This window comes from Hyla sarda, chromosome 3 (genome assembly GCF_029499605.1).
Source record: "Hyla sarda isolate aHylSar1 chromosome 3, aHylSar1.hap1, whole genome shotgun sequence".
Taxonomy (NCBI): domain Eukaryota; kingdom Metazoa; phylum Chordata; class Amphibia; order Anura; family Hylidae; genus Hyla; species Hyla sarda.
In genome coordinates, this window is record NC_079191.1 from 236,685,514 (window position 1) to 236,829,692 (window position 144,179).

Here is a 144,179-nt window from a genome sequence, read left to right on the forward strand (position 1 = left end):
TTTAAAAAGAATATTTTCCAGTGGAATACCCCTTTAATGTGAATGAGCCCTCAGTTCAGTTGCTCTCTTAGCAGCCTAAACTTTATTGCTATGCAAGTCAACCTGTCACGCCCCCTACCATAGACTTGCATTGAGGGGACGGGGCGTGATGTCATATGGAAGCGGGGTCGTGACGTCACTATACTCCGGCCCCGTAGTCATGAGGCCTCAGACTCGGAGCCTCCAGCACTTTCGTGCAGCTCACATAGGTGAGTGCTGCATGAGAGATTGCGGGGGTCGCCAGCAGCGGAACCCCTGCGATCAGACATCTTATCCCCTATCCTTTGGATAGGGGATAAGATGTCTTAGGGCCGGAGAACCCCTTTAAGGACACAGACAATTATATTTTTGCATTTTCGTTTTTTCCTCCTCGAATTCTAAAAATCATAACTCTTTTATATTTCCGTCCACAGACCCATATGGGGGCTTGTTTTTTGTGTGATCCATTGTACTTTGTAATGACAACGCTCATTTTACCATAAAGTGTACGGCAAACTCAAAAATTATTATTTGTGTGAGGAAAATGAAAAGACAACTGAAATTTTGCTAATTTTGCAGGATTTTACTTTTAAAATGACATGTTTTGTTTTTATTCTGTAAGTCAATACGATATGATACCCATGATTACATACTTTTACATTATTGTACTGCTTTTAAAAAAAACTCAAACTTTTTTTTTTTTTACAAAATAAATATGTTTCAAATTGCCTTATCTTGACAAATAACTTTAACATTTTTCTGTATATGGGCTTGTCTGAGGGTTCATTTACATTATATGGGATCATTTACATTATGTTTTGTTCAAATATTTATGCACGCATTGATACCAAATATGTGTATTAATTCATTTATTTTTTTATACGCTTTTTGGGGGTTAAATCGGTAAAAGGGGAGATTCACATTTTTATAGCAGGAGGAGATTTTTCACATTTTTTAAAACTTTTTTCCCACTGCTGCCGTAAATTTTGCGCAGCGTCAAATACGATGCGTATACGCCGTGTGGGAACGCACCCTAAGGGTTTATTCACACGTACAGTATTCTGTGCAGATTTGATGCGCAGGATTTTCTGCTGAAGATTTCAATGTAAACTGAATGACTGAACAGCATAAAATCCTGAAAATCTAATCTGCACATAAAAATAAAATCTGCGCAGCATACTGTACGTGTGAATAGACCCTAAAAAAATATATCTGATTGTTTCATATGGACAACTGCTTTACTTTTCATTTGCACTTTTTTTAATTTAGAACTTTTTATGTCTTTAAACGTTCTTATTCTCTACCTTATTCTCTCTCTCTCTCTCTCTTTCTCTCTTCCTCTCTCCCTGACTTTCACTCTGGTTGATGATTTATTTTTTATTTTTGCAAACAAACAGGAGTGATAATCTTTTTTAGACCTTGCCAAAATTTGCGCGAAAATCAAAAACTTCATGACTACTGCATCCGTCATTTTAAAAAATGGTCTAGCAACACCTAAATGTCAAGTTGACGGATTTTAGAACATTGAAAAAAAAACGCAAAAAAACCCCCGCAAATAGCGCAAAATTAAACAAAATTTGCAGAAGTAGACCAAAAAAGCAATAGAACACATGATAAATAACCACCAATATCCTTAAGGGGTTAGGTTTAGCAATTTGATACAATGCTAACCGGCATGTTAGTTTAGTATTGGCTGCATTACACAGCTGCATTTCAGCCACTAAATGACGACCCAGCCTAAGGCCGGGTTCACACATCCGAATATTTGCTCACGCATTTTATTGTATGTGCAGAATTTTGTTTGTAATCAGCAAAAAAAAAAAAAAATGAGCTGCAATTTTTTTGTGGCTGTTTTTCTGCTGATTACTTACAAAAATCTGTGTATGAAATAAAATATGTCAGCTATTTTCTGATGTGTGAACCTGGAAGAGGTTTTCTGTGCTTATGTACATGAAGCTTAATAATTCAGTTTTGCAATTAAAAAGCGAGAATACTGATGCGAACTAACACTATGGGGGGGCGTTGACAGTGTAATATTTGTAATGTGACTGCAATGTGTGACTATACCATTAGGCCTCCTTCACACATAGCTTTTATGGATTTTTTTTGGCTTGTAAAAAAGTGACATGAATTTAATGTGATTCATAAGATTTTTTTTCTTTTTTTTTTGGTGGGGGGGCCCCCGTTCATTATATATGCATAGATGTTTACAAGCAAAATGGCAGAAAAAAAAACATACCTAGAGCATGTTACAAAATAATAAAAATGAAGTAAAAAAAAAAGGTCTGCTTAATCTATGTGTAGAGATGGGCCTTGGAAGGCCAGCTCTTGTCCATATGCCCTATTAAGACATATCAACGTCATAAAGGAAGATTCCACCATTCGAGACATACTGGGGGAGATTTATCAAAACCTGTGGAGAGGCAAAGTTGCCCAGTTTCCCATAGCAACCAATCAAATCGCTTCTTACATTCTTAACAAGGCCTCTGAAAAATGAAAGAAACGATCTGATTGGTTGCTATGGGCAAATGGGAAACATTGTCTGTCCACAGGTTTTGATAAATGTCCCCCACTGTCCATTGGCCGGCGAGTAGGGTTGCTTACAAACAGCGGCTCTTGCTCTGATGACCTGGAGCACCTGGCAATTTGTCACCATTTTTGCTGTTTTAGTGACAAGACCATAATTGTTTCAGTTCTTTATCACATTTTTCGGATCAATTTGCTGACGTAACAATTTGGTCCAATATGCTGTAAAGAGTAAGGGTATGTTCATACGGCGGAATGTCCCTGCGGAATTCTGCCGGAATATTCAACACAGACATTCAGCTGCAGCAATAGGATGATTTCAATGTGATACATTTCCAGATTTCTCCAAAAGAAGGAATTTGTTCATTCTTACAGCGGAATTCTGTACGTTGCCATTGCCATTAATAGAGATGCCGCAGGTCCTTGTGGTGATATTGCTAACTTATATCGGCCGCTGCATACAAAATATCCACCTGGAATTTCTCCGGGCGGATATTCCGTAGTGTAAACAAGGCCTAAATCCGCCATCCCAAGTGGACTTGAAGAGGCATGAATACATTCAAATTGTCATGTCCCTGTTAATAACTGAAGCCATGACAGCATGTGAACAGAGCCATACTTAGGTTGCAGTTTTTTAAAAATCAAGTGCTTTTTTGAAAATTCTCCATTGAAGTCATTGGAAGCTGGAAACTACTTTGCACTACTCTTAAAGGGGTACTCCGGTGCTTACACATCTTATCCCCTATCCGAACACGCTCCGGGAACTGATTAGAAACGGGGTGCCACGTGCATGATCACGGGCGTCCCCAGCTGCGGGACTCCCGCGATCAGGCATCTTATCCCCTATCCTTTGGATTGGGGATAAGATGTGTAAGCAATGGAGTACCCCTTTAAAGCTTCCATAAAGCTGGCCATATACCTTAGTGAAGTCAGTTCGCAGCTACTTCTCCCTATTCTCCCACAAATTATTGCCATAGAGTGAATGAGACAACCAATGGTGCCTCTGGAGAAAATGTAACTGCCAGCAGATAAGGTGACACAGGGCTTTCGTAACACTGCTGCCACTGATGATTGTCAGGCTCTGCATGATGAAATATTGCTGGCATATCATAACCTATGACACCAATATCTGTCCGAAGACAACCCCGATATGTCAGACAACTGAGTCAACATCCTTCTTTGTGCTCCTAACTGACCAATTGCTGTGTGTACCGTATTTTTCGCCATATAAGACGCTCCGGCATATAAGATGCACCCAATTTTAAAATAGGAAAATCTAGAAAAAAAAGATTCTGAACCAAATACAATGTAAGTATGGGACAGTGGTCTTCAACCTGCGGACCTCCAGATGTTGCAAAACTACAACTCCCAGCATTCCAGGAGTTGTAGTTTTGCAACATCTGGAGGTCCGCAGGTTGAAGACCACTGGTATAGGAGGTAATACTCACGTGTGCCCGCCGCTCCGGACCCGTCATCGCTCGTCACCGCTGCCTTGGATGTCGCCCTCCATCACTGTCGCCGCGTCCCCGGGGTGTCCCCGTCGCTCCAGAACATCTCTGCTGCCCGGTATCCTCGCTCTCCGTCGCCGCCATCATGCCGCTCAGCACTCCGCTCCTATTGGATGACGGGACGGCATGATGACGAGGAAGGAGAGCACCGTCCATGCAGGGTTATTCACCGATCGGACACCGAGGAGGCAGGTAAGGTCCCTCCCGGTGTCCTGTAAGCTGTTCGGGACGCCTCGATTTCACCGTGGCGGTCCCGAACAGCCTGACTGAGCAGCCGGGTTAGTTTCACTTTCGCTTTAGACGCGGCAGTCAGCTTTGATCGCCGAGTCTGAAGGGTTAATACAAGGAATCACCGCGATCGGTGATGTCCTGTATTAGCCGCGGGTCCCGGCCATTGATGGCCGCAGTGACCGCCGGGATATGACAGGGTTTTAATGTGTATTTGCCGTATAAAATGCACCAACTTTTCCCCCCCCCCAGTTTTGGGGAAGAAAAAGTGCGTCTTATACAGAGAAAAATACAGTATATGTCTACAAGCATGTAGGTTCACGTTAGGCTAATCCATGGTAATAGTCCATGGACAGGTTCTAACTTGCTTTACAGTAAAACAAAGAACACAAAATCCTATTTATAATGTTTCTTTGTCTCAGAATATTATTGAAATGATTTTATTTTACTCACTGTGAACCTAGATGGTGACACATTGCGGAACAAACAGACGTCTACATACTTGTGAAAATGTTGTGACTTGACTGTGTCTCTTGGACATGTCACCACATGTCTGTACAGACTATTGGATAAGTACTAACTTGTCCCAACCCTTAGACTGCATAGCTTTCTAGAACACATGGTTACCCCTATTAGTTTTGCTTAAGATCAGCACTGTTTAATAGTGTGAAAATATGTCTTTAAAGATTTGTCTGGGATTGGTTAATGAAATAGATAACATCAGGAGAATATAGCAGTATGTGCTAAAGAGGTTCAGTGCAAGCTGCAAAATAAGGTTTGGCCACAATTGACAGGCAGTTCATACATTGTTGTTAATGGGATTTTATGAAATCCTGTTCACAGTAGAGATACACTTTAGTGTGTTATTTAGTAAGGTGCCTGTCACGATGCCGGCTGGCAGGTAGTGGATCCTCTGTGCCAGAGAGGGATTGGCGTGGACCGTGCTAGTGGACCGGTTCTAAGCCACTACTGGTTTTCACCAGAGCCCGCCGCAAAGCGGGATGGTCTTGCTGCGGCGGTAGTGACCAGGTCGTATCCACTAGCAACGGCTCACCTCTCTGGCTGCTGAAGATAGGCGCGGTACAAGGGAGTAGGCAGAAGCAAGGTCGGACGTAGCAGAAGGTCGGGGCAGGCAGCAAGGATCGTAGTCAGGGGCAACGGCAGAAGGTCTGGAACACAGGCTAGGAACACACAAGGAACGCTTTCACTGGCACAATGGCAACAAGATCCGGCAAGGGAGTGCAGGGGAAGTGAGGTGATATAGGGAAGTGCACAGGTGAACACACTAATTGGAACCACTGCGCCAATCAGCGGCGCAGTGGCCCTTTAAATCGCAGAGACCCGGCGCGCGCGCGCCCTAGGGAGCGGGGCCGCGCGCGCCGGGACAGAACAGACGGAGAGCGAGTCAGGTACGGGAGCCGGGGTGCGCATCGCGAGCGGGCGCTACCCGCATCACGAATCGCATCCCGGCTGGCAGCGGAATCGCAGCGCCCCGGGTCAGAGGATGTGACCGGAGCGCTGCAGCGGGGAGAGTGAAGCGAGCGCTCCGGGGAGGAGCGGGGACCCGGAGCGCTCGGCGTAACAGTACCCCCCCCCTTGGGTCTCCCCCTCTTCCTAGAGCCTGAGAACCTGAGGAGCAGACTTTTGTCTAGGATGTTGTCCTCAGGTTCCCAGGATCTCTCTTCAGGACCACAACCCTCCCAGTCCACCAAAAAAAAAGTTTTCCCTCTGACCTTTTTAGAAGCTAAGATCTCTTTGACAGAGAAGATGTCCGAGGAGCCGGAAACAGGAGTGGGAGGAACAGATTTGGGAGAAAAACGGTTGAGGATGAGTGGTTTGAGAAGAGAGACGTGAAAGGCATTAGGGATACGAAGAGAAGGAGGAAGAAGAAGTTTATAAGAGACAGGATTAATTTGACACAAAATTTTGAAAGGACCAAGATAGCGTGGTCCCAACTTGTAGCTAGGGACACGGAAGCGGACATATTTAGCGGAGAGCCATACCTTGTCTCCAGGGGAAAAAACGGGAGGAGCACTTCTTTTCTTATCCGCGAACTTCTTCATGCGTGATGAAGCCTGTAAGAGAGAATTTTGGGTCTCTCTCCATATGATGGAAAGGTCACGAGAAATTTCATCCACAGCGGGCAGACCAGAGGGCAAGGGAGTAGGGAGGGGGGGAAGAGGGTGACGGCCGTACACCACGAAAAATGGGGATTTGGAGGAAGATTCAGAGACCCTGAAGTTATACGAGAATTCGGCCCATGGGAGGAGATCTGCCCAGTCATCCTGGCGGGAGGAAACAAAATGTCGCAAATAATCACCCAAGATCTGGTTAATTCTTTCTACTTGTCCATTGGACTGGGGATGATATGCAGAAGAAAAATTTAATTTAATCTTGAGTTGTTTACAGAGAGCCCTCCAGAATTTAGACACGAATTGGACGCCTCTATCCGAGACAATCTGCGTAGGCAACCCGTGAAGACGAAAAATGTGTACAAAAAATTGTTTAGCCAACTGAGGCGCAGAAGGAAGACCAGGAAGAGGGATGAAATGTGCCATTTTGGAGAATCGATCAACGACCACCCAAATAACAGTGTTGCCACGGGAAGGGGGTAAATCAGTAATAAAATCCATACCAATCAGAGACCAAGGCTGTTCGGGGACAGGCAGAGGATGAAGAAAACCAGCGGGCTTCTGGCGAGGAGTCTTATCCCGGGCACAGATAGTGCAGGCTCGCACAAAGTCCACAACATCCGTCTCCAGAGTCGGCCACCAATAGAAGCGGGAGATGAGTTGCACAGATTTCTTGATGCCCGCATGACCTGCGAGATGGGAGGAGTGACCCCATTTGAGGATTCCGAGGCGTTGGCGTGGAGAAACAAAGGTCTTTCCTGGAGGAGTCTGCCTGATGGAGGCAGGAGAAGTGGAGATCAGGCAGTCAGGTGGAATGATGTGTTGCGGAGAGAGTTCAACTTCTGAGGCATCCGAGGAACGAGAGAGAGCATCGGCCCTAATGTTCTTATCAGCAGGACGAAAGTGAATCTCAAAATTAAATCGGGCAAAGAACAGAGACCACCGGGCCTGGCGAGGATTCAGCCGTTGGGCAGACTGGAGGTAGGAGAGGTTCTTGTGGTCGGTGTAGATAATAACAGGAAAACTTGATCCCTCCAGTAGATGCCTCCATTCCTCAAGTGCTAATTTAATGGCTAGAAGCTCTCGATCCCCGATGGAGTAGTTCCTCTCCGCTGGAGAGAAGGTCCTAGAGAAAAAACCACAAGTGACAGCATGCCCGGAGGAATTTTTTTGTAGAAGAACAGCTCCAGCTCCCACTGAGGAGGCATCAACCTCCAATAGGAAGGGTTTGGAAGGGTCAGGTCTGGAGAGGACGGGAGCCGAAGAAAAGGCAGACTTGAGTCGTTTAAAGGCGTCTTCTGCTTGAGGAGGCCAGGACTTGGGATCAGCATTTTTTTTGGTTAAAGCCACGATAGGAGCCACAATGGTAGAAAAATGTGGAATAAATTGCCTGTAATAATTGGCGAACCCCAAAAAGCGTTGGATAGCACGGAGTCCGGAGGGGCGTGGCCAATCTAAGACGGCAGAGAGTTTGTCTGGATCCATCTGTAGTCCCTGGCCAGAGACCAAATATCCTAGAAAAGGAAGAGATTGGCATTCAAACAGACATTTCTCAATTTTGGCATAGAGTTGATTGTCACGAAGTCTCTGAAGAACCATACGGACATGCTGGCGGTGTTCTTCTAGATTGGCAGAAAAAATTAGGATATCGTCCAGATGTACAACAACACAGGAGTATAACAGATCACGAAAAATTTCATTGACAAAGTCTTGGAAGACGGCAGGGGCGTTGCACAGGCCAAAGGGCATGACCAGATACTCAAAGTGTCCATCTCTGGTGTTAAATGCCGTTTTCCACTCATCCCCCTCTCTGATGCGGATGAGGTTATAGGCGCCTCTTAAGTCCAATTTAGTAAAGATGTGGGCACCTTGGAGGCGATCAAAGAGTTCAGAGATGAGGGGTAAGGGGTAGCGGTTCTTAACCGTGATTTTATTAAGACCGCGGTAGTCAATGCAAGGACGTAGGGAGCCATCTTTTTTGGACACAAAGAAAAATCCGGCTCCGGCAGGAGAGGAGGATTTACGGATAAAGCCCTTTTTTAGATTCTCCTGGACGTATTCAGACATGGCAAGAGTCTCTGGGGCAGAGAGAGGATAAATTCTGCCCCGGGGTGGAGTAGTGCCCGGGAGGAGGTCGATAGGACAATCATAAGGCCTGTGAGGAGGTAGAGTCTCAGCTTGTTTTTTGCAGAAAACATCCGCGAAGTCCATATAGGCCTTAGGGAGACCGGTTACTGGAGGAACCACAGAGTTACGGCAAGGGTTACTGGGAACCGGTTTTAGACAGTTCTTGGAACAAGAGGACCCCCAACTCTTGATCTCCCCAGTGGACCAATCCAGGGTTGGGGAATGAAGTTGAAGCCAGGGAAGTCCAAGGAGAATTTCCGAGGTGCAATTGGGGAGGACCAAAAGTTCAATCCTCTCATGATGAGATCCGATGCTCATAAGAAGGGGCTCCGTGCGGAAACGTATGGTACAGTCCAATCTTTCATTATTTACACAATTGATGTAGAGGGGTCTGGCGAGACTGGTCACCGGAATGTTGAACCTGTTGACGAGGGAGGCCAAAATAAAATTTCCTGCAGATCCAGAGTCCAAGAAGGCCACAGTAGAGAAGGAGAAGGCAGAGGCAGACATCCGCACAGGCACAGTAAGACGTAGAGAAGCAGAGTAGACATCCAGGACTGTCTCACCTTTGTGCGGAGTCAGCGTACGTCTTTCCAGGCGGGGAGGACGGATAGGACAATCCCTCAGGAAGTGTTCGGTACTAGCACAGTACAGGCAGAGGTTCTCCATACGGCGTCGTGTCCTCTCTTGAGGTGTCAGACGAGACCGGTCGACCTGCATAGCCTCCACGGCGGGAGGCACAGGAACAGATTGCAGGGGACCAGAGGAGAGAGGAGCCGAGGAGAAGAAACGCCTCGTGCGAACAGAGTCCATATCTTGGCGGAGTTCCTGACGCCTTTCGGAAAAACGCATGTCAATGCGAGTGGCTAGGTGAATAAGTTCATGTAGATTAGCAGGAATTTCTCGTGCGGCCAGAACATCTTTAATGTTGCTGGATAGGCCTTTTTTGAAGGTCGCGCAGAGGGCCTCATTATTCCAGGACAATTCTGAAGCAAGAGTACGGAATTGTACGGCATACTCGCCAACGGAAGAATTACCCTGGACCAGGTTCAACAGGGCAGTCTCAGCAGAAGAGGCTCGGGCAGGTTCCTCAAAGACACTTCCGAGAAGAAGGAGTGTACAGAGGCAGTGACGGGGTCATTGCGGTCCCAGAGCGGTGTGGCCCATGACAGGGCTTTTCCGGACAGAAGGCTGACTACGAAAGCCACCTTAGACCTTTCAGTGGGAAACAGGTCCGACATCATCTCCAGATGCAGGGAACATTGGGAAAGAAAGCCACGGCAAAACTTAGAGTCCCCATCAAATTTATCCGGCAAGGATAGGCGTAGCCCAGGAACGGCCACTCGCTGCGGAGGAGGTGCAGGAGCTGGCGGAGGAGATGACTGCTGAAGCTGTGGTAGTAACTGTTGTAGCATAACGGTCAGTTGAGACAGCTGTTGGCCTTGTTGCGCTATCTGTTGTGACTGCTGGGCGACCACCGTGGTGAGGTCAGCGACAACTGGCAGAGGAACTTCAGCGGGATCCATGGCCGGATCTACTGTCACGATGCCGGCTGGCAGGTAGTGGATCCTCTGTGCCAGAGAGGGATTGGCGTGGACCGTGCTAGTGGACCGGTTCTAAGCCACTACTGGTTTTCACCAGAGCCCGCCGCAAAGCGGGATGGTCTTGCTGCGGCGGTAGTGACCAGGTCGTATCCACTAGCAACGGCTCACCTCTCTGGCTGCTGAAGATAGGCGCGGTACAAGGGAGTAGGCAGAAGCAAGGTCGGACGTAGCAGAAGGTCGGGGCAGGCAGCAAGGATCGTAGTCAGGGGCAACGGCAGAAGGTCTGGAACACAGGCTAGGAACACACAAGGAACGCTTTCACTGGCACAATGGCAACAAGATCCGGCAAGGGAGTGCAGGGGAAGTGAGGTGATATAGGGAAGTGCACAGGTGAACACACTAATTGGAACCACTGCGCCAATCAGCGGCGCAGTGGCCCTTTAAATCGCAGAGACCCGGCGCGCGCGCGCCCTAGGGAGCGGGGCCGCGCGCGCCGGGACAGAACAGACGGAGAGAGAGTCAGGTACGGGAGCCGGGGTGCGCATCGCGAGCGGGCGCTACCCGCATCGCGAATCGCATCCCGGCTGGCAGCGGAATCGCAGCGCCCCGGGTCAGAGGATGTGACCGGAGCGCTGCAGCGGGGAGAGTGAAGCGAGCGCTCCGGGGAGGAGCGGGGACCCGGAGCGCTCGGCGTAACAGTGCCAAATGTGTGGTTCTTCATGGGCCAATTCTCTGGGGACTCTGTGCCCTATTACACGAGGCATATATCAGCCAAACAAGCCAATATTGCCCTGTGTAATAGGGCCAGTGATCAGCCAATACATGAGTGCTTCTTTTGACCTGTAAAAAAATGTTGCCATACATTTCCCTGTGTAATAGGTGGCCAATAAATAACAGCAGCAAGGGGCCACATGAATGATCAAGTGATTGAGCCTGGTACAAGGCTTCATAAACAAGCACTGGTCTACAAGATTGATGCTTGCTTACGGCACACATCGGACCATCTAATAGGTGCACCATTGGCTATTCTGTTAGATGCCCTAAAGCTCTCAGTCGAGTAAATATTGGTGGGCCTGCTGACTCTTGTCTGCTTATGGCAGATATCAGGGGAAATAAGCATCAGATCTCCTTCTGGCATATTCAGGCCATCCATGTTATACCAAAGACTTGGCGCGACTTGGAGCCAGACCAATGGTGATTCCCTTTATCTCTCTCATGAGTCCCATAGTCCAGAACTCTGTAATTGATCTCAGAGCTTTAGGGTGGCCATACACACTAGATAAACGCCAACAAAATCAAACGATTTTTGTGAGATCAGCTATCTAGGTGTGCACTCACATCACATTTTGCATCTCTGTGGCAAGGATCCATCGGGAGAAGCTCAAAATTGTCTGCTGATGTATCCATACTTAGGTCAGACGGAACTCCATTCAATCCAATGTTCCGACTTGAGTCCCCTTGTGACTTAGTTTGTGTGATTTTCTGATCATATACGACTTTTCTCTCAGAATGAAAAAACATGGCCAATGCTGCTATGTGTAACTCCCTTACAGAGCCTAATTATTGTCAATGTAGGGCAATGAACAATCCCTTGATTATTCTTTGTCACAGGACCGGTCTGTCAGAGACTTTCAGAATTCAGCATCATGCCTACTTCTAAATGCTTCCTTTCCCTTTCTTCTCTGCCCAAAACACAAACTCCCTTTGCTATGCCATGACATAGTGCTGGAGAAAGTGCACTGAGTAGGCTGGGATTGTCCTGGGAAATAATCTAAACAGTACACTACTATTAGTTTCCACTTGTTTTTTTCTGGCAGTTTTTGGATATCTGCCACTGCAGTTTTTGAGCCAAAGCCAGAAGTGTATTCAAAAGGAATAGGACATATAAAGGAAGAACTTACACTTCTCCTCCCTTCTGGATCCACTTCTGACTTTGGCTCAAAAACTGCAGTGGCAGATATCCCCAAACTGCCAGAAAAAAACCAAGTGGGAATTTAGCCTATGGCATGTGGAGGGAGATGAGGTTACTGAAGCACTGGGTTTGCAAGGTTCTATGTGAGCAGAAATGAAAGAAACAGCAAAAAAAGAAATAATTATTTTTAATTATGTGAATTACAAAAAGGAATCACATTGGCTGTTAACCCCTTCAAATTGAGCATTTTTCTAATTTTAAACTCTCTGCTTGTAAGGAAAATGGATATTCCAAATAAATTATATATTGATTCACATATACAATGGCCCTCATTTACTATTCTAAATCCGACTTGTTTTGTCGGTTTTTTTTGGGCGCATCTTTGTCTGCGACATGTCACAGACATCGTGCGCCAGTCTGCGACACGATGCGAAATTTTTTCCCGACGGACCCGATGTGGATTCTCCCAAACCAGAAAAAGGGGCGTAACCCGACATTTCTGAGCTTTCCCACGTATTTATAAAGCTTTCCAACCCGAATTTGCTCAATTGTTGTGGATTTTTTCCCGACAACTCAGAGGAGTTGGAAACCAAGCCAAAAAGACGCACATGCGACAAACAGGATGCAACATAATTATAAATACCAGGGGAAAAAAGCAATCGGGTAAGAAAGCAACATAGACTTACAACCCGATTTTCTAAGTAAATGAGGGCCAATATGTCTACTTTCTGTTGGCATCATAAAGTTGACATGTTTTTACTTTTGGAAGACATTAGAGGGCTTCAAAATTCAGCAGCAATTTTCCAATTTTTCATGAAAATTTAAAAATCTTTTTTTTAGGGACCAGTTCAGTTTGAAGTAGATTTGAGGGGCATTCATGTTAGAAATACCACATAAATTACCCCATTATAAAAACTGCACCCCTCAAAGTATTCAAAATGACATTCAGAAAGTTTGTTAACCCTTTAGGTGTTTCACAGGAATAGCAGCAAAGTGAAGGAGAAAATTCTAAATCTTCATTTTTTACACTAACATGTTCTTGTAGAGCCATTTTTTTAATTTTTACAAGGGGTAAAAGGAGAAAAATTGTAACCCCATGTCTCTTGAGTAAGGAAATACCTCATATGTGGATGTAAAGTGCTCCGTAGGTGCACTAGAGGGCTCAGAAGGGAAGGAGCGACAATGGGATTTTGGAGAGTGAATTTTGCCGAAATGGTTTTTGGGGGGCATGTCGCATTTAAGAAGCCTCTATGGTGCCAGAGCAGCAAAAAACAAAACAAAACACATGGTATAACATTTTTTGAAACTACACCCCTCAAGGAAAGTAAAAAGGGATACAGTGATCCTTAACACCCTACAGATGTTTGACAACTTTTCGTTAAAGTCGGATGAGTAAATGAAATTTTTTTCACTAAAATGCTGTTCCCCCCCCCCCAAATTCCATACAAGGGGTAATAGGAGAAAATGCCCCCCCAAAAAAATTTGTAACCTCATTTCTTCTGAGTGTGGACGTCAAGTGCTCTGCTGGCACACTCTAATGCTCAGAAGAGAAGGAGTCACATTTGGATTTTGGAAAGCAAATTTTGCTGAAATGGTTTTTGGGAGGCATGTCGCATTTAGGAAGCCCCTATGGTGCCAGAACAGAAAAAAGAAACCCCTCAAGGAACGTAACAAGGGGTACAGTGAGCCTTAACATTCCACAGGTGTTTGACGACTTTTCGTTAAAGTCGGATGTGTAAATAAAAAAAATAAAAAAATTCACTAAAATGCAGTTTCTTCCCCAAATTTTACATTTTTACAAGGGGTAATAGAAGAAAATGACACCCAAAATTTGTAACCCCATTTCTTCTGAGTAAGGAAATACCCCATGTGTGGATGTCAAGTGTTCTGCTACTGCACTACAATGCTCAGAAGAGAAGGAGCACCATTGGGCTTTTGGAGAGAGAATTTGTTTGGAATGGAAGTCGGGGGCAATGAGCATTTACAAAGCCCCACGTGGTGCCAGAACAGTGGACCCCCCCACATGTCACCCCATTTTGGAAACTACACCCCTCACATAATTTAATAAGGGGTGCATTGAGCATTTACACCCCACTTGCGTTTTACAGATCTTTGGAACAGTGGGCTGAGCAAATTAAAAATTATATTTTTCATTTTCACGGACCCCTGTTCCAAAAATCTGTCAGACACCTGTGGGGCGTAAATGCTCACTGTACCCCTTATTACATTACGTGAGGGGTGAAGTTTCAAAAATGGGGTCACATGTGGGGGGGGGGTCCATTGTTCTGGCACTATGGGGGTTTGGTAAACACACATGGCCTTCAATTCCGGACAAAGTTCCTCTCCAAAAGCCCAATGGCGCTCCTTCTCTTCTGAGCATTGTAGTGCACCCGCAAAGCACTTTACATCCACATATGGGGTGTGTTCTTACTCAGAAGAAATGGGGCTACAAATTTAGGGGGGCTTTTTTTTTCCTATTTTCGCTTGTGAAAGGGTAACACCAGCATTTTAGTTAAAAACATTTTTTTTTCATTTTCCCATCCAACTTGAATGAAATTTCGTCAAACACCTGTGGGGTGTTAAGGTTCACTATACCCCTTGTTACATTCCGTGAGAGGTATAGTTTCCAAAATGGGGTGACACGTGTTTTTTTTTTTTTTTTTTGCATTTCTGTCAGAACCGCTGTAAAATCAGCCACCCCTGTGCAAATCACCAATTTAGGCCTCAAATGTACATAGTGCGCTCTCACTCCTGAGCCTTGTTGTGCGCCCGCAGAGCATTTTACGCCCACATATGGGGTATTTCCATACCCAGGAGGTTACAAATTTAGGGGGTCTTTTTTTCCTTTTACCTCTTGTTAAAATAAAAAGTATGGGGCAACACCAGCATGTTAGTGTACATTTTTTAAGACCCTAACTTTTCCTTAAGTAGAGTTATGTCACCTGTTCACACTTGGGTGGGTGTAGTGCGTTTTATAAGTGAGGGCTCAAAACTCACTGAAAGTCCATGCATAAATGGTAATAAACGCAACCAACAACTTCTTTCTTTTTTCAAATTGCTTTAGTGAATACTTTGTCTCAATTCACAATATCTTTAGCACCATTTGCAAAAAGTTGTAAGATACAAAAAGATTATGATAACTTTTCCTTTTCATAAGGGGTAAAAGGAGAAAAAGCCCCCCAAAATGTGTAACTCAATTGCTCCTGAGTACGGAAATACCCCATATGTGGCCCTAAACTGTTTCCTTGAAATACGGCAGGGCTCTGAAGTGAGAGAGCGCCATGCGCGTTCTGGAAACACTGCCGTTTCTTTTTTTTGGACACCGCTAGGTGTCGCTTCTATTTGTTCAATCCCGGCAATCCCATAGTCGAGGCGCTCAAGTTTGACGGGATTGAAAGAATAGAAGCGACACCTAGCGGTGTTGATAAGCATACCATGCTAATGCGCCGCGAGGCTTTTTGGATCATACGCCTCAATGCTATGGGGCCCATAGGTATGAATGACAGACAAGATTTGTCTGCCTTTTTGTGAATCTTTTTACCTCCGTTAAGTTGTACTACATTGTATGTGTTGTCAATATGTTTTTAATTGATTTTGGTGTTTTTGGTTTTGTTTTCGTATGTTGTCAATCATGTCACCATGCCCACTTTTACCAATATAAATACATGTTACCTGCGGCAGGTAGACGTATACCTATTGGCCGGAAGAAGCGTCTTGCTGTGACGCGAAACTAGTCGCCTCCTATTGTATACCCCGCTTCTGAGGGCGTGTGCCCTCGCTCCCCGCGTGTCAGTGACTTTTTATCCTGTCATCCACTGCTGGTGTTCAATAAATGGATTTGATTCTTGCATCGAACTGGGTGAGTGCGACTTCTGTTCTCTTGCTTAACTAAGGATGTCTGCTCCTTGATTTATAGCCTGCACCACCTTAAGATACATACCTCTTTGAAGCCACTGTGTCAGCGGCCCATTCTCTGCACATCTAAGGGCATTGTGGTTGTTGTAGTGCCGGTGCGCCCTTGCTTCTCTTTCAATTGCTAAGGTGTATATGTAGTGTTTTACCCTTTATTTTGTGGTAGTGTAGTGTTTTTAGGATACATTGACACGGGTGGTTTTACGCTGAGTTTCCCGCTAGGAGTTTGAGCCATGGTGGGAAATTTGCTGCAGGTCAAACTTGAAGCAGGAAACTCACTGTAAACCCGCCCATGTGAATATACCCTGTACATTCACATGGGGGGGGGGGGGGGGGGGCAAACCTCCAGCTGTTGCAAAACTGCAACTCCCAGCATGCACTGACAGACCATGCATGGTGGGAGTTGTAGATTTGCAACAGCTGGAGGCACACTGGTTGAAAAACCTTCAGTAACTCAGTATTTTCCAACCAGTGTGCCACCAGCTGTTTTCCAACCAGTGTGCCACCAACTACAACTCCCAGCATGTACTGATCGCCGAAGGGCATGCTGGGAGATGTAGTTATACAACAGCTGGATGTACGCAACTGCAACTCCCAGCATGGCGAGACAGCCGTTTGCTGTTCATGCATGCTGGGAGTTGTAGTTTTGCAAGATTTAGAGGGCCACGGTTTAGAAACCACTGCAGAGTGATCTCCAAACTGTGGCCCTCCAGATGTTGCAAAACTACAAATCTCAGCATGCCCAGACAGCAAACTACTGTGTGGGCATTCTGGGAGTTGTAGTTTTGCAAGATCTAGAGGGCCACAGTTTAGAGACCACTGCACAGTGATCTCCAAACTGTAGCCCTCCAACTGTTGCAAAACTACAAATCCCAGCATGCACTGACAGACCATGCATGGTGGGAGTTGTCGTTTTGCAACAGCTGGAGGCACACTGGTTGAAAAACCTTCAGTAACTCGGTATTTTCCAACCAGTGTGCCACCAGCTGTTGCAAAACTACAACTCCCAGCATGTACTGATCGCCGAAGGGCATGCTGGGAGATGTAGTTATACAACAGCTGGAGGTACGCAACTACAACTCCCAGCATGGCAAGACAGCCGTTTGCTGTTCATGCATGCTGGGAGTTTTAGTTTTGCAAGATTTAGAGGGCCACGGTTTAGAAACCACCGCACAGTGATCTCCAAACTGTAGCCCTCCAGCATTTGCAAAACTACAAATCCCAGCATGCACAAACAGCAAACAGCTGTCTGGGCATACTGGGAGTTGTAGTTTTGCAACATCTGGAGGGCTACAATTTAGAGACCACTGTATAGGGGGAGAGGAGGGAGTGGTGTAATTAAAGGGGGGGAAGGGTGGGGTGTAATTAAAGGGGGGGGGGTGCTGCTGGGGGTGTGCCAAACAAAGGGTCCGCCCCGGGTGCCAAATGCTCTAGGTACGCCCCTGCTGCTGACACCTCTGTCTGTCTCAGGAACTGTCCAGATCATGAAAGGTTTGCTATGGGGATTTTGCTCATACTCTGGACAATTCCTGAGACAGACAGAGGTGTCAGCAGAGAGCACTATGGTCAGACTGAAAAGAACAACTCAACTTCAGCAGCTGATAAGTACTGGAAGGATTAATTTTTAATATAAGTAATTTACAAATCTGTTTAACTTTCTGGAGCTGGTACTCCAGCGAAAAACAAAGTTCTCTTCAGTCTGACCACAGTGCTTTCTGCTGCCACCTCTGTCCGTGTCAGCAGGAGAGGTTCACTATGGGGGATATGCTAGTGGCAAATCATAGCAAACGATAAGCACAACAGGAACAATAAAGTAAGCCATCAAAGGAACAATAAGTAAGGCAAAACATATGGGGGCTAGTGAGTAATAATGGATTGTCCACAACCGGAAAGCTTCTGTAAACAGCGTTAACTTTACTGAAGATTTTCTGTACACTTCATTAACATAACAGTCTCTCATCAATACAACAGCTTCCTTTTGGAGATTGACAATGGTTGGGACTTTTGCTTTAAAAGTCTTTTAAGATATTGGGCAGTTCCACTGGATTTAGGGGAATTAGTTGAGGTCCAGTAGTCACGCTAGCATTAGCAGGAATTAGAGTAAAACTCACGATTTTTGGTTCTGCTGAGGCCGTAGGTTTTGAGGCCTAGCGTGTCTTTGGAAGTTGCGTAGCACAACGTCCTGTTAGTCCGGCATCCACGAGAGCGATAATTGGACGCAGCTCCCTTATATGGGCAGGGGCTGGACTAACCCTAATTGGTCCATACTGATGTCAATCACCATTACAGAGATTTGTGGGTAACACGTGACCCAAGGACCTCCTAAGGTCCTACAACCTACCAGAGGCTACTAGCTTGGTCACATGACCGAAGGTCCTGCGACGCTGAACAAGGTAAGTACTATACATTTCTATACAATATAGTTATAATTATTAATATATACATTTATGAGCATTAAAGTTAGACTTAAGGAGAGGCGACTAGGGGCTGTCCCACCTGAGGAACCCTACCCGAACGTAGTTACTCTAACTTTGGGGACCTCTACACTAGGTACTGGATGCAATACAGTACCGGGACACCACATTAACACACCTTCCTCTGTTCCCCAGTTGCGCCGCTTTAGCTCTTCGGTCCTCCGGTCCGGTCTTCTTCTTTCAGCAATGTCCCGCCTCAGCCGGTGATAGGCTGAGCGCCGTGTCATGTAAGGAGAAGGCTGGGCCCAGGCTCCTTACATTATTTACATTTGATCGCTAAGTGATCACTAAGACCCTATATTTCCCAGCCAATATAAAACTCTTAGCCCTTGATAAAGCCACAGCCTGTGGCGAAACGTCGGGCGGGCGGGCAATGTGTTAGATTTTAAATTGTCTCACACCTTAGATTATGGACTGCAGCCACAATCTATCTCTTCAATTTAATCAGATAGCACGCAGTGTCATGCCAATTAATGGAATATGGATCAATATGTGTGAGGTTATTTTCATCTTGGCTCAATAAACGTTAAGTTTTATATTGGGTGGGAAATATAGGGTCTTAGTGATCGCTTAGCGATCAAATGTAAATAATATTGGATTAACCCTCCACTCATAGGTCCCCTTTGTTGCAGGCTCCTTACATGTCACAGTGCTCAGTCTATCACCGGCCGAGGCGGGACATTGCTGAAGGAAGAAGACCAGACCGGAGGACCGAAGAGCTAAAGCGGCGCAACGAGGAACAGAGGAAGGTGAGTTAATGTTTTTTTTTTTTTGCAGCCCGGGTAAAACAGGATGAAGATAATTTTCACTCTACTATTCCTTTAAATTCTGCACAGGATTCTGTATATATGAATAGAACCTAAGGGGAAATGGAAATGAGGATAACTAAAATAGATGGTTGTGGTTTCTTATTGCTTTGACCTGTTAGGTCCTTACAGGAACAATGAATTGGTGGTAGAGGTGAGTAGAAATGGGTACATAAAGGTACACTACGCCATGACTGAAAGACTTTGCTAGTATTTCTGTTAAACTTCTTCCACATTACTATTATGTGGCACGTATAGGTTGGCAATGTATCAATGTGGCACACATGGCCAATGTGCTATGTCTAGAGCTGTGTGTAGCGGCTCCAGAGGAATGCAGCAGTGAAGGAGTGTGCAGCGCGTCCCCTCCCCTCAGTGCCTCCTCCCAGTGGGCAGTGCTGGCAGGGTTAGGTTGTCTGCTCCCTGCGTGTGCCCCTCACTAGTGTTAGCGGAGCGGGCTATAGAGTGATAGGAGAGCCCGCCCCGGCCAGCCTGTGCCCAGCCGATAAGACATTTGTCAGAGCCGTGCCCGCTGCACCTCCACAACAAGGGACCTGACAGAGGTGTGGGGACTGTCAAGATGGCAGCAGCGGGAGGTGATGTGCAGATGCCAGGGGACGGATGTGTACACTAGAGAGCCGCAGAGGATAGGAGGAGGTGTGCATGTGACAGCAGCGGTTCATGTGCGGTATCCACACACAGATGGAGCGCGCAGGGGGAGCCGTGGACCTGCTCCGCTAGATTCTGCCCAAGCAGCCGAGTCCTCCGCAACTCAACACGCACCTCGCCATTTACCCTGCTCCCTGGCACCTCGGGCAGCATGGCAGACGCACTGCCCCCTGCCTCACCGGAGAGGGACGTGGACATCGACCCCGACTTCGAGCCGCAGAGCCGGCCCCGCTCCTGCACATGGCCCCTGCAGCGCCCCGACTCCCAGGCCAGTCCGGCCAAGCCTGGCATCGCCGGGGACGCGTCGTCCATGATCCCGGAGGAAGACGACGATGACGAGGAAGTGTCCGCCGCCTCGGCAGTTACAGCCGGGGACTCTGTGGAGAGAGGGACGCTGCTGCTGGTGAGCGGCGGGGATGTGGCGGCGATGACAGTGCTGGCCGCCCCGGTCGGCGGAGGGGACTCCGCGCAGAGTGCGCTGGGGGCCGGGGGGAGCGCTGTCAGCGGGGCGGCCGGGCAGCAGAGGAAGTGCTCGTCCCGCAGGAATGCCTGGGGGAACATGTCCTATGCCGACCTCATCACCCGGGCCATCGAGAGCTCCCCGGACAAGAGGCTCACCCTGTCCCAGATCTACGACTGGATGGTCCGCTCCGTGCCCTACTTCAAGGACAAGGGGGACAGCAACAGCTCCGCCGGCTGGAAGGTGAGGGGGCACACGTGTGGGGGTAGAGGGGGTGCCAGCAGGGACTGCTTCTCCAGTGTGTATGTATGATGGTGTGTATACAGTGTATGTATGATGGTGTGTATACAGTGTATGTATGATGGTGTGTATACAGTGTATGTATGATGATGTGTATACAGTGTATGTATGATGGTGTGTATACAGTGTATGATAGTGTGTGCTTATATAGTGTATGTATGATGGTGTGTATACAGTGTATGTATGATGGTGTGTATACAGTGTATGTATGATGATGTGTATACAGTGTATGATAGTGTGTGCTTATATAGTGTATGTATGATGGTGTGTATACAGTGTATGATAGTGTGTGCTTATATAGTGTATGTATGATGGTGTGTATACACTGTATGATAGCGTGTGCTTATATAGTGTATGTATGATGGTGTGTATACAGTGTATGTATGATGATGTGTATACAGTGTATGATAGTGTGTGCTTATATAGTGTATGTATGATGGTGTGTATACAGTGTATGTATGATGATGTGTATACAGTGTATGATAGTGTGTGCTTATATAGTGTATGTATGATGGTGTGTATACAGTGTATGTATGATGATGTGTATACAGTGTATGATAGTGTGTGCTTATATAGTGCATGTATGATGGTGTGTATACAGTGTATGATAGTGTGTGCTTATATAGTGCATGAATGATGGTGTGTATACAGTGTATGATAGCGTGTGCTTATATAGTGCATGTATGATGGTGTGTATACAGTGTATGATAGTGTGTGCTTATATAGTGTATGTATGATGGTGTGTATACACTGTATGATAGCGTGTGCTTATATAGTGTATGTATGATAGTGTGTGCTTATATAGTGCATGAATGATGGTGTGTATACAGTGTATGTATGATGGTGTGTATACAGTGTATGATAGTGTGTGCTTATATAGTGCATGTATGATGGTGTGTATACAGTGTATGATAGTGTGTGCTTATATAGTGTATGTATGATGGTGTGTATACAGTGTATAATAGTGTGTGCTTATATAGTGTATGTATGATGGTGTGTATACAGTGTATGATAGTGTGTGTTTATATAGTGTATGTATGATGGTGTGTATACAGTGTATGATAGTGTGTGCTTATATAGTGTATGTATGATGGTGTGTATACAGTGTATGATAGTGTGTGCTTATATAGTGTATGTATGATGGTGTGTATACAGTGTATGATAGTGTGTGTTTATATAGTGTATGTATGATGGTGTGTATACAGTGTATGATAGTGTGTGCTTATATAGTGTATGTATGATGGTGTGTATACAGTGTATGATAGTGTGTGCTTATATAGTGTATGTATGATGGTGTGTATACAGTGTATGATAGTGTGTGTTTATATAGTGTATGTATGATGGTGTGTATACAGTGTATGATAGTGTGTGCTTATATAGTGTATGTATGATGGTGTGTATACAGTGTATGATAGTGTGTGTTTATATAGTGTATGTATGATGGTGTGTATACAGTGTATGATAGTGTGTGCTTATATAGTGTATGTATGATGGTGTGTATACAGTGTATGATAGTGTGTGCTTATATAGTGTATGTATGATGGTGTGTATACAGTGTATGATAGTGTGTGCTTATATAGTGTATGTATGATGGTGTGTATACAGTGTATGTATGATGGTGTGTATACACTGTATGATAGCGTGTGCTTATATAGTGCATGTATGATGGTGTGTATACAGTGTATGATAGTGTGTGCTTATATAGTGTATGTATGATGGTGTGTATACACTGTATGATAGTGTGTGCTTATATAGTGCATGTATGATGGTGTGTATACAGTGTATGATAGTGTGTGCTTATACACAGTGTATGTATGATATTGCGTGCTTATGTACAGTATATTTATGATAGTGTGTGTACTTATATTCAGTATGGGATAGTTGTGCTTATGTACAGTGTATGTATAATAGTGTGTGCTTATACAGGGAATCTGATAGTGTGTGCATTTGTACAGTGTATGTATGATAGTGTGTGTGTGCTCATACAGTGTATTTATGATAGTATGTACTATATATGTATGAAAGAGTGTTCTTGTATACAGTCAATGATAGTGTGTGCTTATGTATTGTGTGTGTGCTTGAAGTGTTTGTAGGATTTTGTGCTTATGTACAGTGTATGTATGATTTTGGGCTTATATACAATATGTGTGTGTTTATATACGTTGTGTAGGATAGTGTGTTTTATACGGTATGTGTATGATGGTACATGCTTGTATACAGTGCGCGTGTGTGTAAATGTAGTATAGGTAGATCTGTGTAATGTATTTATACACTCATCTATACGTGAAGAGACAACAGGACCCCCATTCCTGTCACTCTATGGAGCGCTGATCTCGGGAGCTACGTGTGCATGGTGTGGTGCACTGTTTACAGCCAGCCGTAGATACAGGATATGCCCATATGGTAGTAGGCATGTACCCCGTCCATATGAGCATGGGGTCAGCTGTCCATGCCCTATATACACATGCAACATTCTAATGTTCTTATAGGCGTCCATGACGGAGCTGAACGTAACAACCACCACTACAAGAAGGGGGGAGGTGTGTTTACTTCTGCAGATCTATAGGCGTGCAGTGCACATCTATGGACATTGCTTATCCTTATGAATGAGACCACCTGTTACCATGAACCCACCTAGATGAGTGTACAGGCAAAACCCAAAGGACTGCATTTCTGTGTTTACTGAAGTGGCACCAACAGCTATAGCACTTCACTACCATTGGAAGCCGCAAACAGATTTACTTTATCTAAAATGACATAAACAATGTCAACAATTGAAAGTAAGACTCTTATTCCATGGGCACGAGACCGCCCCTCAAAGCCGCAGGAGATCTGTGACAAATCTGTCGTACATACCGTATTCAGACTCTGCGTGGAACGGCTGCGTAGGTGTTTTTCTTAACTCTGCAAATAATGAGGAGGTGAGGCTAGGTTCACGTTGGCATTCGCGTCTGACCCGTTTGAGCCGATTGGACACTCAAAATGGGTTGGATGCAGACGGCTACTACCGGGTCCTGACAGACCCCATTCACTCCGTCGGTGATCCAGTAATTTTACAGAAATTTATCAGAGTAAAACAACTAGTGCTTGCGCTATTTTTTTTCTCTCCGCTAAACTCCAGTCGTTTTAGCTGGATTGCCGACAGAACTCTGCATAGCGGAGTCTGACGGCAATGTGAACGAGACCTTATACTGTAAACTGAAGATAGAACGGTGATTACCCAAACAGTGTGCCTCCAGCTGTTGCAAAACCTCAACTCCCAGCATGCCTGTACAGTCTTTTTTTTTCCAACCAGTATGCCTCCATCTGTTGCAAAACTACAACTCCCAGCATACCTGGACAGCCTTTCCCAACCAGTGTGCCTGGACAGTCTTTTTTTTTTTTGTTGTTATTTATTTTATTTTTTTTCAACCAGTGTGCCTCCAGCTGTTGCAAAACTACAACTCCCAGCATGCCTGGACAGCCTTTCCCAACCAGTGTGCCTGGACAGTCTTTTTTTTTTTTTCCCCCAACCAGTGTGCCTCCAGCTGTTGCAAAACTACAACTGCCCGGTTGTAGTTTTGCACAATGTTTCCCAACCACATACTAGTACCTAGACATTATATGGTTACTCTGAATAAAACACATTTTTTGCTTTTGCACTCCTTATGGTAATGAAAAAATATTTCTAATATACTTTGTTTTAAAAAAATGAAGTGTTCTATGTTTTTATTTGCGCTTAAAAAAGCTCAAGAGCATATTTTTCCACTATCTTATACACAGGCTTAGGACTTTCTAAACACAGAAAGTGCAGCCTGGAGTGCTGAGGGGGGGGGGGGGGGGGGGGTCCAGCTTCATCCAATCATAGCTCTTCTCACACTTAACTGCCATAAGCTGTTGGTTGGACCCCCCCCCCCCTCAGCATTCCAGGCTTCACTTCTTGTGTTTGGGCTTCGGTCCTAAGTCTGTGTATAAGGTGGGGAAAATGTGCTCTTGAGCTTTTTTAAGCACAAATAAAACATAGAAAACGTCATTTTTTTTGAAAGATAAAGTATATTAGAAATGTTTTTTTTATTTATTTTATTTTGAAAAAATCCCCTCCCCCAGTTGTCCTATTTTACCCCCAAATAACGTAAATTTTTTTTTCATAAACCTATTTGGTATCGCCGCGTGCAATACAAAAATAGAAAAGTATTTATCCATGGGTATTATTGACCCACAGAATATAGAAAACCTGTAATTTTACCAATTTTATAAAGGGTACAGTGGGAAAACGAAACCCTCCCAAAATGTGCAAAATTGTGACTCCCCTTGGTCTAGTGTAGAACTGACCCTCCTAAAAGCTGATCAGATTAGTTTGAGGTCCTATTTGGAGTAAGTGGGGTTTTACAAAACCCTATCACGCCCCCTCCCGTAGGCTTGCATTGAGGGGTGGAGTGTGACATCAAACAGGGGCAGAGGCGTGACGTCACACGCAACCGGCCCTGCGGTCGCCCATAATCAGACTCGGAGCAAACACGCTCCGGGGACTGATTACAAACGGGGTGCCGCGTGCATGATCACGGACGTCCCCAGCTGCGGGATGCCCGCGATCAGGCATCTTATCCCCTATCCTTTGGATAGGGTATAAGATGTCTAAGCACCGGACAACCCCTTTAAATGGCAGTAAAATAACAGAGTGGATTGTAGGCCATGCTGCAGATTCCACTCCTTTCAAGGCATAGACTAAAAAATGTTTTTTCCAAAAATTAACACCTCAGACTGTGCTGCACACATTGCATGCATCCAGCTTAGGGAGACTTCCACCACTGGGCATAATCTATGGAGTCAGTTTTTCATACGTTATGTTAAAGGGGTATTCCAGGCAAAAACTTTTTTTTTTTTTTTTTTTTTTTATATCAACTGGCTCCTGAAAGTTAAGCAGATTTGTAAATTACTTCTATTAAAAAATCTTAATCCTTCCAATAGTTATTAGCTTCGGAAGTTTTCTGTCTAACTGCTCAATGATGATGTCACGTCCCGGGAGCTGTGCATGATGGGAAAATATCCCCATAGGAGCTGCACAGCTCCCGGGATGTGAGTCATCAGAAAGCAGTTAGACAGAAAACAGCAACTCAACTTCAGAAGCTAATAACTTTTGGAAGGATTAAGATTTTTTAGTAGAAGTAATTTACAAATCTGCTTAACTTTCCGGAGCCAGTTGATGTATAAAAAAAAGTTTTTGCCTGGAATACCCCTTTAAGATACATAGATAAACTACTTATGAAGAAAATGACAAAATAAATTCCTCACTTGTACAAAACTATTACGCCTAATGTTTCATGAAGGCACTCATTATTCATATACCCTATAAGGCAATATGGATGTCAAAGGGGGCATAGTGGAGAGATACAAGAAAAACTGAGCTAATTTCTACCAAAAACAGCACCACTCCTCTCCACAAGCTGTATGTGGTATTGCAGCTCAGTCCCATTTGAGTGAATTGAGTCAAGTTGTTATACCACACACAACATGAGAACCGGAAGAAATTACCACTTATTTTCTATTTCTGGATAACCCCTTTAAACCTGTGGCCTGAATCCAGCCAAGATGGGCTAGTAACATACAGTGTTCATGGTTTCTATCACAGGCATTCGTCAGCCTCCTGCCAAGAGCGAGATGCAAACTTATACTGTCTTCATTTCAATGGCCTGAATGGAGTCTCTAGGTGTCTTCATTTGGGCCATTGAAATGAATGTCTGTTCTTGGCAGAATGTTGTCGAATACCTGTGATGGAAACCATAAATGCAATGTGTTCCTAGCCCTAGATAGAAAGGATATCCTGGTCTTCAGAGCCGATGTAGAAGTTGGAGTAGGACAGGATGGGCCAGTATAGCTAGCTAGCGATTATGTCTCAGACCTGTCCGTTTTAACAGTCTGCTATTACTTGCCCACAAAGTTAAGGAGGTCATAGCTTCAGGAGTAGTGAATGGTTTATAGCTGCAGTAAACCATCCAGGACATAGTATGGCCTACAACTTCAACTATTGGGTATAGTCCATGGAACGACACTTAATAACAGCCTGTCACCTAATTCTGTCTTCCCAAATATTTCCGAGAGCCTTACAATCCTATTTTCCTACTGTATCCTGTACGTGCCCGTAGCAATGCTCCAGTGTGGGCAAAACCTCTTAAGGGTACGTTCACACGTACGGAGATTTGATGTACAGGATTTGATGCGCAGGATTTTCTACTACAGATTTCAATGTAAACTAAATGACTGATTGAGCACAACTTCTAATCGGCAATTACAAATCCTGCGCAGGATCCTGTACGTGTGAACGTGCCCTTAAGGGGGTACTCCGTTGCTCAGCGTTTGGAACAAACTGTTCTGAACGCTGGAGCCGGTGCCTACATAGCCCCCTCATGACTTCATGCCCCGCCCGCTCAATGCAAGTCTATGGGAGGGGGCGTGACAATCGTCACGCCCCCTCCCATAGACTTGCATTGAGGGGGCAGGGTGTGATGTCATGAGGGACGGGGCTATGGCATCACGAGCTCCCAGCTCCAGCGTTTGGAACAGTTTGTTCCAAAGGTTGAGCATCGGAGTACCCCTTTAATGTGTGAAACATAGCTACTTGCCATTACAATGCCTCTATCCACCTCCCTCCCAAGGAGGCTTGACTGAGTACACAGAATGTCTGCTGATGGCTTCTTTCACACTAGCAAATTACTCTGTTTAGCAAGTTCCGTCCTAAAATCAGCTGTCAACAGCAGTAACCAAATCCTATACGTCCGTTAGAAAATCCCATTATAGTCTATGGGATTTTTCTAATATCCGGTTCAATCCATTATAGTCCGTCATTGATAGCGGATGTTATTTTGTGACGGAAGATAGCACGGAAGAAAATAGTTCATGAACTATTTTCAGTCGCAGAATAACGGACTATAATGGCTTAAAACAAATATTAGAAAAATCCCATAGGCTATAATGGGATTTTCTAACAGACGTATAGGATTTAGTTACTGCCGTTGACAGCTGATTTTAGGACAGAACTTGCTAAACAGAGTAATTTGCTAGTGTGAAACAAGCCTTACACCCCTTATAATAGCATTCGTATAGGAAATTTCTTATAATAAAATTCCTAAATGTAATAATTCCATTGAAGCTTCACTTGAACTGGAGGGCAAAATGATGCAACCTTTCAGAACAGAGTGCCATTAAAATGACTACACAGTGTTAAATCTGCTTGTATCCTACGCGTTACACGGAAGGGTTGTACTGCCCATTCTTCACATGGATCGTATTTGGAAAGCAGGCCAAGACATTATGTCCTGGTCTAACACAAAGTAAATAATCCTTCGCAGAGACTTTATTGGCAACTGTACAAATGAACAAGAGCTCAGCCTTGAAAATGACATTTCACCTTCTATGAACGGATTAAAAATTCCATATTCCCAATGTTACCAACTTGTTGCTTACATCTCGTCATCGAACCAGTGGTAGAAGTTAGTTTCCTAAGAGGATGACAGCTTATATATCAGATAAAAAATACATTTTATTGCCTTTTTTCCTCCACTCTGAACAGAAAACAGAATTTTCAACAGTGTTTTAGGCATGGCCAGTTGTGTTCTACTACAAAGGTTATTGAGGGTGGTGAGGGTCCACAATTAAATTATGAGAGGGGCTGGCTGGTACCATTCCTGCTTGTGAAAAGTGCTGTAGTGCCCATCACAAAAAGGGCAATTTGGCTACATACACTTCTATCTTTGGGGCCGAGCCAAGATTAACAACGTTCAACCATTTTGTGTATACAGTGCCTCTTCAGAACGCTGTGTCTCCATGGTTACAGGCCTTGTGTAGACTGAACCGATCTATAGTATTATGATTGTAGGATCGGTGTAGAGCGGGTTGGTTTGTCGCCTGTATCTATAAGGATACTTTGGTCTGTTTAGATCTATTAGCTCTGCTTCCTTTGTCTACTTCTAGCCTACAGACATGACTACACACATGGTTTGTTGATGGCAAATGTAGTGTTAGAAATGCCTTGGAGTACCTAAGCAACGGAGTCTGGTTAGGATTCTAGCTCCCTATAGACGGCAATGTATTCAGGGCAGATTCCGCTGAAAGAATGACTGACAGAGATTCTTTTGGTGGAGAAATTTCAGCAGTGGAAATTCCATAGTGTGGACTGTGCAGTTCAAACCCATTGACAGCAATGGGACTCTGCTGTACTGGAATTTCCAAATGTAATTTCTAAATGGAATTACACTTGAAAATTCCTCAGTCTGAACATAGCCTTATAATAGAGTGGAAGCACACAGGAGCACGCCTTTGTCAGGATTAGTGGCAGTTCCTGCTATTGGTATATGTACAGATGCTACTGATCTAACATAGTACAGTGACCCCCCCCCGACCTACGATGGCCCCGACATACGATCATTTCAACATACGATGGCCTCTCAGAGGCCATCACATGTTGAAGGCAGCATCAACATACGATGCTTTTGTATGTCGGGGCCATCACATAAACGGCTATCCGGCAGAGCCGACTGCTTCAGCCACCGCCGGATAGAGGTTTACAGTGCCCCGTGTTGGCCGTTGACGATCACTTACCTGTCCTCGGGGCTCCGGCACGTCCTCTTCAGGATCCTCTGCATCGTCGGCGCTCTCCATCATTGTCATCACGTCGCTGCGCACACAGTCACGTCATCCAATAGGAGCGGCGTGCGTAACGACGTGATGGCGGCAATGGAGAGCGAGGATGCCGGGGAAGCAGAGGCCTTGCCGGAGCGTCGGGGACGCCGCGACAGCGATGGAGGGTGACATCCAGGGCAGCGGTGACGGTCCGGAGCGGCGGGGACAGGTGAGTATAACTTCCTCTACCAGTGGTCTTCAACCTGCGGAGCTCCAGATGTTGCAAAACTACTACTCCCAGCATGCCCGGACAGCCAACGGCTGTCAGGGCATGCTGGGAGTTGTAGTTTTGCAACATCTTGAGGGCCAAAGGTTGGAGACCACTGTCCTATACTTTACATTGCACGGATCCCTCAACATACAATGGTTTCAACAAACGATGGTCCATTTGGAACGGATTACAATCATATGTTGAGGGACCACTGTATATCTTATTGATAAGCCATACGTGTTTGATTGAGAAAATTCCTTTTAGGCCCTCTATCACTGGAATACTCTCTTATAGGAGATTGAATAACCGTATAGTTTCCACTAATGTCCTACAGTGTGTTCAATGTAATGGGCTGTAGGTATGAAAACTAGTGTAGACTGGAGGTATTTACTATGGCATCCATGTTTGTTACTGCTTTTATTTAGAAAAAATAAAAGCTAGGATATTGTTCTTATAAGCCACGTCCTAAGATATTGATATGAGACCCAATGTATTCTATGATGTGATAAAGAGATAAGGTTGTGTTTGCTGACTGCATGGACCCTAGGAAGAACTTTATTTGCACTTTTTCTGGAAGAAAGTTTTATTCATCGTATACTGGCACTATTCCTAATATTTCCTTATTACTTAGAGGGGCACTCCGGCCAACACTTTTCTTCACCAACACAGTAATTGCAAATGGGATGTCCCAGCACCAGAAGCTATCCTGTGGCTTTGGACTGCTTCGGGCAGCTTTGCAGCACAAGGTGTTGGGCCCATCAGAGACTTACAGTTATATCAATTATGTTCACACTTGATTGCAAAATAATTTTAAAAATTAATTATTTTGCTGTTTTTACAGATGTTATTCCTGTGTTATTGTACCCTTAAGAAAGGGCACTGGACCCCATGTGACCCTGCCTGCCAATGGGAACCCCTAAATTTCCACCTTATAGTGTAGTGGGGGAGGAGTTGCCCCAGTTAAGAGTTCATCTCCAGTTTCTGCGGAGCCACAGTTTGGTTCAGGTGTGTTGTGTTGTGTGCTCTAAGGGAAGGCCTAGCTCAAATCTACTTCTTCTGGTTATCCTGCAAGAATCTCCCTTAATGTGGAAGTTCATGCCCTGACGGAGAAGGCTTCAATACATTGACAGGACCCTACCTACCATGATTCATCTACCCGTTTTACAAGTCAGTGTAAATCAGTTTGGTGAAAGCACCACAAGTCCCAGCAAGGCAACAGAACTCCCAAGGGGGTTACGGTACATCCTCTCACCCAAAACCAACTGTTTTGCGCAATACTATCTGCATCCAGCTCAGTAAGGACAGTTATCCGTAACCCAACGTCGGTGTGTTCATTCACTCCCAGTGTCTGGCCCAGGAGAAACTGTTCCCAAACCTTGGTCCATGTATAGGATAACTGTGCCCTGGCATCACAAAGTGATAAGGTATTTCTACTAACACCCCTGTGGCTACCACATGCTATGTCAGTGCTCAAACACAGCCTATTTCACATATGGCTCTGTTTTTAATAATCCAGCATACCTACTAGGGGTGTGAATCGCCAAGAATTTGGCGATTCGATTCGAATCGCGATACCAGTGTGGCGATTCGATATATCCCGATATATCGCGATACCGTCTAGGTGACGATACATTGCGATATATCGCGATATATCGCCCACCTGGGAGCATTCATAGATCCCAATAGACACCGCTGTCAGCTTTGACAGCGGCGATCTAGTACTCCGGTGCTCACTTTTCTCATGTTATCCCGTCCGGGCTGCAAAATAAAATAAAACGCACTTTCTCTTACCTGCCAACGAGCCCCCGGAGCTCCGGTACAGGTGTTCGGTCCCCGGGCTGTATTCTTCTTACTTCCTGTTAGTCCGGCACGTCACATGGAGCTTCAGCCTATCACTGGCCGCAGCGATGTCCCGCCTCCGCTGGTGATAGGCTGAAGCTCCATGTGACGTGCCGGACTAACAGGAAGTAAGAAGAATACAGCCCGGGGACCGAGCACCTGTACCGGAGCTCCGGGGGCTCGTTGGCAGGTAAGATAAAGTGCGTTTTATTAAAAATTCCACATCCCTAAAAGAATCGATTCAAAAATATTTTGAATCGATTCTGTATCGGCAAATGAAAAATCGCGATTATCGCGAGAATCGATTTTTTTCTTACATCCCTAATACCTACACCCACCAGAAGCTGTGTAGATCTGTTGTATATGATCATGTCCCGTCCCTTCTATGTCAGTGTGGGGACAATTTTGTGACACAAAATCACAGGTATGCATCACCACTGTGGACTTGGCCTGGCATCGCAGATCTTGCCGAGATCATCATACAGTGCAGTAATGCCAAGCTGCTGAAACAGGAAGTGAAGGGCTTTCTATACAAGATCTGATCAGTGTGTGCAGGGGTAGGCTGAATGGCATGTCCATGATTTGACGAGTCAGATCCACTTTTTGTCTTAAATTTTTTTTTATTTTTTTTTTTTGGGGGGGGGGGGGGGGGTCGCTTTATGTAAAATATCCCCTTTCAAACCATAGATATTAATAAAGGTATATGCTCCTAAGGCCTTGTTCATACAGCATAGTGGATTGTAAATTGAGAAAATGTAAAGAAAATACATAAGTAGCTATAAAGGACTGTTAGATGAACATCTCTGCCTCCCGTGCAGGTTTATTTCAGTTGGGGGGGGGGGGGGGGATGGGGATATCTCCTGGCTGGCAGAACAAAGGATTGGTAAAATCCAACATGACTTTTGTATACAGAAATCTGCTGGCAGAAGGTAGTCGGGATGCTACCATACACATTAGATCTCTGGATGACCCTTCAGAAATGATCATGTTTGGCCAACGGGCGATATTACAAAGATGTGCTGTTTGATAGAAGGGGCCTTGTCTGCACCTTAGTTTTTACTAACCATAATGCGTAGTATAAACAGCTTGAATAGATTTTACAAAAAGTTCTCTTCCGATCATGTTATTTTGGGGGACTTTTTTCCACCTCCGTAATTTCTGAGCAGTACAAGGAATCTATTCCAGGAGGTTTCCATAAAAAAACTCTTACGTCTTACTTTTTTTTTTTCAAATTTCTATTTATTTTGTTTTAGTTTATTTTTACAGTCCTAGACAGATGAGCCAGGAACGACTTGTAGTCATCGTTCTGACATCCCCCGTCATGGAAGATTTCCTCAGTCACTAAGCCAGCGCTACATCTTTATAGAGGTATCCAGCTCTTGTAACATTGTGGGAGGAGGAAGAGCGCTGCCAGATGTAGACACATCTGTTTCTAATCTCTTCTGTGCGTAAGGACTGCGATTCGAAAAGGATACAAGCGGAGTGTCACAACCTCTTTTCATATGCTCCATTTTGTAAACAGTGAACCAAGGCAGAGTTGCTCACTCTCTTTTACTAAATCAGCTGTACGGAAAGTAAACCCAAACTTTATTTGCAGCACTGACAAGACGTGAAGGAATGCGCTTAGGCAGTCTGTCTTTAACCCTTTGCTCGCCTGCCTTTACAGATTATAGACTTGTGTATCGGTGGTTTAGTCAGACGGTGGTGCAGTATTGCAGCTCTTCTAAGAAGATTTCCAATTGTTTCTCATATGTAAAATTATTTTGGAAACAGCCATTGTTATTCTATAGCAGGGGTCTCAAATTCAAATTATCTGGGGAGCACTGCAGTTAGTGGCTGGGTGAGGCTGGGCCGCATGTGCCCCTCACATATAATGCCCCCATCATATGCCCCCATCATGTGTCCCTCACATATAATGTGCCCCTCATACAGTCATAGCCGTAAATTTTGGGACCCCTGACATTTTTCAAGAAAATGAAGTATTTTTCACAGAAAAGGATTACAGTAACACATTTTGCTATACACATGTTTATTCCCTTAGTATGTATTGGAACTAAAAAAAAAAAAGGGAGGGGGAAAAAAAGCAAATCGGACATAATGTCACACCAAACTCCAAAAATGGGCTGGACAAAAATTATTGCCCCCCCCCCCCTCCCTTACCTTAATGTTTGGTTGCACACCCTTTGGAAAAAAAATACTGAAATCAGTGCTTCCTATAACCATCAATAAGTTTCTTACACCTCTCAGCCGGAATGTTGGACCACTCTTCCTTTGCAATCTGCTCCAGGTCTCTCTTATTGGGAAGGCTCCTTTTCCCAACAGCAATTTTAAGATCTCTCCACAGGTGTTCAATGGGATTTAGATCTGGACTCATTGCTGGCCACTTCAGAACTCTCCAGTGCTTTGTTGCCATCCATTTCTGGGTGCTTTTTTGGGGTCATTGTCCTGCTGGAAGACCCAAGATTTCAGACACAAACCCAACTTTCTGACACTGGGCTGTACAGTTCAACCAAAAATCCATTGGTAATCCAAAGATTTCATGATGCCTTGCACCCAGAGGCAGCAAAACAACCCAAAACCTCATTGAACCTCCACCATATTTCACTGTAGGGACTGTGCTCTTTTTTTTTGTAGGCCTCATTCCATTTTTGGTAAACAGTAGAAGGATGTGCTTTTCCAAAAAGCTCTATCTTGGTCTCATCTGTCCACAAGACTTTTTCCCAGAAGGATTTTGGCTTACTCAAGTTCATTTTGTCAAAATGTAGTCTTGCTTTTTTATGTCTCTGTGTCAGCAGTGGGGTACTACTGGGTCTCCTGCCATAGAGTTTAATTTCTTTTAAATGTCGACGGATAGTTCGCGCTGACACTAATGCTCCCTGAGCCTGCAGGACAGCTTGAATATCTTTTGGAACTTGTTTGGGGCTGCTTATCCACCATCCGGACTATGCTGCGTTGACACCTTTCATCAATTTTTCTTCTCCGTCCATGCCCAGGGAGATTAGCCTCAGTGCCATGGGTTGCAAACTTCTTGATAATGTTGTGCAACCTTGAGATTGTTGATATTTTTTCAAAATTTTGGTTCTCAAGTCCTAAGACTCAAGTCCTAAGTTCTTTGGTGTGACATTATGTCCAATTTGCTTTTTGGTGTGACATTATGTCCAATTTGCTTTTTTTTCCTCCCTATTTTGGTTTAGTTCCAATACACACAAAGGGAATAAACATGTGTATAGCAAAACATGTGTTACTCCAATCCTTTTCAGTGAGAAATACTTCATTTTCTTGAAAAATTTCAGGGGTGCCAACATTTACGGCCATGACTGTATATAATGCCCTCATTATGCTCTGAATTTTTCCCTGCCACACACTGCGGCCTATAAATATAATACTTTCACACACTGTGCCCTCTGAATTTAAACACATTACAATGCTTCACGCCTTCACCCCCCTTCCCCTCCATTACTTTTCCTAATGCCTGCACCCCCTCTTCCCCTCCATTACTGTTCCTCATGCCTGCATCCCCCCTTCCCCTTCATTACAGTTCCTCAATCTTGCACTGCACTTTCACTGTGCCTTATTCCTGCATTCCCTCACCCCCTCCTCTATATTACTGTTCCCCATCCACCTTAAAACAACCACTAGGTGTCTCCACTGCTGCTGTGTTTGCTAACGCTGTCTTCCTTCCGGACATCGTCACCGTCCTCAGCGCGGTGCAGCTAGACTCAACCCGTTAACATACAAGCTCTACATCCAATGTGCGGCAGCGGTCACACCACTACAAGCTCTATTAACACCACTCGCGACTGAGGTCACTGTTCTGTGACCACGGTCGCAACGGCAGATGCAGTGCAAGCACCTGGCGGCCTATGTGGGCCTCTGGGCCTATTTTAACAGGGGACTGGAGCTGTAGCTTCCAGCATTCCTATCCTGTGTAAATTAACCAAAATAACTGCTTGTTTTATCATTATCTATGGAAACCTCCTTTATTAGATCTGTATCTAAGGCCCTTATACACAATAGGGAAAAGTTGGCAGAACCCACTGATCTCCAGGGGACTAGCCGACTGTCTAATGTGAATGGGGGCCTCCCGACTCTTCCCCTATAGGTAATGTTGGGGAAAGAGAAGGATCGGGTATATTGAAATTCATCTGCCTAATTCTTTTTGTTCTCGGGCAGATAAGCTGCTGCAAGAGGTGTCTGGCAGTGGCTTCCTCCCTTTTCTCTATTTAAAATTTTCTGCTTTTCCGAGATTGGTGTGTAATGGGGGATTGGAAAGAAAGCTGTTATCTGAACTGTTGAAGGTATATGACAAGCTTTTGCAGATGTCCCCAGGTCTGTATACATAGCAGATCTCTTCTTTCTGTGCAGCAAGATGGTGCATGCATGTTCTCACTGTACTGGATTAGCACATGTGGTTGAGCACCTGGGAAAAGTAAATGTCTGTACGAACACGTGTCATGTATTCCAAGCTTTAGGGCTAGCCTTCAGAAATCTTACCTAGTAAGTGTGATGTTGGGTTTTCGGGGCAGGGAAAAAGTGTGGGAACTCTCCCAAGATTTCCATGCAATGGTTGGTCCTGTAGGACTCCTGCTAATGGAAAAATGGTGTTCCTGCTGTGAAAAAAAAAAATGTGCAGGAACTCTGTTCCCATGCGTTCCTGCAGGACTTGAGCCCTGGACACAGGAGTTTATTGTTTTATATATTTGTATGTATATAATATTTGGAAGCAGAAAAGTTGGTTGAAACAACTGGCTTACCCCTAAAGGTTAATAGATTTTTATTTCTTATGATCCCCGAAGATGGCAGGGCTGTGTGTATAATACTTTTATTAACAACAGTGTTCAAAATTGTGTTTCACATGCGAGGGTGTTTGCTCGTTCACATGATTAATGTATTGGCTTGGTTAACTTTTTTTTTTTTTTTTTCCTTTTTTTATTGCTAATTCTTCACAATTTTGTTTTTATTGCCCTCAAATGCCTCTTGGGCTGTATTTTTCAAGCAGTTATAATAACTCCTTTTGGTGAAAAGTAAATCTAGAGTAACAGTAAGGTGTCGAGGCCATTTCAAGTTCATGGTGAGCTAGGACAGAATGTAGCCTGTTGAGCAAGTCTGCCAGATACTCTAGTGCTTTCTTACTATGGATTTGTGTGTAGTGTACAGGGCTGTGCAATAGGAATGCTATAGAGAATAGAGGGAAGTGCTTGAGGCTTAGTATATAGAAAGAAACAGCTCCTTGTGATATACGTATGGCGGACTTGCCTTTACAAGTGAAGTTCTGCTATTCATTCAACAGAGTAGTAAACATATTTATTTGCACTTGTAATGATAACAGATTTGCTGCTATTCCAGACCTGCTTACTTTCTTCACTGTATGGTGGCTTGAGGAGACATATTCCGTATATTAGGGATTGACCGATATCGATTTATTATTATTTTTTTTTTTTTTTAGGGCCGATACCGATAATATGTCACATTTCAGGCTGATAGCTGATAACGTATACCGATATTCCGGTATAAGTTACCGGCTATTTCAACCCCCCGGCAGGTCAGAAGCCGTACTAGATCAATGATTTAAAGCGGGCGCTTTAAATCAATGAACTACAGCGGCTTTTGCGGTGCTAGAGACAGCCGCCCGCTTCTCTCCCCCTGCATGTCCTGAGTCTAACCACCACAGCAGTTGCCCCATCGCCTCCCCCCATCCCCGGTGTTAGAATTACCTGTTCCCAGGGGTCCGCGATACTTCTGGCTCTGTCAGCATCCTGTGCTGTCACTGTGCGCACTGATGGTGACGTCACGTTGGGGACGTCACTCGTCCTTACGCAGCACACAGCGACAGCGCAGGAGCCAGAAGGATCGCGGACCCCGGGAACAGGTAATTATAACACCCGGGGATGGGGGAGGCGATGGGGCGGCGGCAGTATGTGGGCAGAGGATGGGGGGGGGGGGGGAGGTGATGGGGCGGCGGCGGTATGTGGGCAGAGAATGGGGGGGGGGGGGCGATGGGACGGCGGCGGCATGTGGGAAGAGGATGGGGGGGAGGCGATGGGGCAGCGGCATGTGGCCAGAGGATGGGGGGAGGCAATGGGGCAGCTGCAGCAGTATGTGGGCAGAGGATGGGGGAAGCAATGGGGCAGCGGCGGCGACGGTTGTCTCTGGCCGGTGCATTATCGGCATATCGGCAAGGTAATTGCCGATACCGATAATGTCCAAAATCTTGATTATCGGCCGATGATATCGGCCAAACCGATAATCGGTCGATCCCTACCGTATGTGTTTCAACATTAGTGCTCATGCAGACTCCTTTTGCTCCTCTTTTTTTTTTTTTTTTTTTTTTTTTTTTGCAGATCTGAAATATAGTGCTCATGGGCCCATACTGTTCTCCTCCGTCTGCCTCAAACTTTGTACTTGGGTTTCAGACTGTCAGATTCCTTGTTGGCGGCCCCTAGAACAATGAGTATAGTTGAAATCCAAAATGCCCATGTATTCTCTCCTCCGATTTTATCTGTGAGGGGAAATTCAGGAGTTCCCCCATACACATTAGATTGTTATCCAGCCCTGCCATTCGGAGTAGAAGGAAAATAAACATGACTGACTCTCATGCTGTTTTTTTTATAGTAGCGTTAACAGAAACTACAAATGGTGGCGCGACTTCAGATCCAAAACTTAATTGTACATTACATTTCGGCATTGACTGAGATGATACACTACTTCCAGGCTGTTTTCAATGTCTTTTGGGCCTTTGAGGTTCATGTAAATGCCATACAGGGTTGTCCAACCGTCAAGTAAACAGCGTGACCATAGCATTGCAGCAGCTGTTCTAGCTAATACTGAGACACGCACCACTCCTCAGTCTACAGTATGGGCCAGAACTAAGACAGGCATTTTGTTTGTTTTCCTATTCTATGGCAGATTTTTGTTTTATAGTTATTTTCTCCCATTTTTGTTTAGTAGCATTTGTAAATTTCCTGGCAAGTGTAAAACCCTGAATGTTAATTTACCAAGCTTTTTTACTTTTTCTATGATCCAGAGAGTAACTTGGATAGCCAAGGGAAAGTGCAGACGGTTACTGAACTAGGCCTTTGTTTCAGTTTTCTTTGGCTGGCATTCAGCTGCATCCAGCAACTGGAGACCTTTTGACATGCTCCTTTCATAACTCCAAGAAAAGAATTCACAGCCTAGCAAAATTAAGATTGCATACACGCTCAAACACATCAAGCGAACATGTACGGATCATTGTTTACTTCCCGTGTAAGTCCTGGTACATTCAGTACCAAGAAATAGAAATCTTTTCCATAAACACTTTTGCCAGATTTATCTGCTTACCCAGTCTTTTCCTTTCAACTCTAGATGAGCTATTAATGTGTAACATATTTCTGTTCTTGGAGTGCAGTATATTTTTTTGTCACTCTATTTCTCAGAAGACTGTGTTCAGACGAGAAGGATCCTTGTTCTGGCTACTGGAGACGCATATTTTGTCACATTTTTGTAGTTGTAAACAACTCATTGTATGTACCGTATATACTCAAGTATAAGCCAACCCGAATATAAGCCGAGGCTCCTAATTTCACCCCAAAAAAAACAGGAAAAGTTATTGACTCGACTATAAGCCTAGGGTGGAAAATACATCATCCCCCCCCCCATGTAATCATCCAGACCCCCGTCATCATCCCCCCCCCCTTCATCATCACCGCCTGTCAATCCCTTCATCAGTGGTCTTCAACCTGCAGACCTCCAGATGTTGCAAAACTACAACTCCCAGCATGCCCGGACAGCCATTGGCTGTCCGGGCATGCTGGGTGTTGTAGTTTTGAAACCTCTGGAGTTCCGCAGGTTGAAGAACACTGCCGCCTTAGTCATCATCCACCCACTCCCCCTTTTTGTTTTGTACTCTCCTCTCCTCGGCGGGAAGTTAGGGTGAGCTGGTCTGGGCCATCTATGCTGCAGGGACAGTCTGGTGGGGATGGTTAGTCGTTGCGGGCTGTCCATTTTCACCGGGGGGGCCTCTTCTCCGCACTTAGGGCCCTCTGCTCCGCGCTTCGTGACGTTGCCTTGACGAAGACGCACAGGGACGTTCATGCGCAACGTCCCTGTGCATTGTCGTCAAGGCAACGTCGCTAGTCCGGGCCCGGAGAGGAAAAGAGGGCCTCCCAGTGAAAATGGACAGCCCGCAATGACTAACCGTCCCCACCGGACGGTCCCTGCAGCATAGATGCCCTGGACCAGCTCACCCTAACTTCCCGCCGAGGGGAGGTGAGTACAAAACAAAAGGGGGGGGGGAGCTGGATGATGACGAAGGCCGCAGTGGTCTTCAACCTGCGGACCTCCAGAAGTTTCAAAACTACAACACCCAGCATGCCCGGACAGCCGATGAGGTTACATAGTTAGTACGGTTGACAACCAGGGAGTTGAAGGGTAGGGGTGTGGCGCGATATTGGGGAAGGGATGGGTTAAAGACCACTGAGAAGGGATTGACAGGCGGAGAGTTCACTCGAGTATAAGCCAAGGGGGGCTGAAAAAATCGTGCTGAAAAACTCTGCTTATACTCGAGTATATACAGTATGCCATTACTTTATGGTCAAAGTAGTGTGCCCTGATATAATAAAAAAAAAAAGTGAGCAACATGCACATTTTTATATAGAAAGAAAATTTGCCTCCCAAGGGTTGTCTCATAAAGACACCTGCTTATGGCCATATGGCCTAAATCACAAAGGGGTTTTCAATTTTGAAGCCCTCGCTCTGAGACAGATTCAGTTCTAGTTCCTTATCCAAGCACTGACCAACAATGCGTTTCTGACTGTCCTGCAGTTCTTAAAGGTAGCTATGATTAAGAGCTGTTGAACAGATCGAAACGTGTTGGCGCTTTGTCTTTTTATGTTATGTATATTTTTTATGGATCGCTCATAAAATTTTAAATTCTATAGGATGTTGGTGATGGGAACAAACCTCCATTTTGGATTTTTACACAGATACCGGCCCACACAGTTTAAAGTCATCATGCCAGTTGTCCATGGCCATTTCCTGACTATTGCCAGTAGTCAGTGGCTATTGCCTTTTTAATTTATTATTACTATTGATAATAATGAACCTTGAATTTCTGCTGCAGATTTCAGGTTAAAAGTCCATCATGTGTACATACGCTAAGGATACTCTACCAAAAGGAAAAAAAGTTCCACACCCTCCGTTACTATAGTCACCACATGTCAATTGGGATTAATTCACCTGTCTTTCAGCCGGAATTACTCTTTAATCAATAAGCTAATTCATCAGTTAATTCTCTGAAAAGTGAATTCATATTAGAAAGTGATCCATACATCACTGTGACTAGTAGTGATTTGGGGTATTAAACATGCTGTTTGTCTACTGTGTCCATCCCAAATTACCAAATGACCTTTATTTCCAGAAGAGGTTTTGCCAATACTGTCACCTATTTGTCGTAGATATTCCCTAGTTTACATCTGAGATGTCCTGTGGTTGGATTAACTATTACCTGTTAGATTGCCTGTGTGGCAAATGGCAATATTATTTTAAATCCAACACTGGGCTATTTTCGTCCTGTATCAGATGAAGAAAATCCACAGATTAAAGATTGGCCTATATTCCCAAAATATAGAGGCGCTGCTGTAGTATAATCCATACATGTATGTTATTTTTTTTTATTTTTTATACCGTACTTCAAAAGACATAGGGTCCCCTTTTTACATACTGTTTTCTTGCAGGAAACACGTCATTCAGAAGGAACAGGTTATGAATGGGGCTAATTCTTTAACCAAAATTTGTGACATTTGAAATCGGCATATAAAAATTTAAGGTATGCCCTCTGACACACATAAAAATCAGACTGAAAAATCTGTTGTGTCCATGGTGCCTAAGGCTATGTTCAAACTGGCATAAAATGCTGGCCGACATTCCGCACAATTGAAAAATCTGACGGGTGCTAGGACCGCTTGGAAATGCGCCATCTAATAGATTGCAGTGCATTTCCTTGCGGACTCTGCAGAAAGAGTAGACTTGTTTTTGTGGATACTAGAATCAGAATTCCCACGTCACAAAGGTTCTGCCATGTGAACAGTGCAGCAGAATCAGTGGGGCTGGGATACAGAGCATTGTCTGTGCAGAAACTCTGCACAAGTTCCACCTGTGTGAACAAACCCTTAGAGTTCTTTGATCCCCACTCACTATAGTAGGAATAGTACCCTTCACCGCCATGGTTTTTATGTTTTAGAAGTAAATAGTAGGGGTAGATGCATTGATACATTACATTTAGGCTAGAGTATGGAAGGGTGCAGAGGAAGTGTATTAACGTGAAGGAACAGGGAAAGTGCGGGCTCTTTGCTATGACACTGGATGGTGAGAAGTGGGGGTGGGGGACGCGGTGTAGGTTTTCACTGTGCTCTCTGCTTATAATAAATGACATGAACTCATTGGCTTTGAACAGACAGACTGGTGGAGGAGGCTGATGCAATAGCTCCTGATGTGATATGTTGTGTAAGGAGCGCCCTGTCATGTATACAATGCGTGGTACTCTCGCAATCCTATTTTACAGGTTTCACTCATGGCCTTGTAAAAATCAGCTAAAGGAATGAATTGGGACCATCACACCCTCTCCTTTTAGTGACAACAAATAAGTCTGCTTTTAGACATGCTGCATGGATTGTCACTTAGCTATCTGAAAGTCTTAAATGGCAAACCTGGCTGGTTAAGCAGGGGTACAACCCTGATCTGTGTTTTCTGCACAGTAGTCCTGCTTTTTCCTGGGCATTAGAGCACTTGGACAAAACTTATCGTCCGCCGCTGCTTGAGATTCAGAGATTCTGTACTGTAAGATTTGAGTCCACTGTCTTGTCTGACTGTACCCTTATTGTGCTGCAGTCTTAGGCCGTCCTCACACTTTGCATGTCTGTGCAGTTTTTGCACGTTGTAGTTTTTTCCGAACCAGGAATATTTAAAAACTGCTTTACGGTAGGGTCACACATTGCGTATGTGCGGTGTATTCACGCTGCCGGGTAGCTCTGTGTGTCTGCTTCTAGGAGAATATGCAGCTTATTTTATTCAGCGTGAAATAAGCTGCATATACGCTATGTGTTTCACCTACATTTTGTTATCCTGATTAGAGACAGATACTGAAACATGTGTTTTTTTTTTTTTATTAATCTGTTTGTTTTCTGATTGCAATTTTATTTCTTTTATGCACATTTTGCAGGCCATCTTGCCTGAGCTGTTTGTAAACAGCATTTAGTGGTATACTTTACAGCAACCTCCATGGACCATAGACAGCAAGGGACAGGACCATTCACTAGAATTAGAGATGTTACTGGGCATTCTCTGTGACCTTTTCAGAGGTAATTCTACACAGAGGGTGGGGGCGATCTCTGCAGTGAATGGTGGTGGATCCAGTGTTATCTATATGCTGGTGCCATATTCTATCTGTGATGAAAAGAAAGACATTACTGTGAATTTATCTGTACTCAACAGGGACTCTCAGCTTATTTAAAGGGGTATTCTGGGATTTTTATTTTTATTTTATTTGACTATGCTACAGGACCAGTGTTTCATGGTTGTCTCACAATTCAGTGATTTTTGCCACAAGGTTTATTTTTAACAGCATACAAAATGACTGTCGTCTCTGGTTTTCCCAGGTTGCAGTGCGGCTTGAGGGAGCCTGTCTTTGCTTCAATAGGTGTAGAGACTACTGGGTGGGAGGAAGATCATACTGTTTTTGCAACAGCTGCAGGCACCCTGGTCAGAAAATACCGGTCTATTGCATTGAAGAGATCACAGGTGTGTTTCAACGGGTGGGGTGGCTGATCAATGGGTGTGGAAGGGCGAAAAGTTACCTCACACTTACAAACTAGGAATGATGGGGTTTGTAGTTTAGGGGAACAAGCTCCAACAGGAAATAGCAAGTTCACAAAAAGCTAGCCACAGTGTTATGGTAATCTCACAACATAGCCATTTAGCCCCAAGACAAGCGCAGATCCTTCCTAAGCATGTCCATTACTGTCTGGCAGGTATGTACTAAAATCACCGATAACCCCTTTAACCTGTTAAGGACGAAGGACGTTAGAGAACATCCTTGGTCCTGCTCCCGTGATATAACGCGGGGTTACACGGTAACCCCACATCTTATCACGGCGGGCCCGGCGTCATAGTGAAGCCGGGACCCGCCGCTAATATCACGCGGCACCGATCGCGGTGCCGCGCGCTATTAACCCTTTAGCCGCGCACTCAAAGCTGAGCCGCGCAGCTAAAACCGAAAGTAAAAGTGCCCGGCTAGCTCAGGGAGCTGTTCGGGATTGCTGTGATGAAATCGCGGTATCCCGAACAGCTATACTTCAGGAGCAAGGTCTCTTACCTTGCTTCCTGAAGTCTGATCGCCGATTGAATGATTCAAGCCTGAGATCCAGGCTTGATCATTCAATCGCCGAAAACACTGATTGATGCATTCCTAGGGAGATGCATCAATCATTGTTAAAGATCAGTGAATGCCATGTTATAGCCCCCCTCCTAGGGGCTATAATATAGCATAAGAAAAGTGTAAAAAAAAATCATTAACCCTTTCAATGATCCCTTCCCCTAATAAAAGTTTGAATCACCCGGCATTTCCAAGAATAAAAAAAAAAAACTGTGTAATTAAAAATAAACATGTGGTATCGCCGCGTGCGGAAATGTCAGAATTATAAAAATATACCGCTTTCAATGGCGTATGCGCAAAAAAATTCCAAAGTCCAAAATAGTGTATTTTTGGTCACTTTTTATATCATGAAAAGATGAATAAAAAGTGATCAAAACGTCCGATCAATGCATATATGGTACCGGCAAAAACTTCAGATCACGGCGCAAAAAATGAGCCCTTATAGCCCCCTGAACATGGAAAAATAAAGTTATAGGGCTCAGAAAATGACAATTTTAAACGTATAAATTTTCCTGCATGTATTTGATTTTTTTTTCAGTAGTAATACAAAATCATTATATAAGTAGGGTATCATTTTAACCGTATGGACCTAGAGAATAAAGGTAAGGTGTCATTTTTACCGAAAATGTACTACGTAGAAACGGAAGCCCCCAAAAGTTACAAAATGGCATTTTTTTTTTCAGTTTTGTCGCACAATAATTTTTTTTTTCCGTTTCGCCGTCGATTTTTGGGTAAAATGACTGATGTCATTACAAAGTAGAATTGGTGGTGCAAAAAATAAGCCATCATATAGAATTTTAGGTGAAAATTTTAAAGAGTTATGATTTTTTAACGTTAAAGGAGTAGTCCAGTGGTGACTCAGTGGTTTAGAACTTATCCCCTATCTTAAGGATAGGGGATAAGTTGCAGATCGCGGGGGGTCCGACCCCTGGGGCCCCCCGCGATCTCCTGTACGGAGCCCCGACAGCCCGCGGGAAGGGGGCGTGTCGACCTCCGCGCGAAGCGGCGGCCGACACGCCCCCTCAATACAACTCTATGGCAGAGCCGAAGCGCTGCCTTCGGCAATCTCCGGCTCTGCCATTGAGATGTATTGAGGGGGCGTGTCGGCCGCAGCCTCGTGCGGGGGTCGACACCCGCTATCTCGGCGGAGAGCCGGGGCCCCGTACAGAGAGATCGCGGGGGGCCCCAGCGGTCGGACCCCCCGCGATCTCAAACTTATCCCCTATCCTTAGGATAGGGGATAAGTTTTTCACCACTGGACTACCCCTTTAAGGAGGAAAAATTGAAAATGGAAAAAACGGAAAAAGCCCCGGTCCTTAAGGGGTTAAGGCCTATTGGTAGGAATGGATTCACAAGATTTCATGATTATTTTAAAATATGGATAGTAAAATGTAAATAAATCTCTTAAAATTATTGAAAAAAATCTAATCGGTTAAAATAAAAAGTTGGTTTAAATAATAAAGGGAATGTGTCATCAAAAAAGGACCTAAAGCTACAGTGTGAACATATCCTTAGACAAGTTCATCTGCATGGCTCAAGTTATGAAATGTATGAGAAGTAAACTCTATTAGATCACGATAGTTTCGAGACGGCAGACTCGCAGCATGAGAATATTTCAGATGTCTTTCATGCCATTTGGGGTTATGTTTAGAACACATATTTATAGGGCTTATGTTTGTCTTTCATATGCGTCAGATTAACCTAGCGAGAAGGCCTTCTTCCTCTACGCGTGGGTTCACTTTCCCTTTTGCTATATTTGGCTGGACAAAAATAGTTACAACTTACTGTACAAAAGTGTTACTGTAACTTTTTACTAAATTCTTGACATGAAAAACACTACCTGGCAGGCAGCGAGTTCCAGCGTGAAAGCGTGATGGACATGACTTAATTTCCCCCAGTATTTAGTTAGGTGTATTTTTTCCTTCCGATACTGCTTTACTGAGGACGGTTTGTTCATCTAGAGCCAGAAACCTGTCTAAGTAGAGAGCAGAATTCATCCCCAGGATCTTGGCTCTGAAAAAAAATGTTTGTGTTTTTGTTTTTATTGCCGTAATTTAATTTTTACAGTAGTGAATGTGTTTACAGAAGAAAACGCTCCTGCTTATGTATGTATTCCCAGATCCCTGGAAGTTGTCACATTTTGTAGTTTATTGGTCTTCAAGGATTAGATTCCCTTCTATTCCCCTAACTGTGTGGATATATGTCCGAATTTATGATCTATTTCTGACCCCCCTCCATATATAAAAAGCATTTCTTCCCTAGTAAAGGAAGTAAGGGTGGGGACATTGGCAACAAATAGGCCTGTGTCACTAGTAGGACCTGCAGCGTTCTTTCTTGTATTGCTTGCATCTGCTTCCCTGTTGTTTTAATAGTATAACACAGTGATGGCGAACCTTTTTGAGTCCGAGTGCCCAAACCATAATGCACGCCAACTTTTTTTCCCTCAAAGTGCCAGCACAGGAATTAAATCAGAATACTGAGGTTTAAGTATAGAAAAAACGACTCATACAGTTGCCATAACTAATAAACATCTTTATGTTTATGAGTTCAATGATCCAAACTTGTTTTTTTTTTTAATTGATAGTTTATAGTTCCCCCACATTAGATTGGCAGCACAGTTCCCCCACATTAGGCTAGCAGTATAAGTTCCCCCACATAGGTTGGCAGTATAGTTCCCCCACATTAGGTTGTAGTTCCCCCACATTAGTTTGGCAGTATAGTTTCCCCCCTCCCCCACATTAGGTTGGCAGTATAGGTCCCCCCACATTAGGTTGGGAGTATAGGTCCCCCACATTAGGTTGGCAGTATAGTTCCTCCCCCACATTAGGTTGGCAGTATAGTTCCCCCCACATTAGGTGCAGTATAGCTCCCCTACAGACATACAACCTTCAGCCATATACAGTGTATGGCTGGAGGCTGTATGCCTGTGCCAAGCCCCACTTCAGTGCTCTGTCCACCGCTCCTCCGGTCAGGGGTCTCAATCTACTTCTATGGCCTACAGGAGGAGTTTTGGTCTGAACACTGAAGATGATGTACACATGAGACTAAGATGGAGTTTGTTGTAGCATATTCCTTACTTTGATCAAAGCAGTACTGTATTTACATAGACTCCATACGAAAAATTGTCACTGGTGTCAGAATGTATTAGAAATAGTACTCCAAAAGATTACATTTACAAAAAATAAAGTATGTAGGATGTATTCATGTTTTAGTGGAATTGCATTTTTACATGAGAGAAAAAAGTACAGTTTCTGAGCTTTTTATTAATTCATTAATGTATTTTCTTATTTTTTATTGTATTGATGTGCACATTTGTGCGGTACCACCACAAACACACACTCAAGCCTATAATTATAGGCAAGGTCCTGTGTCTCAAACATCACTACTTTAACCCATCCTCTCTGTTTTCCCATAATATCATTACTAGTATCTTTTGTGGGAAAGTCCCTTGTAATGAGGTTTTCTCTAAATCAGCAGGTTCTGTGTGGTGGTTATACCACTGCAGACTAGATAGTGGAGGTACTATGCTCCGGGCAATGTTCAGCATTTATGTGGATTTAAGGTGGAGGCATATAACCTACCTAAGTATAGTTGCGGACAAAGTACACTTTTTCATTTATGTTTGATTCATTTCAATGGAGTTGAGCTGCATTACCACACTTAACCTGAGGACAGATGTGATGTTGTTTGTTGAAGAAATTAGTTCTGTCTTTGTAATCCTGGATAATCCCTTTTAAAGAGTTGGTCCAGCCCAAAAAAATTCACAAACTCACTTGCTCTGATCCCCTGCAGCTGCCACTCCGACACTTCTGGTCTCTGTTACTCAAAGCTGTTTTCTAATTTCTGTGATGCAGTTACTCCACAGGAACTTACTGTTCAGCCAATCAGACTGAAGTGGGACTCCGCTGCTGCCATTGATTGGCTGAATGGGTAGTTGCTGTGTGGTCACGTAAGTCACTGGATGTTTTGGGGACCAGGAGCATCACAATGGCAGCTCTGACACTGGAGTGGCAGAAGTGTTTTGATGGCATGAAGGGGACTATATCAATAGACAATATCAGACAGGTGGATAGGGGATAAGTTGTTAAAGGGGTACTCCAGCCCTAAGACAGGATAGGCGATAAGATGTCAGACTTGCATAGCGGGGGCGGGGCGTGATGTCACACAAGGCCAGAGTCGTGACGTCATGATACTCCGGCCCCAGGGTCGTCACACGGCAGATTCTGAGCTGGCAGCGCAGCGTGCAGCTCCCCGAGGTGGCTGCTGAATGCAAGATTGCGGGGGTCCCAAGCGGTGGGAACCCCGCGGTCAGATATCTTATCCCCTATCGTTTAGATAGGGGATAAGACATCTTAGGGCCAGAGTACCCCTATAAGTTCCGGAGTACCCCTTTAATGTTATGGCAGATAAAAAAAATATATATTTTTGTAGCTGATCACCATTGACATTCCATCTCCTGATCTGATTGGTTGTTATGTTTTATATTTACACATCACACTTGAAAAATAGAGGGGCCGCTTATAATAACCAGATGATTGCTTTGATTTCCCACATAATGTTCCAGAGAGGAATCAGATATGGCCTTTTAAATGAGAATTCAGTAACCCCTACAATGCACTCACACAGGCTATGCAGGTTCTAATCCCTTTGCTTCCACTTAGTTGTCAGATATTAGGCTCCATTGTACTGTACTGTATTATTCTAACCCAATTGGTTGCAATTCTTCTCATAGTGACCAATCTGGAAGGATCAAGATCATTGTCACTTAGCAACCATGAGTCATCACATTCAATCAGATTATTGTGCCAGCCTCGGGCAAACCTTTGATGGCAGCTGTCCAAAATCTAAAAATACAGCCTTTACCAGTAATACTATGGACAGGCGTCAACCATATTTCCACCTGGCACGTCACATGTAATTATTAAGCTCTTTGTGATTGGAGATAATCTGTTCTAATAAATGCAAATGACTTGGTGCTGTTACATGTGATCATTACTTGAAGAGAAAAGTTTTTGACAGTACAGTGAAAAGCAAATTGTTTAACATGATTAGTCTTAAAAATGGAATTAAATTGTCTGCAAATAATTGTTTTTTTTTTTAGTCTTAAAAACGAATGAGCAGCAGGACGTACAGTACGCCAGACACAAAATGTAACCTTTCTGTATCAGTGGTGGATGCACATATGGGACTTATCTTTTGACATTATCAGTGCAGGCCAAAATACAATTTGGATTATAGAAAACCCTGCAAAAAAAGTTTTGTTTTTTTACATTTTATTTTCTTGTGCTATGGAGGGTGAAAAATCTGCAGCCAACCCCAGAACAGTCTGCACATTCCCTCATTTAGTGAAAAGAAACTACAAAAAAGGATGTGGAGGACAGAGCATCCCCTGGGCAGCCCTTGGATGGGCATTGTGTAGGACCAGGTTCACTCTGAGAAATCTTCACACAGAATTTTTGCCTGAGATCCCGTGGATGGTGCTTGGACTATGGGAACGGCAATGCAGCTTGTGCGGTCCTAGCTCCCTCCGTGGAATCTCTTGCTGAGATTTTGCAGCGTGAACCTGGCCTAATAGTTTAAGTTCGCCGTGGTGGCTCTGAAAGAGAACTGAACACTGAGTTCCCCTGCAGATTAAAACTGTCATGTGGCTAGGCAAGAGCATTGTATGCCATATTCCACAGATGTACAGGGTGCCATAGGATAGCCATACACATGAAATAACTGCTTGACCGGCAGCTATTTCATGCACCATGTATGCTTGTCTTGGCTGAGTGCCAGTCTATTTCATTGGGGATAAGATGCCGGTAGTTGACAATTCATTTGACATTTGGGAATGTACTCCTCAAGATACCTGCAAAAAGGCTAAAAGTATATACTGTGGTTTACGCACAGTGAGCGTATTGACTTTAGTAGACCAAACATAGTGAGTGTTCCCAAATAATTTAAATCCCTGAAAAGGGTCAAATGGGCCAACAAAAGACCCAGTCCCACGCCTATGGAATGTTACTGTATCTTGTACTAACTTATATGTAGAACAACCGAAACTGAGTGGATCAAACCGAAACAAACTGATTGCACTTGTATCAGTAGCTACTGAGGGATCTGGACTCCAACCACTCACTGTTCTTTATCACTTATTTATGCTGTCAGTGTATTTTAAAACAATGTAGAGTACCCTAGTGTCTTCCCAACATGTTTTACTGCTTCAGCATCATCATCAGGGAAAAAGGGATACTACATTTAGTTTATTAGGCTTACTGTAGGAATAAGCAGTTTCTCAGTACTACAATTCACAGAAAGCATTCCTTTCTCTCAGCTCTTCATCACAGCCTTTCAGCTGAACCTGCAGCATTCATTTTTTGTCTGCTCATTTGCCTGTAGTAGTGTTCAGTACATGGCAACATGCTGTAAACACGCCTCATTATTACCTAAACGTTCCAAAAAAAATGTGCATATGACAAGGATATGGTAAAGTAGGCTGTAAGGGCAGGTCAGAGGTGGTGACATTGCTTAGTGAAAGGGGCTTGAGCTCAGAGACAAGATTTGCCCAAGCCTCCTGAGACAACAGAGGATGATACATTGTCTCAGTGAATGGGGGGGGGGGGATGAGGATTTGCTGAGTCACCACAATGGAAATGAAAAACTACACAACTTCCTGTTAGGGTATTGCTAAAGCCAGTACAATTTGTGACAACATTTGGTTATATAGTTGTATATTGTGGGGTCATAGTTTTATTTATATTGCCCCTTTATGCCCACCTTTTACACACAGGGAGATTTATCAAAACCTGTGCAGAGGAAAAGTTGTTCATAGCAACCAATCAGATTGCTTTTTTATTTTAAAAAAGGCCTTTACAAAATGAAAGAAGTAACCTAATTGGATGCTATGGGATATTGGGCAATACAGGTTTTGATAAATCTGCCCCATAGTTTTCCCCCAACTATTTTAATGGGCTCAAGCCCAGGGTATCTTGGGCTTTCAGTACCAGACACACTTTAGCCATTTTAGTACACATAAGTGTATTTTTATATTGGGTATGATTTTTTGCATCTTCCAAGGAAAGGCAACTGGTGAACTGGCAAAGGCTAGCTCGGAAGGTAGCCTGCCTGGTCTGTTTCCACAGAAGTGCCACTATAAAACAGTGAGGTGACAGAACACACAGTGCCTCACTATGATTGGGGCTGGAACCACAGACTGGGTCAACCAATACAAAATGTTACAAAGAAGCAGATTCAGTCTTATACATTTTGTATCTTACTGTGACTTATCTAAATCATACAGAGCAATGGAGGCTCAATAAGAACTTAGTTTGTTAGATAGGGGAAGAGTGAATATTCTCTTGTCTTTGTTGTCTTTATTGTAGATGTTCTTTTGACTTTCGTTAGAAAACCAGCTTTGTTTTAAACCAGTTGGAATCTTAGTTGCTAGACTCTGTCCCAGGACTTCAGGAGTTAACCAAATCTCTCTTTCTGCTGCTCTGGCTGAATTTCTATAGGCCACCATGCTATCCCTCCCCTCTGTACGATTGGCTGTGGGCTGTGAGCTCGCCTCAGCTGACTAGAAGTTAATATAGGTCAACATAGCAATGTGGAATTGACTGGCTTTGTTTTAGTTGGAGCCGTTCCAAGTCTTTCTAAATACTACCTTACACTTGCAGCACATGCAACGTGACAGAAATAGGCCACATCAGGGCAAAGTTTACCACGCCGATTTTATCTGCGTCAAGTCCGATGCTAATAGAATAAGCGTGCTCCTCGCTATAGATGTGAATGTGCACATTGAAATAGCACCATGTTGTAAAAATAGCCTGTGATTTGTCCTCAAGTGGCCAGGCTGACTCTGCTTACACATGTGCCAGATTTTGTTGTGGATCTTCCTCAGCTGATGGTTTTTTACAAATGGACACTATTTCCTACTGACTACTCTGATTTATTCAGATTAAGAACTTGCATTAATACATTTTTTTTCCATTTTTTTTTTTACTTGCAGTCACTTCAGTTGTAAGGCTAAAGCTCCACAATGACTCTTGTTGCTTATGTAGAAAGTATTGAATTGGACAATTTTTGTGTCCTAAAGCGTAACTCCAGTGTTAGTCTGGCAGCAGGATGCGCAACTATGTAGCCCGAGATGTGCCTGCTGCAAAAGCAATCAAAATCCAGATTTTCTGGGTGTTCCATGCAAGTCTATGGGAATTCTGGCAAATCATCTGTATCCCGATTGCTGTAGTCTAGGGCTATGAAGTTGCTAGGAGATTTAAACAGGTATCCTGCCACCGGACCAACATCAGAGTTACTCTTAAAACACTTCTTTAAAGGAAACCTGTCATCAGATTTGACCATATAGAACACATAGAAACACGTTATATATGGTAAAATCTTTTTCCTCACCTGGGAGACATTCCTTCCCACAGGGATGGTGAGAATATATAGTTTAAAAGTAGTCTCCTGGATGGGGAGCTATACTCGCCTAGTTCCACTACTCTGGTACTACTACAATTTATTCTCCCCATCCCTGCAGGTAGGGACGTCTCCCAGGGATGGTGAGGAAGAAGATTTTACCCCCGTTCTATATGAACAAATCTGATGACAGGTTCCCTTTTGTAAAACCCTGTGTATTGGGTTAAGTACAGATGAACTGTCTTTCAGTCTCGCTTTAAAGGGGATCTTGAATTTAAATAGTTAAGATTTATTTCTGTGCACAACTTCTGACTGAAAGTGATACTGGAGACTGAGTTTACATGGGAGGAGAACACATGTCTGGCATGCTTAGAATAGAGTGCATTGCATTCTTTCAAGAAATAAAAAGCCATGTTAAAAACAAAACTGGCTCTTAATCTGATCTGATGTTCTTTTCTTACTCGTGCTCATGTGTCACCCTTATTTAAAGTACATTTGTTAGGCATTTTATGGTGCCGTATCTCAGGCCATTATAAAATAGGTGGAAAGAAACTGAGACCTGTATAATATAGGCTTACCAGCTGAGTACCCGGCGTTGCCCGGTTTTTCCTTCCTAATCGTTGTTGGGGAGGAAAATAAACAAAGGAGAAGGCTTTTGAATTCATATCCAGTCCTCATATATTGTCATATCCCAACCCCATATTCCATCCTCCTATCCCGACCTTCTATCCCGACCTTCTATCCCGACCTTCTATCCCGACCTTCTATCCCGACCTTCTATCCCGACCTTCTATCCCGACCTTCTATCCCGACCTTCTATCCCGACCTTCTATCCCGACCTCCTATCCCGACCTCCTATCCCGACCTCCTATCCCGACCTCCTATCCCGACCTCCTATCCCGACCTCCTATCCCGACCTCCTATCCCGACCTCCTATCCCGACCTCCTATCCCGACCTCCTATCCCGACCTCCTATCTCGACCTCCTATCTCGTCCTCCCATCCATCTCGTCCTCCCATCCATCCGTACTGAAGTTATGTGGGAACATACATTTCCCATTGATTTGCATGGGACTTTAAACAAAAACCCCGACCCTCTCAAATGGGGGTAGTTAAGGGTTGAATGAACTATCCTATATTTTAAGTGGACATATAAGTAACATGTGAACAAGTATTATCGAAATATCTCCAGCCGTTTGGAAGTTATGCAGTAACATATATTTCCCATTGACTTGTATGGGACTTTAAACAAAAACCCTGCCCCTGGCAAATGGGGGTAAGTAAGGGTTAAATGACCTATCCTATGTTTGTTGTTGACATTTAAGGAACATGTGTTCCAAGTTTCATGTTAATATCTTTTGCCCTTTGGACGAGATGCTGGAACATACACACATACATACACATACATACACACACACACACACACATTGAGTTTTATATACAGTAACCCCCCCGACATGCGACGGCCCCGACACATACAGTGGACCCTCAAAATATGATGGTTATTCGTTCCAAACGACCCATGGTTTGTCGAATCCATCGTATGTTGAGGGATCTGTGCAATGTTAGGAAGTTATACTCACCTGTCCCCGCTGCTCCAGACCGCTTCCTCACCACTCCCGATGCTGTCCCACTGCTCCCGATGCTGTCCCACTGCTCCGGTGTCTTCTTCTGGATCCTCCGGCTTCTTCCGCATCTTCTGCAGGGTCCGGGCCTCGCTTTCTGGTGACATTATTACGCTGCTGCGTCGGCACGGCGTGCATAGTGACGTAATAACATCACCGGAAAGCAAGGCCCGGACCCTGGAGAAGATTCAGAAGACGCCGGAGGATCGCGAAGTGGACCCGGAGCAGCGGGGATAGGTAAGTGAACCTGTCCGGGATGCTTAAACTGCTATCCGACAGCAGCTTAAGCATTTTGCGCTGTCGGATAGCAGTTAATGCGATGGCCCCGACATATAAAAGAATCGTATGTCGATGCTGACATTGACATGCGGTGGCCTCTGAGAGGCCATCGTATTTCTATTTGATCATATGTCGGGGCCATCGCATGTCGGGGGTTACTGTATAGATGAAGCAAAAAAGCATAGCAGATCCTAAACGGACTCCTAAAAGACAGTGAGGTTATGTTCACACAGCAGAATTTCCATGCAATGGGATTCTGCTGCACTGTACACACATCTGGCACAGAAATCCTGATTCCAGTGTCCGCAAAAACATTGAGCATGTTCAATGTTTTTGTGGATTTGACAAGGAAATGCATTGCCGTCTATGAGGGCATTTCCCAGAGGAGTGCCGGCATACTCTGCTCCGCTGGGGGAATGTCCGTACAGAGATTTCCCATGCGGATATTCTACCATGTGAACATATTCTGACAGTCCTGACTGCACACCCACACATACAGGGCATGTATAGAAAAGGCTGTCATTTGGAATTTGTGGGTTAGGTGTGCTGGCGTTCTAGATATTTAAATTTTAGCTGGAGAGATGCATTTGTATGTGTTGTGGAAAAATGGCTGCCATGTAAAGCATTTTTAGTAAATATACATAATAAGTTTATACACACATCTGCCCTGATATTACATTGTATGCATGTATATATTGTTTATGCACCATGCATTTATTTTTTATTTATCTTTAATTTTGTACTGCGTTCTCTAAAAACAGATTTGAGATCAATGTATATATCTTGTTTATATGATATCTAGGCCATTATGGTTGTGACAACGTATATGATAGAAGCCAATGACCCCAACAAATCACATGCTCATGGAAATATAGACCAACATGTAGCAGTTTATTACTCATAGGTTCTGGTTCATTGTTTCATGTAAGTAAATGCTAGAAAGAACATCACCACAAGAGTTTCAGTTTAAAGGGGTACTCCCACCCTAGACATCTTATCCCCTATCCAAAGGATAGGGGATAAGATGTCAGATCGCGGGGGTCCCGCCGCTGGGGATCCCCGCAATATTGCATGCGGCAGCCACCTGTTTCTTGTCCGGAAGCGCTGGAGGGTCTGGGTCGCGACCACGGAAACGGAAGTCCGTGACGTCACGACTCCGCCACCATGTGACGTCACGCCCCGTCCCCTCAAGCGGCGGACCCCCGCGATCAGACATCTTATTCCCTATCCTTTGGATAGGGGATAAGATGTCTAGGGTGGGAGTACCCCTTTAAGTGTATTTAAAGAACTTTTGTTTCTTAAAACTGTAATATGAGAGAAAAAGTTTCAAATATCGACTACTTAGACTCTTGGGCTGCTTCTAAGCTGTTGTTACCTTTTTAGATACCTTTGCAGGCCTGTCTTTTGTATTCCTTTTAGTGCGCATTGTCTGAAGATAACATTGGGATCCCTTATTGTACAAAGCTGGTCTTTCTCACTGCTAAGATGGCTGCCTACTCTGCTAACAGTGAAGCTCATTACATTGTGTTTACACAGTATAACATTGCATGTACATTTCCAGGTCTAGTAGAGCAAGTGCCAGGCTGTGGCTATCATATTTCATTACAGTTCTATTGCTATGTACCACTCCCTTTGTAATAACATCTTTTCCACGCACAAATGTACATTATACTCTATAAATGTCATGCAATTACAGTTTCTTCAGACTATCTGTAAGACACTTAAAGGGGTTGTCCAATGGAATCATTTTATTTCTAAAAGACAGATTGGGTGGGAAAAAAGAAAAAAAACGCATTATTCACATTTCTAATGTTCTGCCTTTTTATTTTCCACTTCCTGTTCCCTTTTCGATAGACAGAAAATGGAGAGAAATACCCTCTCAGTGCCCGTATTTGCAACCATCTCAGCCACTGATTGGCTTCTTTGTGTGTAAAGGGGGGATCAGGAAGAAATGGGTGGTGTGCCAGCACAGGTCAGAGTAGCAGTGACAGGGATTGAGAATGGGAGTAATGCTTGTAGTTTTTCACCCAGTATCCCATTTAAAAAAAATGAAATGCCACATCACTTCCCATTGTATTTATGTGTGTTCATCTGACAGGAAAAGTATTGGTTAATAGTTAGTGCAGGTGCCCATCTTAGCCCCAAAGCCTTACTAAGGGTGGGTTCACATCACGTTTTCTCCCATACGGGAGCACTTACGGCAGGGGAGAGCTAAAACCTTGCGCTCCCCTATGCTTTCGTATGCGCTCCCGTATGTAATTCATTTCAATAAGCCGGCCGGAGTGAAACGTTCGGTCGGCTCATTTTTGCGCTGTATGTGCTTTTTCCCCCGGACCTAAAACTGTGGTCCACCACAGTTTTAGGTCTGGTTGTAAAAGCGCATATGGCACAAAAATGAGCCGACCGAACGTTTCACTCCGGCCGGCTCATTGAAATGAATTACATACGGGAGCGCATACGAAAGCATAGGGGAGCGCAAGGTTTTAGCTCTCGCCTGCCGTATGCGCTCCCGTATGGGAGAAAACGTGATGTGAACCAGCCCAAACATGGTTTTTTTGGCACTAGTAAGACCAACAGGTGTCTTTTGGCAGCCTCAGGTCTAGGACAGTAGTTATCACCCACTCAGGAACCTGAATAGTAAAAGCACATGTATGAACTTTCTATATATTGAATACCTGTGGATCCTTTTTTTCTTACTGAAAAAAAAAATTGGCTATAATAGTTTTTGGTAAATTTTTACACTATTTTTGCAATTGTTATTTCAATTATATTTTTGGGCTTTTGGGGGGTAGGGGGCTAGCTATAATAATAGCTATAGCCAAAAAACAAGCTAATTTTAAGTGGGATGTATTTTGGGCAACTTAAAACCCAATTTTGTGCCAGAATACTGAAACCTATCCCAAAAAGAGCACTTACTTTTATGGCCATAGTTGACTTAAAATGAATACGTGTGTGCATAAACAACTTGTTTTACTGTTGTGTTCAATAAAAGTTCAAGGAAGTATCAAAATACTGTGTGGGAGCACGGCCTGAGGGGAAGGGGTGCTCATTGGTCCCTTCTGTTATGTAAGTTGCATCAGAGCTCCATTTATTTGATATTGAAGGCCTATCCCAGCAATGGGCCATCAATATATTAGTCCCGGACAATGGCTTTTTTAAAATGGCAATATTATTTTACGCGTTTTTTGGATTATATGAGATCTCTTAGTGTGTGTGGCCTGTATGGTTGTATCTTTTTATGGTGAAAAATTATGTGTTTAATAGTTTATCGGCAATAAAGGGATATAATATGAAGAAAACTGATGCAATATGTGAAATTAAACCTATATTTCCAATGTACAAGCATTTCTGAAAATGACCTGTTTAGGAGCGAGACACACACACACTGACTATTCCCCCGTGCGTCTTCTCTGTTTTGGCCTATTCTCATTGGTTACCACTATCTTAGGGCACCGACTGAGACAATCTGGCATGCTCAGTTCAACTGCATATTGCTCGTTAGTCTCTGTGTATGCAAGGGGGATTGTGGGAAAGTGTGTGCTCTGTTGCCTGGCAACAGCAGGGTCCCAGTTCATAGAGGAAACCAGGAAGTGATCAGATTCATGGGGGAGAAGAACAATACAGTGATATGAGTCGTTTTAACTAAAAACAGCTAATTTTTACTCCTTTACCTATATGTATGTGGTATATAACTAATTGTAACAATGTTGCGTCATGGGGGATACCCGTTTAATGCTGCATTCACATTAGGTTTGGTTACATAGTTAGTACGGTCGAAAAAAGACATATGTCCATCAAGTTCAACCAGGGAATTAAGGGGTAGGGGTGTGGCGCGATATTGGGGAAGGGATGGGATTTTATATTTCTTCATAAGCATTAATGTTATTTTGTTCCAGGAATGTATCTAATCCTGTTTTAAAGCTGTTAATTTTTCCTGCTGTGACCAGTTCCTGAGGTAGACTGTTCCATAAGTTCACAGTTCTCATGGTAAAGAAGGCGTGTCGCCCCTTGAGACTAAACTTTTTCATCTCCAGACGGAGGGAGTGCCCCCTCGTCCTTTGGGGCGGTTTAACCTGGAACGGTTTTTCTCCATATTTTTTGTGTGGGCCATTAATATACTTATATACGTTTATCATATCCCCCCTTAAACGTCTCTTCTCAAGACTAAACAATTGTGACTCCTTTAATCGCTCCTCATAGCTAAGATGTTCCATGCCCCATATAAGTTTAGTCGCGCGTCTCTGCACCCTTTCCAGCTCCACAGTGTCCCTTTTATGGACTGGTGACCAAAACTGAACAGCATATTCCAGGTGAGGCCGTACCAATGCTTTATAAAGGGGGAGTATTATGTCCCTGTCCCTTGAGTCCATGCCTCTTTTGATACATGACAATATCCTGCCGGCTTTGGAAGCAGCAGCCTGACATTGCATGCTATTCTGTAGTCTGTGATCTACAAGTACACCCAGATCCTTCTCTACCAGTGACTCTGCCAGTTTAATCCCCCCTAAGACATACGATGCATGCAGGTTATTAGTACCCAGATGCATAACTTTACATTTATCCACATTGAACCTCATTTGCCAAGTGGATGCCCAGACACTTAGTCTATCCAAGTCATCTTGTAACTTATGCACATCCTCTATAGACTGTACCGTGCTACAAAGCTTGGTGTCATCTGCAAAGATAGAAACAGAGCTGTTAATACCATCCTCTATATCATTGATAAATAAATTAAACAACAGCGGGCCCAGTACTGAACCTTGGGGTACACCACTAATTACCGGGGACCAATCAGAGTACGAATCATTGACCACCACTCTCTGGGTACGATCCATGAGCCAGTGTTCAATCCAGTTACAAACTAAAATTTCCAAACCCAAAGACCTTAACTTACCTGTCAGACGTCTATGAGGGACAGTATCAAACGCTTTAGAAAAATCCAGAAACACTATATCCACAGCCATTCCTCTGTCAAGGCTTCTACTCACCTCTTCATAAAAGCAAATTAGATTGGTTTGACAACTTCTTTCCTTAGTAAACTACGGCTGCCGGATCCGGCTGGAAAATTTCAAAACCAGGAGATTCTGTATTCCAGCTGGACCAGCGCCGAAACCCATCCATTTTAATGAGCCGACCAGTGTCAGATAGTGACTCCAGTCTGCTCATTTTTGCCCCGTATCCGGTTTTGTGATCGTCCCTAAAACCATAGTATACCACGATTTTAAGTCCGGTCAGAAAACCGGATATGGGGCAAAAATGAGCCGACCGGAGTCATTATCTGACTCCGATCGGCTCATTAATGTGCATGGGTTTCGGTGCTGGTCCAGCTGGAATACAGGAGCTTCCGGTTTTGAAATTTCCCAGCTGCATCCGGCAGCTATAGCAACCAAACTAAATGTGAATGCAGCCTTAGTCACCTCACCACAATTTTTTTGCTCTTCTATAAATCGTGTGCTTATTTTACAGGCAGAAAAGCAAAATTTGAATAATAGCTAATGCCTTCATTCATACTATGGCACAGCATCTAATTCTGAAATACCTAGTCCACATCTGGTAATAGCTATGTGGGACATGTTAACGTGCCAACATTAGACTTTGCCAGATCTAATTTATTTACTTAGTTTGATGCTGATTGCGGAGTTATGCCTGTTATTTTTATTTCTTAGTGTTTTTAAGCCTTTTAAGACAGGGTGTATGCCTTTGAAAACATTAAAGTAGGAAAACTTGGTTAAAGGGGTTTCCTGGTTTTGTGTAAATAAAGCGTAACTACTGGGTGTTGACGTTTTCACTTTTTAATATACAGTACTCCTCAATTCCTGACTGGAATCCTTGCTCGCAGTCCGTGAATTAAAACAGCTAATGGGTAGCAAAATTAATGTGCTTGGGGTTTTTCCACCACGGAAAAACCTGCATTGGATTATGAAGTGGTGACTGTAATATCTGGGGAGCAGGAATGGTATTGCCTTCCTTCTCTCCCGGGCAGCTCACTTCTGCTTTACTGTCATCTCAGCCTGATACCTTCTTACCTGGCTTGAAGGGGGCAGGCTGAGACCCTGTGGTGGCACAATGTCACGATTATTGCAAATGTAGGTAAGCTAGCACACAGAGGATTTCCTGGATTGGATAGAACTTTACTTAAGCTGTACTAGGTTTGCTTCAGCTGTTTAGAGGTTTTTTAGCCTCTTGATATAAACAAGAATGTTCCCCACACACATAAATAATAAAACTCAACATATGCATATTTCAGAATGACTTCCAAATGGCTGGGGATATTTTCAGTATACACGTTACTTATATATCATCTAAAAATATAGTAAAATTAAATCAACCCTAACCCACCCCCTCCTGATCACGCTACTTTGGGGCTGCAGAGACCTAAAACATCCTGCCGACCGTCCAGCAGGGGACGGGAATAGTTATGTTGGGGGATGGGATAGGAGTTGTGATAGGAGGATGGCAGGACGAGAGTATCATTGTTATTTTTTTCTCCCTCACAAGGTTTAGGTAGGAAGACCAGGCAATGCTCTGATAGTTAAAACTAAAGTGCAACTATGGTCCAGAGCGTTTATTACACAATGAGCCTTCACATACAATAAGAAAAATAGCAGGACATTTGTAGCTCCACCATATATTAATATTATTACACTCAACATACCAAAATACCATTCCTACCGTATATACTCGAGTATAAGCCGAGTTTTTCAGCACGATTTTTCGTGCTGAAAACACCCCCCTCGGCTTATACTCGAGTGAACTCTCCACCCGCAGTGGTCTTCAACCTGCGGACCTCCAGAGGTTTCAAAACTACAACTCCCAGCAAGCCCGGGCAGCCATCGGCTGTCCGGGCTTGCTGGGAGTTGTAGTTTTGAAACCTCCGGAGGTCCGCAGGTTGAAGACCACTGTGGCCTTTGACATCATCCAGCCCCCTCTCACCCCCTTTAGTTCTGTACAGTACTCACCTCCGCTCGGCGCTGGTCCGGTGCCGCAGGACTGTCCGGAGAGGAGGTGGTCCGGTGGGATAGTGGTTCCGGGCTGCTATCTTCACCGGGGAGGCCTCTTCTAAGCGCTTCGGGCCCGGCCCCAGAATAGTCACGTTGCCTTGACAACGACGCAGAGGTACGTTCATTGCCAACGTACTTCTGCGTCATCGTCCAGGCAACGCCACTATTCTGGGCCCGAAGCGCGGAGAAGAGGCGCCCCCAGTGGAGATAGCAGCCCGGAACCACTATCCCACCGGACGACCTCCCCACCGGACAGTCCTGCAGCACCGGACCAGCGCCGAGCGGAGGTGAGTACTGTACAGAACTAAAGGGGGGCGAGAGGGGGCTGGATGATGTCGAAGGCCGCAGTGGTCTTCAACCTGCGGACCTCCGGAGGTTTCAAAACTACAACTCCCAGCAAGCCCGGACAGCTGATGGCTGCCCGGGCTTGCTGGGAGTTGTAGTTTTGAAACCTCTGGAGGTCCGCAGGTTGAAGACCACTGCGGGCGGATGATGACAAGAGGATGATGAAGGGGGGGGTGTGGGATGATGAAGGGGGGGTGTGGGATGATGACAAGGGGATGATGAAGGGGGGTGGGGATGATGAAGGGGGGTGGGGATGATAAGGGGATGATGAAGGGGGGGTGTGGGATGATGACAAGGGGATAATGACAGGTGGTGATGATGAGGGTCTGGATGATGACAGGCGGTGATGATGATGAGGATGTTAATGACGGGGGTCTGGATGATGACAGGGGGGATGATGTATTTCCCACCCTAGGCTTATACTCGAGTCAATAACTTTTCCTGGGATTTTGGGTTGAAATTAGGGGTCTCGGCTTATACTCGGGTCGGCTTATACTCGAGTATATACGGTAATTGTAATTTACTAAGTTTAAGGCATTTTCCCTTTACTATATGATACGGTAATGTAGGCCATATATTGTTATATTTTCTGCGGCTCTATAAACTCATCGGTAATAGGCAGTGATTGTATCCTTATGTTGAGAATATGGAAGATATCAGTGTATTTATGTAGAAATCTACTCTGAGCGCCCCTCTGAGCGCCCCACGCTGTCTTCAAATCCCCACCGGAGGAGCGGCCCGATATGGGAGCCAAGTGACCAGATGTTACACGGTGAGTGCAGGACGCCTGTCCTTTTCTACAGCATTCGTTTTCTTGAACTCTGTTTAATTGTCCTAACACCGCCGTGTTTGGTATTATCTGGTTTCCTGCCTTAGTGAGTATATCAATCTCGTGGTTTTGAGGGCTATTGGTATCGGTGCCACTGTTTTGTTCTTTGGTTTGGAGAAAGATATAGGTTATGATAATATTTCTTTTTTTATTTGTATCATAGGATAGATATAGATATATGTTTATCCCAGGCATGTTTACTTACTGTGGATTTACCAACAACATCTGCTGGATGTTTGTTCCAAGGATCTACTACTTTAAATCCATATAATTAATATAATGATATATAATTTTTATAAAAAAAAAAAAAAGTGAATGAAGGAAAATGCAGGTTGCTTAGAAAAGCCAACAACCATGGTGAACATGCAGATGAAGTGTCCCTGCTTCTCATACTCGCTTTCCTTGAGGATTCCATGTTTATCGGGAAATCCCCCTAGTATGCAGATACTTCTGCTTTGTATTAAGGTTATAAACCTAGCTACAAGTGAAGAGCTGACCTTGAGATGGCCTTATTGCATATGACCTATTGTTGAACTTCCATGCGGCTCTGTTATAATGGCCAAGATGGATTCCCTAGGTAACACATATGTCATTATCTGGGGGCATGTTCAGGGTTGCTGCATATGAAGTCAGAAGCTTTGATTTGGCTTCTAGTTCTCATTGTAAAGTACTGGAATAGCTAAATGACATCCAAACAATGTGTCATTTTTCTCTGTGAATGCTTGCAGGGCCCTGTTCTAGAACGCATGCTGGATATGTCTTTACATAACTGCTTTATGCATAGCTCAGGGACCATTTTCCTGGAGTTTCCTCTGTATTGTGGTGTGATTGAAGACCCAGAAATAAGTAGTAAAACACCCATATCTATCTAGTGCCATTAACATTCCTGAAACTTTCTTGAATAGCACTTTTTTTTTTAGAGGAGGCCTTCTATATGCCATGCCGAATAGGGGTGTACGTATATTTATTTTATTATAGCCTATGAAGACATTCAGAGTGAGGCGTGGTCGTCTTTTATTTTAGATTGTTGCTCAATTAAGTTGCTTCTTGGGAGTTGAAAGGTTGTGCAATTAAATATTTACTATGTTATACTAAGTGTACATTTTATAATGTTACACAGACCTACATTACTGGTAATACCTAGTGTCAAGCATAAGCCCATAGCAATTTATACATCACACCCCTATTATATCTGACAACCTTCTGTTACAAATTACCATTTGCAATTAGTATTCAGCTCTGAAGTAGGGCTGGGTGTTATACCGGTTCATACCGAATACCGAAATTTTTGTGCTGCACTATATGAATTTCAACCCATACTGTAATACCGGTTTGGCCCCTCCCCCTCGGGAATGAATGAACCAGCCCAGTGCCGCGCTGTCCCCACATCGGGGAACTAATCATGTGACCCGCGAGTATTGTTCTGCCCCCCTCAATTATCAGCCCAGCACTGTCCCCATCGGGGTAAATACTCACATGTCACCCACAAGCGCTTCCCTCCTCTTCCCCCTGTTTGTTGCGGCCGCCGGCGCTGACACTTTTTATACCAGTGGTCTTCAGTCTGCGGACCTCCAGATGTTACAAAACTACAACTCTCAGCATGAGAGTTGTAGTTTTGCAACATCTGGAGGTCTGCAGGTTGAAGACCACTGCTCTATACTGTGCGGTATCCCTATGCCCGGGCTGCAAAAAATAAACAAGCCGGCTTCTTACATGACAGTGGGCTCAGCCTATCACCGGCCGAGGCAGAACATCGCTGCGGCCGGTGATAGGCTGGCGGCTCTCCGACGTTCCCGTCCCCAGCGTAAGGCCGACGTCGGAACATGCGTTAGTTTACCTTTTGCAGCCCGGGCATAGGGATACCGAACAGTATAGAGTGTCAGCACCGGCGGCCGCAAAAAGCGGTAGGGAGAGGAGGGCAGCGTTTGCGAGCGACATGTGAGTATTTACCACGATGGGGGCAGCGCTGGGCTGATAATTAATTTGGGGGAGGGTAGGAGGAGGAAATACTGTTATATACTGTGGAACCGCCAAAAGTTACAAAGATACCATGATACACACATTTGGTCATACCGCCCAGCCCTACTCTAAAGCATCTTTTTATTTATGCGTTATATATATACACTCTTTAATGCTAATCTAGGGTGTTAGATTGGCTTAGGCTCCTTTCACACTATGAATTTCTCTGTATACAAACTTCCGTCACATGTTCCGTCACTACAGCTGCAAAACCCGGCCGTTACAAAACCCCTGACGGCCGTGACTAAATTGCATTGCAGCCTACGGGGTTTTGTAACTGCCCGTTTGCACCCGTATATGCCCGTATTCATTACGGGCGTTATTCAGTGACGGGACATCGTGGCAGAAAAATTACTGCATGCAGTAATTTTTCCGCCGCGATGTCCCGTCACTGTATAACGTCCGTAATGAATTACGGCATATATGGGTGCAAACGGGCAGTTACAAAACCCCATAGGCTGCAATGCAATTTAGTCACGGCGGTCAGGGGTTTTGTAACGGCCGGGTTTTGCAGCTGTAGTGACGGAACATGTGACGGAAATTCCTAAACGGAAAAATTCATAGTGTGAAAGGAGCCTTACACTTCCTCCCCAACAGAGACTTTGTATTAAAGGGGTACTCCGGCGCTTGAACATCTTATCCCTCATCCAAAGGATAGGGGATAAGATGCCTGATCGCGGGGGTCCCACCGCTGGGGACCCCCGTGATCTTGCACGCCGCACCCCGTTAAAATCAGCGTGTTTGATTACTGTCGATCACAGGGCCGGAGCGTTTTGACGTCAAGGCTCCACCCCGTGTGACATCACACTCTGCCCCCCTCAATGCAAGCCTATGGGAGGGGGTGTGACAGCTGTCCCCAGTGGCGGGACCCCCGCGATCAGGCATCTTATCCCCTATCCTTTGGATAGGGGATAAGATGTCTAAGCACCGGAGAACCCCTTTAAGCTGCAGAACTCACTTTTTACACAGAGTTGGGCAGGCTCTCCTGACTAGCCCGCTAACTGCATGAGCATGTGATCAGTGACGCAGTGTGCTGTGACACTGTTGTTCCTTTGGTTGCAGGCTGATGTGGAGTTACACTAGCCCCCTCAAAGAACAGACTCCAATAGTTGATGGTATTTCAGGTGTAAAGGTGCCAGCAGAGGTGCTGAAAAGAAAGGATATGCTGCTTGAGATAGTGGTGTTATCTATGATACCTGTAACACTGCTGTATGGTGTGTGACCAAGTGAAGCAAGTTGAGGAAGGATACCCCTAAACTGTTTGGAGAATGAACAATCTAGAATTGTGGAGCACAGAGTAGCTTCCAGTACCATGTCAGCAGCCCTCGTATTCTTCACGTTATTCCCTCGCTTTTTAAGAACCATAACTCTTTTATTTATCCATCTACAGAGCCATACAAGACCTGCTTGAATTTGAACCTCTAAGGGTGCATTCACACCACGTTTTTGCAATACAGTTCCCGTATACGTTTTCTATGTGAAAACCGCATGGAACCGTATTGAAAACCGTATGCATTGACTCTCCAGGTTGTGTCCCTTTTTTGCATCCTGTACGGTTTTGTCAGTTTTTTTTTTCTGTACCCAAAACCGTACTCTACTACGGTTTTTGGTCCGGGTGAAAAACTGTATTAAACCATATATGTTTTTTTTTTTTTAACATGGGAGTCAATGGGAACCGTACAGAATCGTATGTGCATACGGTTCCATCCGGTTTTCACCATACGCTTTTTGACTTTGCACGTTTTTTTTTTTTCTTGGAATTTCAATCAAACAAGTGAAACTTTATTCAAAATGGAGTGAAAAGTTTAAAACGTATACACTTTTTTCTTAAAAAACTGATGCAACCGGACATAATTTTTCAAACCTTAAACAGTTGAAATTTGTACACACGTTTTGATACAGTTAAGTCAGGTTTTGAGGAATCCGTTTTTCATCAAAAACCTGATACCAGAACTGTATTGCAAAATGTGGTGTTAATGTATCCTCTCACGGCCATCTGTCCCCAATTTTAGTGCAAGTTTTTTAAAAGCTTACTTATTGACATGGATGAGCTGTTGGATTTTTTTGTTTCTTCAAGCTTCAGGTGAGCCATTGTTTCCGAAAACTCTGACGCCATCAGCAATGAAAGCTTACAGAGTTACTCTATCCCTTTTTTGACTTTTCTGGTCAGTTTTCAACTGTCATCCTTGTCTGGAGACTTGCTAAATAGGGTAAAACTGTTGATTCTGCGGCGAGTCTGTCCAGGAGAAGGTTCTTCCTCCAAAATGCCAGAATTACCGTATTTGTATGAGCTCCTTCCGCCTGTCGTCCCTGATGATTGGGATCGAGGATACAAGAAAAGGTTCTGTTAAAGAATAAAAAAATAAAAAAAAAGAGTGGTATACATATTAATTTTTTTAATAATTTATTTTAAATTGCTAAGTTTTTCCATTGAACTCTCTTTTAGACCATCAACAAAAATATTCACAATTGTGGGCATATGATCAGCATGCATGCTTATCATATGGTGGAACAGAAAAATCATTAACAATCTGGCTTGGAAAAGGGGTGGTCTTTTGGAGGGCTTTTACTGTATTGGGTTTGTAAACAGTTACATTTATAGCAGATTTCTTAAAATTAGTTGTAAGGAATATACTTACTATCTGATGAAAGCCACTCGATATTTCACTTTAATCTTGGATGCTCTCTGTCAGAGAAAAAAATCTAATACTAAACCCTAACACAACATATAATAATACAGTTATTGTATTTTCTGCTGCCATTTTCTGGTCTATCAAAAGATATAAAAAAAAATCATGTGTCACGAATATTAGCTATAACATCAAAAGCTACATTAACTGTCAAACACATTACGTTGTATATAGTATCACTTGTTTAGAGTGTATGCTACAATATATTGGATGTACCAGTCGAACATTAAAAATTAGAATACAAGAACATCTTAATTTACCTTCACCAGGTCAATTTTCAAACAGATTAATGTCGGGCATAGCTAAACACATAATAGAAAAACACGATGGCATCGTTCCCAAGATTGAAGTTACAGGTCTGGAGAGAGTTTACCCTCCCCGAAGAGGAGGGGACTGGTGTAAGTCCCTGTTCAGACGGGAGGCATTTTGGATCCTGTGTATGGATTCACGCTTCCCGTCTGGACTTAATTACAGACATGATTTGTCATATATTTATTAGTGATGAAACATCTTTTATGATATTTTATGCCCTGTCATGTATATTTCTTATATTTTTCATATTTGAGCATTTTCTAGCATTAGATTTTTGTTTGTGATATTTAATGGGACTTCATTGTATGATCACACCTATGGGTATACACCCACGGGCGGTTCATCCCCTCCCATGGGATATGAAGATATAAAAGGAAGTTATGCTGGGTATTGTAGTTGCCATGATTAAGACTTAGCATTAAGTCGAAACGCGTCGGTGCGTTTGGTGTTGTTTTCCTTTCTATGTTTTTATTTTGCTCATGCACTGAATTTTAATATGAAGAAATAAACTTGGATTTTTTTACCCAGCTTTGGGAGCCGGAACTTCCTTTTCTCCTTCCTGATAAAAAAAAAAATCCACCTGATTAGGCCTTAAAGTGGTACTCCACTGGAAATTTTTTTTTTTTTTTTTTTAATCAACTGGTGCCAGAAAGTTACAGATTTATAAATTACTTCTATAAAAAAAAATCTTGATCCTTCCAGCACTTATCAGCTGTTGTATGATCCACAGGAAGTTCTTTTCTTTTTTGAATGTCTTTTCTGTCTGACCACAGTGCTCTCTGCTGACACCTCTGTCATTTTAGGAACTGTCCAGAGAAGGAGCAAATCCCCATAGAAAACCTATCCTGCTCTGGGCAGTTCCTGACATGGACAGAGGTGTCAGCAGAGAGCACTGTGGTCAGACAGACAGAAAGGAAATTCAAAAAGAAAAGAGCTTCCTGTGGATCAAACAGCAGCTGATAACTACTGACAGGATTAAGATTTCTCATATATCTCGAAAACCTTAAAATGGCAAAAACTGCAAAAAAAAATGCAATTGTATATGATTTTGTTTAGTAGTACAAAAATGCATGGTGAGCAGGATTTTTATATGCCACAAAAAATAGTTACCCAATGTACAGGGGACATGACTAAGTCAAAAGTGCCATACTTTTCTTCAAATTGAAATTCACTTAGGGATATGTATTAGTACTTTTTAAACCTATCTTGGCGTATTAGTATGGTATAGTTGTGAACGTGCCCTGAATGGTATACAGAACTTTAAAGGGGTACTCCGCCCCTAGACTTCTTAACCTCTATCCAAAGGATAGGGGATAAGATGTCTGATCACGGGGGTCATGCTGCTGGGGACCCCCGAGATCTCCTTGCTGCACCTGGTGTTCGTTTAGAGTGACGGGTGCAGCGCCGGAGGCTCGTGACTTCACGGCTGTGCCCTGCATGTGACAACACGGACACATCTCCTCAAAGCAAGTCTATAGGAGGGGGCGTGATGGCAGTCATGCCCCCTCCCATAGACTTGCATTGAGGGGGCATGGCCATGACCGCATCCAGACCGCATCACCAGTCATCCGGCACAGCGAAGATGTCTGAGGTGCCGTAGCCGAGATCGCGGGGGGACCCCTGCGGTCAGACATCTTATCCCCTACCCTTTGGATAGGGGATAAGATGTCTAGGGGCGGAGTACCTCTTTAAGGTCTTTAATGGTTTCATGATAGCACCAGGTATCATGGCCATGATAACCTCCAGGCTGTATTATGATACTAGGCTATATAATGTCTATTAGTTGACCCATGGATGGTTGACTGACTGATTATTATAAACACATGTTCAGATCTGCAAGGAATGGCAGTTTTTTACTATTTTAGACATATCTTATTGAACACATATTACGGATCTCTGGGAACAAATAAGCTGAGAAACCAAGCCATCTCTTGACTGCTGCGCAAAAAAAATCACTGTGTACTTTTTGTCCTGTATTTTTCTTTGGCTTGAAGCTGCCAGTCACAGTGTGGTGTGTAAAGGATCACATGATCCGAATCAGATCCTTTTTGTGTTTCTTCCAATGTGTTCTGCTTTTCACCTGGATTGTATCATTGTGTATGTTTTAGTAGAATTATACTAAAGAGGAGTTCTAAGGAGTGCTGGCCATTGGATTTTGTTCTTACTATTAGAAAAAAAAACTACAACAACCAACCAGATTTTGAAAGTTCCAGTAGGCTCTGGGTATGACGCTTGTTTGCCTTCACCCACCACCCTTGAAATTTGGATGTTTTTCCTCCTCATGGGTGGAAAAACCGGCATGTGTACATGGTTTTTTTGCTGTTTGTTTCCCCAATTCTTCAATAGAAATTCTTGAGTCACGTGATGTACGAATCTCGTGACAAGTAAAACGCAGAGCATAAAATGTCTAAACTAATACTATTGAGTACATGAATGAGAAAAATGAGGACAGTTTTTTTTGTAGCATATTTTTTCAGACACAAAAAGGCAAAAGTTGTGCGTTAGTAGCCTAACATCTTTCTGAAAGGACTGTCTCACCACTTATGTAGAGCAAAGGTAACAGATGGGGGAGGGATAGAGGGAGATGGCGGGTGAATTACTGCTGTAGTGTAGTCTTTTCCAGAATATTAATATACTGTCCTCTGTAGCCTATAGGATGCCCTGGAAGTTTTTCTTCTCTATTTTCATGGTGCATTTATTCTTGATGGTCTTCCCGGGTGCGTTTTTAGGTCAATTTTCAACAAGGAAAGGGTAACTTGCAAACAATTGTATGCATGTCCACATATGGGAAAGGCTATTTGTGCCTGGATGCCATAAAGAACTTCTTTTGTGTGGCTGCAATGTACAGGCAGAAAGGAGTAAACACAAATTCATGGCTCGCTTTCTTTGCGTGCAGTTGTCACTGGAGATTTGTAACTCTTTTCTTGGTTCATTGTTCTGCACTAGTGTGTACTCTCCATTCAGCTCTGCCAGAATTAAGATGAAGTCCGCTTGTTTCAATAAAGCATCTTTGTTGTTGGAATGGCAGCACTTGTGTAGGAGTTGGAGTACGTCCAGGAGAACTTGCACGGTATACGACAAAACTATTGTTATTTGATACTTTGGCTCCAAAAGCCTGTTGTGTGAAAGGGCACCTAAAATCACCATTGTATTATTTATATTCTCAGCAGCTATTTTTATAGGAAATAAAGACTAACGGAAAGCACCCTCCAGTATATAGTATACTCTGAAAGAGTCATTCTGATGTCTAGTTTGATTCTGATGGAAGACTCCAATATGACAGGATATAGGTATACAGCATATGTCACCTTCTACTTGTTTTTTTGTCCTGAGTTTTTTGGTTTGAAAAAAAAGGCAAGAAATGCCAGTGCAATTTCCTGCGTATGGCGTTTATTCTGGCGTTTTTTCATTTGTGTGGAAATTGCATTTTTTGCCCCTTTGGCGTATTTTTTTTTTTTTGTACCAAAAAATTTGTTGGGTACAAAAAAAATAAATAAACAAAAAATAAATAAATAAAAGGCTGCAGTAGTGATGGGGAAAATGTATATATTTTATAACAAAATTTTAATAAATTTTTAATAAAGTGTGTGTTTCACTTTTTTTTCCATTTTATTTTTTTTTTAAAATTTTTTTAGGTAGTACTAATACTCCCAGCATGGAACAGACTGTTCCATGATAGGAGTAGTAGTACCTGTACTAATAGACATATCGCCCGATGCGATCATCCATAATATAGCAGAGATGCGGAGCGGCTCTATGCAGCACTCACATCTCTGCTCTGTACTCCGGCCAGTGATGTGAATAGAACATCAATCATTCATATTTTCTGCCCAGAGTGGGGATTGGACAGATGGTCGCAGCCAATCACAGATCTCAGAGGGAAATATGAATGCGTATGTTCTATTCACATCACTGGCCGGAGTATAGTGCAGAGATGTGAGCGCTGTATAGTGCCTCTCCACATCTCTGCAATAGATAGGACGATCACAGCGGATGTCAGGAGTCAAACCCACTGTGATCTTTCCTTAACTGCAGGTACTGCTACTCCCATCATGGAGCACACTCTGCTCCATGTTGGGAGCTGTAGTACCTGCAGTTAAGGAAAGATCACAGAGAGTGTCACTCCTGACAACCGCTGTGATCCTCCTGTATAGATGCGGGCGGCCGCTTTTTTATGGTCCTCTGCACTGACGTGTATATTATATAAACCTATTCATATTTTTCCCAGAGTTAAGATTGGCTGGAACCATCTGGCCAATCACAGCTCTCTGCGGGAAATATGAATAGGTGCATATATACGTCAGTGCAGGGGAACATAGAAGAGCGTCCGGCCGCATCTATAAATTATACAAAAATGTTGCAACAGAACCCGGGCAATCTGTCAATTAGTACAGGTACTAATACTCCCATCATGGAACAGTGTGTGTTCCATGCTGGGAGTAGTAGTATCACCTAAAAAATAAAGAATAAAAAGTGAAAAACACACACCCTACATTTTTATTATTGTCGGCTACATTTTTAGTGCCCTGCCCGCCCACATAAATTGATCCCTGTTTAAAAATGTATAAAAATTTTGTTATAAAAAAGATAAATTTTCGTTAAATACTATTTTTTTCCATAACTACTGTATCTTTTTTTTTTTTTTAAAGGTACCCTACGAAATTTTATAAAAAAAATAAATAAATTATCTCCATAACTTTTTTGGATCGCTAAAGTCCAAAAGAGAATAAAAACCGCCTGAAAAAACGCCAAAGATAACACCCACATGGCATTTTTCTTGGCATTTTTTTACTCCCATAGACTTCTATGGGAGAATAAGTCACAATTTCAGGGGAAAAAACGCTAGTGGTTCAACATGCTGCGATTTTGCAAAACCGCCAAGGAGCTGAAAAACGCCAAAAGAGTGAAAAAATGCCAAAAGGCTAAAAAAAAAAAAAAAAAAAAAAAAAAAAAAAAAAAAAAACAACTGAAAAACGCCAAGTGGAAAAAGAATTTTAGCAATTTTCTTGATTTACAGCTAACATCTGGCCGCAGCGTTTTTTGGCCGAAAAACGCCATGCGGCAGAATTGGTGTTTTTCTTGGTAGTCTAAGGCTAAGTTTCTACTTTTTTTTTTATTATTTATTTATTTATTTATTTATTTATTTATTTTTATTTTTTAAACGCCATGTTTAAAACAAAAAGTATACCATTTTTCTTTACAACAAAAAAGTTATCCAAACATATACCAGCCTGACAGATGCTAAATAGGACACTCATATGGCATCCATTAGATGAATAGACCTTTAAGGATATGTTTGACGTATATACAGGGAGCATATCCTGCGTATATAACAAATAAAGGGCTGTAACGTGAACACATTCTTATAATGGAGGGCTTTGCAGCATGTTATGCTATTCTGGCCAGTAGAATGTTTCCTGGTTTCCAGTCATTTACAAAAAAAAAAAAAAAAAAAAAAAGTAGAATGTTTTCTGCGGGGGGAAATAAAGTTTTTCACTTGGATACATACTATTACTGTTGACTTTTTGGATGTCGGACATAAGAGCTGGTAACTTTGCATTCAGTTAGATTTGAACTAATGTACAAGGATCTTTATTTCAGTAAAGGAGAGGCTGGAGGGTGAGTGAGGAGTAGAGATGAGCGAACTTACAGTAAATTCGATTCGTCACGAACTTCTCGGCTCGGCAGTTGATGACTTTTCCTGCATAAATTAGTTCAGCTTTCAGGTGCTCCGGTGGGCTGGAAAAGGTGGATACAGTCCTTTCCTAGGAATGTATCCACCTTTTCCAGCCCACCGGAGCACCTGAAAGCTGAACTAATTTACGCAGGAAAAGTCATCAACTGCCGAGCCGAGAAGTTTGTGACGAATCGAATTTACTGTAAGTTCGCTCATCTCTAGTCATGACCTCAGAGGAAATGCATTTCTTTTTTGGATTTCTCTTTAGTATACAGCCACTAAAAAGTACTGGAAGGATTAAGATTTTTTAATAGAAGACATTTACAAATCTCTTCAACTTTCTGGCACCAGTTAATTTTAAAAAGTTTTCCACGGGAGTAACCCTTTAAGTACAGTGGGGGAGATTAATCAAAACCAGCGTAGATGAGAAGTTGCCCATGGCAACCAATCAGCTTGCTTCTTTCATTTTTGAAAAGACCTCTGGTTGCTGTGAGCAACTGGTCAACTTTTCCTCTGCGCAGGTTTTGATAACTCTTCCCCAGTATGTACATCACGGGGGAGATTTATCAAAACCTGTCCAGAGGAAAAGTTGTTGAATTGCCCATAGCAACCAATCAGATTGCTTCTTTCATTTTTGAAAAGGCATGTGAAAAATGAAAGTAGGATTCTGATTGGTTGCTATGGGCAACTCAGCAACTTTTCCTCTGGACAGGTTTTGATGAATTTCCCCACATGAGCCTTACCAAAGTACATTCTAAATGTAGAGGAACATGTGATGTGACTGCCCCATAGAACAGATGACATGGTTGTTAGAAATAAGCCAAAACATTGATGTTCCAAGGATAAACATAGAGGAAGATTTATCAAAACCTGAGTTGCCCATAGCAACCAATCAGATCACTTCTTTCATTTTTCAGAGGGCTTTTCAAAAATGAAAGAATCAGCTTTTCCTCTGGACAGGTTTTGATAAATTTCCCCCCATAGTTGTGGTATCTAGGTTTTTCTATGTAGAATTCGGATTCTGTAGGAAAACCACAAGGATTCGACTTAATAGGAAACCAAGGGTATACCTCGTATTTCTGCTGCGAATTCCAAGATGAATTTCTACTTTGGAAAAATCCATTATGTGAACATACCCTTAGAGTCCCTATTGGACATATAGTGTAAGGTGGCTGTTATTCATGTAATGTGCTTTTGGAGATTCCGTCACCAAAAATACTTTGGGGGTATGACCACAGGGCCCTGCGCTGCCACCATTGACTGCTATGCAGTACTTGCGGAATTCTGCGCAAGAATTAACATTTTCTTTCTTTGCACTGAACAGTTTCAACGGTGGAATTGTCTGCCGCTGAAACTCCACAGAGTGAACAGGTTTCGTGGAAGACCCATTCACACTGATGGTACTATTCACTGTGTGGAATTCTATGGGAATTCTGCAGTGTGAACGTACCCTAAGGCTTGGTTTACCCTTCAGAATTTCCGTGTGGAATTCTGCTGGGAATGTCTGCGCAGAAATTGCGCTGCAGCAAAGTCGTGTTAAATTAAATGGGATTCTGCTACTCTGTGCACATGGCGGAACTTCCGTGTTTCTGTGTTTCGGCACGGAAATTCCATTTTCTGTGTCCCCACAAAGAATGAACACACATTCTTTCTGCAGAGTCCACACAGAATGCCTAGCTGTCTATAAGATGGTGCATTCCTGTGCGGCCCCGCAGTTTGTGGAATGTCCGCACTGAGATTCTCCATGTGGACATTCCGTCGCGCAAACATAATCTCATTGAATCCACGTCTGTTTGGCTCAAACTGCATTAAAACTGAAAAATAAAAGCTTACATGTGATTTCAGGGTTAAGACATTTTGCAGTATATTCTACCCTTATTGAAACCATTGTATTTGTTTTAATAAAACCACAAGGCAGTTAGAATTTCCCCAAGACCTCTTTTGGCTTCTTCTTACCTTATAAACAACTAATAACAGAAGCATAACAGTGTATTGGAAAGATACAAAAGATTTGGCTGTATTCCTGGAAGGACCAAGATAGAAAAATGTGCATTGTGCTTTGCCTGTAATTGTCAGAAAATAAATTTACAAGACCAACAGGGCGTTAACTTGATAAATGGATTGAAATGGACGGCTGAAAGTCCTATTGTTTTCAATGGGATTGTGCTTCTCTGAGCGTACGCCACGGAAATTGCAGAATCCGCTGTTAGCACAGATTCTGCTTTTGCCTGCTGCACACAAAATCTCTTGCCTAGTGTGCATGAGCCCCAATGGTTTTTTCTTAAACTATTTTGTAACAGTACCACACATTTTTATTCATGTGGTTTCTTATTATTGTAAACCAAATGAACACATTGCTTCTATGTAGCACCTGCAGCGAATTCACCAGGTGATACAAATATTTTTATAGGGCCTAGTGAGTCCAATACACGCTACACCTGATGGGCAGAGCTCTAAATTTTAGGTTGTACAACCTTGGCACTTGTTTATGCCCCCTGCTTCTTTAAAGGGGTACTCCAGCGCTAAGACATCTTATCCCCTACCCAAAGGATAGGGGATAAGATGCCTGATCGCAGGGGTCCCGCCCCTGGGGACCCCCGTGATCTTCCACGCCGCACCCCGTTAGCATGCTCGCTCCGGGTCCGATTACTGGGGATCACGGGGTGCGGCATGGAAGATCACGGGGGTCCCCAGCGGCGGGACCCCTGCGATCAGGCATCTTATCCCCTATACTTTGGATAGGGGATAAGATGTCTTAGTGCCGGAGTACCCCGGAGTACCCCGGAGTGCTTGTTCACATATATCACAGCAGTACATTGGGAGACACATTTAAGTGGTATCTAAACGTATGCTGTGGTATGCCCATAGACTTCCATTATGCCAATGTAGTATGTGAAGTTTCTTCACCTGTATGATTGGCCACGATTTTTTTGTGGCATAGAAAAGTTCTGCATACTATGCTTTTCTGTACCACCCAATTGTATAACAATATAAACATCCCCCCCCCCACAGTTTTTGGAATACTTCCACTGCAGTTTTTGAGCCAAAGTCAGAAGTGGATCCATAAGGGAGGAAAAGTATAAGTCCTTCCTTTATATGTCCTATTCCTGTTGAATACACTTCCGGCTTTGGCTCAAAAACTGCATTGGAAGTATTCCAAAAACTGCCAGAAAAAAACCAAGTGGAAACTCCGCCTTAGAGACATATGGTGTAGTATAGGCCAAGTCTGTTTTTTGTTGTTTTATGATTTAACCAAAAAAACAGTATCTGCTTATAAAAACGTATGTAGTGAGAAAAATTGGTCTTATATTAGTTTATATAAATTTGGTATATGTTAGACGTATGTGGGGTACAGATGTAAATGTAGTCTAACTTAGGCTGGATTCAGATTACTAAAGTAGCCTATGTTCGGGGAATTCATCTTCATACTGGCAGAAGGATATTACGACTATATTTTTGTATTATTTGTGGCTGTAGCGGCTGTAATTTATAGTTTTGGGAACGGTTCCTATTTTTCCTTGAAACAATTTGAGTCTAGTTTTTCTAATGTGACTGTACTGTCAAGGCATAGCTAATATAGTGTCTCCATTTAATAAATTTGGCTCTGGCTGTACATTTGGATGCGATAAACAGATGGGATTCCTCCCAGCTCTGTGTGTGATACCAGCAGATAGCAAAGAGTACATGTCACCAGAGCAGACCGATAAGAGCCATGGGTACTAGCCTATCAGGACAAGGCCTGCTGTACTCTTTAACACTGTTATATAGCGTATATATTCAGCTAGAAACACAGGATGGCCACTTTAATAAATAGTAAAAGGAGAACTGTTTTATCTTAAATAATAATCTTATAGAAACGGATGATAAGTAGTGCAGGTGGACGCGGACTCTATTTAGACCACGTTATCTAGAGAATGGAATAGCTGCTGATATGACTGCCAGATTTCATAGTTATTAATAAAGGATATGTGTTGAATTGGTTCCCAATATATCCAATAATAAATGTTTAATTGGGAGTGTAAATTCCTTCTTATTCCTTGTATTTTCTGTTTTGCCTACCACAGGGCATCTGTTGGTTCAAGCTGTCCATTGCTGCTTGCAGTGTCGCCCGTATTCTCTTGCTTTATACACTTCTTCCATTTATTCTCTGGCTCCAGGGGCTCTATTGTGTATATGAAGATGAAAAGACGTCCATTTACCAACAAGGCTACTATAACAGAGGATTCCAGTCTACTTATGGAAGCAAACAGCCGTCTGCTTTATAATGCCAATAATTTGTTGGCATTTATTGTTGTGGATTGGTTTCCTATAAACTCTACATTTTGGTATAGTCGAAACAATATCTGCAAAATGTTTTTACACAATACTATACTAGTGAACCATATTTTAACAGAATTGTTTCACTAACAAAATATGACGGGTAGTCAGTCAATGCTACAAAATCCAGTCATTCTTGTGGAGGGCCCTCTCTCATAATGGGGGAGATCTGCTGACTGACTGGCCTCTAATCCTGACGTGCTGCACGTATATACTGAAGACCAGATATACAGCCCCCCCCCCCCCTCCAAATTCTAGTTTAGGCCTATAAAATGGATGGATAGCACTTCCTCTAGTTTAAACCTTTTACCTCCATCTTGTAGATATTCTTTTTTTTATTTTTCCATTGTTCCAGTTAGAACTGGACTGAATCCTTCTCAATGTTTTATAACCGATATATATTACAAAGAAGTTTTTCTTTCCCTCTTGCCAAACCTGACAGCTTTCCAGTATTTTGCTGACTTTGTAATAATAAGTGTTTCCTGCTAAAGTACTTCTGCCTTTTTTCTTGGCACGTGAATGTCTGACAAGTTCATAAGCCTTCACAGAAAGAAGTGGAATAGAACTTGGGCAAAGGTTGATCATTAACCCTGGCCGGGCACATGGCACTGGGAATGAATATGCTAATACAGTTCTCTGCTGATATTCACTATATAGAGGTGAAAGCGGCTTGTATGATAGGCATGCAGGTCATCTCCTTAAACCGGTTCTGGTATGAGGCTTTATAATGTCAGATCTTGTAGTGTAAAACTTCATTTGTATGGTTTTACTGATCGGTCATTATAATTTATAGTGATACCTACGGTAATTTTTTTTATTTAGATGGACTCTCTGAGAAAGTCAATCTACCACCTGTATGGGGACAATTACTTTCCAACAGTCTCCTCCTTATCATCACATACAGGAGTACAGTCAGCGATGACACCAGCTGCCTCCACCCTGTGGAATGAACCCTGGACAGGTCAAAGAGCGTGCACAGAAAACATTCCCATTCTAGTAAATAGAGTATGCTGTAAATGATATCTCTTGAATGCTGTTAAAAATGGCTCAGGCGGCTTCCATTATAATATTACTAACAAACAAAAACAAAAAATTACAATTAGAAAAAAGAAAGCTAGAAGAGAGAAGAACCTGTCCATACATTCACTTTAAGCACTGTATTGTATATTATTTTAGCAGTGTATGATAATAGCAGTACTATAAAACAGTTATTTTGGTAACGGTATGGAAGTTTTGTGACCAAGATATAGTGCTCTTATCTGGACACCATTTTGTATGGCGCACATGTAAAGGCACTCTATGGAATAGTTATTTGTACTCTGACTGTATGAAAGCACTGCACAGTGCACCTTCCAGTGTAAGGCTTACCCTGTTCATTGCCATTCACATATATTGTGGCCAGTCTGTGCAATGTCCTAGAACCAGAATATGAGCTTTCATAATGGGATCCTCATTAAAAAAGTGATAGAAAATAAAATAATTTTACCTGTAATAATTTTAGCGAAGTCTGATAGTACACGTTGGGTATATTGAAAAGTGCTGACCTTCATGGCCTACCAGAGAAGTGAGGAAACCAGTAATGTAAATCAGGCCTCCGATGACACAATTTTGTGACTATACTGACTACATAAATCCTGTTCCAATGTCTATGTGGTTAACAGGCTGCTCCTGAATTAATGCAAACTAGGCAACAGCAAAGACCTTTTAATTCTACATGAGTCATTGACTGCCTTGTAGTAAAGAGACTACTTTGTTTTACATCAGAGAAGTTCATAGAGAAAGGTCCACGGACTCTAGACTGTGTAATGCTGCAGTGTAATCTGTAATGTCTTCTGCTGGTCGAATACTCTCCTGATTCTTGTACAGCAATGTCTACACCTGGGAAGTGACCTATAGGTGTTTTGTCAACTTTATCTTCTGGATGACTTGGAAACTTTAGTAAGACTTTTTTAAAAATAAGTATAAAAACTTTGTACTCGTCTTTTTACCCTATTTTCCATGTTTTTCCTTGTTTTGGATTCAGTCAGGTTCAGTTACAAAAAAAAAAAAAAAAATATGAATTGCCTGATGCCCTTCCGTTACTGTTCAGATGCTCACTTCCTGTTCCCATATTGATACACAGGAAATGGCTGCAGCAGTGAGGAGGAACCAGGAAGTGTGGAGTAGCAAGTACCTGGTGAGCGTTGGAACGTTACTGGCGGGGGAGCAATGCTTTTCTTTTTTTTATTTCTTTTTTATAGCTTTTTTTTTTTTTATAAGCTAGAATGACCCCTTTTTAAAATATTCCACAGACAACTACATTCATTCTAGAGATTATTGATAATCTCGGCCCTACTGTAGATCTGACCATAAGCATTAAAGATTTTCCTGGGGTATGTACTTATTTTATCTTCATGTCCATGATTAATGTCTACTTGTGTTGATCTGTAATAGATGCAGCATAAATCTTCAGGTAAAAAATGTAAAACTGTAGTCGTGAAAGATAACAAATCATTACATATATAGAAAACCTTGCTCCTTCAGCTTATTTTAAAGGCTTGTCAAGCAGCATGTCCCCCTACCAACCAGAGTGTCATAGGTTAGTTTTAGCTTAAAGGGGTATTCCGGGCAAAAACATTTTATCCCCTATCCTCATAGGGTATAAGATGTTCGATCGCGGGGGGCCCTCTGCTGAGACCCCCCGCAATCTCCCTGCAGCATTCTATGCGGGTGCTGAATCTCCAGTTTCGGAAACCTCCGGGTTTCCGGGACTGGGGACGTGACATCACGCCATGCCCCCTCCATTCATGTCTATGGGAGGGGGCGTGACTGCCGTGAATGGCGTGACTCCACGTCCCCAGTCCCGGAAACCCGGAGGTTTCCGAAACTGGGGGGGGGGATCTCAGCAGCGGGCCCCCTGCGATCAGACATCTTAATCCCCTATCCTTTGGATGGGGGATAAAATGTTTTTGCCCGGAATACCCCTTTAAGAGTCCTAAATGAATAGGTCTGAGTCTTGACACCGGATAGCTGATAAATTTGGGAGAAGAACAAAAAATGAGTCACATCTACCTCCTGGGGCCTGTACAGATCTAGAAATCTCTTTCTACAGTGCTGGTTCCAGGCTGCCATCTTTTCAGGTCAGACCAGAAATGATGGCAGAACATGAAGAGAAGAAGAGCTTAAAGGCGCAGCATTGTCACACATTGCCACTGCTAAGCAGAACTCATAAATTCATTCATGCCACAGTTTTGCAAAAAGTGGACCAAAAAGCTATTCATTGGGGGGTCTTAAAGGGGTTGTGCGCTGCCCTGCAGTTCAGAGCTCCGCTCACAGCGTCCGGAAGGTCATTACTCCGAACGCTGTGTGCGGGCTTCTGTGTTCGTGGCCGGCGGGCGTGACGTCACGCCCGGCCCCTTCGTGACGTCTCGCCCGCCTCCTCAACTGCTGTCACGCCCCCTTCCCATAGACTTTGGTAGGGGGGGGGGGGGCGGGCGTGACGTCACGCCCGGCGGCTGCGAACACGGAAGCCCGCACACAGCGTTCGGGGTAATGTACTTACCCCGAACTGCAGGGCAGCGCACAACCCCTTTAAATGTCGTGTTTTTTTTTTTCTTTTAAACCAGTGCTTCCACTGTGTCATGGTTCTTAGAAACAGCGACAATGTTTTTATCTTAAACACTGTTAGGTGGGGCATTGATGTTGATATTTTTCAGACGTAATAACAGCTAGACAAGACATGAAATATCTGTACATTTACAGCTGTCGTGAGATTTTACAAAAACACTAGTCTGTAGCTTCTGGCTTGTTCCACCTCATAACACAACCAATAAAGGTGCTTAGGGACTTAGTGGCAGCACCAAAGCTGCAGCTCTACAATAAAGTGTAATGTTGTATTACTTGTGCCGTATTTCTAAAAGAACATTTCCTTCTGTAGGTTACCAGTTTTCCCTGAATGTAATCCAATAGTGTATACTGATGTACACTAGGGCTCCTTGGTAGACATGACGATTTTTTCTCTTCGTGTAGCGTATGTCCAATGTTTCTGTGAAAGCTAACTGGACCATAGACTCCACTCACACCTATCTGTTGCTAAGAACTGCACCATGATGAATATTATGCTGCTTTCATGTGTGTATGCAAATATATGTGGGTGTATGGAAAAAAGAAGTCTTAATACACAGGGCTTTGCAGCAGTTAGTGGAGCTAAATATCTGTCTATCTAATCAGGTCTCCTAGAAGATTTCTCCGAGTACCATACTACCTCTGCCAGCTTGCCAGGACCATCCACACTATATAAAAGAAATTGTGATTCCCCAGACCAGGTTACCTTCCTCCATTGCTCCATGGTCCAGTTATGGTGCTCACATGGCCATTGTAGGTGTTTTTACTGGCACAGGGGGTCAGCCTGGTCACTATAATATGGCTATGTAGGCCCTGTACACAGCAAGCTGGGATGCACTGTGTGTTCTGATACCTGTCTAAGGAAGCTGAGAAGTGTTTTTTTTGTTTTTATATTGTTCACCAGCAGCTATTTTGCAGGATCGGACCAGGCAGGCAAACCTCTGCATCATTGATTCTGGGGCACCCAACACTAGTTCACTGGTTGCCCCAACTTGGTCGACTTCTGGTAGTTACTAACCACTGTATACAAAGAACATTCTACAAGATCTGTTATTTTGCCGATGATCTTATCCAGTCATCTAGCCTTTTGATCTCATCACTCATATCCTTAGGGTCCTTTTACATGGTCAGATGGAGGCAAGATAGTAAGCACCAATCTCTCTAATCAGCATTCATTTACTGAGCATATACCAGACTGTCAATCATGTGGCCAGGCTGCAGGAATGATCCCTGGGATTGTCCATGAGGGCCATAAAAGGGTATTTTTTTATTTTATTTTTTACATATCAACTGGCTCCAGAAAGTTAAACAGATTTGTAAATTACTTCTATTAAAAAAAAATCTCCTTCCAATAATTATAATAAAGTTGAGTTGTTCTTTTCGGTCTAGCAACAGTGCTCTCTGCTGACCCCTCTGCTTGTCTTGGGAACTGCACAGAATAGAAGAGGTTTGCTATGGGAATTTTCTTCTACTCTGGACAGTTCCCGAGACACGAGTCATCAGAGAGCACTTAGATAGAAAAGAACAACTCAACTTTAGCAGCTCTTAAGTACTGAAAGGATTAATATATTTTTTTAATAGAAGTAATTTACTAATCTGTCCATGTAGAAAATAAGACTGCACTCACCCAGGTAGTTGCTGATGAATATTTTTAATTCCATGTAGGAAATCAAGCGGGGAGGTGCAGTGTCAGGCAAGTATCACGGCAGGGATGCTGGAGTCCACAGCGTGATGGCTTCCAATAGTTATTAGCTTCTGAAGTTGAGTTGTTGTTTTCTGTCTAACTGCTCTCTGATGACTCACGTCCCGGGAGCTGTGCAGTTCCCATGGGGATATTTTCCCATCATGTAAGGGATATTCTCCCATCATGCACAGCTCCCGGGACGTGACATCATCATTGAGCAGTTAGACAGAAAACTTCAGAAGCTAATAACTATTGGAAAGATTAAGATTTTTTAATAGAAGTAATTTACAAATCTGTTTAACTTTCTGGGGCCAGTTGATATATAAAAAAAAGTTTTTCCCTGGAATACCCCTTTAACTTTATCATTGTCTGCCTCTACATGGGGCGATGTGCTACTGATGTGCTAAGGATTGTATTGTGCAGAAGGTCGTTTGTTAGCTTGTCGCTGGCCCTTTTTCAAGGGTCAGTTATGGAGAATAAGCTTTCCTAAAAAATCTTATTTGCCCAATAATCAGCCTGTGGAAAAGTTCCAACACATCAGTTGCCTGATACATCCAACCAGTGACACATGATGATCATGGACATTTACTTTCTGGTGTGGGTTTTTATGGTTAATGGCAGTTTTTCCCAAAATGGGAGCCTCCAGTTGTTGCTAAATTACAACTCCCAGCATTCCCAGACAGCCAAAGACTTTTCAGGCATGCTTGGAGTTGTAGTTTTGCAACAGCTGGAGGCTTCCAGTTTGGGAAACACTGGCTTATGGTATCTATTTATGATATAGTAGTGCATGTTAAAACTGAACGCAACAGTTAACACTGCACATATAACCCTGTTACTTCAGTGCAACATTGTGTTACTGCACATGAAATAGTCGTTCCTATTTTTTCTCATAGATGTCTAAGAGTTGGGCCACACATGGTCGATTTTTCTGCTGTAGATCCATAGCAATTTGCAACAGAACCAGATATGCTGTGAATTTAAAAATTTACAGGTAAAAAATGCCTCGCATCTGCAGCATGTCAAATTTACCCCTGGGGAAAAACATCCAAAAGCAACTGGGGAGATTTCTCAAAGAAGAAGGGAGTAGTTGCCACAGCAACCAATAAGATTGCTTTTTTTTATTTAAAAAAAAATAAAAATCCTCTGAAAAGTAAAATAAGCAATCTGATTGGTTTCTATGGACTATTGCACCACTCTACTTTGAGAGTAGGGTCCCACACAGCGCATGTGTGTAGCTCTGTGACTGCCAGCAGCGCATCCTGTCCCCGCCGCTGGGGACCCCCGCAATATTGCATGCGGCACCCACCTGTTTCATGTGCGGAAGCGCTGGAACGTCTGGGTCACAACCACGGGAACAGAAGTCCGTGACGTCACGACTCTGCCCAGTGTGATGTCACTCCCCATCCCAGGTGGGTGCCGCATGCAATATTACGATGATCCCCAGCGGCGGGACCCCCGCGATCAGACATCTTATCTCCTATCCTTTGGATATGGGATAAGATGTCTAGGGGTGGAGTACCCCTTTAAGGGCATGTTCACGTGATCATAACTCTCTGCGGGAAATCTGCTGCGAGTTATGCTGCCATTCACTTCTCCGGTTCTGCCAGCAATCTGCCACTATTGCAGACTTTCGGTGGACTCATTGAAATGAATGGTAGCATAACTTGCATAGTCTAAAAGTACGCTCTATGGGGAAGATTTATCAAAACCTATGTAGAGGAAAAGTCCAGTTGTCCATAGCAACCAATCAGATTGCGTCTTTCATTTTTCACAGGCCTTCCTAAAAATGAAAGAAGTGATCTGATTGGTTGCTATGGGTAAGTTTTTATCCCAGGTTTTGATCAATTTCCCCCTATGTGTTTCTATTTATACACATGTAAATTGTGGTTATTGTAGTAAGCAAAATGTATTCACATAAATGTGTCTCCTTTCCCAATCTCAGGGATTTAGACAGTGATTTTATAAATATTTGTAATATTTGTGTATTGCTGTCATACTACCTAAATTTCTTTTATTGGTGTCAACCATTGTTTAGCTTTAGATGGTATCGAGTGTGACATATAGGTTTAGTAGGAATAAAAACAGAGAGCCCTGCACCATCATAACCTCTTTAGATGAAATGTATTGATAGACTGCATTCCTTTACGTATTAGTTCAACCAGAAACCTGCTGCCTTCAGTTGAAGGGTTTTCATGTAAACACTGCAAATTGCTGACATGTGAATAGAACTGCTGCCATCTCTCCCTAGGTGTATATGACTGTCTCTGGTATTTATGAGTCACGTGTATGGCAGTAGGAGAACAGACATGGCTTGGGAGATATTGATGGTACATAGGTGTGTCGTTGTGACAAATCATCATAAATACTGCCTTGACCTTAAAGCAGTCATGAAGCCGTGATGGTTGGTGCACTCTTCAGCGGAATAGCACATAGAATTGGCACCACTCAGATTATATTTAAGCCCAGAATAGTAATATGGTTCCACTAAAATAGTGATTGCTAAACCATTCTCCTACAACTGTTGCAAAACTAAAACTCCCAGCACGGTCAACATCAGATGTTAGTTGTTCCGTGAACACTTAACTGAAGAGATTATCTTATTCCGAAAGGGTATTGTCACACATTAAAGTTTAAAGGGAACCTGTCATCAAATTTTCCCCTATATAACGGGTGGCAACAAGTTATATTGGATAAAATCTTCTTTCTCACCATTTGCTCAGGTCCTCCTGCCGGTCCTTGCACCTGAAGGTGACATTTAAACTTCTCTTGCGCTGTATTCTTAAGATCCTGAAATAGTCCAAGGGGTGTCGTAGTAACTGCTGTTCCAGGCTATAACCACTCCTACTAGGCGGGATTAACAGCCCGGACATGGCCCAAGTCACTGCTCTTCTCCCTCTGTTCAGGGAGCAGAGCAGTGACGTTAAATGTGCTTAGCCGCGTCCGAAACGCAACACATCTGTCTCCCTGTATCCTGTCTATGATCACGGAATAAAATGTCTGGATTTTTTGTTCACAATGTCCTCTGGTGTTGGATTATTTTTCGCTTGTCCTTATATACATATGTCATTTTTGCATTCTGTGGATGCATAGGTAATGCCGGGTTAGCGAAGATCTAGTGTGCGCTATTTCCTATTTGATCTGAGGATAGACATGCACATTATCCATTATAAACTGTTTGACTGGAGTCTGTAATGTAAACTACCCAAATTATTTCTATCAATGTATCGACGTCTGGCTGCCTTATCTTTTTGGACCTTTTCCACCTGAATTTGATTCCTTTGCTGGCTATGAGAATCTTGGCAGTCAGTTGTCTGAGAGTCTGCATTGGTAAAATACATATGGCCCATGTTACTATTCTACAGACACTCATCTAGAGCTTTGTTAGGGTCTTTAAGAATTCAAGTACGCATAATTAAATATATTTCTGACCAATAAAAACGCACATTTACTCATTTTGTTCAGTATGCATGGAAAGACGCACAAGCTGTTTTTACACTAACAAACCTCTTACTGCCCTGTTGTCACCCATTAAAGTGGTTTGTGAAGGCATACAGGTATGCAAAATGCACATGGACCATCTTTTATGAAAGAAGGTATTGCTAAATGATTCTATCCAAGGCTATGTTCATACAACAAAATAAAATCTAACTTTAAAGGGGTATTCCAGGAGAAAACTTTTCTTTTTATATCAACTGGCTCCAGAAAGTTAAACAGATTTGTAAATGACTTCTATTAAAAAAAATCTTAATCCTTCCAATAATTATCAGCTGCTGAAGTTGAGTTGTTCTTTTCTGTCTGGCAACAACTCTGCTGACATCTCTGTTTGTCTCGGGAACTGCACAGAGTAGAAGAGGTTTGCTATGGGGATTTGCTTCTACTCTGGACAGTTCCCGAGACAGGTGTCATCAGAGAGCACTTAGAAAAGAACTCAACTTAAGCAGCTCATAAGTACTGAAAGGATTAAGATTTTTTAATAGAAGTAATTTACAAATCTGTTTAACTTTCTGGAGCCAGTTGATATATAAACATTTTTTTCCTGGAATACCCCTTTAATGTCTGTGGTATGCAGACGAACCACAGCACATGCACACAAAGATTGGTCCCACTATCATTCAGTTGGCTGTGGGAGATTAGCTCTGTAGAGACAGTCATATATAGCAGCAAAATGGCAACCAGAGACAGGGACACAGAAGTAATGTTTATACATGGCTTCTACTGTTTTCAATAAAAAAAAAAACAAATACAGCCTTTAACTTCAGGCACAAACAAATACAAAATAAATCCTGCTTGCCCAGTGCTAACTTAACATAATGTTTCCACAGTTTACTGCGCCACCCAACCAAAACAGTCACCAAACAATGTGTTACCCATACAAGGCCAATGTCCCCTTTTTGATGTTGCCCCTCTCAGGACTTAAACTCTCATCATATGTTTCTCACAGCCTCTCACTAGAGACCTGGTTACACCTTTTATAAGTCATCTGTGATGATTTTGGGCCAACCTAAAAATCTGGAGAGGCCCAGGAAGAGGATGAAAGCCTCTACTACCAAACCTGCCTTTCATCCTATAAAAATCCAGTGCTGATAACAGGACTTACCAAATTCCCTAGCAAATAAAGTCTCGCCAATTATTATTTTTTTTTTATACTATTTTCTGGATCAGCTTTCCCTGGATCGGCTATGTGCTTCCTGAAAGCTGGAATGCAGCTTGAGGAAATACAACAATTTCTCATGAACATTTCTGTCACTGTCTCCCATGGGTTAATATTTACCACCTGAAATAATTGATATGGCACCTTTCCAATGTATGAGGACACGTTTGCAGAAACCCCATTCACAAGCATGGAACGGAGATTGCCAATGGATTTTATCCTAGTTTTGGCATGAAATGTGCACTGAGATCTGCATGAATATGTTTTGTGTGAACATACACTAAGGTATACTGTATAAAGGTTCAAGAGAAATTAAAACATTGGGGTTAGGACTCTTGTTATCTGTGCTTCTCGAATCCATATGTAGTAAGAATTTGTACAACATCCTGTAATTACGTTTTTTGTTTTTTGTTTTTTTTCAAAAACCCCAAGAGATAACCAGATCATGTTGAAAGAGAAACTGTGAATCTTCCTCCCTCAATGGAAATAAGGCTTACTTTAAAGCCATGATTTTGTTTTCGTCGGAATGGCCGATAAACTGATTACGCATCTAAAATAGCCTGGTGTGGAGCATTTCTATGTCAGATTAACTCTCACCACTCAAAGTTCAAGGACCTTACAAGCCCTTGTAGAGCAGACAGACATGGCAGCTGTAAAAGCTCTGTTGTAGCTTGCTCAACCTGCTGGGTTGCTCTCTCCCCTTCTATTTGTGTTCATAACAGCCTTATCTGGATTATGACTGCATGCTGTACATTCAAAAATATCTTTAGTTGTGTGGGTACCTCTAAAGGAAGTTTGCAGCACCCTGAACTATGTAAATCTCATCCAGAAATATTTAACTGAAATTAAACTGATTCATTTATTGCAACTTAATGGGATATACAGATATCCTAGATTGATATAAATCCATGGATACCAATTCTGCAAAGCACATTTTAGTCATTCATTATTAGGCTCCCGTGGAAGTATACATAGGTGAAATATGTGGCATTGGATACATACATTTGACCCTGTGAATATGTTATCCGAAGTGTACTTTAAAGAAATGTTACATAATTTTTAGATGGGGGGAAAAAAGACAACACTTCAAACTGTCTTGTTTTACCTTATTTACATATGAGAAAGGCCTACATTACTGACCAACCAATTGAGGCAGTCAGTGCTATCCATGCTTTACACATACAATAATCTCTAGCATCAAATATGCACAGAATGTTATGTGTGAATAGACCCTTAAAGCGTACCCGTCCAACAAAAAACATTTTTTTTAGATATCACTCAGTACCTAATCCTGACCATGTACATGTCATTTTTATGTGTCTAGCACCTTTATTTATTTATTTATTACACTTTTAATTAATTTAGCTCACTAGTATGAATTCCTCTTAAAAGGAGGGGGCGTGGCCTCACGGTGCAGGCCTCCGCCCCCTCCCTCAGTATGCTGTCTGCTCACACCTCCCCTAGCATTAGCAAAACTACAACTCCCAGCTTGTCCTCACTGACAGTAGCGGGACACAAGCTGACAGTGGGAGGATTTTTCCTCCAGCTGTGAGCCCTGCGCTTACAGCTGTCAATCAAGGAAGTTTGTCCATGATGCCTGGACACAGCAGGCAGGGGGGGCAGTTGTTTGACTGGCTTTTTCAGTATGGAATACTGAAAATTTTCTAATGAAAGCAATTGCAAAACCTATTGGTTATACATGCTTTACAACATATGAAAAGTTTTAACATATGAAAAGTTTTTGTATCTGACAGTGCCCATTTACAAGGATTGTCCCAGCAACTAAAAATCTATTTGTATGCTCTCTCCCTGGTGGCTTTCTTCCAGGGGGCATGTCGACACAGGCTGATACTTTTCTCCCCGTGCAGGTGTTGGGCTGTACATGCAGTGGCCAATGGCTGCACAATGATGCCAATATTGCAGCAAATAGGGAGAGCATAGTATAGGGCTGTGTCTTCATGCTTCACAAAAGAGAGGTTTCTGGGAAGCAAGCAAACAGGTACTTTTTAGTTGCTTAGAAAACCATTATAACAAGGATTTTTTTTCTGAGAATAGCTTTATAAGCTTAGTGCTCTGTTCACATTTTCTGTTATTAATGGAAACCCATTCCAATATCTGATCCACCACACAATGGGCACCATTGGTGCCCTACAGACCCTACAGGCTTATATTGGGTCCATCAGGTTACAACGAGGTGTTTTATTGTTTTGACAGGATAAATAAAACTGCATGCAGCACTATTTATCCCATAAAAAAGAACCTAGCCTTACTATGGACAACAGCAATAACTGTCCAATCAGCTGTATACTGTAAACAAGTGAACATGCATCTCAGCCTATGAGCTTTATTGGGGTGTTCCAGCTGCACATTATAGGAATGGATACAGAAGGGTCCCCAGCAGCAGCATAAACCTCGTGACAGATTCCCTTTAAAAAAAAATTAACATTTAGCCATAATGAATATATTTTATGTTGGTATAAAGTACCAAGTTTAGTATCCAGTTTACAACTCCCATCCTATTATTGAAGCACCTTGGCATAAATTGATGATCTACAATTTTCTTTGCATCATTACATTATATCTAGAATAGCATTTTTACTGTTCACTTCTTGCTAGGATTTCTTATGTTTGATGTTTTTATATTTGGAAATGTTCTTCTCATACTGTAGTTTAATAAATTGTATTTAACATCAGACTGTAGAAAAATAACACAAATATAGTAATAAAAAAGATGTTTATAACATTTAACTTTTAAGTTTTAGTACAGAATATTGTTTAGTATCAGTCTATTGCTAGTATATCTGGCTTTTTCTATACCTAACTAGAATAGAAGCAGCTATAATCTTTATGATGCTGGTGCCTTTGCCTGACGTATCATTCTTTTAATTCGCCATTCAAGGTACCTTCACCAGGACAGAGTTGTTTTAGATAAGGGCATCAGCAAATGCCCTACCAATGCTAAACTAGTCAATTTATATGCTCTTTTGAGACTGTGTGGCATGAGCTGACTTTACATACATCCCTACATCCTAGACCCCCAATATTAAGAGTACTATTTCTACAAATTTTGGGCAAGTCTTTGACCTTCCAATTTGTGGGAGTCCATTTGATCTTCCACTGCACCCCCCTGGTAAGGCATGGACAATAATCATGTTCACACAATTTCTCTTTGAGCCTTAAAGGGGTACTCCAGCGCTAAGACATCTTATCCCCTATCCAAAGGATAGGGGAAAAGATGCCTGATCGCGGGGGTCCCGTCTTATAGATGCTGACAGCTGTCACGCCCCCTCCCATAGGCTTGCATTGAAGGGGCGGAGTGTATCGTCACACGGGGGGGGGGAGCCATGACGTCACAACGCTCTGGGCCCCGTGATCGCCAGTAATCAGACCCGGAGCGAACATGCTCTGGGGACTGATTGTAACAGGGTGCTGCGTGCAAGATCACGGGGGTCCCCAGCGGTGGGACCCCCCGCGATCAGGCATCTTATTACCTATCCTTTGGATAGGGGATAAGATGTCTTTAGTGCCAGAGTACCCCTTTAATGATATGTTTGTTAGATGTCATATAACACATTGTTATGCTTTATTATTTGAAGATTTTTTTATTTCATTTTATCCTGGTAAACTATTGACTTACCAGAAGATATGTCATCATACAAAAGCTATAAATGGCTTGTATTTCATGCCAGAATTGAATGTGCGACTGTGTAGAATGGAATGTTCTCAAAATCTCTCCAGCGGGCACGAAGCGCAAACAGCTGTTAAGGTCCTGAAATGCAGACTCCTTACCAGCTCCTTCATATGTTTACACTACACTGTTGAGTTTAGAGGTCCTGAAAAGCAGATACTCGCGTAGTTTTTTTTTTCCCTTCCTATTTTTCTGGCCATAGTCTGCATTGCTTGTATTTTACTGACATGCTACATGCCCACAGGTTTAGGTAGTGACCTTTTTATATGCTAACTGTTGCCCTTGAGGATAAACGAAAAGGAGCACGCCAGATTTTTGGTTAACTTGGAAAGAATCTGTATTGTGGTCAGCTTATGTTTCCCGTATAGTAACTGGAAACCATGGAGCTGACTGGAAGTTATATTTTCATGCCAGTTCCCACAGATGTAACATTGAAGAAGCACTCTCATTTACAATATGGTCCTTGAGCTGAGCTTGTGTACAGAAGCACATCAGTGCAACAACATCTATAAAGGCATGGCATCTAAAATACCAAGGAATAGGAAGTGTTTCCAACAGTATGTCATGTTAGGGCTGGGCGGTATGACCAAATGTGTGTATCACAGGATTTTTTGTAACTTTTGGTGGTTCCATGGTATATAACGGTATCTTCCTCCCCCCCCCCCCCTCCTCCCCAAATTATCAGCCCAGTGCTGCCCCCATCGGGGTAAATACTCACATGTCACCCGCAAGCGCTGCCCTCCTCGTCCTCCTGCTTGTTGCAGCCACCGGCGCTGACATTATATTCTGTGCGGTATCCCTATGTCCGGGTTGCAAAAGGTAAATAAAATAAACTAACGCACCTTCCTACGTCGGCCTTACGCTGGGGACGGGAACGTCGGACAGCCGTCAACCTATCATCGGCCGCAGCGATGTTCCGCCCCAGCCGGGGATAGGCTGAGCGCACTCGTGTAAGGAGCTCTGGCCGGTTTCTTACATGACAGTGAGCTCAGCCTATCACCAGCCGAGGCGGAACATCGCTGCGGCCGGTGATAGGCTGACGGCTGTCTGACGTTCCCATCCCCAGGAAGCAGATGAGGCCGGTACCGGACCAACAGGAGGGGAGTTAAAGTTTATTTTGTTTATTTTTTGCAGCCCGGGCATAGGGATACCGCACAGTATAGAGCAGTGGTCTTCAACCTTCGTTGGCTATCCGGGCATGCTGGGAGTTGTAGTTTTGCAACATCTGGAGGTCCGCAGGTTAAAGACCACTGGTATAGAGTGTCAGCACCGGCGGCCGCAACAAACAGGAGGAAGAGGAGGGCAGCGCTTGCGGGTGACGTGTGAGTATTTACCCCGATAGGGACAGCGCTGGGATGATAATTAATTGGGGGGGGGGGGGGGCGCAGAACAGCACTCGTGGGTTACATGTGAGTAGTTCCCTGATGGGGACAGCGCAGCGCTGGGCTGATAATTATTGGGGGGGGGGCAGAACAGCGCTCGCGGGCCACATATGATTTAGTTCCCCGGTGTGGGGACAGCGCAGCGCTGGGCTGATAATTCATTCCCGAGGGGGAGGGGCCAAACCGGTATTGTGGTACGGGTTAAAATTCATATCGTGCAGCACAACAATTTTGGTATTCGGTATGAACCGGTATACCGCCCAGCCCTATGTCATGTTCTAAATTTACTTATGGTATATTTGCTAAATATACAGTATTTTTTTCACTGGAGAATGAGGTTGAGGGTCTCATGCCCGCTATACTTTACCTTTATATTTGCAATGGTTGTCATTCAGCTAAATCCTTTTTGATGGCTGAATTGGTTTTGTCTCTCAGTAATTTTCAGCCGTGAGGGGGTTACATAGATGCTCTTGTCAGTTAACATAAAGCTTAACAGCTGTTGACAATGACCACGATACAGATCTGGCTAGAGCTGTCAAGCCGTAAAATTGCCCTGTTGTGCCTCATTGTGCACCCAGTCAGGAGGTAAAGACAGGTGAACAGTTTGTTCATTAGCTTCAGAACACACTACATTAATGCCAAAGAAAAGAAGAACGGATTCCATTGTTTCTTGCTTTTTACATGGAATTGGATGCAAGAAGAAGGAATATTTGAAAAGGCTTTCCTATTTTCTGTGATGGGATGTTCCTGTTTTTGGTATGAGAGTTTAAAAAGATGACCATTTTAAATGGGCACTGGCATGTAAATTATTATGGTCTAAACACTCCCTGACCTATCAAATACCCTGACTGCTCAAACCTTTTGACATGTCCCAAGAACACGAGAAGCTCTAGTCTACAGCTTATAGACATCTATAGGACAGTTTTCTAGGCATGATCTGTGAACTGTGCAGGGAGGGGGAGAATGTGAACGCTGCTCATCACCTATTGTCAATAGTTTTATTCTTATAGGAGGTTTCATGCCATTATCATCCTGCCTGTGATAAGGAGATGACTGCTGAAAAGTTTACTCTACAAAACACACTTTACAGATGTGCACAGACTGAAATCTATGGCAGCTAGGAGCTATAATTTACAACAATTTTTTGGCATGTATTATCATAGTAAATTTTCTGAGCATGGTGGCAAGCATGGGCAACAGCGACATCTTTTTACACAAAACAGGACTAGCACAAAAATCTTTTAAGCTTTTTCCACCATAACAAGTTGATAAATTTCTCTCCGTTGTCTCAGCATATTATTAGGCATAGTGGCCAGAGTGAAAATGATAAGATTTCATAATTTTATTTATTTTTTATTTATTTATCTTTAAATTAATAGTAGAATGGGATATTTGAAGAAAAAATACAAAAATACCCCCCCCCCCCCCCCACCCCCCATGTAGTGGGTTGGTGAAGAAGTACTTGTTGGTGAGAATATCTATGCAATAGGATATGTTGTGGAGCATGCCACCATGGAATCTGAAAAAAATATTTTGCTTGCTTTCATAAAAAACAAAAGCACCTTACTTAGTTACATGCGTCTATAAATGGCCATCTGAATGACACCTAGGTTCGACATGTTTATAGTTTAACACATAACATCTAATGTACACAATTAGTAGGTATTCAATTGTAGTAGAGCTTGGGCAGTTACTCATAACCTGGTTCACAAGCATGTGCAATAGGTGTGTAACAGGTTTAGAATTGAGGGCGATTTTAATTTCGAATGTTTAGTTAAAGGGGTACTCCGGTGGAAAACTTTTTTTTTTTTTTTTTTTTTTAAATCAACTGGTACCATAAAGTTAAACATATTTGTAAATTACTTCTATTAAAAATCTTAAATCTTCCAGTACTTATTAGCTGATAAATACTACAGAGGAAATTATTTTCTTTTTGGAACACAGAGCTCTCTGCTGACATTACGATCACAGTGCTCTCTGACATCTCTGTCCATTTTAAGAACTGTCCAGAGTAGGAGAAAATCCCCATAGCAAACATATGCTGCTCTGGACAGTTCCTAAAATGGACAGAGATGTCAGCAGAGAGCACTGTGCTCGTGATTCAGCAGAGAGCTCTGTGTTCCAAAAAGAAAAGAATTTCCTCTGTAGTATTCAACAGCTAATAAGTACTTGAAGGATTAAGATTTTTTTAATAGAAGTAATTTACAAATCTGTTTAACTTTCTGGCACCAGTTGAATAAAAAAAATAAAATCCATCTGAGTACCCCTATAATGTTATGTTTTGCCAGAATTGCCTAGTGTAGTCATTCAGATTTTTTTTCCAGCAATCCCAAATAGTTTCATGATATTTTTGTTTTGGTTTGCTTTTTTCTTCAAACTTTATTTATAAAGGTTTTACAAAAAAAGTCAGGTATAAGGACATAGCAATGTCCACTATAAAACAATAACCAGGAAACATTCAGGAATAGTGAGTACAAGAGGTGAGTCACACCAAGGGGGAGACAAGAAGGAGGGCCGGGGGGGGGGGGGGGGGGGAACAAAAGCACACCTCATTGGAGATGCATATTATAGCATAGTTATAGGTATGTATACTTATCAAGTCTAAAAGTAAAAAAATAAGTATAAGGAAGTGCATAGTCGTTAATTCGGACTGAGTGTTCTATAGATTAAGGCGACAATGCTAATATGAGCATGGAGAATATCAGGGTCCAAAACAGTGAATCCTAAAGAGAGCTAGAGCTGACCATTGAATGTGTGACCTAGCTGGCCTGTCCGTTAAGTCCAGAGCATAGCCATATATCCCACTTATTGAGAGAGTCCATTTCCCTACCATTTTTGCGAGCCATGAGTCTCTCCATTGTGCAGGAAAAGTTCACTTTAACAATTAACGTGGGAATATCCGGAGAGTCCTTGGTCTTCCATATAGATGCTATTAGGGTACGAGCTGCGGTGAGGACATGAAAAACAATGGTTCTAGCGTCCACAGGTAAGTCCTGCACATTCAATGAAAGTAGAGCTATACTCGGACCCCATGTCCAAGGCGTTAATGAGCAGGTGGAAAACCTTGATTCAAAACAGAGCTATTACACTGCAAGACCACCTGATGTGATAGGTCCCCACTTGGTCGCCACACCTCCAGCATGTAGGATTGGTTTGTGGATATATTCGTGATAGACGGTCAGGAGTATAGTACCACCTATACCTGAGTTTGCGAGCCGCCTCCACATGGTTGGTACATTTGGAGAGTCGAAAAGGTAGTGTTTATAGAAACCATTGATCCTCCCGTATCGGGCCAAATAGTTTCATGTTAAACTGTGACTGTCACAGCTTAGACTACTCAGTGCTGCTCTATAATGTCCTCTATGCTGCTGCTGCTACCTAGGCTGTGTATGTAGACAAAGAAAAGCAGGATCCCCTCTTCTGTCTGTGTGTAGTGTATGGAAGACATCATAGTGGTTAGGATCCACCCACTAGCCCAGGGACAGCTAAAAATCAGAGGTGAAGCCTGCAGACCAGAAATCTGATTTAAAAAAAATATCATATACAAATTATATGATGCCCAGAAATAAATCCTAAAAGTTACCTGAAATGACTGGTACACTTTAAGGATATGCTGGAAAGATCAATGTTGCCTGCAAGAGCATTTAAGAGCCCTGGACTGTTCTTTAAATGTGTTTAGATATTAATGAAAAGAACATCTTATTGTATTAGCTGCCTTTCCTTGCTATGCAGTTGGCAGTTCACCTAGATAAAAAAAAAAAATCACAATAATGGATTTACCTTTTTTTTCTTTTTTTTTTATAATAGATTTAAAATTGTTGTACAACAACTGATATCGCTCATTCCCCTGTTTATACAGCAGGCTAGATAAAAGTACTAGAAATCTCTTCCATTCTTTGTGACTTTGAAAATGTTCTGCTATAATGCACTGAAGGTGATGGACGAAGACTGATTATTGAATGAAAGGATAATGATTACATAGCAGAGTCACCCATCAACGATAGTGGAGGGGATTATGACAAATACATTCACCCAAGGGGAAATGTGCGCATAGAGAAAATAGGTTCTGCAATTTGATGAAGATATTAGAAGCTATTTATGTATTCACAGGCTTTATCTAACTTGTCCTTTTTTCCTTATTTCCTCCAGAATTCAATACGACATAATTTGTCTCTGCACAGCAGATTTATCCGAGTTCAGAATGAGGGCACTGGAAAAAGCTCCTGGTGGATGATCAACCCCGAAGGGGGGAAAGGTGGAAAGGCACCAAGACGGCGTGCTGTGTCTATGGACAACAGTAACAAATACACTAAAAGCCGGGGAAGAGCGGCAAAGAAAAAAGCGTCTATACAGGTGGCCCAAGAAGCCAGTGATGATAGTCCTTCTCAACTCAAGTGGCCAGGAAGCCCTACTTCACGCAGCAGTGATGAGTTAGATGCCTGGACAGATTTCCGCTCTCGTACAAACTCTAATGCCAGCACGATAAGTGGTCGTTTATCTCCAATTCCAGCTACCACTGAACTTGATGACGTTCAAGATGACGACTCTCCTATATCCCCCATGTTGTATAGTCCTGGCAGCATGTCTCCATCCTTAAGTAAACCAACCACGGTGGAGTTGCCAAGGATAACGGATATGGCTGGAACTATGAACTTAAATGATGGTCTATCAGATAACCTTATGGACGATTTGCTGGATGACATTTCCCTTACTTCTCAGCAGTCATCTCCTGGTGTGGGTATGCAAAGAAGTTCCAGCTTTACCTATGGCACTAAGGGCTCAAGCCTCAGCTCACCATCCAGTAGCTTCAATAACACAAGTAGCTTCAATTTCCCCTTGACCTCTCTGCGTCAGTCCCCAATGCAAACCATACAAGAGAACAAACAAGCAACATTTTCTTCCATAAATCATTACAGTAATCAGTCTCTGCAGGACCTTCTTACCACTGACTCACTTAGCCATAGTGATGTATTAATGACTCAGTCTGACCCCCTTATGTCCCAAGCCAGTACTGCAGTCACTGCTCAGAATTCCCGTAGAAATATCATTTTGAGGAATGACCCTATGATGTCTTTTGCTGCCCCGTCCAACCAAGGTGGAGGTTTGGTTAATCAAAATTTGCTTCACCACCAGCAGCAGTCCCATAGCTCATTTCTTGGTGGCAGCCGTGCCTTGTCAAACAGCATAAATAATATTGGTTTAAATGACAGCAACAACTTGGACTCGTCCAAACACCAGCAGCAGTCCTCAGTCACTCATTCTATGCAAGCCCTCTCAGACACGCTCTCAGGGTCCTTGTACTCCACAGGCATGAACCTTCCAGTGCATGAAAAGTTCCCAACTGACTTGGACCTGGAAATTTTCAATGGGAGCTTGGAATGCGACATGGAAACTATTATTCGAAACGAACTAATGGATGCAGATGGGCTGGATTTTAACTTTGACTCCCTTATCTCTGCACAGAATGTCAGTCTAACTGTGGGAAACTTCACAGGTGCTAAGCAGACATCATCACAAAGTTGGGTACCAGGTTGATGACAGTGATTGAAGAGTGACCTTGCCAGGTCAGTGATGTCTATGATATAAGTTACCCCAATAATTGTCTATACTTGGCTATAGCTTCCAGATAATCAATCAAGTTATTTTTACCTTGAACACTTTTTTAGCCAAATTGTAGTTTTTATTTCCTTTTTGAAAATACAGTTGGCATGTATGACCACCATCACACATCTCTGCCTCTTGCCATCATTCTTTCTAGATGATTTTGATTAAAGTCTTCATAAAAAAATGATCTATTGCCCAGCTCTAAGAATAAAACATTCACACCTAGTTTTAGATGAGCGTAATACGGCTGTATATTTTCAGTTTGGGTTTATAAGGCCTGTGATTAAGATGTGACTTGTAGCCACATATAGTGTCTTTGTAATGTATTTAAAGGGGTACTCCACCCCTAGACATCTTATCCCCTATCCAAAGATAGGGGATAAGATGTCTGATAGCGGGGTTTCTTGTCTGGAAGCACTGGAGGGTCTGGGTCGCTACCACTGGAACGGAAGTCCGTTACGTCACGACTCCGCCACCGCGTGACGCCACGTCCCCTCAATGCAAGTCTATGGGAGGGGGCGTGTGACGGCCATCACGCCCCCTCTCATAGACTTGCATTGAGGGGACGGGGCGTGACGTCACACGGGGGCGGAGTCGTGACGTCACGGACTTCCGTTCCGGTGGTCGGGACCCAGACCTTCCAGTGCTTCCGGAGCAGAAACAGGTGGGTGCCGCATGCTATATTGCGGAGGTCCCCAGCAGTGAAATTATCTGTTTTTGAAAATACATGAAATAAAAATTTTTGAGTAGTAATTAATAAAATCTTTTTTAGGTTTGTTCAGTAATAATTACTCCCAAAAATGTAAAACATTACTTTGTAAAGAAGCACTCTTACTTACCCTCATTTGTCACTGCTGTTATACAACATTTTTTTTTAATTAAGATAATGAGATGAATGGAAAGGTCACTAGTTCCGACAAGGTCAGACTCTTCTACTGCATTGTTATTATGCTGTGATTTGATTGCTTCATACAAAAGTCAAATAGGCAGCACAAACAGCAACCACAGAATATTCCCTATAAATATAATGAATAAACTTTGCCTTCTCGATAATGGCTTTTACTACATATAAAGTAACCTGTCAGCAGATTTGACCATATTTAATGCGTTGCAATGGGTTCATTTTCAAAGCATTTAGAGCTTTTTATTTTTACATGGCATTGGTGTCAGGGGTGGGGCTTAAACTGTAACAAAAAAAACTCATAATATTTTCCAACGAATTGATAATAAGTGCAGCAGACTTAGAGTAGACAGTGTAAGATTCGCCATACTTTAATACAGCCTGATCCACGATTAAAAATCTGGTGCAATCTTAGACTGTCTATTTTAGAAAAACAAGACCCAAAAACGACATCATGGAGAAAAATGAGGTGGAAGTTTTTATGGGGTTTGGTTTTATTTCAGGCCATAAAAAGCCCAACAAAAGGAATGAGGATTATAATGGAATGGCTTACACTTCTTGCTGGATCCAGTTATGGCTTTGTAAAAAAAAAAGAAAGAAAAACTGCAGCAAAATGCTGCATGTGATGTTTATAGTAAATTTACACTTCAGCTGCCCATAACCTACCTGTTGGAGACACTGCTATGGGTTTATTTTAATATGTTTTAATAAAACTTTAATTTTGAGTTGCGGTTTAGTGGGTACACTATATCCTCTTTAAATAAACATAGTAAAATTGTCATAGTGTTTCCTCAGATTTCCTTTGCTAATATTACATTCCGTATCAAGATAACAAACCGTTTAATGTGATAAGCAGTAATAGAGGCTATCAGAAAATATTATACCAATACAGTAACCCCCCGAACTACGATGGCCCCGACATGCGATCATTTCAACATGCGATGGCCTCTCAGAGGCCATCGCATGTTGAAGGCAGCATCAACATACAATGCTTTTGTATGTCAGGGCCATCGCATAAACGGCTATCCGGCAGCGCAGACTGCTTCAGCCGACACCGGATAGCCGTTTATGGTGCCCCCTGTGGTCCGCTGATGATCACTTACCTGTCCTCGGGCTTCGATGCGTCCTCTTCGGGATCCTCTGCATCGTCAGCGCTCTCCATCGCTTTCCATCGTCGTCATCCAAGACCACTGGTATTGGAGGTTATATTCAACTGTCCCCGCCGCTCCGGACCGTCACCGCTGCCCTGGATGTCGCCGTCCATCGCTGTCGCCGCGTCCCCGGGGTGTCCCCAGCACTCCGGCAAGGCCTCTGCTTCCCCGGCATCGTCGCACACCGCCCCGTCATCCAATAGGACGTGATGACTGCGACGGAGAGCGAGGATGCCGGGGAAGCAGAGGCCTTGCCGGAGTGCTGGGGACACCCCGGGGACGCGGCGACAGCGATGGACGGCGACATCCAGGGCAGCGGTGACGGTCCGGAGCGGCGGGGACAGTTGAGTATAACCTCCAATACCAGTGGTCTTCAACCTGCGGAGGTCCGCAGGTTGGAGACCACTGTCCTATACTTTACGTTGCACGGATCCCTCAACATACGATGGTTTCAACAAACGATGGTCCATTTGGAACGGATTACCATCCTATGTTGAGGGACCACTGTACTCACAACTTTTGTCCTCCAATGTGGATTCGTCATTAGGTAGACACATTTCATAGTATTTTGGTGTGGGGGGGGGGGACGGACACATAGAAAAGATGTACTATATCTGCAGTGTGTGAACAAGTCCTTCCTTATGAAATGCTAATACCGTAATTCTGCTGTTTTGTAATCTTTGAATACAAAAAAAAAGCACATGACACACAATTTGCAAGATCTTTTATTTGAGTATATATGAAGACAAGAGTAGGTAAACGGGTTTGTTATTTTTCACAAACTTACCACAACTATTAGTCAGTAAGATGCTTGTTAACCCTTTCTATCAGGGCTGATGCAAGGATTTTTGACTACACAGGCGAATGTCCTTTTTGGTGCCTCCCTACACACCCCTCCATGACGAGATATTGTGTTGTGGTGTAGCGGGGTTTGAAGGCACGCAGGCAAGGCAGAATATTTTGCATTCCCCCGGCCAGTGAATGTAAGAGAATGGTGGTGTATGCATCGCCACTTACTAGGGGTGCACACAGGATTTTCTCATGGGTTTGGGTTTAGAACATAAAATACCTCCACACCAGGGTGACATATTATTACTGGAGTGACTAATGCCATCATACTGTTATTATATAAAATCCACTACACATTACCCCCAAATAGTGATGGGATAATATTACCATATAAAACCATTGTAAACAGACTAATGTTCCCCAAACAGTGACCATATAGTGATGACTCTGCCTCTTCACAGGCTCTGCAGACTGTATAACAGCAACATTCTGCTGGTATGCTGACATATACCACAAAAGTAGTGTCATAATACATGTGAACATGACTTTAGACCCAGAAATGTCTGCTAGATGTGGATCCCAAGCAGGTTTTTCTATGATGTTCTTATAATTGTGTACGTCGGCAGACATACACAATCCTGGCCATTGCATTTGAATGGATATGGTATTTCTGCCATGATTGTTATGGGATCAGTGTGATGGGAATGCACCTTTTGAGGTTCACACTATGGAATTTCCAAGTGTAATTTTGCTTAGAAATTATGCTTGAAAATTCCAGTGCAGCAGCCTCCCATTGTTTATGATATGATTCTGCTGGACTGTGCACACTGCTAAATTTCTGCTGTGGAAGTTCAAATTACAGACTCCATAACGCCATGTGGTGTTAGTTCTTTTAGTGGATCCGTTCAGAAATGCATTGCAGTCAGTTGTGATGGCACATGTCCGACGCTGCTGTCCATGGGACGTCTGCCCAAAATTTCTCCGAGTGTACATTCTGTATTGTAAATGTGCACGAAGGCTCGGTTCACACATGCAGTTACTAGTGTCATTTTTAAAGCCATGAGTTGAACCAAAACCAGGAGTGTCTCTAAAAGCCCATTTAAACTACGGAATCTCCACCTTGAAATATTCCAGGAGAAGATTCCTTCTGCAGCGGGTGCTGTCAAAATCCAGAACTAATGAATATGTTTGTTCCTTTGACCTAGAATTTGTCCAGAATTGGGGATTTTCCTAGTCCCTTATGACGGAAAATATAGATTTTATTAAAGACAGGAGGCGAACATTTTGCATACTCTTCTTTTACTACTCAGGTGTTAGCAGCAAGGTATAATCACAAGGTACATAGAAAAAAACGTTACATATGCAAATAAGGTGTGTCAGGTAACCAATCAGGTGCTAGCATAGGTGATAAGAGACAAGGTAACATACAATACTTCCTCTTCTTTGATGTCACAGTATAACGATATAGTATAGCATAAACCTAAAACATAACAGAAAAAACGCTAAAGTCCTCTTGTTGGTAAACAAGAAAATATATATAGATGGAGTAAAGTCCACACAAAAAAATTTTGTCCTTGAGGTCGGAAATCACGTGGAGGAAAGTTCCTTTGAGCGATGAACTGGAGCAACTTTATGAACTGGAAACAAGTCCTAGAAGATGTAGGTAGCCAAGTGTTCTGTTGACTCGAAGATAGTTGTCAAACCAAAAGTTACACTGAAAGAACAAAGATAATATAATAATAATAAAGGGAAGGGATAAAGGGAGGGAAAATGTTCGCCTCCTGTCTTTAATAAAATCTATATTTTCCGTCATAAGGGACTAGGAAAATCCCCAATTTTATTACAAGACTGGAGGCTCCATTTTGCAAGTTTAAAGCTATAGAAAGGAAACTTGAATAAAAATATGACAGGATATATACAAGTTTAAACAATTGCCATAGAAACATGCGAGTCTGGTCTGAAATAAAAGGTTTTAAAAGTTGATTCGGAACTCCAATTGGCGGCTTTAAGAATATCCGAAAGGGATACCCCTGATTGTTTCAGCTTAGTGGACATGGCTCCTCTGGAGGAGTGGGCTTTAAAGATAGAAATGTCAATACCTGCCAATTGCATAATCTGCTTCATCCATCTGGCCAAAGAAGGGGATGAAACAGGACGGTAAGGTTTACAGAAGGAAATGAGTAATTGAGTGTCAGAAGGGTTACGGAAAGATTGTGTTCTTTGTTCGTAAGCCTGTAGGCATGAAACTACACAGAGATGTGTCTGTTGAGGGAAAGATGGATAGAATACTGAATGAAGAGAAGTTTTAGTAAGTCTGTATATAGAAAAACGAACACCATCAGGTAAGAACTGTCTGTGAGATATATCTAAGGCTCTGACATCCGAAATTCGTTTAAGGGATATCAAGCAAAGGAGGGCCGTTAATTTAAAAGATAGTACTTTTAATGTAAAGGAATGGTTATCACCTAAGGAATTCAAATATTGTAAGAGAATATTCACATCCCAGGTAGATTGGTATCTGGGTAAGGGTGGACGTCTGAATTTTATGCCTTTTAGTAATTTACAAATTAAGGGATGTTTACCCACAGATATATAATTAATAGGAGCGTGGTAGAAGGAAATGGCTGATCTATAGACGTTTATGGTACGGTAAGCTTTTCCCGTATCAAAAGATGAAGATAAAAAATTTATAATATGATTTAAAGGTGCATGTACGGGATCCAAACCCCGTTGCATGCACCAACCAGACCAAATTTTCCAGGCTGATCTGTAAGCAGATCTGGTACCTGGAGCCCAGGCGTCTGAGAGGATTTCTCTAGATGAGTTAGAAAGTCCGAAACCCGGGTCTGGTGACCCGAAACACACCAGGCTATCAACAGAAGATTGTTGGATGTTATGAGAGGATGAGGGTTCCCTAGAGAATCCCGCAGTAGGAAAGGATGAGAAGGAAGTAAGCGAGGGAAATCGATAAGCATTTCCAGAATCTGAGGGAACCAAGATTGTGTTGGCCACCAAGGAGTGATGAGAGTTACTGTTGATTTCTGAGATTTTATGAGAAGGAGAACTCTCGGAATCAGGATAAAGGGAGGAAATGCATAAAGGTTCTCCAAGGGCCAATGTTGGAGGAGGGCGTCTATGCCCTCTGCCTCCGGATCGGGACGCCAGCTGTAAAAGCGATGAATCTGTCGATTCAATCGGGATGCAAAGAGGTCTAGGAGGAAAGGACCCCACAAGGAATTGATGCGATTGAATATCTGAGGATCCAATTGCCAATCGCTGGAATCCGTAAGGAAACGGGAGTTCCAGTCCGCGATGATATTGGAAAGACCTGGTAAGTATTCTGCCTTGATGGTGATGTTTCTGTGAAGACAGTAGTGCCAAAGATCTTTGGCGATGTTGGCCAGAAGAAAAGATTTCGTACCACCAAGTTTGTTGATATACTGTACTGCGGAGATATTGTCCATCCGTAAGAGGATGCAACAATCTGATCTGTTCTTCGCAAAGCTCTTGAGAGCGAAGAACCCTGCCAGTAATTCCAAACAGTTGATGTGAAATAGAGATTCTTCTGGAGACCATTTTCCTCCTGTTGAAGAGGATCCGCATCGGGCCCCCCAACCTGAACGACTGGCATCTGATTCTATAATCAGATCTGGAACAGAATTGAAGATAGTCTTTCCATTCCAAACTTGAAGATGTTTTAGCCACCAAAGAAGTTCTTCTTTGGTATCTGGGGTTAGGGCTATTTCGTCTGAATATCCTAAGCCGTTTCGAAGATGATGCGCTTTTAGACGTTGGAGAGCTCGGTAATGAAGCGGGGCTGGGAAAATTGCTTGGATTGAAGCAGAAAGGAGACCCACTACCCGGGCTATGGAACGAAGAGAGACTGTTTGTTTGTTTAGGATGGAATAAATTTCCCTCCGAATGGTCTTCATCCTCCTGGAAGGGAGGCTGAGTAGGGCATATTGGGTGTTTATCAGGAACCCCAAAAATTCTACCTCCTTGGAGGGAGCAAGGATGGATTTTTCCGTGTTGATAATAAAGCCCAGATTGGAGAGAAGAGATAGAGTCCATTGAATGTGGAGTCGAATTAGAGATAAAGATTGGGCCATAAGAAGTATATCGTCCAGATATATAATCAGACGGACTCCACGTGCTCTTAGAACTGCCACGACTGGTTTGAGTAGCTTTGTAAAGCACCATGGGGCCGAGGATAGGCCGAATGGTAGGCAGGTGAACTGCCATCTTTGATCCTTCCATAAAAATTGGAGGTATGGTTGAGATTCGTGATGTATTGGAACTGTGAGGTATGCATCCTTGAGATCTATTTTCGCTAGCCAGTCGTCTGGTAATAGCAGATCTCTCAAAAGGTGGATGCCCTCCATCTTGAAATGTTGATAGATCACATAATTGTTTAAATTTTTTAGATTTATGACAGGTCTGTATCCCCCGTCCTTCTTTTTCACTAGAAAAAGGTTGCTCAGGAAACCCTGAGAATGTAAGGGTACCTGAATGATTGCATTTTTGGAAATCAACTCCTTGATTTCTGTTTCTATAAGGGATTTGTTCTCCTCTGAGAAATGAATTGGTTGTGGAATTGAACATTGAATTGGAGTTTGGACAAATTCTATCTGATAACCTAGGATTGAGTTTAGGACCCAAGGGTCGGATGTTACCATGGCCCAAGTATGGGAAAAATATGCAATCCTTCCTCCCAATGGAAGTGGGGAAGAAAACATCGGATAAGGACTTACCGTTGTTGGGTCTGGATCTGGGGTATCCGCGGTGACCTCTGGCTCTCCATGGTCTTCCTCTTGTGGGGAAGAAGGGACTGGGTTGATAGGCAGGGGCAGGATTTTGGAACCTGTCTGGTCTTGGGGGGGCACGATTATATTGTCTCTCCTGAGACTGGCGGCTGGGAAAATTGCCCCTTCTTTTCCCAGCCCTGGGTAAAACCCGAGGTTGAAAAACCTTCTTGAGGGAAGATTGGGCTTTATTTAGTGATGAAAAGAGAGACACATATTTATTTATCTCTTTGATGAAGTCATCACCGAAGAGGAGTCCATCAGTGGGGGAATCCGGTTCTGTTGTGGCTAAGTTAATTAATTGTGGATCCAATTTTAAAAGGATGGACCTCTTGCGTTCAGTGCAGATGGTAGTGTTAATGCCACCAAAAATGCATAGGGCCCTTTGAGCCCAGCCTTTTAGGACCTCTAAATTCACTGGGTTACCCGAGGTATTGGCTTCCTCTGTGAGGTCTAAAATTTTTGCCAGTGGGCCAAGTAGGTCCAAAAATCTGTCTTGGATCGTCCTGAAGGATCGATCTACTCCTTTTTTGGGGTTTTTACCCGTATTATTAAGGTATTTAACCAGTGGAGGATCGATCTCTGGAGTAATGGATAGTTTGTTAGGGATACTAGGTCGTGGGCATTCTGCCCGTAGTCTGTTGCGGGTAGCCTTATCAATGGGTTTCCTTACCCAAAGGTTCAAAAATTGGGATACCTGGGGTTGAGGTTCCCATTCCCCAGAACGGGGGTGTTTAAGTAGACTGGGGTCAAAGTACGGAGTACCCGCACTGTCCATAATAACTGACTTGGGGATCTCAGTTGTTACTGGAGACTCCTCATTCTCAGAGATGTCCTCATACTCGGAGTCTGAATACCCCTCAGAAATCTCCCCTTCCTCAGATGAGGATTGGTCAGGGGAAGTGTTGTAAGAGTCCGGTTTCTCTCTACGGGATACTCTCTTAACCCGGCTGTCATGTTTCTCCTCCCGGGTGGAGGGTATGGGATGCGACTTTTTAGCATCAGTATATCTGCTCTTTGTAGTAGCAGGACAAGGGACCTGATCCTTAGTCACTCTAGACTTTTTATAAGATTTTGAAGGACCGGTAGTGGGCATAGGCCGTTTATGGGAGGCCTTCCCAGATTTCCCCCATCCTTTGGCTAGTTTGGATGTGGAATCCTCCGCGGACCAAAATTGATCCGACGGGGTAGATGGTTCAGCTTTGGGGGATTTTTGGTAATTAGGATGGGACATGACCAAGGCTACTGATTGAGCCACAATTTCAGGTATGCTGGACATTGCATTTTGAACCGACAGGTTCACCATAGATTGTATGGCGTTGCCATCCATAATTTGAAAATTACAATTGGACCCCATATCCTTAGATGTATCCTCGTCGGCCATATTGTAGTATATATATATACTGAATGATATGGAGAATATATATGGGGAATTATATATGTATAGATTAAATTATATATATATATGACACAAGGAGTAAACCTATTTCTCCTATCCAATTCGCAATATTGGATGGTAAATACCGGTTTTTACCAGTAGGTGGCGTCACAGGCTAAGAATGACTGAGATGCACTAGCTAATGCTGACGCGGCCGTCTCCGGAGTAACCAAGTTCTGACTGACAGGAATTTCAGTCACAGAACGTGAGGTGAAAGAGCGCGAAGCTGAGGACCAGCTCACGTGATATCACTAGAAGTCCGGCGGTGCCAAGACCAGCGATACCGAGGGGAAGATTAATGGGTATTTTCTTGAAAGAGGAGTGTATAAGAAACGGAGATAAGAGTGAGGAAGCGAAAGTAAGATAAACCCAGGGGAAAGCTTGGGAAAGTGTATATATGTTATATGTGGTGATAAGAGGATAATGGAACGGACGGCAGTATTGGTATGGTGACAAAAAGGTGATGAAAAACTGTAGAATGTATATATATATATGTATGATAATACTCACAATATATATATATAGTGTGAATTAATGTGAGAAAAAACGTTATAAAAGTATATGAGACAAGAGCAAAATTGATGAATACTTAACTTCTGAGCGGAGCAGCAAAGAAGAGGAAGTATTGTATGTTACCTTGTCTCTTATCACCTATGCTAGCACCTGATTGGTTACCTGACACACCTTATTTGCATATGTAACGTTTTTTTCTATGTACCTTGTGATTATACCTTGCTGCTAACACCTGAGTAGTAAAAGAAGAGTATGCAAAATGGAGCCTCCAGTCTTGTAATAAAATTAGAATTTCCACAGGGTGCAGTCAAATTCCATTGAAGACAATGGGAGGCTGCTATACACAATTTCATAGTGTGAATGGGCCCTAATTGTATAGAGGAAAGACTGCTCTTTTTTGTATCTATTTCTGTTTTCATCTCAAACAATGAAAATGTCATGTGTGAATCTAGCCTAAGGAGCTGGACTCTAGACTTTGATTTTTCTTTTGTCCAGTGAGCTTGCAATAATATCTTCCGGGAATCAATAGGTGCCCATTTTAGTATCTGACTCAAGCAAGCCCTTTGCTGTCATAGCAACATCTCTATAAAGTGTTGCTTTATACTAGTTACTGGTCTACCCACACTTATGCATTGATTTCTATGGGGGATAAAAGAATACACAGTGTATCTTATAGATATACCGTAGATACATTTTCTACCTTTTAGAAATTATTAATATTATGATGAATAGGTATATCCGTTTATTGATTTGATTTATTGTAATTTATTATTATGTTGACATAGTCTAGTGCAGACATAGGCAACCTTCATCACTGCAGATATTTTGGACTACATCTCCCATGATGCTTTGGCAGCATTTTGGCTGAAAGAGCATCATGGGAGATGTAGTCCAAAACATCTGCAGTGCCAAAGGTTGCCTATACCTGGTCTAGTGTAATACAGTATGGCCAATAAGTGCAATATTTTTGACAGCCTTTAGTAAAATTATAAAGACCTATATTGATGCGTAGACACTGTTTGGTGTTTGGTAGCGATAATGCTGTACCGGCATTGTGTGCTATGAGATAATTTGCTATGCCTTCTTGTTTCCATTATCCCGCTACTGTCCCTGGTGTGTTCCTCCTCCTGGTTCTTTGTGGTCAATATGCCACGCTGCAGCTCAGCGAATCGCTGGCCGCAGAAATGTCCCACCTTGGCCAATGATTGGCTAAGCATCAATGTGACGTATTGAGCCCTCACAGCAGTCTAATTCCTGATGTTGGTGCTCATTACATCACTGCCACTCATCCCATCACTAACCACAGGTAACCAGAAGGAATAGTGCATCAGGGATCGCAGCGTGACAATGGAGGCACAGGGGGAGCAGAATTGTTGTTTTTCATAATGGGCAAATTGGAAATGTGGCTAAAAATAAAAACCGTATCCCAGAGTACTCCTTTAATCTCATACACATTACTGTTTACAATTTAAACATAGCAACTCTTCAGGCAACATTTGGGTAGGGGACATGGCACATTATTTTTCTTTATAAAGTAATTTCAGGATTGAGTTTATTATGTGGATGTGGCATATAATCTATTGCCATCAGTGTTTTTAATTTTTTTGACAAGGGAGAGGACAGCGCCTTGTGTGATTCCGTGGGTATAATTGCCCACTTTTATCCCCGTGTGACGTGCGCTCACCGGGGGGACTTTTGGAAAAGGCATATCACCCCTCCGTGTGGGGTCAGACGGGAGATTTCAGGCTGCAGCGTGAAGGAACTTGATGTGTGAGGGGGGAAGGGTGAAGCAGGGGTGTGGAAATTAAAAAAAAAACTACTTGTCCAAGGGACTAAAGCGGAACACAATCTACTTGTCCCTCAAGAAAATCCACTTGTCCTGGCAGATAAAATAATTTTCACCAAAATAGTCTGATCCCCCCCCACTAGACCACCAGGGATGGATATAAGATCCTTTAGACACTGCTGACAGCGGTAATCTAATGGTTTAATAGGCGATCGCAGAATGTCAGGATATTAGCGGGGGGAGAGCTGTAGCTCCTTTTACACCAGAGCCAAGCCCAGAAAAGTCTAGATGTAACTTTTTGATCACCTTATAAAAAATTTCTCATATGAAGTGACCAAAAACGAGCAATTCTGGACTATTATTTACATTTACACCGTTCACCGTGCGGTTTAATTAACATTATATTTTAATACTCTGGACATTTCCACATGCAGCGATAACACTTATGTTTATTTTTGTACATTATTTTTATTTAAAGAAAATTGGAAACTTTTATTAGGAAAGGGGCTTATTCACATGTATACGCACTTTAAAAAATATTTTAATCACTATTTTTCAGTCTCGATAGGGACTTATGTGGGGGGGGGGGGGGGTTCTGCTTCTCCAGTTTATGTGCTGCATTTTGTGTCAGAAAATGCTGGAAGTTGCATTTAGTTACTAGATAACTACAACTCCCAGCATGCCCTGATACAGCCTATGATTGTGTGGGTGTTGCAGCATGTTGCACTGTATAGTACAGTTAAGGTTATTGTGGGACATGCTGGGAGTTGTAGTTTTGGTTTGTGTCAGCTGCAGAGCCATAGGATGTGTCAAGGAATACTGGGAATTGCAGTTAGTAACTACAACACCCAGCATGCCCTGATGCAGCCTATGGCTCTGCAGCTGACCCGAACCAAAACTACAACTCCCAGCATGTTGCACTTTATAGTTCTACAGTTTAGGTTATGGTCCAACATGCTGGGAGTTGTAGTTTTGGTTTGGGCGTGTTTGTCTGCATCCGTGGGGCTCTTGGTCGTCGGCTGAGTATGAAGGGGGCAGGATTCTGGGGGTGCAATTTAGTGCGGGTGCCACTAAAAATAAATAAAATTAGATGGCACAACTGCCCTAATGCCCGACGTGACAGTCCGCTCCTATACAAAACATTCATGCATACACATATCATACATGCACCAGCCACTGTCCCCATATCATACATACAAACACCCCTGCCACTGCCCCCCCCCCCCCCACATTATACATTACATACACACATACACTCACACCCTACATATACACCATACATATGCACACATCATACATACACTTACCGCTGCCCACCCCACATCATACATCACATACACACATCACACTTAGACATTATACACACATCAAACATTACATAGACATCATACACACATACACTCACACCATACATATCCACCAGTGTTTCCCAACCAGGGTGCCTCCAGCTCTTGCAAAACTACAACTCCCAGCATGCCCAGGGCATGCTAGGAGTTGTAGTTTTGCAACAGCTGGAGGCACCCTGGTTGGGAAACACTGATATACACCATACATATGCACACTTCATACATACACCTGCCGCTGCCCCCCCATCATACATACACACACCATTCATATACAACCACCCTTCCTGCCGCCGCCTGTATTCTCTGTCTCCTCACCTGAGCCGCCATGAGTGGACATCAGAGCTGTAGTCCCGGCTGGTGTGAGGTGAGATTTCCGTCCTCCCCCTCCCCCCCCCCCCCTGCTCTGTGTTTTCCCCGTGCAAACAAGCAACCTCCCCGTGGTGGATTAGGTCCTGTGGAGACAGATCAGGGGGAGGGATAGAGCTGTGTGCGGGGGATGGAGCTGTGCACGGAGCTGTCTCTCACCCTGCTGTGTCTTCTGAGCTGCGTCCTCCATCCTCCGGGAGGGGAGATAAGGGGTCTCTGCAGTCAGCTGGAGGCCGCCGCCCCCTCCATACACTCTGAGTGCTGGTGTGAGGTGGAGACTTCCATCGGCTCCTGCGCCTCACACCGACATTAAAGAAAAATAAGGGGGACGTCTGTCTGTCCCTGCTCGCCCGATACAGGACTAAATCTATAAACAATTCACCTGCCCGGCACCCAAAACTACTTGTCCCGGGCGTCGGGCTATAGGATTTCCACATCCCTGGGTGAAGGCTTGACCCATCACCCCTCTCACATCAAGGAGCCTTGGGCATCTATCAGCCTGTTGCTGGTTCACCGTTTGCCCTTCCTTTGGAGCACATTTGGGAGAGGTATGCACAATATATGTGACTATTTTTACCATACCGGACTCTATCTGAAATTTGATCTCAGAAGGGCAGCGCCGCTGCAGAACATCTTTTTCCTTCTTCAGCAATCGTAGCAGCTAGTCTCTGCCCAGGTAGGAACTGAGCAAAACTGGCAATTAGAGATGAAGGCTCTTGATTGGAAGTGATTATCAAGTGTCATGAAACCTATGTTTCTGTTGATCTTTAATAGAGGTGCAGTTGAGGCAGTGGGACATTTAATGGGTATTTCCATCTTGACAGTTACAGGGTTTTTCTTGAGAGCCGAGGAACATGCTCTCAAATCATCCAAAGTGCATGAAAAAGTGCAAATGTGTTACAATAAAAAAAAATGCACAAAATATACAGTCTATCGCAAGCCCTTCTCCAAAATTAGAGAGCCCGTCCATTATTAGGGCGACCTAATAACTATGTATAAATATATCAGGGGGCAGTACAGAGATCTCTCCCATGATCTATTTATACCCAGGACTGTATCTATAATAAGGGGACATCCTCTACTTCTTGAGGAAAGAAGGTTTCTACACCAGCACAGACGGGGTTCTTTACTGTAAGAGCAGTGAGACTATGGAATTCTCTGCCAGAGGAGGTGGTCAGGGGTCTGGATGCATTTTTTGAGAGTAATAACATTGCTGGTTATGTATACTAGATCTATAGGGACAGAACGTTGATCCAAGGATTTATTCTGACTGCCATATTTGGAGTCTGGAAGGAATTTTTACCTCTAGTAAGAGGATTTTTGCCTTCCTCTGCATCAACTCAGTAGGGACTCATTAGGGTTATAAGTTGAACTTGATGGACTCTGGTATTTTTTCAACCTTATGAACTATGTAACTAAATGGGCTATTCTACACTGTTTTCATATTTACTATAGAAGCAAATGGGAGTCATGGAAACTGCATAGCACCACAAGCAATGCTGTTTCTGTAACTTCCAAGTTATGGAAACCGTGTAGCTCACTAGAGTGCTGGCCCCAGAGGTGAGACTTACATCTCTCGGGCATTTATGGCTTATCCTTTGAATACACCATAAATGTCAAGAAGGGAATTAACAGCAGTTTTTTTTATTTTTTATTGGCCTACAGTATGATAAATGACCTGCCTTTAAATGTAATGCTCCAGTCATCAAAAATCTACTTTTTATATCATAAAACTAGCTAAATTGTACAATTAAAACGGATAATTTACAGCAGAATATTCCTAAATATTCTAGTAAATGACATGATGTTCACTGTAGATGCAATTCATGTTAACTGGTTTGCACCTACACATCTCATGGCTGTTCAGGTTTTCTTTTCTTCTATGATATTTCTATGTAATGATAAATCCTTTACTAGGTTCTTTTTTGTAAAAGTACTCCTTAGCAAGCTGTCCATCTGGCTTTGTTCTCCAGCTAATAGGTTCAATCTCCATATTCTCCTGACACTCACAGAAAACCTCTGCACCTAGGGACATTACTGTTCAAGACCGTAACCATAGTATAGGATAGTAGGACTCCATTTGCATCTGTACACGAAACACAATCTGTTTGATCAAGTTTGATCTGCTTTGTACCATCTATATGCCTTCCAAAGCCACATTTTCATTAGGTTCAACAACTAATGTATCATTAGAAGAGCAAGATGTCATTGACCTTGGCAACCAGTCTGATTATAGCAATTGCCCAGGGCGGTGAACTGACCACCTAATTTGGGAAAACTTCATTGAAACAAATAGACTGCCCTTAGGGATAATAATAAAATACAATCCTTTAATTTAGCTACTCAAAAGGTACATAACAGGTAATAATGGTAACCATATGACAAAGCAGAAAATCTCACACGTGGCTAAAAAATGTGATAATGTGATGATGTGCATGGAAGGTGTTAGTGGGGTAACCGTAGGATTGGGTTAAGATGTTGCTTCCAAGTTTTCAGATGGAAGATGGGATATAGGAAAAGTGCCCACCCTACACAATTCAAACCCCCCTTGATACTGTCCCTACCTTCTGAGGGACCCATCTCCTTAATAGGATGGCCTCAACCACGGTGACGTTCCCTTCCTGATACTAATGTGCACAGGATAAAATAAAAAATGGGGAAGGGAGGCAGGAGGGATATGCCCAGATGTATAAAGATGTTAATTGAGGTATAGATGGTTGGATTCAAGGTAAGTATTGTAACCGTATCAGGAAAGTTCCCAGTGTAGAAAAAAAAAGGTGAAAACCAAATATATATGCACAAATAAAAATGTAAAAAGTTCACAAAGGAGATGGTTCGGCACTGCTTAGGTGTCCTGGGATCTGTGTTAGCAGATGGATACTGGTGTAGCTGTATGCCATAGGCAGTGCTCAGATATATAAGCAGTGTTCAAATATCATCCATAAGAAGAAAGAAAATATCGGCACTCACCACATCGGCTTGTAAGTCTTCTTTATTCAGACATACTCACATATGGGGTACAGGAGAGAGGGGTGGTGGGGGGACAATGGATGGCGACCGAGCTCCTGTTTCGCACGCTTGGCGTGCTTTGTCCGGCCATGGCCGGACGAAGCACGCCAAGCGTGCGAAACAGGAGCTCGGTCGCCATCCACTGTCCCCCCACCATCCCTCTCTCCTGTACCCCATATGTGAGTATGTCTGAATAAAGAAGACTTACAAGCCGATATGGTGAGTGACGATATTTTCTTTCTTCTTATGGATGAAAAATTAAAAAAGCTTGACCCTAATAGATAGCGGGTATAGCTATAACAATTTGCCCAAATATTAGACAGAAAATGTTATCTGTTCATAGTACATGTTGTCTGTCACACATCATATATTGTCAATCCTAGACAGCAAATGTTATATAACCACAATATGTTATCAATCCTTATCAATGGTTATAAATGATAATTCTCCCATCCAATTTGAGTGTACACTGTACAGTGGTGCGGATTTTGCGCTGTATAAATGAACTATTATATATGCCATTTCTGTACATATGCAGCTGCACATCCTGGAGCTAAGACAGTAGTTCCTTTAAGAAAGGTGAGTTCTAGCCTGTTCTAGTGGGTGACATCTGTTTTGATAACTCCACAGTGCTGTTCAAATTGAATTTTGCTCCATCTCAGGCCTGGTTCTGGTTTACTTTATTGGCATGGAAGTTAATTTTATCTGACAGCAAGTGTTATGCGTGGGGAAATACCAAAATGCCAACACTGCTGCTCTTCTTTAAATTCACACCATATGCTGTAGATCATATAGCACAAGTCAACATAAATCACGATAACATCCAAAGTGTATACAGAGACCATTGTTGTGCACAACCTTATTTCCTGTATCCTCATGTTAGCTGTGGATATGAACATTTAAAAGATTTTTGTAGAAGAAATAATGTTCCAACATTGTTTGTTTTCTTCGTCCGGCAGCACAGCTTACCAGATACTCAGCAATGTTCATTTTTCTAATCTGGCTGTATCTGTTTTTGTACATTATTATTGGGACAACCATATTGCTTCAACTAATGCAGTTGGAGATTCTTTACTGCGGCCATATGGACCATAAGAAACAGTAGCCTGGAATTGAGCCATTAACTTCTAAGGGAGAGTTTTCCTAGGCATGCTCGGCAACCTGTGCAGGGAGAAGGAGGAGGGTAGCTGTAACCTCCACCTACTCCAAATGGTGTATCCTGTGTTATCTATATATCGATGTCCCCTTTTCATTGTATTCCTGCTTGTGATAAGGCTTGGATTACTAAACACTGATCTCTACAAGTGAAAACAGTGAGAATGTTTTAAAAATATCCCCAAAAACTCAGAAAACATTTTTAAATGTAAAAAACGTAGAGGAAATGTGTCATCATAAAAGGGATGTTTTTGTTTTAATTCAAGTTGGACCAGTTTTCAAATTGATTGTCAATGGGCTCACAGTTTGGTGGATTAAACTGCCATTTACCCACTAATCCATATCATCATTAGCAATCAATGTAAAAGCTGCACCGATCTTTGGTAAAAGTGCCGTGAAATGTCTGCGTGGTTTTCATCGCTTCCTTTTACTAGAGGTAGCCTTGTGATTTGGGCTCTACTGTTGCTAAACGGCAACCTGCCGTTGCGCCACTGCTGCATTCCAGGATAAAGTAGTATGGTGGGTGCAGCTAACCAATTATTCATCCACTTTATGTATGGCCGGCTGGCTCTGTACAGGGAGGGAGGGGGGGTTATGCAAATTAACCCTGTGGCCAGCTGGCTATGTACAGGGAGGGGGCAGGGTTATGCAGATTAACCCTGCCACGCACGGATGTGCTGAGCAGAGTGCTCGCTCTCGCCTGTATTATACAAAGGCAGAGAGGGAGTACTATGCACTGCCTATGGCCAGACTGCATTTCCGGAGTTTGGTCACTTGCCATTACAAGTAGGAGACAAACATCTGAGCTTCTGACCCCTGGTGGCCAGATGTATACAGCAGAAAAACTAACATAAAACATGTTTTTTTTTTTTTTTTTATGCAAGCCAATTACAAAGGCTATCTATTTGGCATAAGGAATTGAATATTTAATATCTTTTTAAATGACAGTGCCCATTTAAGTTAAAAAATACCTGCTAACATTTTCCAGAAATTCAGGTCTTTTCATTCTTTGTTCCCAAATGCAACACCTGCCACAGTGCCATATCATGCAGCCGTTGTGCTTCAATCAAAAAGTTATTCACTTTGTTTACTTATAACTGATTAATTTCCATACTGTGGGGCGTCTGTCACCCTTAGGCTAGGTTTTCACACAGGTTTCTTTTGGCGTTTGTTTGTTTTTTGTTTTTTTAACTGCCACTACAGAATTTAAGCCAAAGTCAGAAGTGGATTCAGTAGGAAGTAAAAATCCTAATTTTATATTTCCCATTCCTTTTGGCTTTGGTTTAAAACTGCAATGGCAGTATTCCAAAAAATGCTAGAAAAAAAACCAGTGTAGAAACCTAGATAATGCTCTAATTGTGAGAAAAATAAATGAAAAAAAAAATATATGCATACAAACCAGTTTACACTATTTTACTGGCTGCCTTTGGAGGGTCTGCTGCACTATTGCACTGTTACCGTAAGCATTGATGTATACCACCTGACTAGAGGAATAAAATGTTACTGTTTTGGCCTCCGTTGGGTAATGGGGTCCATGGATAATTTACTGTTTACACCGGGAGCTTTCCTGAAGCACACAGTATACGTACACTACTACATAAAGTTATACAAAGAGTAGTCTGTGAGTATTGCTAGATAGAAGTACATTTTCCAGTACTAACTATGCTGCTTTTATTTTTACAGGCCCCGGAACTGACATGTGACCCTATAAATGAAACCCTTTGCCAAATCTGCTGTCAGCAAGCGGACAGTGATACTGTTTACAGCTTATGGCCCTTTCATGAATCCTGCACCAATGTCCTAATCTTGCGATGACTGTTAGCAGAAATCCTTCAAGCTCAAGTAAAGTTCCTTCCAGGATAATCTGTGCATCGCCCCCCCCTTCCCCTCCGAAGTACAAGTATGCAAAAATGTCTGTACAAGATGAGAACATAGATGGATGTCCTCTTCTTGTGGGCACGGTCTTGTTATGCAGTGGTGTTTGTCAACAGATAGATCCTAGCTGCCATGCGTCACCCCCACCCCCCACCAGCTATAGACCTAAATCATGCTGTTCATTTTTAGGGGAGGATCACATATATGAAATCTTTATTCTACTTTTTTTTTTTTCCCAGTTTTCCTTTTTTTTTTTCCTTTTTCATTGCAATCTGTCAGACAAACCTTCTGATAGTATTTATGAAAGTCAACAGTCAATCTACTGCCTCTCCATTATGCCAAAAAGGCAACATTTTCCATTGAAGACGCTTTACTTAATACTCTCATTTCTGTTTGAAACTTTTTGTTTTGATGATGCAATTCAGGGATAAATATGTTGCTAACATGGTACTACTTCCTGTCACCCAAACCAAGTGTATACTGCTGTATTTAACGAATATATCCAGAACAGTGAAGTTTATACAGTTTGTTCCTGGTTCTTTGTTTAGTTTGTTTTGTTTTTACGCTTTTTATCACCAAATGACCAGAATGGGTTTAAACCTAGGAGATCAGGCAGACATAGCAGTGTATTGGCAATGTTGTGTATGCAGGTGTACCAAAACAACCAGGATTACTGTACATGGGGTGCGTGTACCAAGCAGTGCACTATATGGGTCTTCCGTCACTTGGCTTTGAATAGTATATTCTACATTTGGAAACCCGTGATTGAAGAATAAGGTAATGCCCTTAAAGAGGGATTTCAGGTTACACTATTACCTGGAAAGCACAGTGCTGCTGAAAAGGCCCTTCCATATTAAACGTCAACACGTTTGGTCCATTATTTTTGTACTGGTTTCTTTGTTTTGGGTTTTTACTTTTTGTTAGTTTTAGGGGGGCATATTGTGAATGAACATCAATGGTACATTATTGCAACTTGGTATATAAAGTACAGACACAAGTGATCTATATATATATCTATATCTATATATATATATATATATATATATATATATATATATATATATATATATATATATATATATATATAATATTCATGCTGTACTTGATTGATATATGAAGACTTTTTCCTTTGCATTATGGCATTATGACTATAAATATATAAATATATTTTGTTATGTACAGAGATGAATCATTATGCATGAGTGTTAGGAAGAAGACGCAAACTAGCTTTTTTTTTTTTTTCCTCCACAGAAAAGATAAGTGCATGCGTCCCTATGGCGTGGCCAATATAAAGTTAGAATTGTGAACTAATTTACCCCACTACTGAATTTCTAAAATATGTTTTAATCATACCTTCCAGACCTGGCAATAGTTTTTTTTTTTTTTTTCCTTTTTTTTTTTTGTTAATTAAAATCGTGTGGTGGAAGACTTCTGGGAATCTTTGTACTGTAATACTTGTGGTCCTTTTGATTTTATTTTTCATACCATTCATTGTCAGTCAATATAACAATGCATGTGGCTGAAAGTAGCATTCTTGACCATGTTTTCCCGATGCACCTGCGTTTGTATTTTAAATGTAGCATACGTTACCTAGTCTTCAAAGATCAGAAGAACTGCGCAGTACCCGGTGCTCATAGTTCACTGTGTCAGCAAAGAAGTTCTAGGCCTTGAAACTATATGTATAAGAACCTGTGATTTTGTTACATTGGCAGTGGCTCTGTTTACAGGGTATTTACCCTTATTTTCTTGTCCTTCTTTAGAGCACAGCATCATAGCTGCTTAAGACACATCACCTAACTGTGAATAAGGATATGAAGGCTCTCTACTGTTTTTAGTGAACACAGTGAATTCTGTCATTTTATGACCTGCTCTTGTGGTCTTCAGCATGTCTACTGTTAGATCCATATGTTCTGATCCAATAAACACAGGAAAATAGTGGTTAGAGAATTAGCTGTAAAGAGTTTACATAACTAGTGAAAAATGGAAATGGCCGACCCACAGTTTATATCTCTTAGAGCAGATCCAGGAAATTGCATAACACGTCTAGTAGTTAGTTGATAACTAATATATCACTTGCTATCTTACCCTATACATGTGTCTCTTCATGGCATTTTAACAGGTTTTTGAAACTTACCAAATGTGACACCAAGTGTCCACTACAACAGGGCGCTAATCTCTTCACGAAGACATGGTGCTTGGACCTTCCACAAATTTGAATCTCTGACATGTAGGAATGGGCTTGTTGCCATAGTATACTTTACTTTAGTTTTAACTTATCACTTCTATTCGATGAGACCTACCAGAGGAAATCTGAAAAAAGGATTTGGGTGTACATTAAAAAGTAAAAATACTGTTTTTAGTCTTATTTCTATGCTAAAATAGGCTTGAAGGTATAGACCCAAAGCCAGAGACAACACCACTAAGAAATTCTTATAACCTTTCCTGTTTCGGACTACAAAATACATAGATCCTCTAACATATTATATTATTGTGTTTGGTGATTCAGATCCCCACAAGTTCTCTATGAAGACCCGTATTCTGACACTTTCTTAGTGAACATGTCACCAGAACCTCTTTGCAGTTCAGCTGGGGCTGTAGGCCTTTGACAGTCATGTCTTAGCATAAAAGATTCTTTAAGAAAAACCCTTAAAGTGGGCTTCTGTGGTTGGTCTTACTGATGACATGCATGCATAATATATACTGCATTTGAAAATCTGTCGCAGAAAATTTGGTCTGAATAAAAGGGTGATCATCTCAAAATGGAGGTCTTTTGGCAAGGCTTTATTGTATTAATAAAAACACTTTTTTTATATAAACGCTAAAGCACCTGTTTGTTTTCCTGCTGGTAAATGACATTCAAGTTCCGATAGGCACCCTTTTGTGGCCCCATCATAGAATGTTATTAGATTTATAGAAACATTTAGTACTGAAACCTATATTCTGCATTTAAATGTGTCGTATGAAAACCTTAAGCTTAAAGTCAGAGAACAAACCAATATTCACCAGTTGTGTAGTACACACATAGGAGACACATAAATGTGTGATAAAAAGCGTTGGGAATGAAATTCACGTACTATTATCTTCCATAGTAGCTACTTGTTCCATGCAAAGGACATTACATTATGTATAGGTACTTTTGTTTGTTATGGTGTTTTGTTATGGTGTCCTTGAATTAATTTGCTTACTCCATTGATATTATTAACACAAACACCTATAGAACACATTGATGAAGGGGAATATATTGCTGCTCTCAAAAGGCCTCATATCAATTCTGCAACCAGTGAAAGTCAACATTTCATTGCCCTTGCGCTTTTCAGAAAATAAGAGGGGAAAGAAGTTGATAAAGTGCTAAATAATTTTTATTACTGGTAAAGCAAGCATGGTATTTACAGAATACTTCCTTTTTAAGTTATACAAGAATTGCTGCTTAAAGGGAAACTCCATTGAAACTGACAGAAAATATTACAATCCGTGCTGATGTAACTACCAGCTGGTCAATATTTCTGCCAAAGATTATTTGTTTGAAGTCTGTTCACACTATTACCATAACAAGCTGGTGCTAATAACTATTTACAATATATATAACACTTACCTATTTTGTCAAAGTTGCCCTTTGGCTCCCCATCATGGAACACCATGATGTCTCAACAACACCAAAAATACGGAGAGGACAAACAGCCCTATTACATGGCCTGACCCTGCCCAGTAAACAAGCGCCTTTACATGCCTAGAGCTCAAGGCTAATAATTTTTTATGGGTTAAAATGACCCAATTTGCTGACAAACGAGCAATGGCTGATCTCCAGCACAATATTGGCCTGTTCAGTAATCGCCCCATGTAATAAGGCCTTAGAAGACATTACAGTTCGAAGTGAGTAAAAAGAAGAGGAAGAAGTTACCTATCTCAGTAGAGGAAAAATAGGATGCCACAATGCAATTTAAGGCAGGGATTACAACAGAGGAGGGAGTATTTAGGGTATTTGGAAAGGGAACACCCATTGGGCTCAAATGTAGAATAACTTTAGGTAGAAATACCAAAAATGAAAAGTCAGGGTTATAAAGAAAAACTAATGCACATTTTAGGGCTACAATGCAGCCTTTCGAAAATCGAAGTTTTCAGTGTAAACTGAACCATCAAGGAGACATGGCAGGTATGATGAATTGGTTTTAAACTGATCCTAATGAATGTTTATGGATCCCTTTGGCTTTTAATGGGGTCCATCAAGTTTTCTTTACGTTTACACTGAACCCTGACAACTTGGAACCCAGTGCAAGTGTGAACAGAGCCTTGGAAAGATATTAATATTTGCTGCTTAGTAATGTATGATGCATAAAATAACCAGAATTTAATTTTCTGTTTCGGTTGGAGTTTTCCTCCAAGGCATAAAGAACAAGTTGTAGTGACAATATGATGTTTTATGCACTTCAATTTAGCTAGAAATACTAGTGCTTTGCTTAGGCTTCTTATATGTCTAAAACAACTGTCAGGTAGAGGTGACTTGCTCAGCAGATCATAGTTATCATCACTATTGTGATGTATAATGGAATAAATGTTCCAGCTATAGCATTTCTGACATTCTGATGTGTTTAGTAGGTAACATCAGAGGGGTCTGGTTGCTTCCTGAATTGGTGGGTATACTTGGTTTCCATTAAGCCCTCTTAATTTTCATGTTCTGTCTGTGTATTCTGGACTTGTCATGTGTCGTCCTGACATCAGAATACCATTAATGGCTGTGAGCACTTCTGCAATTTTCCTTTACAGTCCCAAGCATCTAAATTAAAAATTGAAGCAACTTTCTAAGTAGTTTTGACAAACAAACAATCTCCTACCATTTTGTGGATATAGATCCTATGCAAACCTTTGTGTATCTATGGTTACACCACAAACAGCCCTTGTGTAGTCAGTTAATGTGGTCATATGTTGTCATGAGTTAGAGGATTTGCAGAACTTGCAGTGTAACCTCGGAGACACACAGATCCACATAGGAACTGTATGCACAGAAATCAAGACCATGTTGATTTTTGCTTCTTTTTCACTTTTGATGCATTGGAGCAATAAACATGGCTGCAAACAGGCAAATCACTTTCGAAATTGAATTTCAAAGCTGATAGATGAGCCTCGCCAGTGACCCAGTCTTAGACTTCTTAATCCCATGTTATGATGTTTACAGGAAGGAATACTTTAGTCAATATGGTCTGTGTTTGCGTGGTTGTCATTTTAGACACCTCAAAAGCTGCTCTCTAAAAGTGTACTCCTTTCCTCTATTTTCAAGTTGCCTACTCCCCGTACAGAGGAGTTTATAAAGGACAAGGGAAGAGAACATGGTCCGATTTGTCAGTATTTACGTTATGTGAAATGTAATGTTTTGCGTAAGTTCAATGTAGCATAATACGTTCTAGTACACAATGCGGAACAGACTGTGTGACTACGCACATATACGTTTGGTTTCCTCTAAGCTGGAGCAGCTGCAGCTTAAAGCTGTGTTCTTCATCAGAATGGAACCAAATGTGTTCAGTATCAGGAAGCTGCTTGTCATGTCTGCTGCTCGTGGAATTTTATTCTTTAATGGTGCTGTAATGGGGCACTGAAATCACTATTACTGGAATCCATATATACACAGAAGCCAGTACAGTGTGTGAGTAATCCTTCCAATATGGTGGAGGGCCGCCTCAAGATTTAACGGAGTACTATGCCCAATTGTGCAGTACAAAATGAAATGCTTTTTCACTACTCGATATGCTTATTAGATTTGCAAATCCGGTCTTTGAAAAAAAAAACACAAAAAAACGTGCTATTGAACAAAAATGCACAGTAAACAACACGCAAGCTGCTTTTAGTGGATGCAAAAGTCAGGATTAATTCTTAACTGGAACTGGTTACCAAAGTTATAAACAGATCTCCCAAAATGTTACACTTTTCTGCATTCATTTCAACTACTCAAGAAATAAAGAAAATCCAAGGACCTGGCCAATGTATAACGAGAGTGAGAAGAGGGCAAAGTCATTTAATTCTGTACAAGGAATACATTGATGCGAGAGGAACTGTAACTTGTAATGACCCCTATTCATCAGCTCTCTCATTTGTACTGCTTTTAATAGGTCTTTTCTGTGCTTCAGAGACCACCAGTTAACTTGTATTGATTGGCCGGGCTTTGATCTGGTGATCCTTCTAACAGATATGGGATTCATTAACAGTGGGGAAAAAGTAAGACAATCTGAGATGGCTGAGATTGATTCATTAACATGGTACAATAGTGAATTCTGCTAATTTTACACAATTCTGAAAGGTCTTCAAATGTTATATTGTCCTTTTTTGAATGTGCATATATGTCATTGCATATAAATATATATACTGTGTTTGTGTGTGTGTATATATATATATATATATATATATATATATATATATATGAAAATTACTTACCTAAACCAAATGAAAATAATTTCTCAAATTAGTAGCTTTGTTTCTCCAGTTATGCTAAATGACAAGGGCCGAAATTTAGTGTTTGTTTCCTGTTAAAAACTCATATCTAGCTTAACATTTTCATCCACGCCCTTTAATTTACATAGCATAAGTGAATATATAGGAAAGCTCTTATGTTTTGCCTGTCTTTGATAATTAAAAAAAAAATACAAAGAAATATATAACTATTTTTATGAAAAATAAGCGCCTGCAGTCCTCCACGTAACCCTGTGAGGGTGTGCCTAGTGAGCATTGCGGCAGTGCTGGAGACTTGAGTAGTAAGGGACACCTTGTTTTAAGTACATTACTTCAATTAAGTATAGTTTTGTTTTCCTTACTTGTGTATCCTGTTCTGTCTATAAAGTCAGAGATCAGATAGTATTACTTTACCGAGTAGTCTTTACTATATTGTAAACTTTTAATGACATGGCATGCTATTCCCTTTCTCTTATGTTATTAAATGTTTCCTCTTCGGTATGTCATTTCAGTTATTCTCTAATTACATTGAATATAAATGAAGAAATAATTTTAAGACACACCAGTGCTTTTGACAGGTTGGGGAACAGATGAGTGCCCCCCATATACAACAGTGCACATTACACTAGCCAGCCTATTTCCATATGTGTTTTATTCATGTCACAAACTAATGTATACTGTCAGAACACATTGTTCACGGAAGGAATATCAAAGGTGTTTTCAAAGTTTACATATTGTCACATGACCTGTGTAGTCTATGCCGGGTGTTTTTATTTTAAAATCATTTACACTAATAGCCACGGCAAGGCAACCAGCCCACAGCTATACTACCTTTTACCTACCACCCTGATTTGGACACCTTTCCCGTTACAATTGCAATAGAAAAGCAGTGCTTTACTCAACGTGGTGTTAGTAGGTATTGCCTTGTGTATTCCATTTTAAATTGTAACCTAGTTTGTTAAAAAGAAGAAAAAGAAAAAAAAATACAAGATGGTGATGCATGTAAATAAAGCATAATGGATCTCTGACTTGGCTTATTGTTTCAGATTCATTTCTTTGGGGGGGGGGGATGTTCATTTGTCTGCTACTGTCACTAAGTAATCTAGACAAATAGGGGGATATTTATCAAAGGATTTAGACAGTTTTTTCCTGTCTAAATTTGTCACACAGAAAGTCACAGTCTAAATATGTGCTTTTTGCTCTAGAGGATTTTTAGAACATGATGCATTCTAGTCTATTTTAGACGGAAATGCATTGGAAAATGCATTGGTGCTGAATTTATCCAAAGCGACTTTTCAGCGACAAGTCGCATCAGCTGAAAGTACGCCGAAATGTCAGGCCATGTTGGAGCAGGTTTAAATACAGTCTAAAGCATAGATCCCGAAGTCTGTGCACAGAATTTATCAAGAGCTGTGCGCCATTTGATAAATTAGGCGCACAATAGACCAGCCTAACCCTCTGTAGTTTGGTCTATATTGATATGGGACATAGACAGCTTTGATAAATATCCCCCATAGATTATATAATGACTATAAACTAAATAAAGGTCATCAGAAAATGACCTATTGTTTTAAATTGAGTTTTTACAGTGGAGATCAAAAGTTTGGGCACCCCAGGTAAAAAAAATTGTATTAATGTGCATAAAGAAGCCAAGGAAAGATGGAAAAATCTCCAAAATACATCAAATTACAGATTAGACATTCTTATAATATGTCAACAAAAGTTTAATTTTATTTCCATCATTTCCACTTTCAAAGTAACAGAAAACAAAAAAATTTGTCTGCAAAAGTTTGGGCACCCTGCAGAATTTATAGCATGCACTGCCCCCTTTGCAAAGCTGAGACCTGCCAGTGTCATAGATGGTTCTCAATCATCATCTGGGAAGACCAGGTGATGTCAATCTCAAAGGTTTTAAATGCCCAGACTCATCTGACCTTGCCCCAACAATAAGCACCATGGGTTCTTCTAAGCAGTTGTCTAGAAATCTGAAACTAAAAATAGTTGACGCTCACAAAGCTGGAAAAGGCTATAAGAAGATAGCAAAATGTTTTCAGATGTCAATATCCTCTGTTAGGAATGTAATTAAGAAATGGCAGTCATCAGGAACAGTGTAAGTTAAAGCAAGATCTGGAAGACCAAGAAAAATATCAGACAGAACAGCTTGCAGGATTGTGAGAAAAACAATTCAAAACTCACATTTGACTGCACAATCCCTCCAGACACTGGAGTTGTGGTACACTATTCCACTATAAAGAGATACTTGTACAAATATGGTCTTCATGGAAGAGTCATCAGAAGAAAACCTCTTCTATGCCCTCACCACAAAAATCAGCGTGTGAACTTTGCAAATTAACATATAGACAAGCCTGATGCATTTTGGAAAAAAGTTCTGTGGACCGATGAGGTTAAAATTGAACTTTTTGGCCGGAATGAGCAAAGGTGCGTTTGCAGAATAAGGGGAACAGAATTTAATGAAAAGAACCTCTGTCCAACTGTTAAGCATGGGGGTGGATCAATCATGCTTTGGGGTTGTATTGCAGCCAGTGCCACAGGGAACATCTCACGAGTAGAAGGAAAAATGGATGCAATAAAATTTCAGCAAATTTTGGATGCTAACTTGATGCCATCTGTGAAAAAGCTGAAGTTAAAGAGAGGATGGCGTCTACAAATGGATAATGATCCTAAAAACACCTCAAAATCCACAGGGATTACATCAAGAGGCGTAAACTGAAGGCTTTGCAATGGCTTTCACAATCTCCTGACCTCAACATAATTGAAAATCTATGGATAGACCTTAAAAGAGCAGTGCGTGACAAACTGTGCAGAAATCTCAAAGAACTGGAAGACTTTTGTAAGAAAGAATGGGCAAAGATACCTAAAACAAGAATTGAAAGTCTCTTTGCTGCCTACAAAAAGCGTTAACAAGCTGTGATACTTGCCAAAGGGGGCAGTACAAGATATTAACTCTGCAGGGTGCCCAAACTTTTGCAGATGCATTTTTTTTTTTGTTTTCTGTAATTTTGAAAGTGTAAATGATGGAAATAAAATCTAACTTTTGTTTACATATTATAAGAATGTCTAATCTGTAATTTGATGCCTTTTGGAGATTTTTCCATCTTTCCTTGGCTTCTTTATGCACATTAATACAAATTTTTACCTAGCCCTAGCTTTTGATCCCCACTGTATGCTAACCATATTTTTAAAGAATGTTTGATGTTTTTTCTAATTTTCCATTTTTTCTATTTATATTTTATAATAATCCAGAAATCTGTTTTTTTTTTTTTTTTTTTCTATTCTGGCCACTGTCTAAAACTGAGCTAAGACTTTTTGTTATGGAAGGATTGTTTCCCAGTAATGCCTTTCTTCACAAGATTAATAAACATATTTGATATCGCCAAGGGCTTAAATGTCCGAACTATCAAAATATAATGTTAATCATCCCGTACAGTGAACCTCATAAACGTAAAAAAACTTAATTTTTTTTAAATAAAAAGCAATTAAAAAATAACATATACACAAAAGTGGTACCGATACAAACAGATCACGGCACAAAGAATGAGCCCTCATATACTGCCCCCTATATGAAAAAATTATAACGTTATAGGTGGTCAAAATAGAGTCATTTTAAACATATTCATTTTGTTAAAGAAGTTAGCTTTTTCGAAGCAGTAAAATAATGGAAAAGCATATAATCATGAGTATAATTTTAATCATATTGGCACACAGAATAAAGAAAACATGTAATTTTTACGGTTAAGTGTACAGCTTGAAAATGAAACCTTCCAGAATTTGCTAAATTACGGTTTTCTTTTCAATTTTCCTACACAAATAATATTTTTTGGTTGTGCCATACATTTTATGGTATAATGAGTGATGTCCTTACAAAGGACAATTGGTTGCGCAAAAAAACAAGCCCTCATATGGGTCTGTGGATGGAAATATAAAAGTTATGATTTTTAAAAGGCGAGGAGGAAAAAATGAAAATACTAAAATAAAATTGGTCTTGTCCTGAAGGCCAAAATGGGCTGTGTCCTTAAGGGGTTAATATAGCAATATGCGCCTCAAGCATTGATGGTGGTTATTGTCTCCTTTGTCTGGATTCTTTGAGAGTTTACCATAATAAGGGAGCTAAAATATCTGAAAATCTTTTATAAATCACAAATGAAAGACCATCAGGTCCTGGGGCAGAATTAGTAGGGGAGGCAATAATGGCTAATCGTTCTCTTCCTTCTGTAGAAAGAGAAGGAACTGACATGCTTTTAAGAAATCTATCTTCATCTGGGGCAGTAAGATCTGATCTATAATGGTCCAAAAAAAAAAAAAAAAGCCTAAGTCAGAAAGCTAAACAACAAATCCTCAGGAGGTCACAGGGCTAATAATTGCACAAACACCTTTTGGGGTACACCCCTGCAGGGATAACCCTCAACTAAGAACCCCCCCCCCCCTCCCCTCCTTAAAACTTCAATTTTATTGTTACTTTTTAAAATAAATTGTGAAAAAATTGCAGACACTATGGCCTTGATTTACGAAGAGTGGAGTGTAATTTCTTTGTCGGGTTTTTTTCCTGACATAACACAGTATTTACTAAGGTTTCCCTACATTGTGTTTTTTTTTACACATGCTCTGATCTGTCGGGTTTTCCTCAGCTCCCATCCACCACGTTTTCTGTGGAAACCTTAGTAAATTTGTTGGGATTTTTTTTTTTTTTAAATGTCAGGACACGCCCCTTTCTGCTGACCACGCCTCTTTTCCAGATGGTCACAACCCTTTTTTGGGGTTTTCTCAGTAAAATGGACAGTTGGTCTAGTTTTTTCTTTAACCCCTTAAGGACGCAGGACGTAAATGTACGTCCTGGTGCGGTGGTACTTAACGCACCAGGACGTACATTTACGTCATGTGCATAACCGCGGGCATCGGAGCGATGCCCGTGTCATGTGCGGCTGATCCCGGCTGCTGATTGCAGCCAGGGACCCGCCGGCAATGGCCGACGCCCGCGATCTCGCGGGCGTCCGCCATTAACCCCTCAGGTGCCGGGATCAATACAGATCCCGGCATCTGCGGCAGTGCGCGATTTGAATGAATGATCGGATCGCCCGCAGCTCTTCTGCGGGGATCCGATCATTCAGAACGCCGCACGGAGGTCCCCTCTCCTTCCTCCGTCCGGCTCCTGGCGTCTCCTGCTCTGGTCTGTGATCGAGCAGACCAGAGCAGAAGATAGCCGATAACACTGATCTGCTCTATGTCCTATACGTAGAACAGATCAGTATTAGCAATCATGGTATTGCTATGAATAGTCTGCTATGGGGACTATTCAAGTGTAAAAAAAAAGTGAAAAATCCCCTCCCCCAATAAAAAAGTAAAACGTCCGTTTTTTTCTATTTTACCCCCAAAAAGCGTAAACATTTTTTTAATAGACATATTTGGTATCGCCGCGTGCGTAAATGTCCGAACTATTAAAATAAAATGTTAATGATCCCGTACGGTGAACGGTGTGAACGAAAAAGAAAAAAAAAGTCCCAAATTCCTACTTTTTTAATACATTTTATTAAAAAAAAATTATAAAAAAATGTATTAAAAGTTTTTTATATGCAAATGTGGCATCAAAAAAAAGTACAGATCATGGCGCAAAAAATTACCCCCCATACCGCCGCTTATACGGAAAAATAAAAAAGTTAGAGCTCATCAAAATAAAGGGATTATAAACGTACTAATTTGGTTAAAAAGTTTGTGATTTTTTTTTAAGCGCAACAATAATAGAAAAGTATGTAATAATGGGTATCATTTTAATCGTATTGATCCTCAGAATAAAGAACACATGTCATTTTTACCATAAATTGTACGGCGTGAAAACGAAACCTTCCAAAATTAGCAAAATTGCATTTTTCGTTTTAATTTCCCCACAAAAATAGTGTTTTTTGGTTGCGCCATACATTTTATGATATAATGAGTGATGTCATTACAAAGGACAACTGGTCGCGCAAAAAACAAGCCCTCATACTAGTCTGTGGATGAAAATATAAAAGAGTTATGATTTTTAGAAGGCGAGGAGGAAAAAATGAAAACGTAAAAATTTAATTGTCTGAGTCCTTAAGGCCAAAATGGGCTGAGTCCTTAAGGGGTTAAGGACGCAGGGCGTATGCATACGCCCCCGTTTCGGAGTCCTTAAGGACTCAGGGCGTATGGATACGCCCTGCGTTCTTCCGGCCCCTGCCGCTCACCGGCCAGGGACCGGACCGGGATTCCTGTTGATATCGTTCTGCAGGCATCCCGGCATATCGCCCAGGGAGGTCCTGAGGTCCCCCCATAAAACCGTGCGTCAATTCAGACATTCGATTTGCGGTTATTCCGGGTCAATCAGCCCCATTTTTCCTTACCCAGCAGGAGTGACAGTCACAGACCTGCTGGGGACGGCGATCGGAGCGGAGATCGGCGCGGGAGGGGGCCTCCTACCTTGCCCTGGTCCAGCGGGGGTCCCCTCTGGTGCGGTGGCGGCGACAGGAGCAGCAGGATCGGCTGCAGCGGCGGCAGCGTCCTGGCGGCAGGATACACAGCAGGAGGTAAGGCCTCTTCACTTCCTGCTGTTACTTAGCAACAACTCTTGGCATGCAAAAGCCAAAGGGCATGCTGGGAGTTGCAGTTTTGCAACTGCTGGAGTTCCAACTACAACTCCCAGCATGCTGGGGGTTGTAGTTATGCAACAGCTGGAGGCACTTCTTTTTCTATGAAAAAGTGCAGCCAGCTGTTGCGTAACTACAACTCACAGCATGCACAGACTACCAAAGGGTATGCTGGGAGTTGTAGCAGTGTGCCTCCAGCTGTTGCAAAACTACAACTCAGCATGCCCTTCGGCTGTCAATGCATGCTGATTGTTGCAGTTTTGCAACAGCTGGAGACACATTGGTTGTGAAACAAAGTTTGTTACCTAACTCTGTTTTGCAAACAGTGTGCCTCCAGCTGTTGCAAAAATAAAACTCCCAGCATGCACTGAGAGACTGTACATGCTGGGAGTTCTAGTTTTGCAACAGCTGTAGGCACATTGGTTGCAAAACACTGAGTTAAGAAACAAACTCTGTGTTTCCCAACCAATGTGCCCCCAGCTGTTGCATAACTACAACTCCCAGCATGTATGGTCTGTCAGTGCATGCTTGGAGTTATAGTCTTGCAACAGCTGGAGGTTTGCACCCCCCCCCCCATGTGAATGTACAGGATACATTCACATGGGCGGGTTCTGCTGCAAGTTTGAGATGCGGCAAATTTTCCGCTGCAGCCCAAACTCCCAGCAAAGAAACTCACTGTAAACCTCTGCCCGTGTGAATGTATCCTAAAAACACTACACTACACAAAATAAAAAGTAAAACACTACATACACCTACACAGCCCCCCCCCCCCCAAATAAAAAAAGAAAAAAATCTTGTACAGCACTGTTTCCAAAACGGAGCCTCCAGCTGTTGAAAAACAACAACTCCCAGTATTGCCGGACAGCCACTGACTGTCAAGGCATGCGGGGAGTTTTGCAACAGCTGGAGACACCCTGTTTGGGAAACACTGCCGTAGGGTATTTTTGTGGCGGATTAAAATCCCCAATATAGTCCTCAAATGCGCATGGCGCTCTCTCACTTTGGAGCCCTGTCGTATTTCAAGGAAACAGTTTAGGGCCACATATGGGGTATCTCCGTTCTCGGGAGAAATTGCGCTACAAATTTTGGGGGGCTTTTTATCCTTTTACCCCTTATGAAAAGGTAAAGTTGGGGTCTACACCAGCATGTTAGTGTAAAAAAAAAAATTACTAAAAAAAACACTAACATCCTGGTGTTGACCCACACTTTTCATTTTCACAAGCGGTAAAAGGGAAAAAACAAAACAAAATTTGTAACGCAATTTCTCCTGAGTACGGAAATACCCCATATGTGGGAGTAAAGTGCTCTATGGTGCAAAGCAAGGCTCAGGAGTGAGAGCGCACTATGTACATTTGAGGTCTAAATTGGTGATTTGCACAGGGGTGGCTGATTTTACAGCGGTTCTGACAAACGCAAAAAAATAAATACCCACATGTGACCCCATTTTGGAAACTACACCCCTCACGGAATGTAACAAGGGGTATAGTGAGCCTTAACACCCCACAGGTGTTTGACAAATTTTCGCTAAAGTTGGATGTGAAAATTAAAAAAAATTATTAATTTAAACACATACGACTTTAACGAAAAGTTGTCAAACACCTGTGGGGTGTTAAGGCTCAGCGGACCCCTTGTTACGTTCCTTGGGGGGTGCAGTTTCCAAAATAGTATACCATGTGGGGGGGGGGGTTCTGCTGTTCTGGCACCATAGAGGCTTCCTAAATGTGACATGCCCCCCAAAAACCATTTCAGAAATACTCTCCAAAATCCCATTGTCGCTCCTTCCCTTCTTAGCCCTCTACTGCGCCGGCCGAACACTTTACATACACATATGAGGTATTTTCTTGCTCAAGAGGAATTGGGTTACAAATTTTGGGGGGCTTTTTCTCCTTTTACCCCTTGTAAAATTTCAAAAACTGGGTCTACAAGAACATGCAAGTGTAAAAAATGAAAATTTTGAATTTTCTCCTTTACCTTGCTGCTATTCCTGTGAAACACCTAAAGGGTTAACACACTTTCTGAATGTCATTTTGAATACTTTGGGGGGGTGCAGTTTTTATAATGGGGTCATTTCCACTTCAAAACTGAACTGGTCCCTGAAAAAATGCTGATGTTGAAAATTTTGTGGAAAATTGCTTCTGAACTTTGAAGCCCTCTAATGTCTTCCAAAAGTAAAAAACATGTAAATTTTATGATGCAAATATAAAGTGGACATATTGTATTTGTGAATCAATATAAAATTTATTTGCAATATCCATTTTCCTTACAAGCAGAGAGTTTCAAAGTTAGAAAAAAGCAACATTTTCCAAATTTTCATGAACTTTGGGATTTTTCACCAAGAAAGGATGCAAGTAACGATGAAAATTTACCACTATCATAAAGTAGAACATGTCAGGAAAAAACTATCTCGGAATCAGAGTAATCGGTAAAAGCATCCCAGAGTTATTAATGCATAAAGTAACAGTGGTCAGAATTGCAAAAAAGGGCTGAGTCCATAAGGAGAAAAAGGGCTCAATCCTTAAGGGGTTAATTGAGGTACAAATTCTGGCGCACAAAACATGTCGGGTTTACAATAGTAAATCAGGGCCTATATCTCTCAAGGTAATATTCTGATATTTTATGAATGGGCACATTTGGACATCATTATTCATTAGACTGTACACCTGACAGTTCTATTGCCTGTTTGCTCCCTATCCACTATAAGTATATTGCTAACTACCGTGTCCAAACTAATACTTATCTGTAACCTCCCCAATGTTTCGCCAGGATATCTGGCTTTATCAAGAGCTTGAGGTTAATTATCAAGCCCTTGATAAAGCCAGATATCCTGGCAAAATGTCAGGGAGGTTATAGATAGGTTTTAGTTTGGACAATTTATCTTAGGTAGTTTTCAATATACTTATAGTGGATAGGGAGCAGACAGGCAATAGAGCTGTCAGGTGTACAGTCTAATGAATAGTAATGTCCAATTGTGCCCATTCGTAAAATATCAGAATATTACCTTGAGAGATATAGTGTCTGGGCTTTTAATCACTCATTGCCACCTGGTGGTATTTTTTCTCAATTAATTTTTATTGTAAAAAGTAATAATAAAATTGAAGTTTAAAGGGGAGTTCTTAGTTAAGGGTTAATCCTGTGGGGGTGTACCCCAAAAGGTGTTTGTGACTACCAGAAAGGTCTTAGCTTCATTGTTTCATGCTTTTCTTTTTTTCTGTATGCTATCTATTGCTTTTCTACCATCTTGAGCATTGACTATGTCTGCAAGTAACCTATTAACACTGTTACAAACTTCTTATGCCCAGCAAGGAAGAGTCAGTTTTGAAAAAAACAAGTCAAGGGTGTTTTGTGCACTCTTCAAAGAATCAAATTTACCCATGTCAAAAATCTTCCGAATAAATTATTTGTGCCATGAGAACTTGAGCTGTTCCTCTTTCTTTCTAAACCCCCTTTCTCACAGAAAATGGGGGACATTCATCAATGTTGATGTAAGGTAGTAAAGATTTTACCCCTGTTTGCTTGGTGTATTTTTTGAACAATTTACCAAAAAGGTGCACAGGACTTGATAAATTTTGCGCAGTTATAGAAACCAGTGAACTGCAGAGATTGGTTTAAACTTTGTGCTCTGGCATTTCACACTTTTGTATGTGTCCTGGTAGGTGGTGTAGGTTTGCGCCAAAAAAAAATTCTAAATTTAATTTGTGCAAATAATAAATACAGGTTCACTGCAACAAGTGGGGTACAGTGCACCAAACAGTAGACAACTTTGAAAGATGTTATACCCAAAATTGTGCAAAAAATGCAATTGTGAAAAATTTGCGGGGATATCTAGGAAATTACTAAAGCAAGTATAATAGACTTTATAACAATATATGGGCAGAGTTTTATCAAAACCTGTCCAGAGGGAAAAGTTGCTGAGTTGCCCATTGCAACCAATCAGATCGCTTCTTTAATTTTTTCAGACTCCTTTTCAAAAATGAAAGAAGTCATCTGTTTTCTATGGGCAACTCTTCCTCTGGACAGGTTGTGATAAATCTCCCCCATAGTCCCCACTACAAATCCACCCATCCAAGGTTTTCTACAAATTTAGACAGTAAAGTCTTTGTTGACGGGGGGGGGGGGGGGGGGGGGGGGTTGGGCGGGCGCAAGACTCTATCCAACCTAGAATTTGTAATAGAATTAAAACGGGTTCTCCGGTGCTTACACATCTTATCCCCTATCCAAAGGATAGGGGATAAGATGCCTGATCGCGGGCGTCCCGCAGCTTGGGACGCCCGTGATCATGCACGCGGCACCCCATTTGTAATCAGTCCCCAGAGCGTGTTAGCTCCGGGTCTGATTACGGGCGACTACAGGGCCGGCGGCGTGTGACGTCACGCATCCGCCCCTGTGTGACGTCACGCTCCGCCCCTCAATGCAAGCCTACGGGAGGGGGCGTGATAGCTGCGGGACTCCCGCGATCAGGCATCTTATCCCCTATAAGATGTGTAAGCACCGGAGTACCCCTTTAAAGCCCCTCAAGATAAACAATAGAAGCTCATTAATAATAAAGTTCAACAATGATAAAAGGGATATACACAAACTCCAAAATTATATCAACCTGTTCCCTGTGCTGATATTTTCTCTTTTATTAACAATTCTCTGTAAAACCTAGAGAAGGCTGTGCATGAAAACTCCGGCAGATTCAGTTTCTGAAATACACAGACAAGCCCATCTGGTGCCAACAACCAAAGTATCTTAAATTCCCCTTTTTCCCCATTATGATGTTCAGTTTGAACTTCAGCAAACTGCCCTCACCACATGTATGTGCCTCAATGCACTGAGTTACTGCCATGTGATTGGTTGAGTTGCTGCCATGTGATTGGCTGATTAGCTGTTTACGTTACATCAATTGAACATTTGTACCAAATAAAGTGGCCAGTGAGTGTATGTTCAAAAGCATAACCAGAATTGGTTCAGATATTAGTGGCAGAGAATGTCTGGTCATCACTGGGAACAAACATGAACCCATGCATTGGTCAATTTTTTTTTTGTCGTCCATCTCCAGGCCTTCTCTGGATCGGTCTTCTTTCATGCTATCAACCCCTCTACCCTTTTTTTTTTTTAAGGTTTCAATTCCATTCGAATGTAATCCAAATGGTTACGGCTTGTCCCTTCTTCCCGATCATCTCATTAACACTGTACACCTAACATTACATTTCACTATGGCCCTTTCTCCTGTTGTAGGAATTCCTTTCCAGTCTGAGATTTCACACCTCAAGGAGAGAAAATGTTTTAAATAACTTCTTCCAGCCAACAATGTAGTAATTTACATAGCTGCCTTTCGTAGCGGCTGGGGGTCACAGACATGACATTTATTGGTTGCAATTTTGAAGAAATACCATTTTCACATTGTCAGATTGTGAAATAAGCCAAAGACATGGAGAGCGCTTCTATAGGAACACTCTAAAGACAATGTTATACAGATGTTTTCACAGGTCATTTTCCATTCACATTCTGGAAAGAAAAGTGATTAAACCTTTTTATAAACAGGACATTGTATTGAGCTGTCTTCGTGTATGTTCACATGTGCAGGATCTGCTGCAGATTTGCTGCTGTCTTCAATCATTTAATTACATACAGTGGTCCCCTCAACATACGATGGTAATCCGTTCCAAATGGACCATCATTTGTTGAAACCATCGTATGTTGAGGAGGTTATAGTCACGTGTCCCCGCCGCTCCGGACCGTCACCGCTGCCCTGGATGCCGCCTTCCATCGCTGTCGCCGGAACCCGGGGTGTCCCCGACGCTCCGGCAAGGCCTCTGCTTCCCCGACATTCTCACTCTCCGTTGCCGCTCTCTATCGCCGCCATCACGTTACTACGCACGCCGCTCCTATTGGATGACGGGACGGCGTGCGCAGCGACGTGATAACGACGATGCAGGGGATCACGAAGAGGACACGCCGGAGCCCCGAGGACAGGTAAGTGATCGTCAGCGGACCACACGGAGCACCGTAAACGGCTATCCGGTGGCAGCTGAAGCAGTCTGCGCTGACGGATAGCCATTTATGCGATGGCCCCGACATACAAAAGCATCGTATGTTGATGCTGCCTTCAACATGCGATGGCCTCTGAGAGGCCATCGTATGTTGAAATGATCATATTTCGGGGCCATCGTAGGTCGGGGGGTCACTGTATGTGCAACAGATCCTGTATGTGTGAATGTATCCTTACAGTAAGATTCTCTTTGCCCATAGCAACCAATCAGAATTCAGCTTCCATTTTTTTGGTACTAGTGTAATAAATGTGAAGCCAATTCTGTGGTTGGACGCTAGATACAAAATGCTGTAGGGTCAGGTGCACGAAAATGCACTGTAACAGGGAGACCTGTAGCCTAGCTGTACACCTCATCTAGTTTTTATACCAAGTAGTCAGTACAGAGTTCCCCTTAAAGGGCATGTCACATTGAGAATGCAGTCCAATCTAATGGCAGAATGTTATAGAACAGGAGAAGCTGAGAAGATTGATATACAAGTTGCATTCTATCATCTCATTAAGACCCTGCGGGGAAAGGCTATGCAGGGTGTGTATCCAGTAGTTCTCCTCCTCAGGGTGTTAAATCTTTGGGATACATCTTTGGCAATGTGCTCAATCAAAGTGGCTTGTAACCGGCTGAAATTTCCAGAGTGGTGTTCGTGCATGGGACGGGACACACTATGCAGGGTGAATCCATGGACTGTGTTATTCCGGTGTTTGTTGAGGCACTCACGAAAGCACTGTATAGTCCTCCTAACATATTGTAACCCACATGGACACTGAAGCAAATATACCACATACTGGGATCCACAGTTAATGGGTGTCTTCATGGGGTATGATATCTTGGTGACCTGTGAGTTAAAATCTTTGCCTTTGTGTATGATATGGGAACAACATTTACATCTAGATAAACCACATTTGAAGTTACCTGTTGTGGCTAGGAAGTTAGATGCTGTGGCCATAGTGGTTTTGGACCTCAATTTGCTGGGGGCAACCAGATTCCGGAGGGTGCGTCCCCTGCGAAAGGTGAGTGGGGGGTTTAGAGGGAAGAAAGGTGCTAAGATATGGGTCCTTTAAAAGAATGGCCCAATGCTTGTTGAGCACATTTCTGATATTAAATATATTTAATATACTAATATACTCCATAAGCAGTGTTGGTACCACACCACGCTGATATACGCTGCTGGGTCCCTGTGGCTTGTCACATCGCTACATGCTGCTTGGTCGTTGTAGCATAACATTTGTGTGATTGGAGATTACCCGGAAAGCAGTGACAGGAGCGCCGGCATCAACACCTACCCGCCTCTTGGCTGTGATTGGTTCGCTCCGGTCACATGGAAGCCTCTTCATAGCAACGGGTCCTTACCACTGGCTCCAGTGCTGTCAGCATCCTCTGCTGTGCTACAACAGGATGTTGACATCTGGAGACCGGATGTCATCGGTCCCGATGCGGCATCATATTGCTGCACGTCATAAACTGTTAATACCACCATTTAAACACAAATGTTAACATGGCCACATGCAATTTAAAAAAATATCTTTAATCTTTAAAATTTTGAGGCCCTTTGGTCTGGTCAGGCTGCCGCCACATCCAGGCTGTGTCATTCTGTCACCATATGGTCTACTCTTGCTGCTGTCACCTCTAGGCTTGGTGATTCTGCCACATTTTGGTCTTCTCATGCTGGTGCCACCTCCAGGCTGCGTCATTTTGCCACCATGTGGTCTCCTCATGCTGCTGGCAAATTACCTAAAATGTTTATGGTAGCACTAGGTATTTAAAATCTTCAATAAAAATTTGAAAATGTATCTTTTAATCTTAGGAATTGTAAGGCCCTATGGTCACATCATGCTGCTGGGACATTACCTAAAATTTTTTTATAGTAGCACTAGCTACCATAAATCTTCAATTTAAATTTGAAAATGTATCTTTTAATCTTTGGAATTGTGAGGCCCTATGGTCCCCTCATGCTGCTTGTAAGCGGAACTGAAGAGGTGGATCCGCTGAACCTGTGTGGATGATGGCGTGGGCCGTACCAGGGAGCAGTGTCTAAGGTGCTGCTGGTATTCAACAGAGCCTGCCACAAAGCGGGGTGGACTTGCTGTGGCAGGCAGCACCCAGGTCGCTACCCCTTGCACAACTCGTCCACACAGGCTGCCGAGGTGACACGTGGCACTGGAAGGATGAAGCAAACTCGTAGTCAGGAAAAGCAGAAGGTTAGGGCAGGCGGCACAGGAGCCTGGTCAGGAACGAAGCAAGGAGGTCAGAACACAGCAAGGCAATACAGAACAAGAACGCTTTCTCTTGGTTAAGAAGCACAAAGATCCAGCAAGGGTAAACAGGAAGTGCTGACACTTATAGTGTCAGCTAACAGCAGTAACCAATTAAGGGCATACTGGCCCTTTAAAACACATAGAGCTGGTGAGATGCGCACCCTAGAGGGCGGGTACACACATGACAGCGACCTGGGACAGCAGAGGAAGCAGGAGGTTAGTAACGGCCCGGCATTCACATGCGGGCGCATCCCACGATGTGAACCATGGCACCGCCGGCAGAGGAGGACTGGCCAGGAGAATGCTTGCGGCCAGCGTGTCTGGCCAAAGCACTAGTTGCAACACTGCTGCCACCCCCAGGCTTGGTCATTCGGCCACTAAAAGATCTCCTTATGCTCCTGCCACCTCCAGGCTGTGTCATTGTGCCGCCATGTGGTCTGCTTATGCTACTGGCACATTACGTAAACATTTTTAAAAATAAATAATTTGAATACATTTTTATAAATTAATTTTAATTAATCATTTTAATAAAAATGCCCCTCCAGCATACCATGTGTACAGGGCATGGCAGAGTCACGCTGTTCTTCACATGGTTTCTCTTGGCGAACAGAGTCACACAGGGAAGGAACTGCAAAAAGTAATTCATCAAGAAATCGAATCATGGCTTACTCCACGAAAACTGGAAATGGGAACCATGGTGCCGACAAGGGGAAGAACATCTCGTCTGCGCTGCTTCAAGGAAGCCTGAGCCATGCGTCCTGCGTGGCACACGTGTTCAATCTGGTTGTCAAGTGGTTCCTGAAGTGTTCCCCTCATCTGCAAGACATCCTGACAATGGGAAGAAAACTTTGCATGCACATGTTGGAATTCCACCCTCCATATGTTGGACCGACTATACGAACAGATAAAAGCCATCGCCGATTTCTTGATGATCCAAATGGATAGGGGGACTCCCCTGTGTAACTTCAATGTCAACCAGTGGCAGCTCATACGTGACACCTGCCGTTTGCTCAGGCCCTTTTAGGAAGCCAGTCAGTTGACAGGATTATGGGATGAACAATGTCATTCCACTGCTTCATCTACTACAACACCTGTTGGAAACGATGGCTGGTCAGGGCACTGGAGACGTGGCGCCTACATCTTGAGGCCACATGAGCCCTGTGGGGGCTGAACTGGAGAGGGAGGGGGACAGTGGAGCACAGGCAAGGTTTTGCAAAATGGGTGTTTTTTATAGTCATCTGAAACTAGAGGAGGAGCAGGGGAAGGCTGTGGAGCTACAGGGTGATGAGGAAGACGAGACAGAGGACCCAGACACACCGTGGCCATGTGGTCTTCTCATGGTGCTGACACATTAAATTAAACTTAATCATAATCTATTTTAAATCTTTGAGTACCCACCAGAATGGGTACTCAAAAAATCTATATAAATTCTAATAAAATAAAATAAAAATGACATAAAAAATCTTTATTCTCTTCAATTTTGATGCCATGGTCTCCCTGCTGCCACATCCAGACGCTCTGCTGCAGTGATTCTAATAGTGATGCCTGTAATCTGCATGTCATACTGAATAGCAGTATTTTTTCACTAACACAGCACACTCCCTATGCGTGTTACAGCAAGGCAACGTGTTCTACACCCCTATTGAAGCTCTCTGTAGCCCAGAAATTGCCATTTTTAATAGTTATTCACTGCAAATAAATTCGGATCAAACCAAATTTTGAGGGAAAATTCGAAGAATCAGCAGATTCGAATTTTTCAAAAAATTCGCTCATCTCTAATCAGCACTAGATTTATCACATGCCCTGCACCATGTAGTAAATTTGGTGCAGGTACTCAGTTTCCACCACATGAATCAATGGAGTAATTGATGTTCTCCTACACCACTTTTCATGAATACCCCCCCCCCCCCAGTGTCCATTTACAAATGCTTCCATGAGTCTCTATGCATGCTAATAATCCTAACTCATTAGCTTCTTTGCTTGTTTTCCTTAGAGAGTTCTGCATATAACATCTGTATATTATTATACGAATACTGTAGCTATTTTTCAGAGAAGATGAAGTACATTTTTTAAGCAAGGAAGATGGAGTACATTTCTTTGGGCAATTTAGTAGTCTGGCAAAGACTGTACATTCTGTAAGGAAAAGTTAATCACAAATTCCTTCATGATTTTCTGACTTGGACAGAATTATCAGTGTTTGTTTTAACAATGACAAATATGTCCTATACTTATCATTTCACTGTGCTAATGTAAAGACCTCTTAAGGGTACATTCACAAGAGCAAGAACTCCTGCAAGTTTTCTGCAGCAGAAAATCCACAGCAGACCCCTCTGAAGTGAACATAACCTGCTGTGGAAATTTTGAATAGGCATAACATAACATAGGAATACATCTTAAGGGTAAGGTCACACGTAACAGATCCGCAGCATATTTTACGGATGTGCCGGTGACCCAACCATAGTGTGACTCCAGCTGTTAGCAATCCAGGGGCTTGCAAGTCACTGAGTACACTTTGCAGGGATTGGGGGGGGGGGGGGGTTGGCAACAGCTGGAGGCACACTATGGGTCGGGTCACCAGCGGATCCGCAGCATAAAATATGCTGCGGATCCGTTACGTGTGACCCTACCCTTAAGGGTTATTCCTATGTTATGCCCTACCTCTGGGATGTGCATCTCTAGAAAGAGAGCCCCCCTTTCAGCCTGGTTGTGTTGGCCATAGGTGGCTGGGATTCCAAAAACAGTTAAGCAGGCACTTTTAGGCAGTTTAAATGACTCTCATAAATGATAGTGTAAGTGGGACTTGCTTAGAAGGCCTGGCCTGCAAGCTTAGCCAGTCTACCTGCTGAAAATGGTCCATACTTTTTCTGAAAGGTCAAAGGCAAGGCTTTTCTCTAATCTCTTACCACTCAGTGCTGCAGTGTATTCTTTCCCTCTCCCTTTATCTTGACATGAGCAGCAGTTTAGTGCTTACTGTAACCCCTTCCTTGCTGATGTTTCCTCCCCTGGAATGGAAAAAAGAGAAATAGCTGTGCACCATAGAAGGGATTCTGAGGGGCTCAATACCAGTGAGAGAGACCAAAAATCACCTTCTCACCACACTGAAGGGATACTATAACCAAACCATGTAGACTTTTTGAACAGTGGCCCCGATTTACTATTGTAAACCTGACCTGTTTTGTCGGGTTGTGCGGCAAAATGTGCAGAGTGCACCAGAATTGCGCATAGTACTACAAATTGTGTCTGTGCCAGACATTGTGAAAAAATAAATAAATAAATAAACCTGGCCACCTCTACATTTTACTTAGAAAACCCAAAAAAAGGCCTGATCCTGAAATTTTTTTAGGTCCCTTTCACACTGCTGTTGTGTTCTGTCATCTGTCAGCAAACGCCTGTCAGGTCAGGGTTTTTTTTTTTTTGTGCCTTACAGATCCCATTTACTATTATGAGGTCCGTCTGGCGCCATCGTTTTCTGACGGAGGTAGCAGAAGAAAAAAATGTTGCATGATGTTTTTTCCTGTCGCTATACTCCCCAGGTTCACCAACGGACGTCACACTGCTGTGTCACAACGGCAGAGTGAAAGAAAAAATAATAATAAAAACGTAGGGAAACATTAGTAAATACCATGGAAAAATACCTGTTGGAAATCAAAACTCACAAAGAAACCCACACTTTGCTCTTACTAATTCAGAGGCAATATGTATGCTTTAAAGGGGTACTCCGGTTGATTTTTTTTTTTTAAATCAGCTGGTGCCAGAAAGTTAAACAGATTAGTAAATTACTTCTATTAAAACATCTTAATCTTTCCAGTACTTATCAGCTTATGTATGCTCCACAGGAAGTTGTGAAGTTGTTTTCATTCTGACCACAGTGCTCTCTGCTGACACCTCTGTTCATGTCAGGAATTATCCAGAGCAGGGTAGGTTTTCTATGGGGATTTGCTCCTACTCTGGACAGTTCCTGACATGAACAGAGGTGTCAGCAGAGAGCACAGTGGTCAGACAGGAAAGAACTAAACAACTTCCCCTATAGTATACAGCAGCTGGTAAGTACTGGAAGGATTAATATTTTAAAATAGAAGTAATTTACAAATCTGTTAATCTTCCTGGCACCAGTTGATTTAAAAAAAAAATTCCACCGAAGTATCCCTTTAAATGTAAATTCACATGCAGCTGATTTGTTGTAGAAATGTATGTGACTTAAAATTTGTCCCATTGATCTGTATGGGGTTGTTTGGTCAACAAACACCTAGATTTCTGCAAGCGCCATTTAGACAAACAAAACAATTGCAGAAATTTCTGCAATAAATCTGGAGCATGAGATTTGACCTCAATGGGTTTTTAACCTCTTAAGGACGCAGGGCGTATGGATACGCCCTGCATCCCGAGTCCTTAAGGACGCAGGGCGTATCCATACGCCCGTGGGAATTCCGGTCCCCACCGCTAGCCGGTTGGGGACCGGAGCCGGATGCCTGCTGAAATCTTTCAGCAGGCATCCCGGCATATCGCCCAGGGGGGTCATTATGCCCCCCCATGTCGGCGATCGCCGCAGATCGCTGGACAATTCAGTCCAGCGATCTGCGGCGATTCCGGGTCAATCGGGTCTCCAGTGACCCGGTGACCCGGAATTACTGGCTGTTCGGGGCCGTCTCTGACGGCCCCGAACAGCCAGAGCCTGCAGGGGTGAGGTGGCACTGGTGCCACCTCACGATCGCCCTGATTCGTCGGCCGGATTACCGGCCGACCAATCAGGGCGCCTGCTGCGGGTGTCACTCCCGCACCCGCTCCGCCCCTCTTCCGGAGGACGTGAGCGGGTGCGGGACGTGCACCCCGGGTGCTGGGGACCCTGATCCCCGGCGTTAATGTTGGGATCGGGGCCCCAGGAGCGACGGCGGCGGCGTGGGACAGCCAGCGATGGAGCAGCAGCAGGAGGTGAGTTACAGCCTCCTGCTGTTGCTTAGCAACAGCTCCCAGCATGCAACAAGGGCATGCTGGGAGCTGTAGTTATGCAACAGCAGGAGGCAGACCACCACAACTCCCAGCATTCCCTTATGGGCATGCTGGGACTTATGGTTTTGCAACAGCTGGAGGCACATTCTTTCTATGGAAAAGTGTACCTTCAGCTGTTGTATAACTACAACTCCCAGCTTGCACAAACAGCTAAAGTGCATGCTGGGAGTTGTAGTGGTGCATCTGCTGGTTGCATAACTACAACTCCCAGCATGCCCGTTGGCTGTCGGTGACTGCTGAGAGTTGTAGTTTTGCAACAGCTGAAGGCACACTGGTTGTGAAACTTAGTTTTTTTTTTTACCTAACTCATTGTTTCACGACCGGCGTGCCTCCAGCTGTTGCAAACTACAACTCCCAGCAGTCACCTTACACGATGCACCGTACATGCTGGGAGTTGTAGTTTTGCAACAGCTGGTCGCACACTGGTTTTGAAACACTGAGTTAGGTCACAAACTCCGTGATACATAACCAGTGTGCCTACAGCTGTTGCAAAACTAAAACTCTCAGCATGTACAGTCTCTCAGCGCATGCTGGGAGTTGTAGTTTTGCAACAGCTGGATGTCCCCCCCAATGTGAATGTACAGGGTACACTCACATGGGCGGAGGCTTACAGTAGGTATCGGGCTGCAAGTTTGAGCTGCAGCAAATTTTCTGCAACAGCTCAAACTGCCAGCGAGAAACTACTGTGAACCCCCCACCTGTGTGACTGTACCCTAAAAACACTACACTACACTAACACAAAAAATAAAATAAAAAGTAAAAAACACTACATATACACATACCCCTATACAGCCCCCCTCCCCAATAAAAATGAAAAACGTCTGGTACGCCACGGTTTCCAAAACGGAGCCTCCAGCTGTTGCAAAACAACAACTC

General features: G+C 42.7%; 1 protein-coding gene across 1 annotated transcript; it reads left to right on the forward strand.

Moving 5' to 3' along the window:
• Positions 1 to 19,556: 19,556 nt before the first annotated feature.
• FOXO3 (forkhead box O3) lies at positions 19,557 to 117,972 on the forward strand. Its single transcript, XM_056566265.1, has 3 exons — positions 19,557 to 20,556; positions 96,375 to 97,789; positions 116,769 to 117,972. The coding sequence occupies exons 1-2, from the start codon at positions 20,005 to 20,007 to the stop codon at positions 97,758 to 97,760; spliced, it is 1,938 nt and encodes a 645-aa protein (XP_056422240.1). The 5' UTR covers positions 19,557 to 20,004; the 3' UTR covers positions 97,761 to 97,789; positions 116,769 to 117,972.
• The last annotated feature ends 26,207 nt before the right edge of the window (positions 117,973 to 144,179 follow it).

Coding starts and splice junctions, on each gene's coding strand:
- FOXO3 (XM_056566265.1), top strand. CDS start 20,005: ATGGCAGACGCACTGCCCCCTGCCTCACCGGAGAGGGACGTGGACATC. Junction 20,557..96,374: donor ACAGCTCCGCCGGCTGGAAG/GTGAGGGGGCAC, acceptor TATTTCCTCCAG/AATTCAATACGACATAATTT.